Source organism: Trichosurus vulpecula, chromosome 2, assembly GCF_011100635.1.
Source record: "Trichosurus vulpecula isolate mTriVul1 chromosome 2, mTriVul1.pri, whole genome shotgun sequence".
Classification (NCBI taxonomy): domain Eukaryota; kingdom Metazoa; phylum Chordata; class Mammalia; order Diprotodontia; family Phalangeridae; genus Trichosurus; species Trichosurus vulpecula.
The window spans coordinates 225,952,808-226,079,974 of NC_050574.1; the positions used below are offsets into that span (position 1 = coordinate 225,952,808).

Genomic DNA, 127,167 nt, shown 5'->3' on the forward strand with positions numbered 1-127,167 from the left:
CTGATACTTAAATCAGAGAAAGATAAAACATAGAAGAAAAATTATAGGCCAATATCATTAATGAACATTGACTCGAAAATTTTAAACAAGATCCTGTCAACACAGAGCAGAGATTTATCTAAGAAATCATTCATTAAGACCAAGTGGGTTTTATATCAGGGATGCCAGAATGATTCAACATTGGGAAGACAATCAACATAATTAACCATTTTAAAAACAATAACATCTAAAACCACATGATCATCTTAGTAGATGCAGGAAAAACCTTTCACAAAAGTACTACATTTTTTAATACAAAAACTCTACAAGTATAGGCATAGAAGGACCTTTTTAAATATTACAAAAAAGCATCCCTTTAAAACCAAAAGTAAGCTTCATATGTAATGGGGATATATTAGCACCTTTTCTAGTAAATATGAGAGTGAAGCAAGGAAGCCCATTCTCCCGACTGTTATTTGACACAGTTCTGGAAGTGTTAGCAACAGCAATAAGCGAAAGAAACTAAAGGCACAAATATAGGTAAAGAGGAGGCAAAATTATCCCTATTTGTGATGTGATGGTATACTTAGAAAATCCTGGAGAATGAGCAAAGATACTAATCGGGACGATTAATAGCTTCAGAGGATACGAAAGCTACAAAACAAACCCTCAAAAATCAACTGTATTTCTACATAATAACAAAACTGAATAAATAAAAATAAAAATGGAAAACCCATTCCAAATAACTGTGAAAATTTATAAAGAATCTGGGGATCAACCTACCAAAGCACACAAAAGACTTTAGTATAGACTCAATTACAAAGTGCTTTTTAAAGAAACAAAGAATAACTAAAATAGCTAGAGCAGGGGTGGGGAACCTGTGGCCTTAAGGCCACATATGGCCTGCTAGGTCCTTAAGTGCAGCTTCTGACTGAATCCAAATTTTGCAGAACAAATCCATTTATTTTTATTAATACTTTTTTGTTCATCTTTTATATTTATATTTTATTTTTTAGAGGAATGTATTGAAAATACCAAAGAAAAAAATAAGTTTCAATGAAATAGTCCTCCCAGATTGACCAGCACAATTAGAACATTAGTAAACCATAAGGACTAAATTAACGGCTGCTATGTTCATTATTTAGTTCTAACTTCCCCTGTCTGACTGGCGCCACTACTGCATAAGGCTGGTTGGCGAGAGTTTATGGGGGTCGAGTACACAAGTCTGTTATTAGCTTTTGACAACAGTGCAACTGTGCTTCTGTTTGAATTGGAATTTGTGAATAGTTGCACAGCTCAACAGTATTTTTTAATTCTATTTGCTTAATAGCCCATCATTTCAAAGAAGACCAAGAGAATGCTAAAAGGAAGAAAACGGATTTTTTTAATGAGGATTGGAAATTGCAATATTATCTTGTTTCTGCTAAAGATAAGATGATTTGCTTGTTTTGTGATACTGCAATATCAACATTAAAGAAATTCAATGCTCATCAGCATTACAACACTCATAAGGACCACAAATATTTTAAATTAGAGTGAGAGGTGTGAAAGGTTGTATTGCAGAAATTAAAAAATGAAAAGCAAAAGCGAAGACAATTCTTTCAAGCAGCAACAAGACCTGGAAATAATACTGCTGAAACATCTTACTTTTAAAGTAGCATATATACTTGGGGGGAAAAGGAAGCCATTCAGTGGTGTAGAAATTGTGAAAGAATGTATTGTCAAAGTTATAGGATGCTTAGACTCCAGTAAGGTTTCAAAGTACAAACAACTGCCTCTTTCAAGGAGAACCATAACTGACTGGCAGCATGAATCAGCCTTCAACTTCACAGAACAACTTCATGCAATACTTCAAAAGGAAAATATGTATTATTCAATGGCTTTGGATGAATTAACTAATACTACTGACTTGGCGCAGGTCTTACACTTCATTCAGGTCATAACAGAAGATTTTCTTTGCTACAAAGAGTTACTTGCTTTGGCCACTCTTGCAAACAGAACACAGGGAATAGATATCTTAAGCAACTTTCAAGACAAATGTCATGAAGTTGGACTGAATTTGGTAAATTTAGTGAGTCTATGTGCACCTTCCATGACAGGAAAATATGAAAGGTTTATTGCACAGATATAAAAAGTATTAACAGATCTGGTTGTTCTCATTTCTTCTCATTGTATCTTGCATCAGCAAAATCTCTGTGCTAAAGCTACTATTTTAAGTGAGACTCTGCAACAAGTTATAAGGATTGTTAGCTATATTCGTGCAAATGCAACAACGACATCATCAATTTCACAATACGCTAAAGATGAATGATGAGGTATTCAGTGTGGATTTGCCATATCATTCTAAAGTGCTCTGGCTATCACACTTGGCTAATTAGCCAAAATGTTATCTCTGCAAGAACAGATAGTTAAATTTCATGAAGAGCAGAATCATCGATGTGAATTATTGAGAGAAGATTTCTATGGGAATGCTGCATTTCTGTGTGATATCATGTCAAATCCAAACTTGAATATTTCTTTGCAAGATAAAACTAAGTCTATATAAGATATGTGGTAAAAAGTCCAAGCATTCAAAAAAAGCTATCTTTTTCCAAAACACTTTTTCAAAAGGAAATTTCAGATGACCATTTTCCCCAGTTAGCAAAGGTCATTCACGAGCAGGATGATGTATGCAAATCATTGGAGAACAGAGAGTTGGAGAATACAGTGAAAGGTTCACTGCCTTTGAGAATCATGACATCACACTCAAATGAGCATTTTATCCTCACCTAGTTGATACCACCAAGACACCTAAAGAACTGCAGATGGAATCGATTGAGCTCTCAATAGATGACATTTTAAAGTCCTTGTTTGATGCTAAGAAAGATCCGACTGAAATATGGAAAAATGCAGTAGAATACTCATGCCTTTGGCAACTCGCCCAAAAAAATGCTTTCTTGCTTTTCAACCCTTATTGCTGTGAATCTACATTCTCCTATCTAACCCAAATCAAGAAGCCCTTAAGTGATAAATGACTGATACCCATCTAGAGGATCAACTGAAACTGTGGCCTCCATGCTGCAACCAAACATTCCAATGCTTTCCAACAAAAGCAGACACAATAAAGTTATTAAAAGATTAGTTAACTTTAAAATTAACAAAAAGTTCTCATTTTCAAAATTATTAAGTATATAGTAGTTAGATTTTTACAAAACAATGTACATTTTTAAGCATATCTAATTGAAGTTTCTTGAATGCAGCCTTACTTGATTACAGTTAAATATTAATGTAACCTTCCAACAAGAAAAGCTTCCCCACCCCTTAGCTAGAGGAATACCCAACACTCAAGGCTAGGGTGTGCCAACATAATAAAAATGACCATACTACCAAAGTTAATTTATACTCTTAATGGTATACCAATCAAATTACCAAGGAGATACTTCATAAATATGTCATACAACTTGATAAAATAATACAATTCATTTGGAAAAACAAAAGATCTATAATATCAAGGGAAATTATGAAAAAAAAGGAGGGATGAAGGGGCAATAGCATTTCCAGACCTCAATACATATTATAAAGCAGCAGTCATCCAAACCATCTGGTACTGGTTAAAAAACAGAGACAACTCAATGGAACAGACTGCATCAAGGAAAATCAGAAGCAATGGAAATCAATATCCCAGAGTTTGATAAAGTAAAAAGCATCAATTTCTTGGAGGAAAAAATTCTCTTTTTTTTTGATAAAAACTGCTGGGAAAATTGGATATGACAAACATTAGAATGTCAGAAGTTAGGCACAGACCAACACATTCCACAATAAGTTTTAAATAAGTTTGTGACCTTGATATTGAAGCTCATAACATAAAAAATTAGATGAGAAGCAAATCATGTATCTCTCGTAGATGTGTAGAAGACATTCTGAACGAAACAAGAAACAGAAGCAATTACAAAAAATAAAGTATAGAACTTTGATTACATAAAACTGAAAAGTTTCTTCACAGACAAACTTAATGTACCTAGGATAAGAATGGAAGTGGTGGAATGGGGAAAAATCTTTATATTAAGTTTCTTTGAGAAGGGTTTGGTATCTAAGATATATAAACAATTAATAAATATGTAGATCTAAAATCCAATTGCCAATAAATAAGTGGTCAAAGGATTTGAACAGTCCTCAAAAGAAGAACTGCAAAGTATTTATAAGCACAAGAAAGAAATTACTAACAACAAGAAAAATGCAAATCAAAACAACCCTGAGGTTTTACCTCACACCCTGCAAACTGGCAAATGACAAAAAATGGCAATCATCAATGTTGGAGGGACTATGGAATGATAAGCACACTAGCACATTGTTAGTGGAGCTGTGAAATGGCATAATCATTTTGGAAAGCAATTTAGAACTATGTAGATAAAGTGACTATGATATTAATACTATTTGAACCAGAGATTCCATTACTGGATATATACCTCAAGGATGCCATTGAAAATCCTCATATACACCAAAATATTTTATATCACTTTTGTGATAGCAAAGAATTCAAAACAAAGTAGATTCCCATTGATTGGAGAAGGTCTAAACATTATCTGTGATACATGAATGTAATGGAATACTACTGTGCTAGAAGAAATTATGTGCGTGAATACAGAGAAGCATGGAAAGATCTACATGAATTGGTGCAGAGTGAAAGAAGAATCAAGAAAACAATAGATACCATAACTACAACAATGTAAGTGGAAAGAACAACCATATGCACACAAAATTAAAAGCTAATATTGCAAAATTATAAAGAACAAACATGGATTGAAAGAAGCGATATGAAAAGGCACTCCTAACCCACTCCTTTTCGTAACAGGTGTTACACACTTTCCCCTATTAACAAATAGTACTATTTTTATCCTCTTTTTCTTTTCTTCTTTTGTCTTGAAAAATACTACTTTTTTATGGGATGGCTCTCTGGAACGGAAAGGAAAAGGGAACGGTACTGGGAAAAACTATGAAGATGTAAAAAAATTAACTTATTTTTTAAAAACTGTGATGTATTTATTATTCTTGCAACTGCTTTGACTAGTATGTCTGACCATAACAAATCCCTCTTAAAAAGCTCCACTGGCTCCCTCTTATTTCTAGAAAAAATGCCACATCCTCTGTTTGACATTTAAAACTCTTCACAATCTGACTCCAGATTTTCCTTCCTGGCTTGTCATAATTAATGCCTTTCATGGGACCTATATTTCAATCAAACTGACCTACTTGCTGTTCCTCATAACATCTCTTTTGTCTTCAAATAGGCTATCCCCCATTCTTGGAAAGTACTCTCTTTTCACCTCCTTTTCTTGGAATCACTGGAATCCTTCAAAGTTCACCTCATGGTATGTATTCTATGAGCCCTTTCTTGATACTCCCAATTGCTGGTGCCTCCCCTAAGTTGCTTTGTATTTATTCTGAGCATATTTTATATTTTACTTATATGAGTATAGGTTGTTTAATAGAATGAAAGCCCCTTGAGAGCAGAGACTTTCATTTTTTTGTCTTTACCTCTTGTGCTTAGCATTGTCCTGTCACATTCGAGGGACTTAATAAATGCTTGTTGATTGATTGATCAATTACTGCTTTAATGAGTGCTGCTTAAAATATACATACCTCAGTATTCTGATTTGGGTCAGTTTTACCTGTATTATTTCACTTCTTTTGAATAAGAAATCTAGACATGTCAACTCTCTAAGAATCATTTGTAATTTTTCAAAAGTCATAACAAAAGAAAATGTACCTCTCTAGGTCTTAATTGTAGCCTCTATTGTTATTAACCAATTAATCATTCCCTTCTTTTAATGGAGTTGTATAGTTGAGACATTTATCATTTATCGTGAAAACAACACTATCAATTTTATTTATTCCTATCCTGGTATTATCAATCTTAAAACTTCAAAGTAACTTAATCCTAACAGTGTGACATATCAGCAAGACAAAATAAAATTTTAAAAAACTAAAATTGAATGTGGCCTCCAATGGTGTGTGAATTATGCAGGACAAGGAATAATTTTGGTACAGTTTAATTTTGTGATAGCAATGGTCATGTGCATGTGCTTTCCTGACAATAGGAGGTACATGGCAGCTGAAAGGATGGTTATTAATTCCTCAGCAATGTATTGTGGGCTTCTTAAAATTGGAAGAATATTAAAACCAGTAAAATAGCCAAAACAAAACAAAAATTGGTGCTAACTATTGCTATAAAGGCAGTACAAAGACTGGAGTACTCAAGATTAGAAACAGATAATTTTTACTGATAAAATTCACTTTTTATTCAAGTCTATACCACAACTATTATAAGAGGAAGTCCATGTGAGCCTGATTGATCTGTACATCTTCATCAAACTGTAGAACATCCATATCTCCAAATGTGGGAAGAATTGAATGAACTCATGCAGAAGTAAACAGAACCAGGAGAACAATATATACACAGTGACTACAATAATGAAAACAAAAGCACAAAACAAGGAAATTGAACTAAATGCAAGGGCTAATATTGATTCTAGAAGACAGATGATGAAACACTCTTCCGTCCAGTGGGGACAAGGGAAGTTAGAGAGACTACAGCCCCAGCTTACTTTTCTATGCTTATTATACATTATTGTCCTTTCTTCATTCTATGGTGCAAACTGGCTTTCTTTTTTTAAAAATTAATTAATTATTTTATTTTATTTTTTTAGTTTACAACACTTAGTTCCACAAGTTTTTGAGCTCCAAATTTTATTCCCCTCGCCCCCCTCAAGACGGCATGGAATATGATATATGTTCTACATATACCTTTGCATTAAACTTATTTTCCCCAATAATCAAGTTGTAAAGAAGAATTATAACCAGTGAAATGAACCATGAGAAAGATGAAACAAAACCAAGAATCAAATAAAATAAAATAGAGAGAAGAAGTAGTTTGCTTCAATCTGCATTTAGACTCTGTTATTCTTTCTCTGGATGTAGATAGCCTTTTCCATCATCAGTCTTTTGGAGCTGTCTTAGAACTTTGCATTGTTGAGAAGAGCCAAGTCTCTCAAAGTTAGTCATCACAGAAGCAACATGTCTATGGTTGTGTACAATGTTCTCCTGTTTCTGCTCCCTCCACTCATCATCAGTTCATATAAGTTTCTCTAGGTTCTTATGAAGTCCATCTGCTCCTCATTTCTTATAGCACAATAGTATTCCATTACATTCGTATACCACAATTTGTTTAGCCATTCCCCAATTGATGGGCATCTCCTTGATTTCCAATTCTTTGCTCCCACAAAAAGAGCTGCTATAAATATTTTTGTACCTACAGGTCCTTTTCCCCCTTGTATGATCTCTTTGGGATATAGCCCTAGAAGTGGTATAGCTGGGTCAAAGGCTTTGCACATTTTTATAGCCCTTTGGGCATGGTTCCAAATTGCTCTCCAGAATGGCTGGATCAGTTCACAAGTCCACCAACAATGCAGTAGTCAACCTGGCTTTCTTAATGTTCCTCATATACAAAAAAAGACCAGTCAAGATGGCAGAGTAGGAGGGAGTAGAACCCAGCTCTCTATTACAACTACTCCAACAAAGGCCTAGAAAAACATCACACTGAGTCCTGATTGGGAAATCCAAGGAAAAATCACAGTAAATAATTTTTTTTTGCCCAGGTTGGCATTGGGAAATTTACAGGGGTCTGTAGACACTATCTAGGCTGTGTCTAGCTGGGAGAGTGCCAAAGAAAATCTTACAGCTTGAAGACACGAGACAGGAGCTTGAGGCTGTGTACTAGGGCAAAAAATAGTTAAGGATCTAGCATAGAGAAAGCTGACAGTAGTTCAGAGGGTAAGAACAGATAGAAACTGGCAGCTCTGTTGCTCATACTCTAGAGCTGGGTTTTAGATCCAGTGCTAACTCAGGGAAGGACCTGTACCTACAAGTGGAAAACTAGGGAATGGAGTGGTCACAGGCCTGATAGTATGCAAAAGGCAAGGAAAAAGCGCAGAAGCAAGCAGCAGCTATGTGACTCTGGACTTGGAGTGCCATCTTGTATCCAGCCCCCAGCCTGATCTGAAGCCTTTAGCTAAATAATGAGAGCAAGGAGCACAGAATAAGAGGAAGTCTACAATTTTATTGCTCTGAATTTGCATAATCTTCCAGCTAGCTCTTGTTGACTGGGCCCAGAAGCAGTCTACCAGAGCTCCAACCAGGGGCAAGCTCATAGTTGTATTGCCTAGACCCAAATCTGAGTCAGGAGCTTGCAAAGCTTAAACCAGGAGGCAGCAATCAAATTTCACCTAGGATCAGACAGCTTGGGGTACACTAAAAGCTTTCATGTCTTTGCCTCAGCTGTCCCTGAGAGTCTTGAAGAACATATGACTTAGCACCCCAAAAAATTAGCAACAGGATCCAAGAAAATATGAAACAAATCAAAGCAAAGCCCAGCTATTCCTTCCAGAAATGTTCAGAGCCTGACCCTAACACAGAATCACAATCCAGGAAATTAGGCTGGTAAAATGAATGAACTGTTCCTCATACACAATACTTCATGTTCAATCTCTGGCCCTTGGCATTGGTTATTCCCCTATCTTAGGAATGCACTGCCTCCTCACCAGCACCTTTTAGAATCCCTGTTATCTTTCAAGACTCAGCTACCTTCTACATGAGGCATTTCCCAATCTCTCCAGTTGCTAGTGCCTTTCCTTCTCCCCTCCCCCATTATCTTTTATCTGTTTTATGCATATATTGCATGCATATATATACATATAAACATATACACATATGTGTGTGTTTATGTGTCTACGTATCTATTTGTTTATGCATTCTACTTCCCGGATATTTTGTTTTTATGTTTGTATCTGCTCTGCCTAGCACAGGGTAAGGGGGAGTCAGAAGAAAGGGAAGGTTAACTCATTAAGATAATGAGTTCTATTTTAGACATGTTAAGTTTGAGGTATCTTTGGGATATCCAGTTTTAAATGTCCATCACTGATGATATATATGGGAGTTCAGGGGAGGACACCAGGACTTGATATAGAGATGTTTGAGCTATATGTAAGGATATGATCAATAAACCCATGGAAGCTGATGAGGTGACCAAGAGAGAGTGTACATATAGAAAGAAAAGGACCCAAGACAGGGTGTTGGGAAACACAGTGGTTGTGTCATGGATGATCATCCAGCAAAGGAGGACAATAAGTAGAGAGAAAACCCAGAAAGGATAGAATATCTAGGAGAAGATGGTCAAATGCAGCAGCAAAGACTATTAGACTTGGCAGTTGAGAGATCACTGGTAACTCTGGAGAGAGCAGTTTCAGTTGAATAGTGAAGTTGGGAATCAGACTGCATGAATGAAGAGGTGGCCATTGTACTTGTCAAGGCTAACCCCTTTACACATACAAGTGATCCCTTTTTATTTCATCTTTTCCAGTGTATTTCCCCCTCTGACACCTCTGCTTTCTTACTAATCTTAGATTTCTCCCTATCTTCTGGTTGATTCCTTACTACCTACACTGTCATGTGTCCTCTATCTTTAAAAAACTTAATCTGTCTGTCCCCACCAGCTATTATCCCATATCTCTCCTCAGTTTTGTGGTTAAACTCCTTGATAAAATGGTCTATAATTGTTGCCCCCACTTCCTTTCCTCTCACTATCTTACCTCTTTGCAGTCTACTTTCCAACCAACCTCACCATTCAAACCAAAGGCTAAATCTTTTCTTAAATATCATTCTTCTTGACTTCTCTGTAACTTTTGATACTTTTGAACACTCTTTTCTCTGTTATTTCTTCTCTCTAGATTTCTGTCACACTGGCTAACCATGGGTGTCCTCCAAGACTCTAACTGGGGCCCTCTTCTCCCTCCATACTATTTTACTTAGTCATCAGCTCCCATGGATTCAAATATCATCACTATGCTGGCGATTCTCAGGTTTATTAATCTAGCCCTAACCTATCTGTTGACCTCTAGTCTAATATCTCCAACTGCCTATTGGATATCACAAAGTGGACTTTAAATTCAGCTTGTCTAAAACAGAAATCATATTTTCCTCCAAGACCTTCTCTCTTCCTGACTTTCCTATTGCTGTGGAAGAAAATAATATCCTCCCAGTCACCCAAGCTCATAGTCTAGGTATCATCCTCGACTGCTCACTCTCTCTCACCTCTCATATTTAATCTGTTGCCAAGATATGTTGGTTCTAGCTCCAAAGATCTCTTCTACATATTCCCTTCTCTCCTCTGACACTGACACTACCTTGGTGCAGCCCCTCATCACCCCACACCTGGACTATCATAACAGCTTAAGTTAGTCTCCCTGCCACAAGTCACTCCCCACTCCAATTAGCTGTCAAATTGATCTTCATTAAGGGCAGGTCTGACCAAGTCACTCCCCCATTCAATAAACTCCAGTGGCTACCTATTACTTTTTAAATGTGAGAATTGAGGGGTTTAAGACAGCAAGTGGTTAATTATGGGAATTGAGTGAACCACACTGATTCCATCTTGTGATTCAATTCTGGAGCTAGGTAAGTTCCCTTTCTATTCAATTATGCGTCAAGTCCAACTTCTCTATTCTTCAAGGAAACTTTATTCAGTTGTAGGGATTGAAAGAAAACTGTTGCATTTTTTGAGCCTAGCCCTGAGTGGCTGGGAAGCTGGACCACCTCTATCTGCTGCTTAGAATCCCTTAACTAAAGGTTTATGACAACCAGAAAATCAGTCTGATCCAAAGACTGATGCAAAGAGTTTTCTCACAATTGTATGATTCAAGCAACCCATATGTCTTATCTGAAAACTGGTTTCCATACTGAACAATCAGTTATCGTGTTCTGTTGTTTATAGACACTTTGGGGAGTGGGACACCCCTTTTCTGATTTCAAGTAATTGTACCTGTTCACTATCTTCCTCCCAACTTCGAAAGTCTCTAATCTTTCATCTAATTAGAAATCAGATTACCCAATGTTGTACTGTTTCCTTTTAATTAATTGGCCATATTTGACTAATTGTTTTAATATATAAAAGTCTGCCTTTCCCCGTATCCAGAGTCCAGGCCTAAGATGAGGAGGTCTGGTTCTGGTTTGTTGGGCAATTGGCATGCATTGCTTAATAAATCAATATGCTTGGAAGATTGAACTTTTGTTTCCTCAGTCATTTTATCTTTCACTGGCAACATGGGTCAGATATAAAATCTACACAAGTGATGGCAGAACAGAAGAAAAACGGAAATGGTGGAAAGATGAATAGGATGAGAAGTGTAATCTAGTTTGGAGTTGGTCAAGGTAGGTAGGTTTGTACCCACTTAATCAGCAATCAGGATACCTCAGCCCTAGAGTGGGAGCTCCAAAACTAAATGGATTAACCTCCCTAGGGAATGAGGGCATTGATTTTGGAGGTCTACTGTGGAGAGTGCTGGTCCAGGTGGTCCTTCTGATATTGAAATGTTTGTGTTTGCTGATGACTATTCAACTCATAATGAACAAGAAATTTTTAAAATGAAGCAGGGTAATAGTGGCAAGGCAGAAGGCAGCATGGCTCGGGCAGACAGTTGGATGAGAAACATGATCTGGTCTGGGGCCAGGTAGGGTTAGGTAAGAACAGATTAGACTGGGTAAGGAGTGGTTAGGATAATATTAAAATAGTCTAACTGAGTAGGAGCAAGGGATTTAAACTAGGATGGTAACCATGAGAATAGGGAAGAGAGGACAAATGTGAAAGGAACTACCATCACCAGAACTAGCAACTAATGAGATGTGCAAGATGAATGAGGAATCAAAAATGACACCAAAGTTTTATACACGGAAGACTGAGCAAAAGGCGGTCCAGTGACAAGGAAGGAAAGGTTAAACACCTACTACTGCATACAAAGCACTGCAATAAACACTAGTGATACAAAGACAACAGTGAAACAGTACCGGCCCTCAAGGAGCTTATAGTCTATGGAGGGAAACACATGTTATTTTAAACATGTTAGATACAAAGTAACACAGAGCAAGTACAATGAGAAGATAACAAGCTCAAGCTTGGACACATTACATTTGGGGAGTTGATAGGATACATCTATGTGGAGACGTATGGAATAGCCAGTTGGAGACGTGGTCCTGGATTTTGGAGAGAAATCAGCATTGGAGAAAGAGATATGAGAGCCATCTGAATAGGTGTGATAGCTAAAGTTTTAGGAAGAGTTGAGATTGCCAAGAGAAAGAATAGAGAGAGAAGGGAATAGGGCCTGGATCAGAACATCTACTTTAATGGGTCAAGAAGGTTCCTCCAGTCAATCTTATTATGCTCTTCCCAGGGAAAGGTTTTCCCTTGGCAACATCCAGAAGAGCCACACATCTAGCAGTTTCCTAAAAATTTTATACGGCTCAAATGTTGTTTGTTCTTGGTTTCTGAAGAGGATCAATGACATCACTGAGTAATTGGGAACTGGACTTAAGTGAGGCAGAGTTGCAAAAAGTTGTCAGTTTCACTTTCTCTTCCAGAGTGATCAAAGCCCAGTGGCAAGACAAAAGTCAGGACAACTGGCAATGACCGGGGATGCACTGGATGACCTTGGTGTCTTTGATGTCTGATCAAGCTCTAAGCGCTCCACAGGGTCTGCTTTAGCTGCCTTCCTGGCATTGGAACAAATTGTTCTCATCTGCTCATTTTGCCAGGGGAAGTCTTCACACGCTTGATGTAGACACCCCCCAACTCACCAATGGGTTTGAGGCCTGTTGGTTATCCTCACCTGGTTTAACCTCTTTGCTAAGACAGTTTATCCAGGTATGGTCACTGTGCATGTTACAACTTCTTGGACCCACAGGTGAGAGTTGAGTGCCAGATGGACACCAAAGGTGGATGAGCAACCCTGAAAAGGGCTCAGCAAGCCCTCACACCAGAAGTGCTCGTCCTCCCAGGACACCGTATTGCCTTTGAGAAAGAGGAGCTGGCTCCAAATCACTGCAGCAAAAAATATTGGCTTTGGAATCAGGAAACCTGGATCCAAATCTTGTCTCAAACATTTATTAGTTCTGTGTAACCATATACAACTCATCTTCTTAGAATCCCATTTTTTCACCTGTAAAATGGGGATAATAATATACATACTGCCTACTTTATAGGATAGGCTTAAAGAAAAACACTTAGCAAATCTTATAGCACTATGTCAATATGACTTGTCATTATTGCTGTTAAAGGACAGCAGACAAATTACTGGGCTATACTCCTGGGCTATTAGCTAGGGAAAGTTTCCAGGGGCAGTAGATAACTGCTGTTCCTTCCCCCCCCCCCCCATCAAAAAAATGCCTTAAAATTCACCCTGAAAAAAATTCACCCTGGCTCATAGGTCATCAACTGATCTCTGGTTACTTTGATGATGAGGGAAAGGATGTAGGTGAAATGTGTGGCAGTGATGGATGGAATTTTCAGTGACTGTTTTCAAGAGTTGGTTGATCATTTGGGATTTCCATTCAACATTTAGAATGATGTGGTCAGGCCTCCCACATAGGAGCTTAACCTAATTAGTTAATTGCTTAACCAGTCAGACGGCTGTTCCTGATGAGGCCTGTGCTTAATACTTCCAAGTTGCAGATCTAGCAACTCAGACAATAGACAGATACCCCATGGATCTGTGGTGAAGATTCATGTTCTCAGTACTTTCCATCAGAATATTGGTTCCCATGTCACATACCGGAGGTGAAAAAGGCTTGCTTGTGGTAATAGATCTTCATACCTTGGTTCAGGGCCAGATAGAGCTAAAAGGAAAAAAAAAGACATTTTAAAGTTCTTCACACAATGCAATCTGAAGCATACCTTGTTGGTGACACTTAAAATCTACCTTCTCCAAAATGAGGCTAATTCTGGAGTTAGAAGTGAAAATCTGACAAATAATACTATCCAAGTGAGTCAGATCGTAGTATTTTTATTTGATCACCAGAATCAAACATAGTTGAAGATGTACTTTATTCATGGCATTGTAGGAAGTGAAGGGGATTATATGGATTGTTTAAACTCCTCCTTACTTTGAAGGTTCATTTGAGAGAACTTCCTGCACTAATTAACAGTGTAGCTCTACGCAGGGTTATCTAGTTAGGCCATCAGGACTGCATCTTCAAGCTCACAGGATTTTAAATATGATTTCCTCTCCCCCTCCCAGATTAAAGACTAATTGGGAAATGGGTTTTAGTCAAGCTCTCACTTCAGCTGGATGAGTCTTTAGGAACTGTAATGAGTTATTTTGGCAGGTGAATCTGTGCAGAAGCCGTGGGCTGTAAATGTTTATTTGCCTGGGCTTCCTGAATTCTCCATTGTGATAGCTCTGGGTGACAGCAGAGTAAGCCCCGTGTGCTGTCTGTTCTCACAGCAGCTGCAGCTTTTCTTTCTTTATCGAGCAGAGGGACTGGCAATGATTTTGAACGTGGCTCTGATGAGAAGAATGCCCTCCAGTTAAATTAGACTGAATGTAGTTTTACTCAGTTGAAGTAGACCGAAGTGAAGGCAGATGAGATATAGATCAATGGGAAGGGAAGTCACAGCATCTGCCCTCTTATTTCCAGAGCCTAAATCAAGCAGGATCTTACTGAACCTCAAATGTGTGTGTGTGTGTGTGTGTGTGTGTGTGTGTGTGTGTGTGTGTTTCAGAAGGAGGGAGGAAGGTGAGTCTGGGAAGAATAGGTTGAGAAATACACCAGTTCAAGAAAGAGGCATTTTTTTCTATCATTAAAACTCTGCTTATTTTATACCCAGGTTGCGTTGTATTTTCTGATATAAACGTTTAAAGGTTCTCACAGAAAACTAAATGGTGTGGCTGCAAAGGAACAGAAAACAATTTAATCTATATAGTTGGAATAAGTCAAAATTACCTACAGAAAATTTCAAAAGCCTATACCAGTGAGACGACTGGTCCTTTTGCCCTTCTCTTCATGCCCACCCCCATAATCACTAGACTAAAAGAATATAACCCTATATATACTTGCAGCCTCACATTCTCAAGAATTCACCCATAAACATAACTTACTATGAGTCTAGCAAAAGCTAATAGGAGATAAAGAAGAGAAGTGGGAAAAAAGGTATGCAGGTTAACAGCAGGGTAGCTCAATTTGGAAGGAAACCCAGAAAGAGAGAGAATAACAGGACAACTCATAACAGGGAGAAAAGAATGAAGCAAAGAAGAGAGAAGCGACAAATTGGTAAAAAGAAAGCAAGAGGGGAAAAAAGTAAAGAGGAATAAAAGGGTAAAGTTTATGTAAAATCTTACTGTCTAAAGCCTAGCTTAAATACCTATTGACCTCAATATATGTTGTTTTAAAGACCAATCAAAAGGGCAAAGGAAGTTTTTGTCTTCATCTGCACACTTTGACACTTGTCTCTTCTGGCACAGAAATGTAAGATAAGGCACCTTGTCTCTTACACCATCCTCTTTATAAGAAGAGAAATCTTGGGATGTGAGGGATAAAAGGTTAGGGAGCATTTTCTTATTTTTCTTAGGCAATCAGTTTTAGGAGTTTGCGGAGAGCCAGAATAAAAATTCTTTCAAACATACTCTTGGTCCTGTTACCTTATCTGGCGTTAATTCTTGTTTGCATGTCTTCCTTAGAGTTTGAACCACAAATGTTGGCGTTTTAGCCCGAAGTAAATTATTTCACCTGTGATTGTTTAAGTTGCTTAAAGGCAGCAGTCATATTTTTTTCATTCTCTGCTCTCACACAATCTGTATAAAATATTGGGCATGTATAGTCGAATCAAGTCAATGAGAATTTATTAATGGTTTCAGAGAAACATGGGAAGACTTGTATGAACTAATATAGAATGAACTGAACAGAACCCAGAGAACAGTTTCTACAATGACAACAATACTGTAAAGACCAACAACTTTGAAAGACTTAGGAACTCTGGTCAGCGTAATGAACAATTGTGATTCCAGAGGACCAATTATGAAACATGCTATCCACCTCCAAATAGAGAGCTGATGGTCTCAAAGTGCAGACTGAGACATATATCCCTGCCTTTTTTTTTCTTTTGGACATGGTCAATGCAGAAATTTGTTTTGCTTCATGACTAATACAGTAATTTTTTGGCATGAGTGAACATGCATAACCTATAATTAATAGCTTACTGTCTCAGGGAAAGGGGGGTGAAGGAGGGAAAGAGAAAATTTAGAACTCAAACTTTTAAAAAGTGAATGTTAAAAAAAATTATCTTTGAATGTAACTGGAGAAAAAGATAAAATATCATTTAAAAAATTGTTTTGCTTGATGTTTATAATGGAGGTTTTGTTTTTCTTTCATTTTTAATTGGTGAGAGAAAGGTGAAAGGGAGAGGAGAACATTTGTTAATTGAAAAAATAAAGTTTAATTTTTAAAAACCTTCATTTTTATTAAGCTCCTGTGTGCCAGGCACTGTACTAAGTGCCGAGGATACAAAGAAAGGCAAAAACATGGTCTCTGCTCTCAAGGAGCTCACGGGCTAATGAGGGAAACAACAGGTAAACAGTCATACACAAACAAGATATAGATAGGATAAACTGGAGATAATCTCAGAGGGAAGGTATTCATGAAAGGGGGGGGGGTCAGGAAAGGCTTCTCTCAGAAGTTGGGATTTTAACTGAGACTTGAAGGAAGCCAGGAAAGTTGGAAAATAGAGATGAGGAGGGAAAGAATTCCAGGCATGAGAAAAGACCAGTGAAAATTCAGAGTTTGGAGATGGAGAGTCTTAGGCAAGGAACGGTTAAGAAAGCCAGTATCACTGGATTGTAAAGTACATTCCAGGGAGTAAACTGTAAGGAGACTTGCAAAGTAGGAAGGGGCCAGTTTATGAATGGCTTTAAAAGCCAGAAAATTTTATATTTGATCCTGGAGGCAAGAGGGAACCACTGGAGTTTACTCAATTGGAGGTGGGGTGAAGAAGAAGGCAACATGATTAGACCTACAATTTAAGTAGATCACTTTTTTTTGGAATTTATTTAGAATTTTGTTTTTCCCCAGTACATGTAAAAACAATTTTTAACATTAGTTTTTAAAACTCTGAGTTTCAAATTCTCTCCCTTCCCCCCCTCCCACTCCACTCATTGAGGAGGCAAGCGATTCAATATAGGTTATATATGTCTAGTTATGCAAAACATTCCATATTAGTCATGTTGTGAAAGAAAACCTGGACCAAAAAAACCCTCAAGAAAAATAAAGTAAAAAAAACTATGCTTTAGTCTGTATTCAGTTCTTTCTCTGGAGATGGATAGCATTTTTCATAAGTCTCTCAGAGTTGTCTTGGATCATTGTATTGCTGAGAATAGCTAAGTCATTCACAGCTGATCATCTTACAATATTGCTGTTAATTTGTACACAGTATATTTCATTTTGTATCAGCTCATGTTAGTCTTTCCAGGTTTTTCTGAAAGCATCCTGCTCATCATTTTCCATGAGACAATAGTATTCAAGAAAATCACTTTGACAGTTAAATGGAGAATGGACTGGAGTGGGGAAGAGACTTGAGGCAGACAAACCCCTAACAGGCTATTTCAGTAGTCTAGGTTTAAGATGATGAGGGCTTGCATTAGAGTGGTGGCAGTGTCAGAGGAGACAAGAGCTGTTATGATGATAACACATAGAGGGCACTCACCAAGTTCTGAGTTAGTGACCTCTCTTCTTTTTCTGAAGACTACACCTTTTTAAAACTTTTCTAGAAGTGTATGTTATCTTAGACCACAGGGTATAGTGATGATAGATAATTATTCTATTTTCACCTTTTAAACACTCCTATAGTAGGGTCCTTCCTCCTCCAAACTGTACATAAGATTTTTCATGAATCCTTTGGTTCAGCCTAGTGAAGGCAATACTGGTGAAGATTCTCCTGACTAATTATACCCTTTCTAAGAACCAGCTTCCAGGGCACCCATGCAGTGTGGGGAGCCTCCATACCAAACCTTACCCAGACCTCTTACTAGGAATAATTTCACTTTGGGTCAGAACATTTGGGGTAGGGGAGAGGACACTAAGGTTCAATTATCGTAGGGGATAGGGTTGTTAGACTGGACCCTGGGGTAGTGAGGCTCAGGTACAGTTGAGCCCTTCAGGAAAAGGCTGGAAAAAGACTGCAAGGTGAAGTATGGAGAACTGGTTTCTCTAGAGGGAAGGAACCTTGTACCTTCCGAAGTATGGTCCTCTTCCAGGGTGGTACCCTCGGGTAAAACTCTGTTAGCCTCATACTGGTTATGGTCCTGTGGGCAAAAGAACCAGGAAACAGACCAAAAAGAAAGAAAAGTGTTGGGGTCATCACTGTTTTCAAATTCCCTTCTAGCAATTGTTATTGCTTACCTGTTTGATGTGTTCCCATGGCTATCACCTCAAGGATTAAATAAAAACTCTTCTGGCATTTAAATTATTAAATTAAAATAATAATTTCCAGAATTATAATACATTACTACCCTTCACACACTATATAGTTCAGTCAAACTGCACTTCTTGTCATTCTCCACATAGGGCTATTTCATCTTCCATCCCCATGTCTTTGTATAGGTTATACTCTATTCAATAGAATGCTCTTCCTCCTCACCTCCACCTCTCAGAATGCCCAGCTTCATTTAAAGCTCAGCTCAAGAACAAGCCCCTATATGAGGCCTATCCTGATCCACCCAGGTGATAATACCTCTCCTCCCAAAAGCATATCATGTCACTTTATATTTACTTACATGTATACATGTTGTTTTCTCTGATAGAATATTTCTAAGAAGTCCATATTTACTGTTTCATTTTTGTCTTTGAATCTCCAGGACCTACCATAGTGCCTAGCACAGAGCAGGCACTTAACAAGTGTCTGTAGACAAATTCTTGAAGACACTGAATTCTTTGCATGATTTTTTCCTTCCCCAGTGTTGCTGTGAAGATTAAAAGAGATAATATTTATAAAGCATTTAGCATAGTGCCTGGTGCTTAATAAATCCTTGTTTCCTTCCTTCCTTCCTTCCTTCCTTCCCACACATACATCAAGATGACTAGCTTACCTAACATATCAGAAGGTGGTCACAGGAAATATGAAAGACATTGATGAACCCCGAGTACAGATTGAAGCATATTTTTTTTGCTTTCTTTTTTCTTGTCTTTTTTTTTGTGTGTGTGCTTTTTGCAACATGGCTTGGCTAATATGGAAATAAGTTTTGCATGACTTCATAGGTATAATGGGTATCATGTTGCTTGTCTTTTCAATGGTGGGAGAGGGGCTGGAGAGAGAGAGAGAATTTGGAACTCAAAATCTAAAGCTGGATGTTTAAAAAAAATGAAAACATGAAAAACTCCAACTGGCCCCCTTCATTTTAGTAAATAACTTGGCTTTCTATTTTGCTAAGATTGAGGCCCCTGGACATGAACCCACTTAACTCTTCCCCTGTCCATCTCAAAGCTGGGAAGAGACATTTTTCTGGACGTTGCCTAGTGCAAATGAGGTAATTTTTAAAAATGCTTTTGTAAATTTTATTTTGTTGCTGTGTATTTTGTGTGAGGAAAGAAAGAAGTACAGAGTTCAGTGGAATATGATGAATACAGATCATGTATCTGGCAGTGAATCGAGGGCTTCCTTTATTAAGAGGAACCAAGTTTTTGTAATTTGAGTCTCCACAAACATTGATGTGCATGTTTTCTCTTTATCTTCAAGAAACAACTGTCACTAGACGTCATATAATTAGGAAAGGTAAGCATCATTTTAAATGTTCAGTCTACTGCCAATTTCATGCCACTGATTGTCCACCACTATTATTGGCAGTAAAATGGGGGTGGTGATAAATTGAAATACTTACTTCTGGCTGTCAAATGATGAATAGCATTTCTGTTCAGAAATTTGACTGTGGGAGTTAGGAGGGGAAGGCGCTAAATTGGGTTGGCCTGGGTTCAGGCAAAATCATTTTATTTCACTTATAAAGTGAGCAAAGAGAAAGAAAATAATGTCCCCCACCCCCTTTAATTTCTACTTAACTAAATACTCCTACTGGGTTCAAAATGACATCAAAATCACTGTCCAGTGCTGAACTTGGAGAAAGGTTGAAAGGAAAGGCATTTGAATTGTTGCTGCAAGAAATTCAAAGAAATGCAAAAATCATCCCCTTCCCCACAAGGGAAGTCCAGATCCATGGATGACAATGTGTGAAAGTACTACCTCTAACATTAGGTAGCTCTTAAGTTCCAGAAATTTCCTCTCAATGCAAAATAATCCAAAATTATAGCAACCAATTAAACTGCTGCTGGTAGTTCAACAAATGAAGAAAATCTAATGCTCTTCTCAACTAAAATGATTTCCCATCATGGCCACATAGTGATGATCAAATTAGGATTTACGTAGGGGAACACGGTCACTAAACACTTATTAAGTACCTACTATGTGACAGGTACTGTGCTAAGCACTGGGGATATAAAGAAAAGCAAAAAAAAAAAAGTCCCTGCTGTGAAGAAGCTCACAGTCTAATATGGGAGAAAACATGGAAACCACTATGTACAAACAAGAAATACACAGAATAAATTGCAACTAATCAACAAAGGAAAGGCATGAGAATTAAGGGGGATTGAGAAAGACTTCCTGTAGAAGGTGGAATTTTAGCTTGTACTTGAAGGAAGACAGGGAAGCCATGAGGGAGAGATGAAGGGGAGAAAATTCCAGACATGGGGGACAGCCGGTGAAAATGCAGGGAGTCCGGAGATGGAATGTCGTGTTTGAGGAATAGAAAGTCTTAAACAGGGTAAAGACATTATTTTTAAAGCAAGCCAAGAGAAATGAGTGAGTGTTACTTTAAGAGTTATTGGGTTACCAAATGACTTTCAAATAGAAATTTGGTAAACTAGAGTTGGAGGATGTGCTACAAATCAAATATATCTTTATTTTGCTTTCATTTCATTCTCTTCACCAAACAAAAAAAAACCTCAACAACATAATATCCAGTCTCCTTCCCCCAAAAGAAAAATATTTTGATCAAAAACTTAGATCCGTATCTAGGGCCTCATAAAGATTCATTTAATCACCACACTAATTTTTAAAAGTGGAATTAAATGAAAAAAAAGAATAAAAATAACTTTTATTGATGATGAAATTTATGAAACGATTGAATCAGAAAAGGAAAAATTAAGGGAAGTTCTCACAACTACTTGCACAAAAATTAAGCTGGCATGATTAAATCAACAGAGGACTGGAAATGTTCTTTCAGGTCACAGAGTAAAATAGTGAATGATTTATTATATCTTGTTTAGTTAAAATATTGATTTTCAGGATCAAATAGCAAAACTGAGGGCTGGGGCCCAGAGCTAAAACTGAAGCTACCTTAGCCTTGGACAAGTCTTTAAAAGCTGCTCAGGTTGCCAGGCCACCAGGATTTTCCCAGTTTCCCTGAGGGGCCATCTGATCCTACTTTCTTTCCAGCAGGAAATACAACATTATTTCTAATTAAACTGTAATGCATATCTATGTAACATTTTTCATCTAAGGATTTCAAAGCACCTTTGTCTCAGCTAAAAAAAAAGTACAGATGTATTCCATGAAAAAAATCTAGCCTATAAAAAATCCAAATTTATAATACATTAATTAGGAGGTAGTTATTAGTATTACAAAAGCATTATTTACTTTACAAAACGATTTGCCTCGGAATTCCTTGAGAGGTACTAGGCTTTCTTGCATTTTGGATGTGAATGAATATATAGAAGCTAAATTTTTACATTTTTTTAGGAACACATATTATGTAAAGTGAGGTACAGCCACATAGTAAAACATTACTGATGTGGCTAGAATAATAGTGTGGTGGGAGGTGAGAAGAAAGGCCCAATTTTGCTTAGTGAAAGGTGAATTGCAGCATATATTTCATAAATGAAGTTTTATTGCTATCAAGTACAATACATTTTACAAATTGGGATATGAATTGTTGCTACTAAGTTAATGAAAAACTAAGTTAATTTAAAAATAATGATTCACAATAGCACTTTAAAAAAACGTATTGAATTAAGGATGAACATCTTTTAACAAGAATAAACTGTTGGAAGCAGCGCTGAAGGCGCGTTGGAGGAACCTTTATTTCTTGAGCCTCCAGGTTGAAAAAGTTACTTATTTTAGACTGGATTCCCCTTGCAAGACCCTGAAAATCTTCAGAGGAAGAAATTGTTTCAAACTTTTTACTCAATAACAACCATGTATACAATGTCTGAATTATTGTTACTTCCAAAATAATGCAGTTTTATAGTATGATTAATTCCCACACCACAGAGGTAGAGAAGTATTTTAATACTATTGGCTACTCAGCAAATAAATAGTAAAACTCAGAACAGACCCCTAAATCTATCAGTTTCCACTCAAATGCTCTTTATTACTCAAACTCATGGAATGAAGAGACCTGAGAGATTCTTTAGCAGTCTAGCTGATCCCTTTATCCTACATACATAATTTAATGTAAATTAATGAATTTAGAAGATCAAATCTGCAGACTTCCAAGTCTTTCTAAGGTCAGAAGGATGTAACAGGATGAAAATTAGTTTCAAAGTCTTTGAAGGAGATATCATTTGTATCAGTTTTATAACTTGTTTATTACCAGTTGAATCCAGATAATTAAAGTTCCTTCCCACTATGTGATATAAGAACACTGCACTGAAAATCAAGGGACCTGAGTCCTATACCTCAACTCTGCTATTCACTAGCTGGGTGACCCTAGGCAAATCTTTTCACATTCCTGTTAACCAGTTTCCTTATCTATAGGAGAAGAGAATTGAATAGATGATCTCTACCATCTCTGACATTTCATGATTTTTGTATTTCAACTCTTCTGGAAACTAGTACCATTTAATAGGTGGTTCTTCAAAGGACTTTGTAAACCCTAAAGCACTGTTAAAATTGTGGATTATGATTATTATTTTATCTTCTAACTGCATTGAAATATAGCCATTGTACATTTGGTTGGAGAGTCAATTAGCACAATCAGAGGAATATATTTTCTATGTCAATGGTTTCTGCCATTCAACTAGGGTCTCTAGAGTTTCCTCCCTCCCCCATACTACTATATATTTTATGTACTTAAATAGCTTTCCTACTCTTCCCACTGCATTCAAGCATGAAGCATGGGCTGTTTAGCAAAGTCTTTAAGAGGCTCAGATGTTCTGTCCACTAGAGCAAGGAGTCTTAACAGGTGATCCTTTAAAAAATTACATCTTTATCTTTGCTAATTTCTAACTGAAATTTAGCATTTTCTTCAATTATTTAAAAACAGTATTCTGAGAAGGGTCCCATGGCTTTACCAGGCTGCAAAAGGGATGCATGATACACCAAAAAGGTTAAGAATTCTGCCGTAGAGGATGTTCAAGTTTGGAAAAACAGAGCCTCTCATGACATAATAAAGGATTTTATCTAATTTTGAGGGAAAACCTGTACATCTCATTTTCCTTCATTCCGAAAGAAATCAGAACCATGTTCCACCTTTATCTTTGAAGGGTTGTCCCCAAAAGTTCGTATTTGGTTTTCAAGAGTAAAAATATTTAGCATCTTCCCTCAAATGAGCATGTATACTTAATTTTCCTTAAATCAAAGAGCCACATCATAACACATCGCGCAAATCGAACAATGGCCGTTACTGTATTGCCACTACTTTTAACAAGGCAAGTTTACTTCTGGGGCTTTGGTCGGATGGTATTATGATTTGTATGGTTCATGGTGATGATGGAAATCTAGACTGGCCCAAAGAGTGATGGGGTACTAGACCAAGTCAAACTAGATAATGACATTCAGAGAAAGGGCTATTCTTGAGGTGGGATAGCGAAGTCTGACCTCAGTGTGATGGAGACCAGTGGGCCTTCTGTGTTCCCTATCCATACGCAGTGACATTGCCTGAAATCTGCCTCTGTTTCCTAGAGTCTTTGGATTTAGAGTTGGAGGTCATTTTAGACACACCTCACATTTATGTAGTGCGTTAGGGTTGTCGGTTGTTTTTACTTTATTTTGTTTGTTTTGCTTTAAGTTTTGCAGCCTGATTTTCTCACCGTACCTGGAAGGTGAGCAGGGCAAATATTGTTATGATACCCGTTCTACAGACGAGGAAACTAGTAGCCTGAAGGGTTAAGTAACTCGTCCAAGGTAACAAACTGACTCCAAATCCAATGATCTTTCCACATCCCATCTCTGATTCTTCTACTATTTAAGAGAGCAAAAATCGTCATGGGAAAGTTTATCACTGAGAAAAGGAGAAAATTCCCAGCTCACGAATGACCCAGTGCATGGGGTTAATTTCATTAGCTACGCAGGTCCTCCCTATCTTGCTGAGTAGCAAGTTGTAGTCCGGGATGCTCTGGGGAAACAGCAATGGGGCAGCGGCTGAGGATGACTTTGAGAAAGACGACCCCGAAGCTCCAACAAGGAAAAGAATTTGCAAAAGAAAAAAAAAAGTGACAGAAGCTGTTCATTCTAAGGCTGAGGGTTGTATTTTTTTTTTCCTCCCAAAATCTTGCCGGCTTCACATTTTCATGCACCAAAGCGATGCCAAAAATATTGCTGCAACCCTTACCTGACAGTCTTTCAGCATCTCACTCACGAGTGAGCGCGGGGGCGGGAGGGGGGCGGCTAGGGAGGAGCGGGCGGAGCAGCCCAGGAGGCTGCAGCGGCCGCTGCCCCTGCGGGTCGCTTAGGTCGGCTTCTCCTCCGGCCCGGGAGTGCTTTGGGTCTAGAGCTCCAGCAGCCAGTCACTCCCTGCGCACGCGCGCTGCTCCTCCGCCCGACTCCACTACAGTTCCTCCCCACCCCCTCCCGCAAGTCTTTAGGAGCGCCAAGAGAAGTCGGGGTGAGCGGGCGGGGGCAGTGGAGGCGGGGGGGAGGAGGGGGAGGGGGAGGGGGAAAGGGGCTCCTGACCACGTGACCTTCCCCAAGATGGCGGCGCCCAGAGGTGTCCACCTGGTCCTCAGTAGAGGTAAGAGCCTGGGACGGACTGAAGCGTGTGTGTGCACACAGACGCACGCGCGCGCACACACATCACACTCACACTCACGCACGCATACACACACACACACATACACACACAGTATATGTCGGTGCCTTAGCGCGCACGCGCAAGAGTTACAAGTTGACAGATTGACTAGGACATATAGACATATTTACACACCTGCATCCTGGCTAGGTCATGCCTCCCTCTCTCTCTCTCTCTCTCTCTCTCTCTCTCTCTCTCTCTCTCTCTCTCTCTCTCTCTCTCTCTCTCTCTCTCTCTCTTTCTCTCTCTCTTTCCCTCTCCCTTTCCCTCCCTCCCCATCCTCCTCCCCCTTTCCCTCCCTCTTCCCCAGCTCTTCCCCTCCACACTTTCCCTCTCCCTCTTACTCTCTCTTTCCCTCTCCGTCTCCCTCTCTCTCTCCCTCTCTCCCTCTCTCTCCTGGCCCTAACCCCCCCCCCCCACTTTCCCTTTCTCCATCCCTCTCTTCCATATTCCCCTCCCTCCCAAATCTCTTCATCCTACCAGCAGTTACTACTTCAGATTCTGTGTACATTTCATTTATTGTTTTCCCTCCTTAATTATATGCTAAGACTTGGGGAAATGCTGCTTCAGAGATTTCTGCTGGTGTCAGAGTGTAGTTTAAGTTGTGGCCATTCAGCATACTAGCATTCATAACCGTTTTTATGACCATCCTCACAAATAAGAGGAATACGTAGAGTGGAAGCTGGATTTTCCCATACAGTGGAAAAAGTGCTAGATTTGGAGGTAGAGGACCTGGGTTCAAATCTTGCCTCTCCTGCCCAGTATGTGCCAGGAATCCTACTAAGCTCTTGGGGGACAAAGATGGGCAAAAACTAGTACCTGCTCTCAAGGAGCTCATAGTGTAATGGGGAGATAACATGCAAGCAACTATCGGCAAACAAGATATGTATGGAATAAGTTGGAAATAACCAGCAGAAGAAAGACACTAGAATTAAGGAGGAATAGCAGAAGACAGAGAATGGGGAGGGAGAGCATTCCAAGCACAGGGGGTCAGCTAGGTCAAATGCAGAGAGTGTCACATGAGAGGAGCAGCAAGGAATCTGGTGTCACTGAATTTCAGACCCTGTGGTAGGTAGGGAGTAAAACGTAAGAAGACCGGAAGAGGGTTATAGGTGCAGGTTATGAAGGGTTTTGAAATGGCAAACAGGATTTTTAAAAAATATTTGAACCTGGAGGTAATAGGGAACCACTAGTGTATATTTACTGGGGGGGTGGGGGGAGCATGGTAGAGGGTTTAGTAGAAACTTGGGTTCCAGTACTTGTTTTCTCATTTACCAAATATATATGTTCATATTTGTGTGCCTCATTTCCTCATCTATAAATTGAGGGGGGTTGAACTTTCTACTCTCAATGCTATTAAATGGATTTTAGAATGTTTTCATGAGAGTAAGATGATACATCCTTATTCTTCTTAATCAGGGAAATGTGTTAGAATCATATTAGCTTCCTAGGTTTTGGCGACAAGTACGGTTGTTCCAAGTGTGGGGAACTCGGTACTTTGAGTCAGGACACGACTGGACAGAGAGGCAGTACTGCTCTAGCATATATACAAATGAAGAGGTAAATTGGAGAAGGAGACTGGTTGAAGGGATCCCTCTTCAGACTTCAGAGTAAGGAATGGAGATTTGCTGCAGAGGTCTGTGAGGAGCCGTTGGAGGTTTTTAAGAATGAATGAAAGAAAAAGCATCAAGCCCCTAGTTTGTGCCAAGCAAGGCTGGGGATTGGGACTAGGTCAGTGCTTTCATTGGTGCAGGGATCTCCTGGATAAGGAGTAGTCTTTGAAAGTTACACACCTAAATGTGTCAGGAGCAGAACTTAAACCCTAGAAGCAGGACTTCCTGGCCTTGAACCCAGTTCAAACCATGCTGCTTCTGAAGTGCTGGGGATATAAGTTTAAAAAGGGACAATTCTTACCCTCAACGAACTCACGTTCTAGTCAGAGGAGACAATACATGTAGGAAGGACCAGCTACAGGGCAGATGGAAAAGCCTGGTGGTTCTTAGGTGTTTGTGGTAGGGCTGATGACAAGGCCCAGGGCTCTTTAAGATGGCTTTGTTGTTGTTCAGTCATTTCTGACTCTCTGTGATCCCTTTTGGTGTTTTCTTGACAGAGATACTGGAGTAGTTTGTCATATCCTTCTCCAGATCATTTTACAGATGAGGAACTAAGACAAACAGGGTTGTTACTTACCCAATGTCACATAGGTAGTAAGTGTCTGAGGCCAGATTTGAACTCTGGTCTTCCTGACTGCAGGTCCAGGGCTGTATCCGCTGTACCACCTAGCTGCACTTTAGCAGATCACAAAGCAGTCCCCGGGGGTCTGAAGGATATAGCAGCAGAATAATTAAGAGAAAGAATGTGAGAGGTTAATAGTGGAAAGTATTTACACTTAGGAGAGCTAGATTTGAATCTGGGCTCTCCATCCTGTACTCTTAACCCACATAGTCATAACCCTAGTTCAGGTCCTCATCATTGATCTCCTACATTCTTGCAATGGCCTCCAATTGATCTCCCTGTTTCAAACCTCTGTCCACTCTAATACATCCTCCACATACCTGCTAAAGTGATTTTTCCTAAAGCAGAGAGGTCTGAATGTATCATTCCCCTATTCACTAAACTTCAGTTCCCGGATCAAATCAAACTCCTCTGTTTGGCTTTTAAAGCTCCTCCTTATCTGGCTTCTTCTTACCTTTCCAACCATATCATATTACTTTCCTTCATATACACTACGGTCTAGTCAAATTGGCCATTTTGCTTCTCATATACAGCATTTTCTCTGCCAGAGTCTGTCCTGAATACCTGTAATGTACTACCCTCTGACTTTTGCCTCTTAGAATCCTTCCTTTCCTTCACATCTTAACTCAGATGCCACTTTCTACACAATCCTTTTCATTCTCCATAGTGCCCAGATCCTAGTTCCTCAATCACTTCCCCCAACTATCTTGTATCTAATTCATCTGCTTTGTACATGGGGCAGAGAGGTGGTGCCAGGTCTGGAATCAGGAAGACTCATCTTCATGAGTTCAAATCTGGCCTCAGACACTTACTAGCTGTGTGCCCCTGAGCAAGTCACTTAACCCTCTTTGTCTTCTGTAAAATGAGCTGGACAAGGAAATGGCAAACCACTCCAGTATCTTTGCCAAGAAAACTCTAAATGGAGTCACAAAGAGTCAGATATGACCGAACTCCAAAATATCTGCACATTGTCATCTCCAGCTAGATTGTAGACTTCTCAGGAGCAGAGACTTTCACATTTGTTTTCTTGTCTCCAGTGCCTGGCACATAATACGTGTTTAATAACTTCTTGTTTATTGATTGATTGATTTATTAGTTGATGATTACCACTCCAGCCAAGTCACTTAATCTTTCAAAAACTCGGGTTTCAGTTCCATAAGATGAGCACAAAATGTCTTGCCCTAACTACCTCTCTTTGTTACTGTAAAGAAAATGGTTTTTTAAACTTTAGTTATTGTTGTTATTTAGACATTTTTCTAAATTGATTAGAAGGGAGATGAACAAGAGCAATGAACGCTGACTTAAAGGTGACTGTGAGTGAGAGTGTCTGGACTAGACTGTCCTGGACCAGGAGTGAAGAGGCCTAGGTTCTTTTTTCCAGATCTACTATATTACTATAAGAAAATCAGTTTTCTGTTTCCTCATCTGCCAAGCAGCTAATTATTCCTGATATATCTATCTTACAGGGCTGCTGTGAGGATCAAGTTAGATCTTAAATTTAAAAATATTTTCAATACTTCCAAGTATTATGTACTTTACACATATAAGGTTTATACAAAGTATAGGCAAAGCATACTTTACAAATATAAAACATTATAGTCCAAGCAGGAGTGATCAGGACCCAGATCAGAAACTTAGTGTTAGAATGCAGCATGGAACAGTGGGAAAAGCATGGAGTCTTGAGTCATAGGATCTAGGTTCGAAGTCTAGCTCTGCTGCTTATTAGTTATGTGACTTTGGACAAATCAGTCCACTTCTGTAGGTGTCATTTTCCTTATCTGTAAAAGGAGAGAGTTGTACTAGATAGATTCAAAGGTCTTCTCCAGCTTTTAACTTGTGAAAGTAAAAATGGAAAGGAAGTACTAGGGAAGTAGAAATTGCTGACTGAGTGAAATCAAAACTGGATGTAAGGACAAACAAGATATAAGCACCTCTTATAAGGCTAGAATAATAATAATAATAGTAACTTGAATTTTATACTATAGTTTAGCATGATGTAAGGGATAACGTGATATAAGGGATTTTAGGAAAGGGATGAAATTCAGATGCTAAAATGAATTGGGGATGAAGAGGGTCCAGGGAGAGTTTTATGGCATAGCTTTCGTTGTTGTTAAGTCATTTCTGTTGTGTCCAACTCTTTGTGACCCCACTTGGGGTTTTCTTGGCAAAGATACTGGAGTGGTTTGCCATTTCCTTCTCCAGCTCATTTTACCAATGAGGAAACTGAGGCAAACAGGGTTAAGTGACTTGCCCAGGGTCATATAGCTAGTAAGTATTTGAGATCACATTTGAACTCAGGTCTTCCTGACTCCAGGCCTGGTTCTGTATCCACTGCACCACCTAACTTCCCATATAGCTCTGGTTGTTTGGTGGTTGTTGTTAAGTAGTTTCAATCGGGTCTAACTCGCCATGGCCCCATTTGTAGGAAAGCATTGAAGGAGTAAGAGAAATGCTACCATCTCTTTGCAGGGGACAGTTATTTTGGTAGAGTCCCAGGCTGTCTTCACGTTGCCCAGCAGCATGCTACTTGGCAATTTTTCCCTTTGCCTGTCAGTATGTCCTCAGAGAAGTCAAACTAACTTTAACATTAGGCTAACCCAGGTATAGTCAGGAAAGCAAATCTGCTGCAAAATTGTATAATTACATAGTACAGTGTCAGATAAAATAATAATAAAAATTCACATTTATGTAACACTTTAAAATTTCCAGAGTGCTTTCCTTACAGGAAGCCTGAAAGGTAGGTAGTGCAGGAATCATTATCCCCAATTTGTTGACGGGAAACAGGCTCATAAATGACTTTTTCAGGGTCGCATAGCTAGTAAGTGCCTAAGTCAGAATTCAGTGTCACATAGCTAGTAAGTGCCTAAGTCAGAATTCAGGCTCAGATCTTCTGACTTCAAATACAGCAGTCTTTCTGATAGCCACACTGCTTCAGAATTATCTGTTGTTTTGGATAATTTGTGCTGGTGTTCTTTTCCACTAAGAGAGAATCAAGGGTTGATTCCAATTGCCTGATAGTATGAGGCAGTTTTAATAAGGTGTCATATATATGTTATATGTACTTCTGTTGAAAGGCAGGTAATACGAATGTAGCATAATCATTGTCATTTATTGAATAGAATCCAGATCTGACATGACCTGTGGTTATACAAATTCAAATGTGCTTTGAGTCAAATCATGTCCCTGAAAACAACTCATGCACTTCTGTGCCATCTGTAGCAGGGTTAGCTCATGAGGCTAGTGTTAGCCAATCTATCAATCAACAGGCATTTCTTAAGTTGGCTGTTTTGTGTGCCAGGCACTGGGCTAAGAGCTGATGATAGGACAAACATAAAACTGTCCTTGCCCTCAGGGAGCTTAAGAATGTAATGTAATATCACTACTAGGTCTGTTTCCAAAGATCATTAGGGAAAAAAGAAAGGAACCTATGTGTTCTAAAATGTTTATAGCCACTCTCTTTGTGGTGGCAAAGAACTGGAAACTTCAGGGATGCCCATTAAATGGGGAATGGCCGAACAAGTTGTAGTATATGATTGTGATGGCATACTACTGTGCTGTAAGAAATGATGAGCTCAATGATCTTAGGGAAAGACTTCCATGCAATAATGGAGAGTGAAATGAGCAGAATTAAGAGAACATTGTATGCAGTAACAGCAATATTGTTTTAAGAACTACTTTCAGTGAGTAAATTATTTTGACTACTTTAAATACCGACATTAACTATAAGGGACATATGAAGGAAGACACAATCTACATCCAGAGAAAGAACTGATAAATAGAAGTATTGTAGAATAATTTTATGTACATATACCTGTTTGTGTCTAATGGTAGTCATTTGAGGGGAGATGGGAGAAGGAAGACTTAGAAATACTGAAAACCAAAGGAGAGATTAATAAAATTGAAATCCAGAAAACTATTGAACTAATAAATAAAACTAAGAGCTGGCTTTATGAAAAAAAAAACAATAAAAATGATAAACTTTTGGTGAATTTGATTAAAAAAAAAGAAAGAAAAAAACCAGATTAGCAGTATCAAAAATGAAAAGGGTGAATTTACCTCCAAATGAAGAAGAAATTGAAGGAATAATTAGGAATTATTTTGCCCAATTGTATGCTCATAAATTTGATAATGTTAGGGAAATGGATGAATATTTACAAAAATATAAATTGCCCAGATTAACAAAAGAGGAAGTAAAATGCTTAAATAACCTGATCTCAGAAAAAGAAATCAAGCCATCAGTGAACATCCCTAGGAAAAAATCTCCAGGGCCAGATGGTTTTACATGTGAATTCTATCAAACATTTAAAAAACAATTAATTCCCATACTTTATAGACTATTTGAGAAAATAGGCAAAGAAGGAGTCCTACCAAATTCTTTTTATGACACAAATATGGTACTAATTCCTAAACCAGGAAGAGCCAAAATAGAGAAAGAAAATTATAGACCAGTTTCCCTAATGAATGTTGATGCAAAAATTTAAATAAAATATTAACAAAAAGATTATAGCAACCCATCACAAGGATAATACACTATGACCAGGTAGGATTTATTCCAGGAATGCAAGACTGGTTCATTATTAGGAAAACTATCAGCATAATTGATATCAACAACAAAATCAGCGGAAACCACATGATTATCTCAAAAGATGCAGAAAAAGCAAAAGATAAAATACAACACCCATTCCTATTAAAAACACTAGAAAACATAGTAATAAATGGAGTCTTCCTTAAAATCATCTAGAACCCTCAGCAAGCATTATATGTAATGGGAATAAGCTAGATGCATTTCTAATAAGATCGCATGTGAAACAAGGATGTCCATTATCACCCCTATTATACAATTTGGTGCTTGAAATGTTAGCTTTAGGAATAAAAGAAGAAAAAGAAATTGAAGAAATTAGAATAGGCAAAGAAGAAATTAAGTTATCACTCTTTGCAGATGATATGATGATTTACTTAGAGAATCCTGAAGAATCAGGTAAAAAACTACTTGAAATAATAAAAAACCTTAGCAAAGCAGAATGATATAAAATAAACACACATAAATCCATAGCATTCCTATATAATACTAACAAAGTCCAACAGAAAGAGATAGAAAGAGAAATTCCATTTAAATTTACTGTAGATACTATAAAATATTTGGAAGTCTACCTGCCAAGACAAACCCAGGAAACATGAACACAATTACAAAACACTTCTCATGCAAATAAAGTCAGATCTAAATAAATGGAAAAACATCAGTTGCTCATGGGTAGGCCAAGCTAATATAATAAAAATGACAATTCTACCTAAATTAATTTACTTATTTAGTTCCATGCCAATCAAACTACCAAAAAAGTATTTTATAGAGCTAGATAAAATAATAACAAAATGCATCTGGAAGAACAAAAGATCCAGACTATCAAGGGAATTAATGAAAAAAAATGCTAGGGAAGGAGGCCCAGCTATACCAGATATTAAACTGTATTATAAAGCAGCAATCATCAAAACCACTTGATACTGGCTAAGAAATAGAGTGGCAGGTCAGTGGAATAGGTTAGGTATATAAGATGCAGTAGTCAACGAATATAGTAATCTACTCTTTGATAAACCCAAAGAAGCCAGCTTCTGGGATAAGAACTCACTATTTCACAAAAACTGCAGGGAAAACTGGAAAATGGTATGGCAGAAATTAGGCATAGACCAATATCTTACTCCATATACCAAAATAAAGTCAAAATTCATAACTTAGATATAAAGGCTGATACTATAAGCAATTTGGTAGAGAAGGGAATAGTTTACCTGTCAGACTTATGGAGAAGGGAAGAATTTATGACTAAACAAGAGATAGAGAGCGTTACAAAATGCAAAATGGATAATTTTGATTATGTTAAATTGAAAAGTTTTTGCACAAACAAAGCCAGTGCAACCAAGATTAGGAGGGAAGCAGAAAATTGGGAAAGAATTTTTACAATCAGTATCTCTAACAAAGGCCTCATCTCTGAAATATACAGGGAACTAAGTCAGATTTATAAGAATACAAGTCATTCCCTAGTTGATAAATGGTCAAAGGATGTGAACAGTCAGTTTTCAGAGGAAGAATTTAAAGATATCTATAGTCACGTGAAAAAATGCTCTAAATCACTATTGATTAGAGAAATGCAAATCAAAACAACTCTCAGGTACCACATCTCTCCTCTAACAGGTCAAAACAGGAAAATGATAAATGATGGAGAAGATGTTGGAAAAATTGAAACACTATTGCATTGTTGGTGGAATTGTGAACTGATCCAACCATTCTGGAGAGCAATTTGGAACTATGCTCAAAGGGCTATAAAACTGTGCATACTCTTTGACCCAGCAGTACCACTTCTAGGTCTGTATCCCAAAGAGATCACACAAGAAGGAAAAGGACCCATATGTACAAAAATATTTATAGCAGCTCTTTTTGTGGTGGCAAAGAATTGGAAATCAAGGGGATGTCCATCAGTTGGGGAATGGCTAAACAAATTGTGGTATATGAATGTAATGGAATACTATTGTGCTATAAGAAATGAGGAGCCGATGGACTTCTTAAGAACCTGGAGAGACGTATATGATTTGATGATGAGTGAAGGCAGCAGAACCAGGAGAACATTGTGCACAAACACAGACACGTTTCTTCTGTGATGACTTTGATAGACTTGGCTCTTCTCAACAATGCAAAGTTCTAAGACAGCTCCAAAAGCCTGATGATGGAAAAGGCTATCCACATCCAGAGAAAGAATAAAGGAGTCTGAATGCACATTGAAGCAAACTATTTACTCTCTCTGTTTTATTTTATCTTTGGTTTTGTTATATCTTGCTCATGGTTCATTTTTTTGGTTGTAATTCTTCTTTACAACTTGATTATTGGGAAAATAAGTTTAATATGAAGGTATATGTAGAACTTATATCAGATTATATGCCATCTGGTGGGAAAATGGGGAGGAGAGAGAGGGGGAGAAAATTTGGAGTTCAAAAACTTGTGGAACTTAGTGTTGTAAACTGAAAAAAATTTTTTTAAATAATTAATTTTTAAGAAAAATAGAAATTTACCTGTTTATTGTATATTTGAAAAGAACAGCAAGTTATACATAGATTTTCAGTTTCATGTGCAGCCATATATTTTTTTTTTACTATACTATGTTATGGAAATGCTTGTTTTATTTCATAAATTAAAAAGGAATGTAATGGGAAAGACAGATTGTAATGCAAATAAATATATAAAAATGTACAAGACCTATGAAAATGAAATTCCCTTGGAAGAGGTGTCACTAGGACCTGGGGGAAGCAGGAAAGGTTTCTCACACTAGGTAGTATTTGATCTGAGACTTGAAGGAACCCAGGGATTCCAGGAATAGGAGGTGAAAGAGAAGAGCATTCTAGGGTTGGGGACAGCCAGTACAAAAAAGCCAGGGTATAAGGACTATACACTCAAGCTTATATTTATATTTTTGGAAGGGGGAGGGTAACATAATCATACCAGTTTTTCAGAGGATGGATTAGATTGGGAAGAGTCTTGAGGGAAGGAGACCAATTAGAAGACTATTGCAATAGTCTTAATGAGAGTCAGTTTTAATTAGGGTGGTGGTTAGGGTAACAAGAGGGAAGTGATTGTATCCAGGAGATGTTGTGGAGGTAGAAACAAGATTTGGCAAATGATTAGATATTTGGGGTTAGCAAGAGTGAGGAATCAAGGATGACACCAAGGTTGTAAATCTGAGTTGCTGGAGGATGGTAGTGTCCTGACCTAAACAGTAATGAGGAAGTTCAGAAGAACAATGGGTTTGGGAGGGGGTGCTGGGGAAGATAACAAATTCCATTGTTAAACATGTTGAATTTGAGATGCTTATTAAGCACCTACTGTGTGTCAGTCACTGTGCTAAGTCCTGGGAATACAAAGAAAGGCAAAAGATTGCTCTCAAGGAACTCACAGTTTAATGGAGGAGACAACATGCAAACAATGCTGTACAGACAAGCTGTATACAAGATAAATTTGAAATAATAATTAGAGGGAAGGCACTAGAATTAAGGGGGATTGGGGAAGGCTTCCTGTAGAAGGTAGGATTTTAGCTTGGGACTTGAAGGGAAGCCAGTAGCTGGAGATAAGGGGAGAGAGCATTTCCGGCATGGGGGACAGCCAGAGAAAATGCAGTGAGTCAGGAGATAGAGTGTCTTGTTTGAGGGAGTGTAAGGTATAAGAAGACTGGACACTGAAGTTTAAAGGACAAACACAAGATTTCATATGTGATCCTGAGGGTGATAGAGAGCCCTGGAATTTATTGACCAGAGAGGTGACATGGTTGTCTGTACTTAAGGAAGATGATTTTGATAGATAGCTAAGGAATAGACAGACTGGAGCATCTTGGGTTGCTGATTTTTTTTGATGATTCAACATTTGACAGTATCTTCAAGGGTAGAGAAAACAACAAGGGTTGAAAAGGTTGAAAAAGGGTAAAGCAGACCTTACCTTTGAGGACTTGTCCTACACTTATGGCAGTTTTCTTATATGTAGTATGTTTCTTGGGTAGTTCTATTTTTCGTGGTCTGTTCCTTATCCTTCATTTGCTAAAAGACTGTGGAAAGATTAGAGAGAGGGAAGGTATATAGGATGAATGATGGGAGCAAAATGGTTGCAGATAGAAGTGGTATTTTCTGAGATGAATTTAGGAAATTCTTATTGGTACTTAATGCTGGAGTGGAAGATTGTAGGGTGAGAAAGGAATGAATGTTCTTCAGAGCTTTTAGCAATTTGGGGCTAATACTAATAGGCATCAGCATTATAGAAAGGCACTCAATTCCCAGGGCAGTGGGATTTCCAGATCTTGTACTTGGAACATAGTTTGTGCATATCTATTTGGGAGTATTTGTCACCTAAAATAAAATGATGATTTTTAGAGAGTATGTTGATTATTTTCAGAAAATAAGCAATGCCTAATTTTCAATGAGAATACTAAAGATCCATATAGTGAACCTAATCATGAAAATCACCATGTGACTTTCACATCCTGATCCCAGATTCTGGAGCTTGGACTTGGAATCTTGCAACTGAATGTGAACTGAAAAAGGATTGTATAAGTGAAAAAAAGAAATAGAAGAAATTATTTACTTTAGATATAAATAAAGCAGAGAGAGAGAAGAGAGGAGAGAAAGTGTGAAGAAAGATGAAGTTTGAAATTTAGCTTAAGTATTTCATGCAAGATATTTTCCCTTGCATTTTTAAGAAATAAACTTTAGTTAAAAAAACATAAAACAAAATTTCAGTAAGTATGGTGTTGAAAAAAACTTTATTTTTTTTGCTGTGCTATAAGTGTCACATAACCAAATAACATTAAAACCTTCATAGTCTCTTCAATTGAGAAATGTGCAAAAATGTTTATCTATCTTGCTAGCATCAGTTGCCACCAGATGCCAGGGTCAGTCTGGGAACACAATAAAGCACAGTAGAAAATCATAGAATGACTGGTGCCATGTGAACTCTACCTCTTCTTGTTCTCAGCAGAAAAAAGGGGGGGACAGCTACTTTGACCAAAGAAACAAATGATGCTGAGCACCACCTCATTGATCTGTGTTCCTTCATGTAATGGAACAACATATGATATCTATTTAGGATCTTGGGACAAAATAATTGTCACATAGGCAGCTCTTAATTATTTGCACCAAAGCAAAGAAGAATTAGTTTTATCTAATAGAAAACCCCAGAAAATTTATTCACTTAGTTTGGAACTTTAGCTGATCCAGAGATCAGAACTATAACTTCAGTCAATCTTAATGCTATAATTAGGAGGGAAGTATGTATCATTCTTGGGCCAGGAACCCATCCAGTCTTTCTGAAGGGCATGGTGGGATACTATGTATAGATATCCACCAATAAGCAGATGTAATAATGGCTTATAAAGTTGGGTAAAGCATAACTTCTAAAAGCCTGTCCCAATACTCTGGTGTGAGCGGTGCATGCGTGTGTGCGTGCGTGCGTGCGTGCATGCGTGTGTGTGTGTGTGTGTGTGTATTCTTTTTTTTTGGGTGGGGGGTGCGGGTAAGGGAAGCTAGAGGAAACTGTTTGAGGGTCCCATGATGACATGCTTTGACTGCCTATCCTGAATTTTAAGGAAAAGGCAGCCATGCAGTATTTTTGCTTCAGAATGGACAGACACTATGAGCAGTATGCTGGATGGATTGATTCATTATTGGAAAATCAGAGACACCAGTGATAAGGCTTTTGAAATAGTTCAAGGATGAACTCCAAGTGGCAAAATGAAAAGAACAGTAAAGATGACAAAACTTAGCAACTGGTTAAGACTGAGAGAAAGAGGAGAGTCAAAGCTGATTCTTGAGGCTTTGTGCCCAGTGCCTGGGGAAATGATGGCACCGTTAGTAGAAAAAGGGAAGTCAGAAAGGAGATACCTGGGGAAGAATGTGATCATGAATTCAGTTTTCAATATATAAGTAAAAAATGTTCTTCACCTTAAAGTCAGTGTAATTTTTACTTGGAGGGGGGAAGGCAGGGCAATTGGGGTTAAGTGACTTGCCCAAGGTCACACAGCTAGTAAGTGTGTCAAGTGTCTGGGGCTGGATTTGAACTCAGGTCCCCCTGACTCCAGGACCGGTGCTCTATTCGCTGCACCACCTAGCTGCCCCATTTTTTTTTAAAAGCTCACTTTGTGCACACTAGACCACTGACCCTGGAGTTGGGAGGACCTGAGTTCAAATATGACCTCAGACACTTGACACACTTACTAGCTGTGTGACCTTGGGCAAGTCACTTAACCCCAATTACCCTGCCTTCGCCCCTCCAAAAAAAAAGCTCACTTTAAGGTTTACAAAGTATGTTTCTCACAACAGCTCTGTGAGTGTAGGTAGTATAAGTATTATCTCCATTTTACGGGTGAAGAAATTGCAGTTCCAGTAACTGAAGGAACTTGTCCATGGTCACACAGTTAATTAGTTTAGAACTGAGATCTGAGCCCAAGTTTCCTTGCTCCTTTCTCTTTTTTTTTTTGAATTTAATTTATTTAATATATTTAGTTTTCAGCATTGATTTTCACAAGAGTTTGAATTACAAATTTTCTCCCCATTTCTACCCTCCCCCCCACTCCAAGATGGCGTATATTCTGGTTGCCCTGTTCCCTAGTCAGCCCTCCCTTCTGTCACCCCACTCCCCTCCCATCCCCTTTTCCCTTCCTTTCTTGTAGGACAAGATAAATTTCTGCGCCCCATTGCCTGTGTATCTTATTTTCTAGTTGCATGCAAAAACTTTTTTTTTTGTTTTTGAACATCTGTTTTTAAAACTTTGAGTTCCAAATTCTCTCCCCTCTTCCCTCCCCACCCACCCTCCCTAAGAAGTAAAGTAATTCAACATAGGCCACATGTGTATCATTATGTATAACCCTTCCACAATACTCATGTTGTGAAAGACTAACTATATTTTGCTCCTTCCTAACCTATCTCCCTTTATCCAATTTTCTCCCTTGACCCTGTCCCTTTTTGAAAGTGTTTGTTTTTGATTACCTCCTCCCCCATCTGCCCTCCCTTCTATCATCCCCCCTTTTTTATCTTCTTCCTCCTTCTTTCCTATGGGTAAGATACCCAATTGAGTGTGTATGGTATTCTCTCCTCAGGTCAAATCTGATGAGAGCAAGATTCACTCATTCCCCCTCACCTGCCTTCTCTTCTCTTCCTACAGAACTTCTTTTTCTTGCCACTTTTATGCAAGATAATTTACCCCATTCTATCTCTCCCTTTCTCCCTCTCTCAATATATTCCTTTCTCATCCCTTAATTGGATTTTATTTCTTTTAGATATCATCCCTTCATCTTCAACTCACTCTGTGCCCTCTCTCTCTCTCTCTCTCTCTCTCTCTCTATATATATATATATATATATATATATACACACACATACATACATATATACATACACACACATATACATATATATACACATACACACACACACACACACACACACACTATATATATATATATATATATATATATATATATATATATATATAATATGCATATTCCCTTCAGCTACCCTAATACTGAGGTCTCATGAATCAAACACATCATCTTTAAAACAGTTCAACTTTAGTAAGTCCCTTGCAATTTCTTTTTCTTGTTCTTTTTCTTGATTACCTTTTCATGCTTCTCTTGATTCTTGTGTTTGAAAGTCAAATTTTCTATTCAGCTCTGGTCTTTTCACTGAGAAAGCTTGAAAGTCCTCTATTTTATTGAAAGTCCATATTTTGTCTTGGAGCATGATACTCAGTTTTGCTGGGTAGGTGATTCTTGGTTTTAATCCTAGCTCCATTGACCTCCGGAATATCGTATTCCAAGCCCTTCAATCCCTTAATGTGGAAGCTGCTAGATCCTGTGTAATCCTAATTGTTTTCCCAGAATATTCAAATTGTTTCTTTCTGGCTGCTTGCAGTATTTTCTCCTTGACCTGGGAGCTCTGGAATTTGGCAACAATATTCCTAGGGGTTTTCTTTTTGGGACCTTTTTGAGGAGGCGATCTGTGGATTCTTTCAATTTCTATTTTACCCTCTGGCTCTAGAATATCAGGGTAGTTCTCCTTGATAATTTCTTGAAAGATGATATCTAGGCTCTTTTTTTGATCATGGCTTTCAGGTAGTCTAATAATTTTAAAATTATCTCTGCTGGATCTATTTTCCAGGTCAATGGTTTTTCCAATGAGATATTTCACATTGTCTTCCATTTTTTCATTCCTTTGGTTCTGTTTTATAATATCTTGATTTCTTATCAAGTCACTAGCTTCTACTTGCTCCAATCTCATTTTTAAGGTAGTATTTTCTTCAGTGGTCTTTTGGACCTCCTTTTCCATTTGGCTAATTCTGCCTTTCAAGGCATTCTTCTCCTCATTGGCTTTTTGGAGCTCTTTTGCCATTTGAGTTAGTCTATTTTTAAGGTGTTGTTTTCTTCAGTATATTTTTCAGTATTTTTTTGGGTCTCCTTTAGCAAGTAATTGGCTTTTTTTTCATGATTTTCTGGTATCATTCTCATTTCTCTTCCCAATTTTTCCTCTACTTCTCTAACTTGCTTTTCCAAATCCTTTTTGAGCTCTTCCATGGCCTGAGACCAGTTCATGTTTTTCTTGGAGGCTTTTGATGTAGGCTCTTTGACTTTGTTGACTTCTTCTGGTTGTATGTTTTGGTCTTCTTTGTCACCAAAGAAAGATTCCAAAGTCTGAGACTGAATTTTCGCTGCGTGGCCGTGTTCCCAGCCAACTTACTTGACCCTTGAGTTTTTCGTCGGGGTATGACTGCTTGCAGAGTAAAGAGTACTTTGTTCCAAGCTTGAGGGGAGGCGCCATTGATTTCAGAGCTATTTCTATACAGCCAGCTCTGCCACACCAGTGCTTCTCCTCCCCCAAGAACCACCAACCTGGACCTGACTCAGATCTTAAGCTGGCTCTGCACTCCAGCTCTGATCAGCCACTTAATTCCTCCCACCATTGGGCCTGGGCCCAGAAGCAACTGCAGCTGTAGTTCTGTAGCTGCACCACCTCCGCCTGCCCCCAAAGTGGTGGCCGAACCACGAACTCCTTTCACTCTGTCCCCCGCAGCTTTTCCCACTAACCTTCTCTGTTGTCTTTGGTGTTTGTGTTTTGAGAAGTCTGGTAACTGCCACAGCTCACTGATTCAGGGCACTAGGGCCTGTTTCACCCAGCTCCTGGTCTGGTTGGTCCTGCTGCTGCCCACACTGGGCTCTGCTCCCCTCCGCTCACAGCTCCGTGTACGATAGACCTCATCCAGCGACCATCCAGGCTGTCCTGGGCTGGATCCCTGCTTCCCTCTGCTATGTTGTGGGTTCTGCAATTCTAGAATTTGTTCAGAGCCATTTTTTATAGGTTTTTGGAGGGACCTGGTGGGGAGCTCAAGCAAGTCCCTGCTTTCCAGCTGCCATCTTGGCTCTGCCCCCACCCCTTTCTTTATTTAACGTTATATGCTTTCTACTGTTCTCCCCCCCCCCCACACACACACACTGCCCTTCATAAGTAGAAGTCATGAAACACTGAGAATGGAGGTGTCCTTTAAACACTTGAAAGTATAGGACTGATGAACAAGTTTGGGGGATAAACCATATGCTCCATATGGGGAGTTTTCAGTTTGAGAATTATTTACAAGGAGGTGATAGGTTGGGTTTTTCCACTTGATAAGTTTTATTGTTGCCTTTTGTTTTAAAATCATAGTGATTTCCAGATGAGCTCCCTAGCTCTTTCCCCAAAATGTGTTATTTCTTGTGACAAATAAAAGCAAAACCACAGGGACTGTGTGACTGATGATGGTGTATACACCATCTCACCTCAGTAACCTATCCTGAAAGGAGACAGCTCTTCTCCAGTACCAGGATTGCTAATTCCAATTACGTAGATCTGATAGTTCAAGTGGGGCTTGTATTCAAGCTCAACCATGAATAGGAACAATGAATTGAATAGAGAACACTTACATTTAGAGAGAAAGAGAAGGAGCCAGTGAAGGAGACAAAAGAAGAAGGAATAGGAAAAGTAGGAGAATTGAGATGAGGAAGCATCTTAACATCCAGGGGAGAAAAGTGTCAAGGAAAGGAATGGTCAACATCATGTTAAATACTTCAAAGAGGTAAAGGAGAATGAGGACTGGAAAATAAGTGGTGACTTTCAAGAGAATCATTTCAGTTGAATCTTGGAAATGTCAGCCAGATGACAGTGGAGGCCATAGTGACAAAATAGAGGTAGAGGGTATAGACCAGTAGTGCTCCCCCTTTTTAGCCTCAGGACCCCTTTACATTCTTAAAATTATTGAAGATCCCTCAAAGAACTTTTGTTTATGTAGATTATATTTATTGATATTTACCACATTAGAAATGTAAAAATCCTAGTATTATTATAAAAACAGTTTTAATCCTAGTGGATCCTCTGAAAAGGTTTTGGAGACCCCAGAGACCCTGAACTATACAGTGGAATCACTGGTATAGACCATTAATCAAGCAGTTTGACTATGAAAAGAAGGGAAATAAGATAGTAGTTAATGTGGGTAGCAGAATCAAGTGAAACTTTATTTGTGATAAGGAGACCTGTTTGTGTTCAAAGGTAAAGGGGAAGGAACCAGGAGTAAGAAATAGAATGAGAATTCTGGAGAAAGAAGGCATAAGCAAGGGATCAAAGTTGAGGAGGTGGTAGAAGGATATGGGCTACCAAGCTCAAGTGTAGAGATTAATCTTAAAGAGGAAAAGGGTACCTTTGTTAAAGTGAGAAGAGGAGAGTTTTTCTAGAATTTTTCTCCCCCTAGAGCTTCAGCTATTTTTAGTTTTGGGAAAATTGTAATAACACTATGATTTTTAAAATGTTAAACTATCATTAAGTTAAGTGGCTAGCAGAATAAGAGAAAGCTTGCTTAGTTAATTAACAAATAGTATCTAAGGACAACTACATCCGAGGTGCCTTGCTTACTGAGTGTGTCTGTATTTCACATCCTAGCTCTCTTTCCTATTCATTGTTATGATTGTTTCAAGTTTGGGATGTCACAAACTATCCCCATAACATCAGATAAAAATAATACAGGAATGGAAAGAACACCCACGGGGCTTTCTCAACTGACTGCATGAAAACTGGCTGCTGTATGGAATTGATTAATATCAATTCCAAAGATTGTTGTCCCTGTTCCTGCTTTTACTTCACCCCCACTTTACTGCTTTATGAGTAGGAGCAGCTCAGTGCATTGCTGAGTGCTAGAATTCTGCAATCAGAAAGGTAAGTGAGGGACACAGCAGGGAGAACAAGTATGGTGGGATTGTGATGTGAGGGAGGTAGGTGATGTTCTCCAGTGGGAGGTAATGAGATTTTTATATGTTGGCTAAATGGGGGATGGGACAAACAGACAGCTATCGATATGATAGCCAGTTGTGAGCTTGTTGAAGATTATCAATTACTTTAATCAAAAAACGCAGATGTTGAATGTCTTCATGTCAGTGGCTTTCCCGTGATACCATCTGTATCAGTAGAATGGAGTGAGAGAATAGAATTAGTGAATTTTTATGGAAAATCATAGCTGCCAAGGAGATTTTTCAGAGGCCTATAACAACTCTGTAGAAGATAGCTATGTTGATTATCTTTTTAACAGTAATTAAATTTATTTGGACATTCTACATACTTTTAAAATAGCTATTTACTTTAAGCGTCAGATTTGTTTTCTAGCACTGTTTTTGTCCTTGATCATTGGAATACTATTAATTTCTATAGGCATTGGGGAGCCATGGAAGATTTAATAAGATTGGCATTAAGTTTAAATGCTGATGACTTCCTACATGCAAATTAAGCTTCCTTGACCTTGAGCCAAGATTCTTCTCCAGAAAAAAATCTTTCTGAGAAGAGTATACTAAGTCACTAAATGTTTAATAAATTCCTAGCTTGCCCCTAAATCTATATAAGGTAAGAAAATTAATGTTCAGTAGTAATTTTAGGACTTTTTCATCTGATTTTTCTTCAGATTTTATATGACTCCTGCTATGGATATAATCAGTAAAAATGATTTTCTTCCCCCAAAAGCATAATCCCCAAACAGTATGGAAGTTTAGATTAATTTGAAAAAATTGTAGGTCATTTACAGATCTTGAATACTTCCTAATTGATTGGCTAGCGCAGTGGTATACAACTAGCAACTGAACACTATCTCCAGGCCTCTTTTTCTTTAGCCTTCTCCATCTTCTATTATATGAGGTTGATCTTGCTCCCTGGCTGCTGTTACTCTGAACACATCAGCCCCTCCCCACCATTCCAGTTGTATCTCATACCCCTTATGTGGTGGTGGCATCAGATTGGTACCTTCTTCACATGCACAGTTTACCAAACTGGGAGCAGATCAGTACTGGGACCTATTATCTAGTTGAGAGGTTGAAGGACTGAGAATATGTGGGAGAGGGTGAAAGTGTGTGGGTGATGGGTATGAGTTGGGGAACAGGTTAAGAGAAGGTAAGGATGTGAGAGGGATCTGAGTGAGGGGTTATGTGAGTGAGCGTATGAAAGAGAGGGTGAGGGAATGTGTGAGTGTTTATAGAAGAAGGAAGGCTGTGTGGGAGGCAGAAATGCTTCCGAAGGTGTCAGGTGACTCTGTATGAATATGACCTGCCTCACCAGAGAAGTTACTCAATTATTGTACTACTTAATGCTTTCTTAGTAGTACCTTTATCTCTTGTACAAAAGTAAAATGCAAAATTAGTTTTTGTATATTCATAGAACACTTTCTTTAGTCTTTTCAAAATAGGCCACTCTAAGATCATAGATTTAGTACTGGTTTAAGCTCCTCGTTTTATAAATCTGGACTGTCTAATCTTAGGTTTTTATTGAAACAATAGACAATGTATTTTGATTTGCTATTTTAGCAAGAGCTCTGCGGTAGCTTGGCTTCCTTTACTAAAGCATTTATGTAAATTTCTATGCTTGTAGGCAGGCCGCATAACTTACACTGTACGGGGCATGCCACCCAGGGCGCATTTTGGACAGCCCTATTATAGGTGAAGACACTGATACCCAGAGAGGTTCTGAGCTATCTTTCTGTCTCACTGTGCCCTTTGGTTCAGACCTCTCATTTTACATTTGAGGAAACTGAGGCCCAAAGATATGATGTAACTTGCCATGGTCGCACAAATAGCAAGTGCTGATATTTGAACTGAATGCTAAGGTCTTTCAGGGTTGTTTTTCCTCACATCATTGTGATCATCACATAAATTGTTCTGTTTTTGTTCATTTCACTCTACGTCAGTTCATACAACCGTTCCCACATTTCTCTGAATCTGTCATATTCATTACTTCTTACAGCACAATATTCTATTGCATTCATATACCACACTTTGTTCAGCCACGCCCCACTTGATGAGTAACTTTTTTCCAAGAAGCAGTTGCTACAACAAAAAGTGTCCCTATAAATAGTCTTTTGCATATGGGTAATTTCTCTCTGATAGTGACCTCTTTTGGAGTACTGCCTAGAAATGGTATCACCACTGAATCAAAGATTATGTATAGTTTAGTGGTAGGGTTGGGGTTTTTTTTTGGAGGTGGAGGGAGGTTATAGTTAGTTTCAAATTGTTTTCCAGAATGGTTGAATCAATACACAGTTCTACTAGCAGTTTATTAGCTTGCCTTTCCTCCCACATTCCTCCAACAATTGCTATTTTTCTCCTTTTTTATAACTTGATGGGTATGAAGTAGAACCCCAGAACTGGAGGAAAATACTAATTGTTTGTATTTGCTAACAATTGTTAAGTTTGCAATAAAAAAAGAGGAATAAAAAGATTGGGAACTTAAGGAAAGTAGAAAAGATTAAGAACAATCTTTCAGTGCTAAGGAATCAACAAAAGAAAGGGGAAAAAATTGCCCCAAAGCAACAAGACTTGAGGTTAGAGTAGCACACATTTCTATTGGGTCAAATTAGAACAATAATATCTACCCCCCCACCAACCATTCTGTATTTTGTGACATTGTAGCAAGAACCAAGAAAAGAAAAAGAATCTTTACTTTGTTAGAGATTTCCAAGTTTTCCTAAGGAGAAGACCAGAATTAAACCAAAAATTTGACCTCCAATATCAAGACCCAAAAGAAAGAAGCAAAAAAGGGAAAAGAAAACATAAGGGATTCAATAGAGCTAAACTATTTACATCCTTACACAGGAAGAGGATACTTGTAATTCTTTTTTTTTTAATTTTTTTTTGGAGGGGGGAAGGCAGGGCAATTGGGGTTAAGTGACTTGTCCAAGGTTACACAGCTAGTAATTGTCAGGTCTTTGAGGCTGGATTTGAACTCAGGTACTCCTGACTCCAGGGCCAGTGCTCTACTCACTGTATCACTTAGCTGCCCCAATACTTGTAGTTCTTAAAAATTGTATCACTATTAGTACAGCTAGAAGGAAAATACATAGACAGATGAGTACAATAGGTGCAGAAGGAAGGAAAAGGCAGAATGGGGTAAATTATTTCACTTGAAGAGACGCTAAAGACCTATTACAGTGGAGAGGAAGATGGGAAGGTGGGTGATGAGCATTGCTTGAACCTTACTCTCATCCGAATTGGCTCAAAGAGGAAATAATATACACAATCAGTTGAATATATAAATCTATTTTACCCGACAAGGAAGTAGGAGGGGAGGAAAACAAGTAAGGGGATGGTGGGGATTGATAGATGGGAGGGCAGATGAGGGGAGGTGGTAGACAGAAGCAAAGCGCTGGTGAGGAGGGAAAAGGTGAAAGGAGAGAGAGAGGACAAACGAAAGGAAGAATAGGATGGAGAAAAATATACAGTTAGTAGTCATAACTGTGAATGTGAATGAGATGAACTCTCCCATAAAATGGAATCAGATAGCAGAGAGGATCAGAAACCAGAATCCTACAATATGTTGTTTCTCAAATATATAGATATAGAGGTAGATAGATAGATAGATAGGTAGATAGATAGATAGATAGATAGATAGATAGATAGATAGATAGATAGATAGATAATGGAGTCAAATTTGTAAGAATACAAGCCATTCCCCAAATGATAGTCAAAGGATATGAACAGACAGTTTTCAGATGAAGAAATCAAAGCTATCTATAGGCATATAAATCACTTTTGATTAGAGAAATGCAAATTAAAACAACTCTGAGATACTACCTCGTACCTATTAGTTTGGCTAATATGACAAAAAAGAAAAATGATAACTGTTGGAGAGGATGTGGGACAATTGGGACACTGATGCGCTGTTGGTGGAATTGGGAACTGATCCAACCATTTTGGAGAGCAATTTGGAACTATGTCCCAAAGGCTATAAAACCATGCAAAGCCTTTGATCCAGCAATACCACTATTAGGTCTATATCCCAAAAAGATCATTAAAAAGGGGGGAAGGACCTACGTGCACAAAAATATTTATAGCAGCCCTTTTTATGGTGGGAAAATATTGGAAATTGAAGGGAGGGCCATCAATTGGGCAATGACTGAACAAACTGTGGTATATGAATGTAATGGAATATTCTTGTGCAATAAGAAATGATGAGAAGGCAGATTTCAGAAAATCCTGGAAAGACCTGCAAAGCAGAATGAGCAGAACTAGGAAAACATTATACATAGTACCAGCAGCATTGTGTGATGATCAACTATGAATGACTCAGCTCTTCTCACCAACACAGATGATCCAAGACAAGTACAAAGGATTCACAAAGGAAAATGCTATCCTTATCCAGATAAAGAACTGATGGACTCTGAATGCAGATTGAACATATTTTTTTTTCACTTTTTTCTTTCTCATGGTTCTTTTTAAATCTGTTTCTTCTTTCCCAACTGTGACTAACATGGAAATTTTTTTTACGTGATAGCACAGGTGTAAACTATATGAAACTGCCTACCATTTTCAGAAGAAGGGAGGGAAGGGAGAAAACTCAAAATCTTGTAGAAAATAATGCTAAAACCTTTTAGACATGTAAGTGGGGGGAAAATAAAATACTATTAAAACATTTTGAAGTAAGTTGTCATACTCAGTTTTGGAAAGTTATATTAGCATCTTTAAAAATAGTTTTCAGATATTTGTGATATATTTGTTTTTTTTTTTGTATTTGTGATATATTTGAACTTGGAATATTATATTCCATTTTGGTTGATGAACTTTGAGAAGATTAGACCTGGAAAGGGTTCACTGTGAACAAATAAATGGATTAATTGAGAGAACTAGATTGATGAGATTTGGTCCAGTTTCTTTATCTGGCTTTTCTCTTGGTCCTGTCAGCTCCCTGGAGTTCAGTTGTTTTCTCTATGCCAGTGACTTCCAAGCCTAGTCCTAAACTCTCTACTGAACTCCAGTCCAGCCAAGTGCCTATTGGGCATTTCCATCCCAGGGATCTCAAACTCAATATGTCCAAAGCGAAACTCACCATATTTTCCAAAAAAAACTTCTCCCCCTTCCATATTTCCCTATGTTGCCTGTCAGACTTATGGATAGGTGAACAGTTTATTAATAAAAAAGAAATAGAGAGCAGTGTGAAGTATAAAATGGATAATTTTGATTACATTAAATTTAAAAATTTTTGTACATATCTCCTCATTTTTGTTAATGGCAGATCTCCAAACTTCCACTCATGTAGGTTTGTATTTTTAGAGTCTTCTTTCTCTCTCAACTTCCATATCAAATCAGTTTCCAAGTACTATCAGTTTTACCTTGACAGTAGCTGTTATCTCTTTCCTCTTTCCATTCGTAAACTATACCCTAGGTAAGGTCTTTTTAACCCATTGCCTATACTCCCATAGTAACTTTCTAAATGGTTTGTTTGCGTCCATTCTCTCCTATACTGCTGACAAATTGATATTCCTAAAACAAAGATCAGACTGTCATGCCCTTTTCTCAGGCATCTTCAGTGGCTCCCTAGGGCTTCTAGGATAAAGTTCAAACTCTTCAGCCTAGTATTGTGTATGAGAAGCACAAAGAAGGCAGATCACTTCATCTTCCTTGAACTGTTGAATATGGGAAGGGGGTAATATATAACAAAGTTGGAAAGGTAGATTGGGACCAGGTCTTAAAGAGCCTGAAATGCTAAATAGAGAAACTTATATTTTATTCTAGAGGCAATAGTAAGACATCAGGGTTTATCGAGTTTGGGAGAGATATATGGTTAGACTTGCACTTTAGGAAAATCATGTTGGCAGCAATGTGAAGGAAGTACTGGAGAAGGGAGAGGCCTGAGGCAGGGAGAGCTATTAGGAGGCTGTTGCAGTAGTGCAGAGAAAAGGTGATGAAGGCCTTGTGGCTGAGTAGAGAGAAGGGCAAATATGCAAGAGATACTGGGGAGTTAGAAGTGCTAAGACTTGACAACTGATTAAGTCAGTGGGGTGATGGAGAGTATGGGATGGAATTAAGGATAACACCGAACTTGCAAGCTTGGATGATTGGAAGGATGGTAGTGCCTTTGGCAGAAAAAGAGGAGTTAAGTGGAAGAGGGAGTTTGAGGATAAGGATAATGAGTTCTGTTTTGTCTATGTTGATATGCCTCAGGGATATCTGGTCTGAAATAATCAGTAGGCAGCAAGAGATGTATAACTGGTACCTAGGAAAGAGACTAGAAGTAGATATATCAACTTAGCTATCATCTGCATAAAGGTGATAATTAAACCTGTGGGAGCTGATGAGGTCACCAAATGAGAGAGCATAGAGAGAATGGAATAAGTCCCAGGACACGGGCTTGAGGTACAACCACAGTTAGGGAACATGATACAGAAAATGAACCAGCAAAGGAAACTGAGGAGTGCTGAGAGAGATGAGGAGAACCAAGAGAGATCAGTGTCATGAAAACCCAGAGAAGAAAATATCCAGGAGGATCAAAAGTGGCACATGCTACAGAGGGGTCTGGAAGGGTCAGGGCTCAGGGTGGGTCATCAGATTTAGCAAGAAAGAAATTATTAGAAAGGGATCTTCACAACAAAGGGAGGTAAGTACTACTGATGGTATTATTCTCATTTTACAAATGGAGAAACCAAATCTCGGAGAAGTGAAATGACTTGCTAATGATGACATAGCTATAAAGTGTCAGTGGAAAAATTCAAACCCACATTTGTCCTGGTTCCAATTCTAGCATTCTTTTCAGTCTGACTCATTAAACTATCAGTGGATAGTCTTCCAAATCGGGGACATGGACCCTCTCCCTAAGGCAGTAAAACTTACCACCCGGAGCAAGGCTATGAATTGGATTCAGCTGGGTGGTTGGGCACTGTGACTATGAGCTGCATAACTGTTACATTTGGTCTGTGGCTTCTTTCAAAATGGTTAAGAAGCATTAGAAATTAGGTTCACTGGGAAGATTTCTAAGGGCAGGTATTCTGGCTAATCAGTCTTCACCTCCACCACTTAACCAGGTTGGGATTGCATTCGTCTTAGCAGATTTCTTTGCCCCGGGGAAAAGTGCTGTGCCCTTTATCTGCTGGGCAAAGGCTCCTAAGTTCTGTGATTCCATGCATGGGAATTTCATAGTGCTGATACCTGCACAGATAATTAGTTGTTAAGGCCCACAACAATTTACTGGCTTAGTTCAGGATATTCAACGATAATCCAAAGCTCAGAGTCACAGTGGGCAACTGTTTCAAGATAAGCCAAAGTGTCAGAATGATTCCAAACAGTAATAAACAAGGAAATATGAAGTGAGCAATCAACTCAGCTGCGACAAAGGTCCAGGCTGGTAGGCAGGAAAGCAAACAGTTTAGGTCGCTGAGTTTATAGTACAGTCATAGCATGTGTGACTTGCTTACCTAGGTTCAATGGTAGCCTTTGTCAACATGTTCTGTTACCTATGGGTTTTAAAATCTGTACTGCCACCTAACTCAAACACTGTCTCCCCTCCCATGAGTATTCCCTGGGCAAGGGTTTTATTTGGGATTTTTTTTGGGGGGGTGGGTTTGGTGGCATGTATTATATATTATGTTTGTAGCTCAGCCTTATGGAGGTTCTGGGCAGGCTACCACGTCATTCTTCATACCTGCATCCTTATTACTCAGCTATGCAGTGGAGAGTCCCATTCATCTAAATGAGAGTCCAGGAGCTTGGACCATGAACTTTACTTAGCCATCTTCTAGCACCAGGGGAAATCAGTGAATATGTTGAGTATAACCCCAGCATTTCATTGGAAAGGGCTACATGAGCAAGGATGTTTTGTGGATAGCCCAACCTGATTTCCTGTCCTTAATGGTCTCCTACGTATCAGGGATCAGTTGCCCATTTGTAGGAAGCTATGGCTGCATCTAAAGTAGTGTTTAGTGTGACCTGAAAGGTCTCCAGCTCCTCCAAGTCCAACCCATGGATATTGTGGTGTGGTAGGTCAGTGTGAGGAAATGATGAAGGTTGAACCCATGATTCAAATAAGAAGGGACCAATGAGGGAATTTGTTTAGCTCAACTATGCATATTTTTTTTAAAAAGATTTTCTTTTCCAGTGGAAAGAGAGACATATAAGGGAGATAAAATGGATTTTTGTTCAATAAAAATTAATTTAAGTTTTAAAAAGAAAGCTTGTTCTATATGAGTATAATTATAGTATAAAATAGTTAAAGCAAAACTAGGCAATAGGCAGAAAGGATAGCTAGTTTTCTTATTGATGAAAGAAAATAACTGAGAAATATTATTCTAAAATCTCAGCAGTCTCTAAGCTTTTTTTTGATTGTCACTATCAGTAAAACAATTGTTGAGCATGTTATACCACATATTTGTTTATAAATTATACACATGTGCTACAGTGCTAACACTATATATGACATAAAATAGACATTTTAAAAGGTCAAGATGAAATGAACAATATTTTAAAATCATTTTGCTGTTTTAACAATCCATGAAACCTTTTTATTCTCATTAAAAATATCAGTAATTGTTAACAAAAACAGTATTTTTAGCAAGAGCAGTATGCTAGAATGTTTATTGTTTTTTAAAAATCTTGGTTTACACTTTGAGATAAAGCACTATGTCCTAATATGCAAATGAAGAAATGAGGGTACCACTGTCATCCCCCCCATATCATGGAACATCCATTCTTCTTTCAGGATACCTTACATCCCTTATGTGACATGTGAATGTCTGACATACAGAGCAAATGAGGGCATTGGTGTCAAATATTGTGAAGCTTAATTTGTAATTTATTACAAATTTATTCTTCTCAAATGTGTACAGGTACCAATCATATCTTGTCCTTGGCATATCCTGTTAATCAGCAACACCTGATTTGCTGTAAACAAACATTGTAGGCTGGGTAGAATCTGGATCTTACTATTGGCAGGTAGGGAGCCCAGGGTGTGTAGGACAGCATTCCACTTACTTAGGGAAGTCAGGTTGTTAGAATTCTAGGCTGGAAAGAATAACTGATTAGAATGAACCTCATTATTTTATTATGTCAGCTGTGCCTGCAACATAGAAGTAGGCATGCTGCAGTAACCATGCTGCAAAACTGATTTGGGGTGTGATTATAAATGCTCTTCCCAGTATATTGCCTTGTTCTGTGTCTGCCCTTTTAAGGCACCCATAAGTAGTAAGGGGGCCACAATTCTTTAGGCACCTTTTCTTTCTGTTTAGGAAATTGTGTTGTCTAGACAATCTTCAGTTTCTTCCTCTTCAACATTTTTGGGATGTACTTGGTGGTTGCTGAGATTTCAAATTCTATTCTTTGGTCACAGAGAGTTTTGTAGGAACATTTTTCTCTTGGGCCACCTTCCCCTTTTTTGGATTTGGGGTCCTAAGTTGTCTGAGCCGTTAGAGTATTGTCTTCCTATTTCATTGGAGTATTTAAATGTAACTGTAGATCTAGCACTTCATCCAAATTGTCTACACCTGGTCTGGGGGAAAGGAAAAGGAGAGAAGGAATTGCCTATCAGTCTCCAAAGGGCATCAGCTGAGTGTACCTTTACTAGTGGGCAGTGGATGGCTTAGCAGAGTCAGAGATCACACCAGAGTTTGGCTAGAAGGTCTGGCATCTTGTGCACCTTGCCTTTTTTCCCCATCTTCTTTGATTTTATCTGTGGGATCTCTAGAGTGACTAAGGCTGAACACTACTAATTCAGCTGGCACATTTAACGAGAATGAAAGAGGCAGACCTTGAAGGTTTTAGCTCGATGATTCAAAGACCACACAGGGCTGAGATAGGCTTAGGAGATGAAGCTTCAGTATCTTACTTTTTTTCTTCCACAAAATGAAAATATTAGGAGTCATCTGCAGAGCCAAGCAGGACACTGAACTCTGCCCCACTCTGTGGTTTTCCAGCTTCATTTTTTGCCTCCTAATCTATCCCAATTAGAAACAATCTTTCTTTTGGAATAATTTCCCCATTCATTGTTCTCCCTTCATAGATTTTTGTATTATTGTCCTCAGTCATTGGAAACCTTTCACAAGCTGGCCCCGATCTACTTTTTTAGCCCTATAACATTATCTCACTTGTTGTCAGACTTCATATTACTCCTCTTCATGCACTCTTCAGTCTTCAGTCTAGCCAAACTGGCTTTAGACTATTTATCATACCCAGCACTCTGTCTCCCATCTCTGGGCCTTTGCATTTGCTGTGCTCCTGCCTGGAATGCAATCCCTCCTCACCTCTGCCTCTTAGAATACTTAGTTTCTCTCAAAACCCTATTCCACACCTTCCTACCCTGCCCCCCCCAACTGCTAGTGCTTCCTTTAATTATCTTGTATCTATTTTTTATGTACCTATAAGCATATGTCATTTCCCTGATAGAATAGGAGCGTTTTTGCTTTTGAGTGGCCCACATTTTGCACAGTGTGTGGCATATCATTTTCAGTCATTTCAGTCATGTCTGACTCTTTGTGACCCCATTTGGAGTTTTCTTGATGAAGATACTGGAGTCATTTGCCATTTCCTTGTCCAGCTCATTTTACAGATGAGGAAACTGAGGCAAACAGGGCTAAGTGAATTGCCTAGGGTCATATAGTTACTAAGTGTCAGAGGCCGAATTTGAACTCAGGTCTTCCTGACTCCAGGCCTGGTACTCTACCCACTGGGCCACCTAGCTGCCCTATGGCAAATAATAGATTAATAAATTCTTGCTGATTGATTCTCACATTATACCAGACCACTGGACCTGGTGTTTGGACCTGGCCTTGCTGTTTCCAGGAACTGCCTGATTGACCATATGTGCCATATTTCTCTTCCTTGCTGTTGCCTCTGCCTCTGTCACTTCCTCCTCCCAGTCTGTATAGCTCTCTTCTGCCACTGATGCCCAGCCCTTGGAGGTAGATGACAAAGGAGAGGGAAACTGAGAGCTCACCTACCTCCTACAGAAGCCAACTAGATGTGTAACTGGAATCTTCACCAGAAGCTGACAGTTTTGGGAATGAGCAAGGCCCTAGAGCCATATTTTTTTCCTTGCATCCCTCTTCATTGTCTTCACACTACTTAAGGGCCATAACCTCCACTTTGGAGATCACCAAAATATCTGGTTAGTCTATTCTGTCTGTCTAGAAGTTAGGTAGCCAAGAGCTGTATTTTGACTTTTGGGATAATGAAGAGAGTGGTCCAAAAATGGAAGACAAGCTGAAGTCCAAGATTTGCAGTGATGTGGTGAGGTAAAATATTTTCCAAAGGAAAAAACCAGGCAGCCTCCATAAGCACAGGTTGTGGTTGGAGGGGAGAGTGATCAAGAGAGACCATCATTGTGAAATTGTCTACCAATACCATATTATGGTCCTTACTCTGAGCAAGGGGTGATTGCCGCACAGTGTGGTTGGGATTTAGTGATTGACTGGAGGATTAGTGTTTTTCTTTGGGTCCTTGGCTCGGACTTGGATTTCACAGATCTGGGCATATTGCTTAATGTTGGGCTTATTTTGAAACCAATAGAATTCTTGAACTACCAATTGGAGAGTCTTCCACATTTCTTGGTATCCCAATGCTGGTCCATTATTGTATTGGCTTGCCTCTTTCGACCTTTGTAGAGGGTGTGTGTGTGTGTGTGTCCAATGTCTAGTGATTTTTTTCTCCTGTTTTTGAGTGTATTAGGGCAGAGCTAACAGGGTCCCTGTTCCCCCTCTCTTGATCTGGGGAGTAGGATGTTGTGTATTGTGGGCTGTTTATGTTTATTTTGTTCTGAAATTAAAGTACATGGAATATACTTTACATAGAAAAATATATATGTATATGAACATCATACATTTATAAATATAAAATATAATATGTAGTAAAATAATAATGTTATATGTGTATGTACATATATGAGGTATATATATATACATACAAATACATAAATATGTATGTGTATATATATATATACCTCTTTATGTGAAGTATTCTATTTCTGAAGAACTTCCAAAGGGGCAGTTGCCAGATTCTTTTGTAGGTTGACAATATGGTCCTAGGTGAAGGGAAGGTTACTGCCAGGTGAGATGTGATGCAAAAAAATTTTTATGAAGAACAACAGAGTCATACAGGAATCAAAGTTACCTAAACTATTTCTAGTCACACGAGAAGGAGAACAGATGCCAAAAGAGGACAGTCAAGTTATGCAGCCCCCCATATCACACATTGGGGTGACTTCTGGATGCGAAACTGTGCAACCAGTGGCTTTCACACTCCAGACAAAGGCCTAGAATCCCTCAAGGCTCACACTTAATAGAGAGTTTTAGACAAAGAGTCTACATGGTTCCAATGGGAGATTGCCCTTTCACCTGTAACTGACACCAGTGAAATGAGGACATTTTTGAAAATGCTTAATCAGGAGTGAGGAATGAGGGGCAGGGATGTAGGGACCTTGACTCATTAATTGTGCCACACAGCATGAAGCTGGGAGGTGGTGGGAAGGAGGGATACTCAGTCTGGACTTTATTAGCCTTAGCATGCTTGCATTCTGGGGAGAGGAGGACCTGGAGCCAAAACCAGTCAAACTGGTTTTCACCAGTTTACATTAGAGAAAGTGGCTGTGAAGTTTTCTAATCTCAATATGATTTGAAGAAGTAGATTTCCCTAAGAGGTCCCAACTCAGACTTCTAAGGGAGAATGTCTGCTGCCCATTCTGTTGCCCTGGGGCATACTGGATCTGGAAACCTGAATAGGTAAAAAAGAGGGCCCAGTGGTACCTGTGACTGGCTTAACTTTAGGGCAACCTGTAGGTACTCTATGTGCTGGTGGTCACATCTCATATTACGATATCCTGTTATTGTTATACTCCTTCAACATGGTGGCATAAACCTTAAACGCCACTTTGATGATGAGGAGCTCTTCACAGACCATGAAGTCATGCTCTGTCTCTAAACAATTTCAGGAGGAGATGAATGGGTGAAACAGCTCATGCTGAGTTAAGATTGTCCCAACAGCCACAACGAATACTATCATTTCTACCATGAAGGGCCAACCTGGGTCAGGTAGACCAGACAGGGCTCTATGAGAAAAATACTGTTTGATTTTCTGAAAGACTTCTGCAGTGGGTGGCCATTGAGATTTGGGGCGGGGCGGGGGGGGGTGGCGGGGAAGAGTGCTGCAGGATACATTTATTTTCACTTGAGTGTGAAAGTACTTCCAAGTACTTCAGGGACTATGAGAGTTCCATGTTCAGAGAAATTATTGATGCAAACCCAAAAGAAACACTGCGCTAAGACTATTTAAAAAAACAGCAAAAAAATCTTAGAAACACACAGTTGGAAAAAAAGATTTGAAAGGGGCACAAGAGCACAAAGCAATCTATATTGTTATATTGTTAAAATCTATACTTAGTTTGTATGATTTTATTCTTAATTTTGCTTATTTGATTTTATTTAGGTTATTATTTGTAATAAAAATTACTTATTTGTTTTTAAAGTAAATCTCTGGAAAGTGACTGGCGCATTTTAGTCTCCAAAAGACCTGACCACATAGTGTTCTTGTTTGAAGGAGGTCAGAAGTGTCATTTTTCACTCATCCTTCATGCAGAGATGATCAGATAGTATCTACTCTATTCCAGTTCAGTCTAATGCATTTCATAGCCTGTCCTAATCCTTATCATCAGATTTGGAGTCATTGACAAGGGGTACTAGTCCCAGATGGTGACTATTCAATGGAGAAGCATGGTATAGTAGAGAATACCAGTCTTAGTATCAGAAAGAATTTGATTTAGAGCCTACCTTAGATTCTTGATAGCTTCGTGACCCAGGGCAAGTCACTTAATCTTTTTTGGCCTTAGTTCCTTGGCTGTAAAATGAGAGTGGTGATTTGCTGGCCTTCTGAAGTCCCTCCTAACCCTAGATCTAAGAACTTGTGATCCTTGTTTTTACCTATGTCTGGGCTGCCTTCCTCCAGCTCCATTTCTGCCTGTTAAAATCCAACCTACCCTTCCAGTTTAGTTCAAAGCCCTCTTCCATGAAAACTTCTTGAACCCCCTCAGCCAGAGATGATTTTTCAATTCTTCTTTCTTCAGAAGTCAAAAAATGCTTTGCTCTTTTCTTATGCCTTTAGTCTACTTACATTATTGCGTAGTTTAATTATACTTCTCTTATTCCCCTTGTCAGCTCCATGAAGGGAGTGACCATGTTGTAATCATTTTTGTTATCTCATTCAGCAACTTGCAAAAAAATGCCTTGCAAATACTAAGTTGTTAGCAGTTTAGCAGAAGGGATTCTTCATACTATGGGGAAAAATGTTGCAAGTCTGACTGCTAAGAATTGAAATCTTCTCTAAAACCTGCAGAGAAGAAAGTCTGGAAATGGGATGAGAGTAGCAAAAAATCCAAATCAAGGCTTTTTCTCTTTTTTTTTCCTCTTCCTCCCTCCTTACATCCCTTCTTTTTTTTTTTCCTCAGAGGTACCTGATGACTTGCAGTTTTTTAGAAAGATGAAATGAATATCCTGTGAGTTAGGAAGGAGGAAGGAGGAATTACAGTTGAAAGTGATGTGGTTAGAATGAACAGGTAGAAAATATTAAACTAAGTAGAATTTAGTTCAGTCATTCAACTGATATTTTTTGTCCTGCTGTGTATTTGCTTATATGAAGGAGATGCAGATGAGTTACTCAACCAGTTGAAATCAAATAGTAGAAGAAAGAAATAAAATTACTAGGTACCAGATAGGATGGGTAAGGGGACAAACGTATCACAGATAGCAAAAACTGCTATGGCTTTCAGTAGATCCTTTTTTTCAGATTTGAGGAATAAGGATGACTACTGAAAACCTATTGAACTAGAGTTTTTTTTTAATGGTCTCTAGTGGGGGTAGGGGTAGGGGAGGGTAAGAAGGCAGATTTATGCTGATTAAAACAAATAAAATATTTTTAAAATTAAATTTTTTTTCAAAAGAGCTGTACATGTTCAGGCAAAAGCTAGAAACCATTTGTTTGAACATTGTATAGGGCATCTCTGCTTTCAGCTTGGATTGCATTAGTTACACCTATTCCTCTTTCAAGCTTGTAAAATTTTATGATATAAGAATAATTCTATGATTTAGCAAATGGACTGGGAAAATTACATTACAGCCAGTTCTGCAAGACTAGTGCTTGGTTGCTTTTTAGCTGTGTGGCCTAGGCTGGTTACTGCATTTTTCTGAACCTCAATTTCCTTATTTATAAAAATGGGGAAAATTCTTGTAAACTACTGACTTTGAGGATCATGAGCTTTAGAGCTAGAAAGCAGGCATCTTTTTTTTTTTCAGATGATGAAATTGAGACCCAGAGAGTTAAAAGTGACTTGTCCAGGGTTTCATTCAGTAAGAAGCAGATCCAGGATTTGAATCTAGATCCCCTGGCCCCTTATCGATGTTCTTTCCACTCTGTCATATTGGCTAGGGCTGTTTTAAAGACCTTTTTGTGACTGATGGGTAAATGCACCTCCCACCTCTTATCAGAGAGGTGGTGGCTTATGGTTATGGAGTAAGGCACACATTTGCAGACAGACTCAATGCATTGATTTGTTTTGCCTGATTATAAGTATTTGTTACAGTGGAGAGTTTTGTTATGGGGGATTGGTAGTGATAATCATGTCAAAAAGAAAAAAGCATCAATAATGTTAAAATTATAAATCTCAAAAAAAGGAAAAACTTTAGAATTCATTAGGGAATTTTGTTTTGTTTTAATTTATTTATTTAGTTTTAGTTCTCAACATTCACTTTTATAAGATTTTGAGTTCTAAATATCCCCCCTCCCTCCCCTCCCCAAGACAGTATGTAATCTGATATGGGCTATACTTTTGTTTTTATACAAATCCAGTAAACACAATTTCGATTGCAATGTTTTATTTAAACAGTAGGAGACAAATTGGTACAAACTCCTTCATAGAGGCTTTTGTAAAATCACTTTTCCTTTTTAAAGGAAAGAATAATGAAGAAACCAAAGCATGAAAAAATGCTCCAAGTTATTATTAGAGAAATTAGAGAAATGTAAATTAGAACAACTCTGAGGTACCATTTCATACCCAGCAGATTGGCTAATATGACAGAAAGAAAATAAATGCTAGAGGGAATGTGGAAAAGTAGAGACACTAATGCAAACTGTTGGAGGGATTCGTGAACTCGTCTAACCATTCTGGATAACAATTTGGAACTATGCCCAAAAGGCTATAAAGCTGTGCATACCTTTTGACCCAACAATACCAGTACTATGTCTGTATTTCAAAATGATTAAAGAAAAAGGAAAAAAGACCTATATGTACAAAAATGCTTATAGCAGCTCTTTTTGTGGTGGTAAAGAACTGGAAATTGATGTGATACTCATTAGCTGGGGAATGGCTTAACAAATTGTGGTATATGATTATGATGTAATAGTATTATTCTATAAGAAATGACAAGGGAGGTGGTTTCAGAAAACCTGGGAAGACTTATATGAACTGATGCAAAGTGAAGTGAGTAGAACCAGAAGAGCATTGTAGACAGTAACAACAATATTGTAATGATGACCCCCTGTGAAAGACTTAGCTTCTCTGATCAACATAGTGATCCAAGACAATTCCAAAGGACTCATGGTGAAAAACTCTATCCACCTCCAGAGCGAAAACTGATGGACTCAGAGTGCAGATTGAAGCTTCTTTACTTTTCTTGCCTTCTTTTTGCAATTTACGTAATATAGAAATATGTTTTGTATGAAAAAAGGAAAGAATATGAAGCTAAGAGAGAATCAAGACACCCAAATTCTAGTCCTAGCCATGTGACATTGGGAAGTCACCCCACCTCTGGGGCCTCCAACTCCTGCTCTGTGAAATGAAGAGGTTAAACTAGATGACTTCCGAGACCTCTTCCAGCTCTTGAACATCTACAAGACTTAAAAATTAAAAGCTCTTAAAAGTCCGCAAAACTTTATCCCTAGCAACTAGCTTGTGCAACTACAGAAAAGTCTGTTGTTTTAATAATTAAGATGGCATAGGCAGTCCTCAATTTTTGCCCTCACACAAGTAGTATATGACACAAAATCTAAATGGTAATGGGTAGTTTTGAAACTAAAAAAGGAGTATATGCTTAAGCTGTTCAGCTCTGACTTTGCTGAGTGTCTACCTTTGGGGGTACTAGTGAGAAGATGAAGTGACATTGTCTTTGAGGAAATATCACTCAAGGGGGTCAGCAATGATTTATTCTGGTCCATAAATAAAAAATGTTGGCTTTAAAATTTTATTGCTTGAGTACTGCCTAGACAGGGGCTAGATTGAAATACACACACACACACACACACACACACACACACACACACACCCAACCCCAAACAGTTTGTGAAATGTCTGTTGTATCTTTCAAAGAATCTTTGGACAAAGCATTATAGATTTATTTAATTTTTGTACATCTCCATGAGACTGATTTAATGCATTGACATTTTAAAAATTTCCTTCCTGAAAAAAAAATCAATTCAGAACTTTCTTCCATTCCTATCTCCCTTTCCTTTATTAAAAAAAAAAATTGTTTGGATTAGAGCTGTTAGCCTGAAAGATTGTTGTCTTGTTCAAAACTTGTGTGAAAGCCCCTGCCTAAGAAGCTTGGGACTTTAGCTCTCCTTTCAAACTTCAGAATGGATCAGACTGGCTTGAGGGAGGAGAGCTTGCTTTTGTGAATATCATTTATCTTTCTAATGTGTTTGCATGCAAATTAAAAAACAGATCTAAAGTTCCAATATAAATATTCTTAAAAGTCAAAATTAGTGTCAGTGAGAGAGCAAGCTAAAAATGATGATGATTATTTCACTCAGCAGTGGAAAATGTTTTGCAAAGCCTTACCTTGAATAAAGGATTTTTCCTAGTATTTCTTAAAAACTGGAACTGTGTGGTAATTTTGATGACTGTCAGTTCCTGTGGGGTGTTTACACAAAGGTACTTTTAAATGAAGAGCCATTTTTAGAGCAATTAAAAACGAGGATAGACAGAGAGTAGTTGGCTCCGGGGACTGACAGGTCAGGGCTGAGGTTTATTGACAGGGCAGGGTCAGACATTCTGTGCTCCCATCACTGCCCTGCAGTACCTGCCCTCAGGGTACATGAAGACTTCAGCCTTTTGAGCTGTCAATCCAGTTCCTTTCTATAGTACTAAAGCTACACACATGCAAAAAGGAAGCTTGGGAAGGGAGGGGAGGTGAGTCATGTCTCCTGAAACACTGTGGTGTGCTATGGAAATGCTGGTTTAGAAACAAGCTGTTAATGTTTGTATACATACACTTTTTCTGGCCTGAATCTTTCTGGCTGTAGAGGGAGGAAGAAACTGAAAACATACCAGGGATTGTCTTCTGTTCTTCAGACGCCATAGTTTGCAGTTATTGAATCCTGAAGAAAGAAATTGCCTGGCTGAAGTAGTATTTTAATTTCATTTTTTAGTTTTGAGTTACATGCTTCTGGCAAGCTCCCCGACCGCTTCTGTTACCTGGTGGCGCCTATATTTCATCAGACTTAAGACAGGCAGACTACCTGGATCCAGGCCCAGATGAACTGTTGTGACTGATAAACATGATCCCACCCTGCCCCCTGCATGGAGCTCCCTCCTTTTCCTTCAGTGGAATCTAAGACTTTGACTCCTTCGAAGGATCCTCAAGGGAGTTGAAAGAAAAATGTGTGCAGGCCTCATTTTATTATTTTCTTTTACTACATCCCTTTTGTACCCGGGGCCAGCAAATGTTGACAGTTGTGCTGCCACTCTGCTAGGATATTGGTAAAAGATTCTTCTAAAATTAAAAAAAAAAAACCCAAGCACAGGGACATCTAAGGGTACATAGAATAGTAGAACTTGTTTGACATTTTATGATTGCCACTTACTCAAAGTATCAGTGGGTTATTAAACAAACAAGAAGAGAAATGGGTGATCGTTGCTGGTAATTTTCAGATGTCTTTGGGACATTTTTGGAAATTATTATTGTTCTTATTCAGATGGATAGAAACTAGTAAAATGAACCAAATTAATTTGAAAATCTAGGTCATGTTGGATTTAGAGTAATGATATAACATTCAAACATTAAACAAATACACTATTTTTAGCTTCATAATATTCTCCTAGTGGCTTTTCCTTTCATTAGAAAATATTTTAAACATTTGTTTTTATGATTGCAAAGGGAGTATTAGCATTCAATGTAATTAAAGTTAATTGCATTTCCTATGTGATTTATTTTTAGTCTGTTTTTGTATGCATTTATGATTTTTACCCTTCTGTGTACTAGCTCTGTGTACTGTGGGATTGCTTTGATAGGGTTGTGGGAAAATTATCTGTTTGCTATGGAACAGTCAGAAGTCACAGATTTGTATTGTACTTTTGGAAGTTTTAAAATTAAATTTTAGGATGTAGTCAAGTGCAAAGATCACCAAACTCACAGTTCACATGCCAGAGTTACATTTTTCACTTTTTGCAAGGTGACCTAGGAGACATTACCTCACCTTGTTGATGGCACAATGATGTTTGCCCCCACCTCCCCAAACTCTCAAGATGGAGGAGATAATATCACTACAGCATATAAAGGAGGTGCTAGTTAGCACCCTGTTAAGTGTGGGTGTTTCTATTTTTTGGCACTTGTGTACAGTATTTTTTTCAAAATTTTCCCATTGTATTCTAAAAGTTAAAACATTTAGATTAATATCAAATAAAATATTGAGTGGATCTCTTTAAACAAGTAGAAAAATAGAGATATCTTGTGCTTTCTATACTTTAAAAACTCATCACAGGGCAGTGGAGTGTGGGTGAGGTGTCATTCTGGGACAAAACAGTTTTGAGGAGTGAGTTCTTCACCGCTCAACTAATGGGCAGCTGAACTTGGTCGCCATAGTGACATTGCCTTTAGACACACAAACTTCACCATTGGCAAGCCAGTAACATTTGCAATGTCACCACCTTCTACTACTGCCCTATTGAGTTAAACTGGGTTTTCAGTTTGTAGTCAAGTTTCAGGAATTTGCTCATGCACATCCCTACTTTTATCAGTGTTGCCAAGCTATCTCTTCAAGCCTTATAGAAACTGCTTTTTAAAGATCTCTTATGAAAAACCCTTGTGATATTCAATTTTTTAGCCTCATAGAATAGAATCTGATAGAATTTCAACCAGAGATAGCATGACTTTTTAAGTGGTATAAATTGATTGTGTGACTAAAGGCTCTACATTTTTATCACATTTGACATCCTTTTATTTCCTTGCTTGGGAAATGAGAATCAGGGAATATTACCAGGTACTTCGATAGTATCATGCTAGATATGATATCTAAAGACATCGTAACTTTTGAATTATATTATTTGAATATATCAATATTTGAAGTTCCTATTCTTTTCAATCATGGTTTTTTTTCCCTATTCTCAAGGATAAAATTATTAATAGAGAGAATGCATAGTTACTTTTTCTTTTTTTTTTGCAAATCAAGGTTAAATGACTTGCCCAGGGTCACACAGCTATTGAGTGTCTGAGGTCATATTTGAACTCAGGTCGTCCTGACCTGAGTTGCTCTATCTATTGCCCCACCTTGCTGCCCCTGAGAATGTATAGCATCTTGATAAAATTCTTTTACAGGAAGCAGTCTATACAATCACCTTTTCTGAAGAATTTAACAGAGAGAAACCAGTTTCTACAAAAAGAAACCAAAAGAGCCTAAAAATGGCCTTAGTCATCAAACACTTGATCTACTTGCTAAAATTGAGGGATGTGGTGACCAAAGGCAAAAACAGTTTAGTGTAGACAGTCATTTGTAAAAGCCTTACAGAAAGCAGTGGAAGGTCTTGAACAGTATTGTCTCGAAAATAGTGAGAAGTGGTAGATGGAAAAAGAAATTTACAGAAAGTTTGGCCAGAAGCTAAATTTAACTAGATCATCAAGAGTACTTAAGGATAAAAATAAAAGGACAACAAAGGAAAATGGTTGGGGTGGGGGAGGAAGTGGGAAAGGGGTCAGGGATGAGTCAAGATAAACTATAACAAGCTCTTCTTTTCATCAATAACACATTTAATATGCTATTAAAGAAGAGGCATTACCATCTACTTTGCTGCTACCCCCTAAGACCATGGGACCTTTCTATCAGACTTGCAACTGAACCTTCCATGTATATCATCTCTCCTACTAGAATGTGAGCTCCTTGAAGGCAGGGTCTGTCTCTTGATTTTCTCTTCATATCCTCAGCAGTTAGCACAGTGTTTTGCACATTGTAAGCCCTTAATAAATGCTTTATTTATTCATTCATTTTGGGGGCGGGGTTCTAATATCACAGTCATGTGCTGCACAAAGAAGTAGAAATGATGCTAAAAACTAGAAGATGTGGGCACAGAGGAGATCCATGCTGGAGGCAACACAACTTTGAGGCTTTTGAGAGACTAATTTTCAAGATACCTGAAAAGAGAGCATGATGCCAAATATGTGGAAAAAAATCGTGAGTGGTATTACTACTGAAAAAAAGTTAGTTGAGAAAACATCAATAATTACCAACACATATGCCTGTTTTCCACCTCTGCAAAGCTTTTAAGAATAGTTTGCACATTCATCAAGGGCATCCTTGAGGAAGGTATCAGAAAGGAACAGGCAGGCCTTCTAACTAACCTCAAATAATCTACAACTGCCATATATTTATAGTCAGACAGATACTTTGCCTGTTGTTTGCTGGCATTTGATTTTATTCTATAGAGCTAAAGACTTCCTAATAACTCTCCTCTGACAAGGGCCCTCTTGTCCTTCCTTTAAAGTCACTGGGCAGGGCAGAGCCAAGATGGTGGAATAAAAGCAGGAACTTGCTTGAGCTCTCCCCCAAACCCCTCCAAATACCTGTAAATAATGACTCTAAACAAATTCTAGAGCAGCAGAACCCACAAAATGACAGAGTGAAACAAATCTCCAGCCCAAGACAACCTGGAACGTCAACAGGAAAGGTCTGTGGCACCAGGCTGTGAGAAGAGTGCAGTCCAGTGTGGGCTGCACCAGCACAGAAGAGGCCCTTGCAAACCTGGAGCAGGCCTCAGGGGACTGAATCACTGGCAGCTGTGGTAGTTTCCAGATTTCTCAACCCACAAACACCAAAGACAACTTAGAAGGTAAGTAGGAAAGGTCTGTTGGGTCTGGATGAGAGAGGAGCCTGGTCAGGCCCCAGCCACTGGTGGTGGCTGTGATGGCAGCAGCTGCTTCTGGAGCTCTCAGCCCACAGATGGTGGGGGCATTGAGCAGCTGATCAGAGGGGGATTGCAGGAATCTCTTTGCTGGTGCTGAGGCAGGATTCTCTTGCTTTACCCTGCCTGGATCTGGGCCATAGGCCTGGGGCACTTGTGGCAGTGGTGGAGAGGGAATCCTCCTCACAGTTCCAAGGCAGAAAAGAGTGCTTGTGGTCACTCACAGATGTGAGCACAGGCCAGGAGAGGAGTAAACATCTCCCCTTTGATCATACCACCTTGGAAGAACTGAAAATTTACAGGTCTCTACAAGTGTCTCTGAAAACAGCTTCACAAAACCCCTGAAGCTTGGGATGGTACACCCTCAACACTGGAAGCAGAGTCCAACCTTAAAAAAAGAGTTAAAAAGTCAAGTGATTGCCTGGGAAAATGAGCAAACAGCGGGGGAAGTGGGAGACAAGACTGTACAATTTTACTTTGGTGACAAAGAAAATCAAAACATTAGAAGACAACAAAGCAAAGCTCCTATATCCAAAGCCTAGAAGAAAAATATGAATTGGATGCAGGCAATGGAAGAGCTCAAAAAGGATTTTGAAAATCAAGTAAGAGAAGTAGAGGAAAAATTGGAAAGAGAAATGAAAGTGATGCAAGAAAATAATGAAAAATAAGTCAATGACTTGCTAAAGGAGACCCCAAAAATACTGAAGAAAATAACACCTTAAAAAATAGACTAACCCAAATGGCAGAAGAGGTCCAAAAAGCCAATGAGTAGAAGAATGCCATAAAAAGCAGAATTGGCCAAATGGAAAAGGAGGTCCAAAAGCTCACTGAAGAAAATAATTCCTTAGAAATTAGAAATGGAAGCTAATGACTTTATGAGAAATCAAGAAATTATAAAATAAAACCAAAATAATGAAAAAATAGAAGATAATGTGAAATATAGCATTGGAAAAATAAGTGACCTGGAAAACAGATCCAGAAGAGAGAATTTAAAAATTATCAAATTACCTGAAAGCCATAATCAAAAAAAGAGCCTAAACATCATCTTTCAAGAAATTTTCAAGGAAAACTGCCCTAATATTCTAGAACCAGAGGATAAAATAGAAATCAAAAGAGTCCACCAATTATCTCCTGAAAGAGATCCCAAAAGGAAAACTCCTAGGAATATTGTAGCCAAATTCCAGAGTTCCCAGGTCACGGAGAAAATATCACAAGCAGATAGAAACAAAGAAAAATTCAGGTATTGTGGAAACACAATCAGGATAATACAAGATTTAGCAGCTTCTACGTTAAGGGATCGAAGGGTTTGGAATATAATATTCTGGAGGTCATAGGAGCTAGGATTAAAACCCAGAATCACCTACCTAACTATAATCCTTCGGGGGAAAAATGGACATTCAGTGAAATACAGGACTTTCAAGCATTCTTGATGAAAAGACCAGAGCTGAATAGAAAATTTGACTTTCAAATACCAGACTCAAGTGAAGCATGAAAAGGTAAACAGGAAAGAGAAATCACAAGGGACTTATTAAAGTTGAACTGTTTACATTCCTACATGGAAAGATGATATTTGTAACTTAGGAGACCTTTCTCAATATTAGGGTAATTGGATGGAATACATACATACATACATATATATATATATATACACACACACACACACACACACACACATATATATGTATATATATATACACACATATATATATACACATACATATGTATAGACAGAAGGCACAGGGTGAGTTAAATATGAAGGGATGATATCTAAAAAATAAAATCAAAGAGAGAAAGGAATATACTGGGAGAAGGAGAAAGGGAGAAGTAGAATGGGGTAAATTATCTCACATAAAAGAAGCAGTGGAAGGGAAGAGGGAGGAGGTGAGAGGGAATGAGTGAAACTTACTCTCATCAGATTTGGTTTAAGGAGGGAATAATATATACACTCATTTGGGTATGGAAATCTCTCTTTCCCTACAAGAAAGTAGGGGGAAAGAGGATGAGAGAGGTGGGGATGGTAGAAGAGAGGGCAGATTAGAAGAGGGAGTAATTAGAAGCAAACACTTTTGAGGAGGGACAGGGTGAAAAGAGAGAATAGAATAAATGGCGGGCGGGATAGGATGGAGGGAGATGTAGTTAGTCTTTCATAACATGACTATTATGGAAGTGTTTTGCATGACTACACATGTATAACCTGTATCGAATTTTTTGCCCTCTCAATGAGGGTAGGTGGGGAGGGAGAAAGGGAGAGAATTTGGAACTCAAAGTTTTAAAAACAAATGTTAAAAATTGTTTTTACATGCAACTGGGAAATAAGATATATAGGCAATGAGATATAGAAATCTATCTATTCCTATAGAAATCTATATTGGGGGAAGGGGTAATCAGAATGCACGCTGTCTTGGGGTGGGGGTGAGGGGAGAGATGGGGAGAAAATTTTGAACTCAAAATCTTATGAGTGAATATTGAAAACTAAAAATAAATTCATAAAAAATATCGAGAATAAACAACAGTGGGTAGGGAAGAATGAAGAACAGTTAGCAACTTTATGAAGAAAAATCACTGGATCGTAGCATAATGTGGTGGGAAGAGCACTGGATTTGAGGTCAGCAGAGCTGGATTTCAGTTCCAGCTCTGCTGCTTATTATCCATGAGACATTAGACAAGCCACTTAACTTCCCTGGTTCTTGGTTTCTTCATCTGTGAAGTGAGGGGCTTAGAATACATGCCCCTTCCAGCTTTAAATCTATGATCCTGTAGTCAGGAAGCTTAGAGAGATCAAGGGGAATAACTTTGATCAATGACTTTCTGATTATATACCAACCAAGCGAGGTATAAAACAGAAGGGGCAGTTGTGATTGGCAAACAAGAGAGACAGTTGTGTAATAAGACCAGGTTCACTTCCTTGGTAACCATGTTACATCAAGAAATGTATAGGTAGGTAGGTCCCCAGAACACTGGATGGCCTCCCTGCACACGATTCCCAGGAGAGTGTAGACAGAAGTCAAAGCAGGATGAGAAGCTGTGCCAGGGTTGTGATCTGCATTGTTGGAGGGAAAGGGAGATCACACCTTATAGAAATGGCCCCCTGCACAGTTACAATCCGGTTCTTATCATCCATGTTTAGATAACCACAGAAAAGAACTTAGGTATAATTTAGTCCAGTTTTCTCATTTTGCAGTTATGGAAACTGAGACCCAGAAAGGTTAAATTCATTCAGTGCCTACCATGTGCCAGGTACTGTGCTAAGCACTCAAGGCCAAACAGCTAATGAGTGTCATAGCTGGCACTGTATTCCAGATCTCCATGAGTTCATATGACTTTTCACTAAATCCTGTTGCCACATAATTTAACTCAGTTTTTTTTCTAATTGCAGCATTAATTGTGGCACATTAAGATGAATGAATGACACTGTGGTTGAATTAGAAATCCCTTTGCTATGGAGCTGAAATGACCATTTAGAAGCAAATGCTTTGTGTTGGTTTAGTGGATGAAAGTACAGTGATACCAGTTTTGTGCCACTGAAACCCAGCTGGGTTTGAAAGATCAGAGGAGAAAAGTGGTTAGAGAGTTGGTTCTAAGAGCTGGTTGATTATAAAGGAGACTTCTTCTGCCTCTTTAAGAACCATATTCTTGTGTACCTCAGTTTATGTAATAAATGTATTGAAAATTTTTAGATAAGTAGAATTTTAAAAAATTAAATCCTGTTTTCCCACTAACTCCCCTTCGTAATTTCAGGAATTTTTTTATCTTAATTTCTGACTGATCTTCATCTTTAAATGTCTTTGAACAAGTTAACTGTAAATTTCTCTAATCCTTAGCCTGTCTGTCAAGTAGTTAATAATGTAAATATTCACCTTAATGTAGTATTATGAGGGAGAGAAAGGGGAAAAGAATCTGTGCTGCTATTTAAGTGATCAAGTGAAGGAAGAATACTTTTGTAGTGAGAATAATCATGCCCTAATGCATCTGTTTTGTAAGTTTAGAATTTTCCATATGAGGATTTGTTAAAGTAGAAATGTATAGCTATGTACTTAGATTTTATAGAGGTTTCTTGGGGGAAGAGGGTTAATAGAGGGTCAAGCTAGATATATGAGACTTAACTTGAATTCATTATTAATTCAGAGTTGGATTAAAGGGAAGGCTCTTCAGAAGAAGGCAAATTCTGAGTTGAGGTTTAAGGGATGATAGGAAAAGTGGAGGTTGGAAAAGGAAAAGGAAACGTTGGAAAAGTGAACAAAAGAGGTTGTTCAAGATATAGTGCACCTTACACAAAGTTTAAAAAGTGAGAAATAAATGGGAGCTGAAGTTTTTTAGTTAACATGATCAAAGAAGCCAGTCCAAATGATAAAAGAGTAAAAATAATAATAGTAATAGCTCACCTCTATATAGTACATTGTAGTTTCAAATACTTCACAATGCATTATCCCACTTTATCCTTATAACAGCCTTGTGAGCTAGATAACAACAACACCAACAACAACAGTATCCAATGTTTCCATGGTACCTTAAGGTTTATAGAATGCTTTATATGTATTAGCTCATGTGACTCTCAAAACAATCTTGTAAGGTATTATTATCCCCATTTTGTAATTGAGGAAGCTGAGACTCAAAGAAGGTAAATCCTTCCTCAAAGAGCCATGAGAATCAACTCAGATATTGTGTGTGTGTGTGTGTGTGTGTGTGTGTGTGTTTATAGATCTAGAACTGGAAGGGATCACGAAGCTAGTTGGTACACCCCCCCTCAGTTTTACAGTTGTGGGAACCGAGACCCAAGAAAATAAAGTGACTTGTCCAAGGTTTCAAAGGCAGTAATCATCAGAGGCAGGATTTTAACTCAGGTCTTCAGAATCCATTAGGTGTTCTTTCTATTACATTATACTACTTGCTTCACTTCATAAATCTTGAAAGACTATATAAATGTCATTATTAAAACTCTTAAATGTTAATAAATGAAGCTACTAGTTGCTGTACTTTAAAGAATATAGAATCCTTTCATTTTTTTATCCATTATGAGAAGCAAGCAAAAACTTAAGAATATAAGGAACCATCAATAATTTGCTAAAATAGAAAATTGTTTTGCTTTCTAGACTTGGTAGCTACATAGTATGAAAGAGCTATAAAAAACATTCATTTTCCAAAAAGAACAGGAGAGGGGAAAAGACCCAACCGTATGGAATACAACCCTTGTCCCATGGAACTAAAGTAAAAATCAAAAGTTTGTATTGATGGAGGAAAGTTTGTCTACCCTCTTGTATTTTAATTTATTTCAGGATGTGGCATGAACAGAAGCAGAGATTATAGAAAATAAAGAAATCTAAGAAGAATAAACTTGATCAGATCCTAGACTTCATTCCTAGACAAAACACTTTGTGTTTATCAGCTTAGATGGAGGTCTCTATTGGAGAGCCTTGAGAATCTGTCCTTTAAATTATTGACATGAATAAAGATGGTGTGCTCATCAGAGTTGCAAATAACTTAAAACTGGGAGAACATAACTAATATGTTGGATTCCAAAGTCAGTATCAAAAAAGATTTAGATAGGCCATAATGTTGGGTGGAGCCTCTGAAGACAGAATTTCATGGAGATATACTTGGGGTTAAAAAAACAACCTCATAAATACAGGGTAGGGAAACATGGATAGAAAAGCAGATTTCCATTTGATTTAAGGAAAAATTGTCACCAATTAGAGATATCCACAAGTGGAACGGACCACCTCAGGGGTAGTGAGTTCCTCTGCACCAGCAATTCTTCAGGCACAGTCTTTGTGACCACTTATCAGGGATGTTGTACAGGGAATGCTGAGGTGAAATTGATGAACTCTGAGATGTCAGTCAACAAGCATTTATTAAGCACCTCCAGTGTACCAGGTACTATGTTAATCAGTGGGGATACAAAAGAAAGACAAAAGACAATTCCTTCTTTCAAGGAGCTCATGGTCTAGCGGGAGAGACAACTTGCAAAAACTATGTACAAACAAGATATAAACAGGGTAAAATGGAGATAATCAACAAAGAGAAGACCCTAGATTTAAGGGAACTGGGAAAATCCCTTCCGTCTCTAAGATTTTATGATAGTACCTTCCTAATATCAAATCCCCAAGTGTTATAATCCAGGCAAATGTTTTTACTTAACACTGCCTTATCAGTTAACATTTCTGCCTTAAAGTCCTGAATCCAAGAGATTTGCAGTTGTGTAAGTTGCCCGACAACAGAATTCTTCCAGGTTTTTAAATAGTCTCACTTACTTTCTTCTATGACTGTATGTGAAAATACACTTAAGATTTTCAAAAACAATTGATTTTATCTGGGCCATTTGTTCAGCAAATTTCTCTAATTCATGTGCAGTGATTTCTGTAAATAATTTCAAAGATAATTTTCCTACTACATAACTTTTAGAAATTATTTGGTGTAATAAAGTCTAGATAAGTGGCATCATAGCATAGTGGATAGAGAATCAGGAAGACCTAATCAGGGATGGGGAACCTGTGGCCCTCTAGGTCCTCAAGTTCAGCCCTTTGACTGAATCCAAACTTCACAGAACAGTTTGTTCGAGAACAATATGAACTTGGATGACCAGAAGGATTGTGGTGCCCTTAAAAGAAACTGGGAAGTTAGGAAGGAGTTGGTTTCTGAGGAAAAGCTAATGAGTTCTGTTTGGGATATTGAATTTGAGATGCCTATGAGATATCTGATTTAAATGTCCCAGTAGGCAGTCTGGGACGGAGGATGAAATTTAGGAGAGGACTATAGCTATATCTACCTGGGAATCATATGCTAATTGGACCCATGAATACTGATGAGACCACTGATTGGATGCAAAGAGAGAAGAAACTAGCCTAGGAAAGAGCCTTAGGAACTGTGATGTAAATGATGAGATGGCCAAGGAGACTTGACAGAGACCAGTCAGAAAGTAGGAAGGGAGTTTAAAGAGGGTATTGTCAGAAAAAACCCAGAAATGAGGGGTTGGTAGACAGTTTCAAATGCTGCAAAGAGGTCAAGAAAGATGATGACTGAGAAAAGGCCGTTGGATTTGGCCATTAAGAGATCGTTGGTAATTTTTAAGAGAGCAATTTAAGTCAGATGATGAGGTTGAAAGCCAGATTACAAACAGATGAGAAGTGAATGAGAGAAATGAGAAGTAGAGACAGATTGTTTTCTAGGAGTTTCCTTGTAAAGGCAAAGAGAAAAAAAAAGGCAAAGAGAGATGCAGAACTTTAAGGGGGATAGTGGGACTAAGTGAAGATTTGGGGGAGACTAAGACATATGTAGACATTGAGGAAGGAGCCAATAGATAGAGATTGAAGATGGGGGAGGGAGTGATTTCAGGTCCTGCAGAGGATAGGATCAGGTTTGCAAGAAGAACACTGAGACTGGAGTAAATGAGGAGAGTTCTAGGGAAAGCTAACATTTATTTCATTTAATCCTCAAGGTCACACAGGTATTAAGTGTCCGAGACTGGATTTGAATTCAGGTCTTACTGACTCCAGCCCTCTATGCATTGTGCCACCTAGCTGCCCCAAAGATGTCAAGGGGTTGTGTGATGTAGAAAAATTGAAAAGCTCAGTGTGAATGGCTGGGATTTTCCCCCGTAGTGAACTATGACGTGACTTCCTCAGCTATGAAAGTCAGGAGTAAGTAATGATATAGGAAGCTAAAGGAGAGAAGATTTATGCAGCCCACCTTGGGGAATGTGATAGAGAATCAATTATGGGGAGGGTATAAGAATTGGATTGCCTTGCAAGAATGAGAGCCCAGGCGAAACTATTCAACAAAGATTTGGAGTGGCTTCTTCCAGCATGCTTGACTGATATCCAGAGCCTTGGTTTTTTTTTATCTATTAATTGAAGATGTGATCTCTGAGGCCCTTTCTAACTCTAAATCTGTGAACCTAAGTTGACCAACAGTCATCATTCTCCATCAGTAGGACTTTCTTTACCAGAAGTTTCCTACACCAATAAAAACAATAAGTCTAGAGGAAAATCTTATATTAGATACCAATTTATGAAAAACATCATTTAAATAAGCATTTTGCAGTTATTGATGTTGTGTGTGTCTATTTTTAACAGCTTCATATCTCAAGGTGAAATGTGAAGGGAACAAACCAAAGTAGTGATCAAAAATAGGTTACCCATCTCTTTCCAGGGTGCTTGGAATTCCCTCTGTTAGTCGTTTTTTAGGTGGATAAGACACTGTTCCAGAAAATCTCAGTTAAAATGCAAATGTAAATATATTACCTTGGAGTTAAAATATTTTAAGCCTTAAATACTCATAATTAGCAGGTATTAGTTCTCTGATTAGCTGGGGATGGATACTTTTACTTCAGGACTGGAAAGAAAATGGGTCAATATTGATGAGAAGAGGCGAGATAGATCTGGAAGCAGAGTCCTTGAAGGCTTTTGATGGGGGAGAGAGAGAAAAAAAGAAGGGCTCTGAAAAGGGAAGTGGAGGCCTGCTAAAATTGCTTAGCAATTTTGCCAAGCCCTAACCCTTACAGCCCTAAATGAAGCACAGTTAAAATACACACTTGATGGGAAATAGTCTAGAGATAGAGTTATAGAGCCCATACTATTAAAATGAATTTTACACCATCATATTCAACTGGGTTGTATAATAATGATGTTCGTGGAACATCATTTACCTCTCTGACATGCCTGCTACTTGAGCAAAATAATACCGTAGTGGATGAGAACTAAACATAGAGGCATTCTTTCTTTTGGAATCTAAACAGAGAGAGCAAGCCTAGAAAATAGCATGTTAAATTCACATGTGGATTGTTGGCAAGACTGCAGTTTAGTTTTATCCAGTGTATTTCTGATGCATTTCACTAAATGCCTTTTTCAGAAAAGCGGGGAGACTGGTAGTCAGCCTGATTAAAGTGAGCGGTGACTCAGTGGCTTTAGAAATGGCAGTTGGGGAATTGGAATCTGAAAATAAAACCATACATAAATTGACCAAATATTTTTCAGCAATGAAGTAACGAGTAGCAAGAAGTAAAGCTTTATTGTATGCTTTACATAAGTGCCTCAGCTGGTTGGGCAGATCGTTATCATGCTGCCACTTTCCATATCCTTGCTGCTCCTACCACATGTCCTTTGCTGTTGCTCTGTTGGCCAAACATATGTAGCAGTACCACGGGGCACAGAACATACCCCCAGTTACTAAATGCTGCCAGATGTGGTTAGGATGAATTGATTTAAATGACTATGATTTAAATAGTTAACTTTACCTGTTTTCTTTTGAGTTTCTTTCCTATAGTAAAATGCATTTTTAAAATGATTCCAGTCATGTTTTGTGTCTTGTCCTACCTCTTTGTGCTGGGGGTGGGGGGAAGGCAGAAAGAAAAGAGGGTAGCTATTTGTTTCATTCAGCTCTAGTGGTTTCGACTTTTCTTTTTTGGCAAATAATTGTTAGATGCAACTGATTTACTTAGTGAGGACTGTTTTGTTTAAAGCTTAGGTGAATCTCACAGGTATGAATTTTTAGCTGGAATTATGAATTTTGTCTGAGCCCTATTTATTTCAACTCTTCTAAAAGGCAATTTTCTCACTTGGCCTGAAGAAGCCAGTAGTTGCTGCTTCAGTAAGCTAATCTTACTATGGAAGAACTTTTTTTTCTGTTTGCATTTTATCATGTATGAAGCATTGGGGTGAGTCCATATCTAAGAGACAAACCCAGATACCTGTTTACTTGTTTTTCATAACAAAATATTTATTGAAGGAATCCATTTAAAATTTTTTTCATTTTAAAGGCAGATTACTTTCACTTGAATCAATTGATTGTGTGGTAGTTATTTTTCATTGTCTTGCTTGTTTTTCTGGTGGTTTTTTTTATATAAATAGGGATAAAAACTGGAGCTGTGATTTCACAGGTATAGAGACCTTCCAGATGGGGAAATTCTCTTTGCCAATATAGGTCAAAACCTTCTCTGCAACTTATACTCTTGGGGCAGGTGTACTTAACCATATATCCAGCGACTTTTAAAAAACATATATTTTAATAACTATTTTAGAATCATGGTTCCTTTGCAATCTTATGTATTTTATGTGTTTTAAAACATTGTTCTGAAAAGTTTATAGGTTTTACCAGACTGTCACAGGGGTCTATGCCATAAAAAAGGTTAAGAACCTGTCTTAATCAGTTGCTATGAAGTTAAATCACTTGCCCAGGGTCCACAGCCAGCATGTGCCAGAGATAGAGCCCAGGGTTTTTTGGCTCCAAGGCTGGCTCTCTGTCCACTATGCCATGATGCTTTTTGAGAAGTTAAAACAAAGCTAACCTTGTGCTAACCTCTTTGATTACATGGTCGGGAAGGTCATCCTTGCCACTATCAGGGCATAGCAGGTGGGGCGATGAGAACAGGTGTGGAGTGTATCTGATTATGGCAAAGCCCTAGAAATAAAATAATCTTAAAGCACATATATTATCCGCTCCTCCCCATCAACTGAACACTTACTTGATTTTCATGATATGTAACCTTTGCTTTCACATATCAAGGAAATGCCTTAAAAGACAGGTCCGATACTATTCTGCAGAAGCCTACTTGCCAGCTAATATATTTTTTTTTTCTAAATACAGAACAGGAAATGGAATTTGCTTACTGTATATTCTGTCTCTAGTCATTCTGATGTCTAAAACTATCTTGATGATGCATGGTGAGGTAGAAAATCCTCAAGGGGACCAAGCCCAAAACACTTTAAGATCAAAGCCAATACCACCTTCAGTCATACTGCACTTGGAAATAATTAGGTACATATCATCTGTAGAACACTGGTGTGCTTTATGCTGTAGTCTGCATTGGCTGAAACTTTGGGCCACATTATCATTCCCAAGAAGAGTGTGCTGCAGTGATGTGGAGGTTACAAATGTATAAATAATCACAAGGAGAAATCTGTCTTCAAGAAGAGGCTGTGATCTCCACTCTGTTGAGGTGAGATGAGTTTCTAGCTTCCAGTTACATGTTGCTCACAAACAGGAAGCAACTGCAGGTTAGGGCTTAGCTATCATTGGAAATTTTTGTTGTTTCACAAGATGAAAATCCAAACAAGGTTATCACAGGTTTAAAATGAGGTCTTCCACTTCTAGTTTAGAATGCTTTAACAGAGATAGTTTCTTTGTACTGGCTATGTGTTTTGGCTTTTTAATGGAAAAAACAATCAAGTGGGAATAATTTTAAGAAGTGAGATTCTTCAACCTAAGAGTTCTCATAAAGGAGTTAACGAAAACTTACCAAAAAAAAAGAACATACACTAAATTGTAAACTCTTTGAAGACTTTGAAGAAGTCTTATTCATCTGTCTCTTTCTTCTCTTCCCCTCCTCCCATCTAGCACTTAGTAATAGATGCTCAATAAATGCTTGTTCAGTTTAATTGACTTGAAAGAATTTATCTCCATTATCTATGGGAGAATAACAAAGAAAACCAGGGACTTGCCCCTCCCCATCCACCACCCCATGACCTATTGGGTCTCAGAAAAATCAGAGCTTTGAAATATTTTCAGAATACATTTCTCAGTCTTTTTTCCTTGACTGCATGAATGACAAATTCAGCAAAAATTCATTAAATGAGTACTAGGTGCTGGCTCTTCAGACCTCCATTCTCAGATTTCCAGGTGCCAACTGGATATCTCAAAAGAGATGTCTCATCTTAAACTCAGTGTATCCAAAAGAACTTGTTACCTTTCTCCCCAGACTCTCCCTTCTTCCTAACCTCCCCATTACCGATGAGAGTACCATCACCATCACCATCATCATCATCTCTAGTATTAAAGGCTTACAAAGCACTTACAAATATCAGCTCATTTTATTCTTACAACAGCCCTGGAGATCAGTGCTATTATCTCCATTTTACAAATGATGAAACTGAAGCAGATGAAGGTTAATGACTTGCTCAGTCACAGAGCAGTTAAGTATCTGAGGCGGGATTTGAACTCATGTTTTATTGACTCTAGGTTCAATGCTCTAGCTGTATAGCCTAACTGTCTCCAGCACCCTTCCAGTTACTCTGGCTTGGAACCTCGGTGTCATCTTCAATTCCTTACTGTCTCTTATCCCTGATCCCCATCTAATCAATTGCCAAGTCCTGTCATTTCTGCCTTTGTAACATCTCTTGTATATGCTCCCTTCTTTCCTTTGACACTGCCATCACCCTGGTGCAGGCCCTCATTGCCTCACACCCGGACCTTTGCAGCAGCCTTCTGGTTGGTTTCTCAGTCTCAAGTGTCTCTTTATTCTAGTCCACCCTCTACTCAACTATCAAATTAATCTTCCTAAAGAGCAGGTCTGACTATGTTTTCCCCACCCTCACCTCTCATTCAACAAATTTCAGTGGCTCCCTATTACCTAAAGGATCAAGATCAATATAAAATCCTGTTTGGCTTTTAAAATTCTTCATAATCTTTCTACTTTTCTAGTCTTCTTCCACAGCTCCCATCCCCCCATGTATTTTTAAGTCCAGTGACACTGGCCTCTTTGCTGTTCCTCAAACAAGACTCTCCTCCCAATTCCAGGCATTTTTGCTGGCTGTGAATATATCTAGAATTTTCATTTTCCCCATCTCTGCCTCCTACCTTCAGTGTCTTCCTTCAAGTATCAGCCAAAATCCCACCTTCTGCAAGAAGCCTTTCCTAGCCCTTTGTAATCTTAGTGTCTTCTCTCTGATAATATCTCCAATTTATCCTGTGTGTATCTTGTTTGTACACGATTTTTTGCATATCATCTCTCCCAGTAGATCATGAGTGCCTTGAGAATAGGAACTGGTTTTTGCCTTTCTTTGTATCTCTAGTGTTTAGCACAATGCCTGCATGTGGTAGGTGCTTAATAAATGTTTGCTGACTTGACTTGGTTTAACTTAGGTATATAGAAGCCTTGGACTTTGGTTTTTGCTTCTTGAAATGTGCCCTTAAGGTGTAGGTGCTGTGCTGCTCTCTCTCCAAACCCACTGTGGTGCAGTATTTACTAAGGTGGGAGTGAAGGTATATAGAGACTAAGTGGGAGGGAGTGTCTGGATTATCACAACAGTCACAAACAACCACTTCCATGCCAATAAAAGGCAACATTTGGAAAAGGTGCCATAAAAAACCAACAGATAGCTCCTGCTTTCATACCTGAAGTAATTTTAGTAAGGGAGAAATCTTAGAGAACTATTTAAATTTTCCCAAGTCGTTACTACTTATTCCATGGGATCTAGCAGAAGCAGAACCAATTGTAAGAATGACCTTTGAGAAAGATAAACAAAATGAAAAAGCTTAATGTTGCAGATATGTACAGTGGCAAACATCCCCTCTATCTCAGTCTCCTAACTCCTAAGAAGCTTATATTTGGGAACAAAGAGCTATTAGTAGGATGGTCATGTTCATACTTGTTTAAAGAGCCTAATTTATATGTAACATACCACTGAGTGGGGAGAATGGGTATTTCTTCTAAAACTGCCGTTGATAACTTGACTAGCCCTACTGACTTCCCCCAGCATAAATTGAATTGTCCCCCTAGAGTTGTCCCAGTGTTGTCCACTGCTAGAAAGAAAGGAGACTCTGGAGTTGTTCCTTGTCTGATTTTGAAAATATTTTCAAGAAAAGAAAGAAAATATTCTCACATTTTTGTATCTATTGCTTTTCATATTCCAAAGCACATGCTTTGTTCCATTTGGGATTAGCTTGAGGAGATTCGAAGCTATATTTTAAAGAATATTTAGCTGTTTCTTCTCACTCTTTCTTCTACCCCTTTTTTCCTTACCACCCCTAACTCCCAACAGAGCCAAGAGTAATTGTTTGGTGGTCACAGGATTGCTGACCTAGTTGGAGTTAAGACATCCACCATGTCAAAACAGGAGTCCACTTCGAGGGAATATTTTTGTCATCCTCGCAATTTTTACAGATACATAATTTACACATATAGTACTGCTGGTCCAAGCCTCTTTTCCTACCCGCTCTAGGAACTGAGTTCCCCATTTTTTTCTTTCTCCTTGATTAGGAAACAGTTCAGTTTTTTCTGACATTGCCACTGCATGTTAGTTTTCATCGCAATTTGCTACCTCTGAGACCTGGCCCTGTGGGGCTCACGTAGTATTTGAAAATAGAGTCAGTGGCCTTGAAGTATTTTTCTGAATAAATGACAAAATACTTTTTTGATGTCTGTTACTCTGTTTCCTCAAGAAACACATGCGTAGGTAACTGACCAATGGTGAGTGTCATTGGCACTAACAGGTTTTCTAGTTTTAATGTTCACGGCCTATTTTTTTTTTCGTTCTAGCTGTCTGAATGATTAATGTGACTAGGAAAATACTGTTGACCCATTTAAATCATGTCAAACAACATCCCTTGCTCATCTACATAATGAAATACACACTGAACATTAAATCTTAAGTGTGGGAGCCAGTGAACTACAAAATAATGTTTTACTCATTTAGATTAGGAAGTAAAACATAGGACATTAGTACTAATCATAGTATTAAATATTAAACCATGCAAATTGTAATTGTCATTGAGAAAGAACTATAACAGAAAAGACTAATAGCATTTTAGCTATAGCAGTTAATTAGGGGAGCTTGGGCGGGGGGCGGGGGAGGTGTGCAACACTGTGAGGTTTAAGGAAAGTATGTGTCAGAGGCATTTTTAATATTCTGATATCATGGGATTTATTTCATATAGTTGAGTTCTTTCACTTGTTAATCAGCAGTTTGGTAGTCTTAAAAAACAGCCGTCTCAAAAATAGAAAAGAATCCTCTGTGTATATTTTTTCATTATTTTAGTAAAATATCCTCTGAATTCTTAGTTGAAATGAAAAGTTATTTTGATCATCCATCAGACAACAAATAAGATAACCCTTTAAAAGAACGGTTTTAATTTTATGTGGACATTATTTTCAGTGTGTTTAAATAAATACAAAATTCAAAGATACTGAATTTAGGCTATTAAGTTTCTATGGTTACGTACCTTTCTGAGTTATTTTGTGTACTGTGTAAATAGGTCTATGAGTCACCTATAATTATTTGTTTTTTTGTTTGTTACGTTGGTAATTCTCTGTTTGGTTGAATTTAATACAGTTCACACCACATGCTTTGGTTTATGTATATTTTAGTGTGTGTGATTGACAGTGATTGAGCATTTCTCATGGAGTGCTTGTTTTTTTTTTGTCATAAATGATGTATGTTGGTAGTTCTAGAAATGTAAACAAGTTCTTCCTCTATCACTGTTTAATAAACAGGAAATTTTATGCAAAGAAGAGACCTTTGTACATTTTAAGCAATAAGGTAAAAGAAAATCTAGCTTGATATTCCTATGAAACATTCACATTACAACTATTTTTTAACCTATTCTTCAGAATTTGTTCTATAATTCTGTCAATTACTCAGGATATTGAAGGTTACATAGGGTCATATGGGTAACCATACTATTGAATGAATAATATTTAAAGATAGGATAAAAATAGAAGTTTTCTGATGAAGCTCCAATGTATGTTTTCTATAATAAACTTGGGAATGACTTAGCTACACAGTAGCACCTTTGGGTAAATAGCTTCTCCCAATACCACCCTTTACCCTTCTCCCCTCCTACTCTATGCACAAATATGAAAACAGCTGGTATATCAGTTCAGATATTTGGATGAATACCTAAGTTTTACAGAGTTGATGATAGGTCAGTTGGTAGAAGAGTTGATTTTCCTGTATTCAGTGATACTGAAATTCCCTTGTCTAAAAAGGAAGTTGGGATAAGAACAGAAATTGAGTCTTTCCTAATTCACCCAATTGGACAATACCTATGAACTCCCTGGCTCTTGCTTTTTTAGAGCTTGGAGTTTCCAATATTAGAAGGTTAGGTAGGCTGATGTAGCTACCCGTTTATTAACATAAATTACCTGTGGCACATTAAAAATTTTTAAACGAGTCTTTCACTGTCAGTCAATACACTTTTATTTTTGCTTACCATCAATCAGCTAGCAATCAGGGGATAAAAAATAATTGGACTGTTAGCCCAGGTAAAATGTAATTAGATAAATGTGGAGAAAATCCTGTAAGACATTCCCTTACAAAAACAATGGATTTTTGGCTTAGCCGCCATTTTGTATTTTGTTCCCTACTCTTAGTCTCCCTCTAATGGATGTGGGTTTTTTTATTATGTCTGTATTAGAAATATAGTTCAAAAGGTTATAAATAATATTTCGCTACTAGGACAATTATATCAAAGCCTTTTAGTATAAAAATGTGAAGATGGATTTAACTGTCCACCGAGTGTGACAGATATTATCCAGTTCCATCAGTAAGAGATAGCAGTTTAAGTTAAATCATGCTTTCAGATGTGAGCAGAAATTATAGGTACTTTAAAAAACAAACATTTTGGGTTGAGGAAGTGATTCTATAGTCAGATATCTCTCTTGCCAAAGGAAAGTAACATCCTACTAAGTACTCAACAACCTCCCCTTTAAGTATGTACTATTTGGGGCACTCTCCAGTTATTGTATTAGTACCCAAAACTATGGGGGTAATTGGGCCTTTGTGCTTACAATTAGCCAATTGTGTATCTGGATGTATTACACATACAGTATTTTGTGGTGACATAACTATACCAACCCCAAAGAAAACTACTCTCAGAAAATATGAAATTTTCTTTTTTATTACAGCTGTTGTATATTTTGTCTTTATTTTCATTGTGAAAATAACCCTTTGAAGTGTGACCTTAGCTTCTATTGTTTTAGAGCTATGTATATTCAATCACAGAAACATGAAAGTACATTGCTTTCCTAAAGCCTTCGCCTTTTCATTTTGGGTTGTTATTACTGACTCTAGTGACCATCTCTTCTATTGCATGGTGATAAGGCAGAAAGAAAAATCCACAAAATTATCAAAACCATCCAGTACAGAATTTGTATTCAAATGTATTCTTTTTATTTTCTGTTCTTCACCTGGAGTTATGCAATCAATGAAAACATTGCATGTAAAGCATTTTGGTGTAGATTTTTTAAAGGCACTGATACTTCATTGTTCAGCCCAGACAGAAGCTTCTGAGCTATTTTATGCCAATTGTTTGCAGAAATGACTTTAAATGGTACACATACATACTGGGGGAAAAAAGCCAACCAGCTCTAAGACACTGCATATAGAGTATCACTGGTGTTTTTGCAAAATAAAACACCCAGATTCTCCTACTTGTTTTCATACACTTTAATACAGTAGAAACAATGCATATTAAAGCTGTATCTCTAGTCAGCAGCAATGAGGCTTTTTTGTCCCCTTTCCTAGGTTTCCTATGGTACTATGTGATTTTGGTCCTAAGTAACTCATATTTTGGATAAGATTATGTATGACAGGAGAACGTGTATGACCTATTCTCTAAAAGAATTAAAGGCAGGCAAAGATGCTGCCAAGTAATGGTACTTTATCTGTTTTTTAATGTAAGATACTTTTCATATAAATTGTTCCTGAGATTCAAATCAGCGTGTGAATCTTATCAACTTGTTGTTTCTGGTTCTGATTTGTGTGTTTTATTACAAACTCCTTTATTTTCTTCATCTTCACCAAAAGTGTGTAAGGTAAAAGGAATGTTTCTCTTGCTAGACTTTGGAAAGTTGAAATTTGCCAGATGTCTTATGCTAACTAGAAGTCTGTATTCCCTAGGTACCACCAGTGTGAAACTCTTAATACTACTCAGCCTGAGCTTTTGGACTTGATTCATTTCATGTTGTTCTGCGCTTCTGCTTTAATTAGCACTTGTCTTTTGTTTTGTACTTATGTGATGTTGCTGGATTCAGAAAGCCTACAAGAGGAATAGTTTTTTGATGATATTTTTTCACAGTGCTTAACTAGAATAAAGTATTACATTTTAACTATGGTATTAATAAATCACTTCTTTATTTTCCCAGGAAGAATACAATATTTCTTTGTCCAAAAAGTTGGCCTGTGTATATGCATTGTTAAAATGCAAAAGAATTGTATTTTTCTATAAACTTTAACTTATAGGCAATTAAATCTGCTAGAGTATAGTATGATTATAAAGGCAAGCTTATTAACTTGCCATTTTGATTTGAAAAAGGAAGATTTCCATCTTGAGAAATTTGACTACAAATTTGTCCTTCCTTCCTTCCTTCTTCCCTTCCTTCCTTTCTTCTTTCCTCCCTCCCTTCCTCTTCCTTTCCTCTCTCCTTCCCTCCTTCATCTAGTAAGCAATTTTCTGTTAGCTCTGGACTTCAGGTATGAGTTCTTACTACAGTAATTTTTTATATCAAAAATGTGGGCTAGGTTTCTAGCATACTATTCTTCTTACTCCTCCAGTATGTATCACTGTAGTAAATATTCTCGTTTCCCACTTTTGTTTACCATAGGCTGGAGGATGGTTTATTGTGTCTTATTGCAAAGGAGTAGAATAGTGATCAGAGAATTAGCAATCCAACTTTTTTAAAAAAGCAAAATGAGAACTTTCCTTAATTTTCTTCTTGTTTTTCATTGACATTATACTCCATCAATTGCTATTGATAGAAAAAGAAGGAAAAAAAGGGTGGCATGGAGCCAACCTCCTGAAAGAGCCATGGAGAGGGTCATGTTTTGTCCTGACCTGGGCACTGTTACTTGAATGTTGTTATTATTAGGCAAGGGAGCCCTAAGGCTGTCACTCTTCCTGTACATAGAAGAGGCTCTGAGTCTTACTAGCTTTCCAACTTACCTTCTCTAGGACTGTGACCCCTGGGGCTTAAGTTTATGGCTGAATGATGAATTCTGAGAACTCTAGTTATGTATTTGCTTCACCTTCGTTTGAATAGTCACACTAAGCAGAGAAATAATAAATGGTTTCAGAAGTAGTGGTGGTAGTGTGCCCAATTTTAATATGAGAAAAATGTAAGAATTCAAAACCTTATTGGCCTTTATTAGCTTACTCTAATCTAGTGGAAACTGCCAACTACAGCATTAAATGACTGGTACAGATTGTGAGATTCATGTTACATGTTGTTTCTGTGTAAAAAAGCATTTATGATTGATTTTTCTGGCCATTAAAAACACCCTGCATTTCATATTATCTTATGCTTTCAAAATATGATATGACCATATTGAATATAAATAACCATAAAGCCACTATTCTTTACATCTGAGTTGGAATCTTTATTTTAGGCAAATATATGTGCCAATACATTTTGGGGTTCAGCTGTATATTTTACCATATTTTGAGCATTTTTAAAAAATCTCTTTCCTCCCCTGCCAACACCTGTATAGCAAATGGGATTGTATCCTCATTAAAAATGTTGTTTAATAAACAGTGTAGCCTTATCATCTTGGGGGAGGGGAGTTGTCAAATGCTGCTAATTAGACAAAAATGTTTTTTTACAGGCTTGTAAAACAGATTTAGTCTTCTCTCTGTAATGGCATCTTGGCTTGTAATCCAGGAAACAGTCGTGTATGGTGTCCATATCCATGATTTCCTGAAATGGAGAAAAAGTGTGGAAAGCATCTGGAGAAAAGGAGACTCCCTTTACCAGCTTGTTTCCTGTAAGCTAAATTGGAAGACCTTGTCTGTGCAAATAGATTTCAAAATAGAGCCTGCCCTTTGACTGTCTCCATAATTACATGGCTCTCTCTGTATTTTATTTGGCTGCCAGAGCAGTTAACCCCTGGAAGTAAGGGGCTGATGATGGCGTGGGCCAGCATGGCTACACATGTCCATGTGAATAGAATACACTGTTTAGAGAAGCCTAGCTAAGACCTCATTACACTGTTCTTTAACTTGACTTAGAAATTTTTACAAGTTAAATAATGTTGATTGTGGTTGGTTAAAGGCCCACTATATATAGATAATATATTGGTATTGGTTGTTTAAAAAAAAGCAGGGGGGAGGAGAAAGTTCCTTGTTGCTTTGATGTAATCAACATCTGTCAACAGAATGAATTTGCTTTTGTTTAGTTTCAAGGGCTCTTGTCCTTCTGCTTTGCCCAATCAGTTTCTGCTTCAGCCTGGGGCATTCCTCTATGTTGTTCTTTTATTCACCAAATGCACAGGTTTTCTCTTGTGAAATATGAGCTTCTCTTCTGCTATACAGGTTACTTGTAGTTGGAAGAAACCTTTAATCTTTTACATTTATTCTTGAAATGTGCATCTTGAATAGTCATAAAAAATCAATAAGAGAGGTATATTAAGTATGCAGACTATTTAATTTTCCACTCACTACAATTTTTCTAAGATAGAAACACTCTCATGCGGATCTACAGTGTTTTAGGGTAAGAAATAGAAGACAGAGATACATTTTGTCATATTCCCTTTTGGTTTTGAAACAGAGTACTTTAAAAGCTTACGTCCCTACTCTAGGTAATTGGCTGGAGTTACTGAAGTGTTATCTTTCCTTAGTTCCTAAATTAGCCTCTTCAAAACATATTCTTATAACATATTACTTACTGAGACTGCCATAGGAAGCATTTTATTATTATTATTTTAAGCAGTTAGTTAAAAGTATGTCAAAGACTGCCATGCTGGAATTAGATGCCTTTTAGAAGTTAACCTGTTCTTTAAATAATCTGATTTAAAGTTAAAATAATTAACAAACATAAATCCTGTATTTGACAATGGTTTGGTAAAATATGATTGTTTTCTAATTTGGTATCCTAATTTGGCATTACTTAAATCTAGCATGGAGTCCTCACTTCATCCAAAAGAACTGCCTCTATTGTAAAAATCAACTAGACATTAACATACTATAAATAATACCTTTGTAACTAGATCCTGGCTTTTTCTGATGATTGCAGAAAAATCATATTAAAAGAGACATTTTTACAGTGTGTCCTTTAAAATTATAGATTATCTCTGTTGAATTTGTCAGGCTGATTTTTATGGTTGATAAGTTGTTTTCTGCTCTAACACTTGATACTTTTGAAACGCAGAATAACTGAGAATTAAAAACACGTGATAGTGCTTCCCTTGAAATGTATTTAATGTAAATGAATGGTTTAGATGGTAATAGGCCACATCTCACCAGAAGTGGACTTCCTTCTATTTTATAGCTGTTCAAAAAGAAACATCTTAAAACAACCATTGGAAAGTTCGTTGAACCTCTCTTTTAAAAAATACTTGTTGACCAAGAGAAAAATCACATCTACAAGGCTAAAATCAACTTAATTAAGGGTCATTAATAGAGGTGCACATAAAAAGCCCCACTGCTTAGTGGGTGAAATGGGAGTATTTCATTATGGAGTGTAGCCTGTGTGAACAGATAACAATTAAAACAGACCTAGACTAAAAGGCTAATAAATATAGGGCACATTGTGTGCTGCAAAATTAGTCACTTAAAATGTACCCCAGCCTCCACCACACTTGAATTCTGTAATTCTACCTTTGGGGCTGAATCTGTTCAAGGAGGGGAAAAAAATGCAGCCCTCAGTAGATTATGTTATTACTGTATATGGGAACATTTAAAGCCATACCAAAGATTTACATTGTAAATACAAATTTAAAACAGGAAAAATATGCCACAAGATCCAGGATACATACAGTAATTTTGAGAGGTGCTCAAACTGCACAGTGTGATTCTCCATGGAGCGAAAGAAGCACTTGACTATAATTTTCAGTGTTCAGCACAAACTATGTGCTGATACAATTTTTGTGACACTGAAAATAATTCTTATTATTACACTCGATAGCAGTAAGTATTCTAGTATTCATAACAAATAACATATAGATTTGCTACCTAAAAAAAGCCTGTACAGAGTTTTTGTTAAATAATCAGCACATCCTCACTCTGATGATCTGTTTTGAGACCAGTAGTGATGATAAAAAGCATCTCCTTCTTGAGCTCCAAGCTCTCCTGATGTTTCTGATGCTTTTTCATTGGAGTTTTACATATATGTACCAGCTTGGTAAAACTGCCTGTTTCAGTAATTAGCACCACCATATAACTCATGGCCCCCACCCTACCCTCCAAGTAGCTTAACAAAATGAAGATGAGCTGTGGATTGTAGTTGAACAATAGTGAATAGAACACTGGACCGCAATAAATGGGGGGAAGTATGGCCTGATAGGAACAGGCCAGGTTGTTCCTGTCTCTGATGATTGATGAGGTGGGTGCATGAAATTAGTTGTGAATGCAGCAACTCAACTTAAGAGTTTGTTGAAAAGAAGTATTAAAAATACTGTTTTTACTGGGAGTGGTAAGGGAGAGAGGAGGAGGGAAAGAAATGTATAGAAAGTGTTAAAATAGTTTTCTGGAAATTATGTTAGTGTACTATTTTTTTTCCTTTCAGGGCCATCTATTAAAATGAGACATGGAGATTTTTGTTTTGTTTCCTTGTGGGTTTGAGAAGAATCTTGTTATGCTAGTTTATATTTGATAAAACAAATTTTTTCTTTATTTCTTTTTTCTAGTCAGGTTTACTACAACCTTTATCTTGGAATGGCATGTGGTTGGTTTAAGTACATTCTTCATTTCACCTGTGAAAGGACTAGAGTTTTTTTCCTCCTAGTTTGTAATGAATAGTTAGTGGAATAACAACACAGTACGGTACCTTATTATCCTGTTATCTTGTGACAACATTTATAGTGTGTCTTTTATGGGATAGAGGTAAAAGATTTCTTTCCAAATAAAGAAGTATCCTGTGAATGCAGAATAGTTGATAAGATAACTTGGCACATGTATAGCTACGATTGTTAACAAAGTGAATGTTTTTGGTTATGTTTTAGAGTTTAGAATCAGATATTTAGAATTCTAGTATACAGTCAACTCTGCTTATATCTGCCTCTACCCTTTTATCAATCTTTTCTGTGGCAAGTCAGGTACAATGGCAACATTCTGTTTATCCTCATAGAGAATATCTAAAAGGTATCTATGCTTCCATCTAAATGAGAGAGGCATAGTGGAAAGAGTAGCCTTGGACCAATGACATTGTTGAACCTCAATGTCTTTATCTGTAAAATGGGAATAATGATACCTTTACTATGTAGTTCTCCCAGGTTGTTGTAAGACTCTAAGGAGATGATGTGTATAAAGAGGTTTGAAAACCTTAAAACTCTCTGTAAATGTGAGCTGTTATTATTGTAGTTAATAACACTATAACCCCAGAGAGGTTGGGTGATTTGCCTCAGGTCATACATACAGCTGGTGTCTGATCTTGGATTTGAGCCTAGGCTTTCCAAGCTCCAAATCCTCCCTACCTTCCCCACTGGGTCATGCTGTCTCTCAAAGATATGCAAGTCAAGTCTAGTTGGTCTCATGCCTAGATGAAATGTTTCAGTGTACAGAAAAAAATTCCCCTTTTGTGACTCTGTACTAGAGCTGGGTAAAACTGGTAGATGGCCACCTTGTAAGGGGCTTGGCTGTTTTGACTTAGGCTTCATCACCATTCACAATTCCTTAGCTCTCAAGAGGAGTTAGTAAGAGATTTTAGGATTCATCCAATCCAATCTCCTAATTTACAGATGAAGAAATTTGAGTCATGGAGAGTTTACATGGCAGAGTCAAAACTATCCTCAGACCACTAATCTAGGATTTCATGTTATCACTGTGGAAGCCCTGATAACTGTTGGTCCCCTTGAATACTTTTGGATGTTGGGATGAGATTCTTAAGTGATTCTCATGGAAAGTGTCATCTAAATTCTTGTGGTTATCCTTAGCATTTACTTTTTCTCTTGTTAAAATGAAAAAGCTCTACCACTATCCCCCCTCATCACAAAACAAAACAACTCATTCCTTGAAAAGCCCATTATGCATCTTCAACAATACAGCACACCTACTTGACTCTGGGTTGGAACACTTGCTTTAAAAAAAAACAAACAAAAAACAAAAACGGAATATGGAAAGTCAAAAAAGTACAATACTACCCTCAGATTCTGGAATAACTCAGTTCAAGTCCTAGCTCTGATTCATAGTGGCTGTGAAAGGTACCTAATTTCACTGTACCAGGCAACTCTCAAAACCAAGTGCATGAACAATTGCCAGTCTCCATCGATAGAGGGAATTTCCACACTAGGAATTTCCTCTGTACAGCAACAAAATCATTAGCTCATCCTGAAAAAAGAAAATTTTATAAATTATAAAAGAAAGAAAAGGGACATAACACAAAATCAGATAACTCAAAAATACTTTTATTAGAAGGGATTTATGAGAGATTACTCCTGACTCTAGTAATGGTTCTAGAACATTTTCTAGTTTCTTCATCTCTAAAATGGTGCTAATAATGCTGGCATTTGCTATTTCCATCATTGTTATGAAATAAAGAGAGTTTTAAATCTTAAAGCAGTTTATGAGTATGAGTTATTAATTTCTATCACTGACCAGTTTTGATCTACTGAATAATGAAGTACATTTCCTTCCTCTGTAGAGGGGTGAGGGACTATGGGATCAGAATGTTGCATATGCCGCCAGAGTCCTTTGGTCAATTAGTTTTGCTTGTTTTTATGTGTTATGAAGGAGGGTTCAGTAAGTGTGGGAGAAGACATTGGCAAATGACTTGTGGTGTAGGAAAAAAATGAAAGACATCAGTAAATCTTTAAAAGAAAAAAAAGAAAGAATTTTCTACAAGTGTAATGATGAGCCAGACTACCAAGAGATAATTCTCTTAAATGGGACCTACTCCAGTATAAGCTCACACTACATGTATGAGTTAATTAGACAGGAATTCTGTCTCCCAATAGAAATGAATGCTGCGGTTTGTTGTTGCTTGATATTCTGATATCTCCCCTTCCCCCAAAAAGGTTTCATAGGATCTTCACTGTTGCACAAAATAAGATAACATATGTCAAGATCTTTGGGAACCTTAAAGCATTATATAAATGTGAGCTGTTATTATCGACATCATCACAGATTTAAGTTATGTTCTCAAAATATAACAACTACATATTATATAAATGTTATTCCTATCCTTTCACAGCATCATTATGAAGGGTGTTTACTATACATCTGGTTTTTTTTTAATTTAAAGTCAATTTAAATTCATTTTGGTTTTGATAACTCCCTGAGAATTTCCTGACACCATACCAGGGATGGGAACATTGTCAGTGGCTCTGTACTGTAAACTATTAATCCGAAATATTACAGGAGGATTATTCTAGATAATCCCAGGGATCGTGAGAGCACATCAAGAGAAAGCCATACTTGTAAGTGATGAGGGCTGTACAACTGGACTTTGTAGAATCAAGTTAGCCATGAATTATGCTTGGCTGCCGATTGTCAAGCAGTGAATATGTTACAAACCTCCTTTGGGTATGACTCAGGTGTTTGTTGTTGAGTGTCCAGTGCTTAGTCTTGTCTGTGTAATTTAGTTGCCTACAGTCTGATACTAATGAGGCCTATGTCAGGAGTTAGATTCTAGATGACTGTTTTTATTCAGTGACCTTCAGAGAGATGAAAATCTTTCTTATAGACTTATATGGACTGATGCAGAAGGAAGTAAGCAGAACCAAGAAAACAATTTACACAGTGATCACAACAATGTAAATGAAAGAAAAGGCAAAATGAGCACTGTCATTATAATAGCTAAGTGTGGATTGTTATATATACTATCAGATGTGGCTGATGTGTTGTGTTATCTCTTTTTTTAATCTTTGGTACAAGGGAAGGCTTGCTGGGTAAAGGGAAGCAGGGGAAGAGATATATTAAGAAATAAATGTGATGTAAATCAATAAGTCAGCAAATGTTTATTAAGCATCTATCATGTGTCAGGCACTCTACTAGACATTGGGGATAAAAATACAAAAGTAAAATGGTCCCTGCCCTCAAGGAGCTCATATTCTCCTGAGGGATTGTAGCATGTTCCCAGATAGTAAGTAGAAGATATATAGATATAGATATGTATGTATGTATATGTATATATGTATGTATATGTGTTATAGTTACAGTTACTTGTGGGAGATACTAACAACATGAAAATCAGGAAAGGACTCTTAAAGGAGAGCTAAGCCTTGAAGGGAGGGGTTCCAAGAAGGACAGCTTAAGAACAACATTGCAGGAATGGGGAAAAGCCTGGTGAAGGATGGAATATGGTATGCCAGGAACAGCAAGTAGGCTGGTTTGGCAGAAGCCTAGGTGAAGGAAAGTAATGTGTAATCAGCCTGGAAAAATAATTGCTCAAACAAAAGGCATACAGAAATTAAACTTTAAAAAACAACAACAAAATGCAAACAAAAGCCCAACAACTTCTCTTTCATAGCTACAGACTGATCCTTTACCAGAGCCAGGCATCTCACAAATGTATGTTTCTGATCACAGGACATCGTGGATGGCTCAATCTAACCCTATCAGCCTTTTGGGAAAAAAAAATCAGTAAGAAAGATACCTTGTGTTTAAGAATGGTAACAGGGATAATCATTAGGTAGACTTTTATGGGTTACAAAGCACTTTCTTCATAGCAGCCCTGTGCAGTAGGTAGTATAATCATTTCCCCTTCTCTGACAGACAAGGAAACATGTTTATAAAGCTTGTTCACACATCTAGAAAGTGTGGGAGCTAGAATTTTAATCCCACTGTCTAACACCAGGTCTGGTGTTTGCTTTTGTACTATACTGCCTTCTGTATAAAACTTTTAATTTTGCAGAGTACCTTCGTGGGTTTTGTCTCATTTTATACTGAAAATAATCCTGTGAGAGATTTAGCAAAAGGCAGCATTGGAATAGTGGTGAGCATGTTCATCTTGGAGTAAAGACGTGGGCTCAGATTCCATTCCTTATCCTTATTAACTATGTGACAAGGGGCAAATAGCTTCATTGTGCCTTGGTTTCCTCATCTGTAAAATGGATATGTTCATAATGCTAATACTTACCTACCCCACAGGGTTGTTTCAAATCTCAAATGAGGTGGTGTACATAAAGGGTTTTGCAAACTGTAAAGTGCTGTATAAAATGTCTGTTCTTTTCATTTTAACTAATTCACAGATGAAGAAACAGAAGTACAGGCACATAAAATAATTTGCCCAAGATCACAAACTTAATGAAGGAAACAGGATTAGTATTTTCTTATGTTATTTCTTTTTTTACTTAATTTTTGTCAGCTACCAAGCATTTATTTTTTTTCTCCCTCTCACCTCCCCTCAACACTAAAAAAAGAGAAGACAAAAAACTTAATAACTAATAAGCACAGTTGAGCAAATTAAATTCCCATTTTAATCTTGTGCAAAAGTGTGTGTCTCATTCTGCATAATAGTCCATCAGGACTCTCAGGAGGTGAATGACATTTTTCATCATCAATCCTCTGACATCATGATTGATGATTGCCTTAGCCAAAGTTCTTAAGTCTTTCAAAATTGCTTTTGCAATATTGATGTAAAAGCATTAACTGTTCTCCTGGGTCTGCTTACTTCATTCTGTATCAGTTTGTTCAAGTCTTCCTGGGTTTCTCTGAAATTGTCTCTTTCTAGCAACACAGCAGTATTCCATTACATTCATATACCATAACTTGTTCAGTTCGTCTCCAATTGATGGGCACCCTCTTACTTTCCAGTTCTTTACAACCATGAAAAGAGATGCTATAAATATTTTTATGCATATTGGACTTTTTCCTTCTCCTTTGATCCTTTTGTTGTGTTGGCCTAGGAGTATCACTGGAACAATACCATATTCTTTCCACTCTGCTCCTCATTGGTATGGTTAGTTTAGTGTATGGAAGGTACATTTTAAAAAATGCTTTAATAAAATAATGCTTTCATGTGTCTAAGTCTTTTGGAATAATTGACATGTATATACATTTTAAAGTTTGCAAAGCATTTTATATACTTTATCTAGTTGGTGGTTTGTTTTTTTTTATTCAGAACAACCTACTGAGGTAGGTGCTAAAAGTATTCCCTTTCTACAGATGAGAAAGCTGAGTCACAGTGAGGTTAAGCTAAGTGACTTGTCCCTGGTCCACATTTAGTTAGTGTTGGAGATAGATCTTCCTGGCTCCAGGTTCAGCACTCTACCACCACCATGTTGCCTTTCTAGTGGAACTGTTTTGTTTGGTTTTATCAACTCTTTTAAAATACTAGTTAATGCTAAAGCCAGTCAGCAAAAGCAGGCCTTATTTTGCAGATGAAAGTACTTGAAAGAGCTCCCTGAAAAAGACTGACTTATTGGCTAGCCAAGTTGGCATAAATAATGTCCTTTTCAAATCCAATTAGAGCCTTGATTTCTGAGGCCATTTTATGAGAGGACACTGTACTCTATCCCTGTCACAGTTACTGTCCAAAACTAAGTGACTTGTCTGGTGTCTTGGATCTCTCAATAGCATGGGCTGGAGAGTCACTTCATCTCTGTTTTGTGCTCATTACCCCTTCGTGTGAGGCCCTAAATTTTTTGCCATGTCCTTTATTCTTTCTTTGACTCAAACACTTGCCACTGGTTTCATTGTAATGCCCCACCGTATACAACTTAACACATAGTAATCTGATCAAGGTCAAGGGGTCCTGCTGGCAGTTGGTCTGTGTAACTTGGAAGAAAATCAGTTTGACTGAGTGTGAAATAATTCAAACAGGGACCTGAATTAAGAGTCCCCTTGGTTCTGTCTTTACCGGATATATCCCACAGAATCTTCTCACAGGTCTGATACATAGCAAGATGGTTGCAGATATTTGTATCTCATTATAGAAGGATGTTTTGTTGCCAAACATAAAAAAAAAACTACAGGCTAATAAATATGCTACAATAGTATGCAAAGTAATGAATCCAATGGGCCAAAAACTGTGCTATCTGCTTTCCTTTTCTATCTGGGGAATTCATCTTTTGGAATCAATAAATATAGAATAATTTCTAAGTGTTACACAGCATTTTTTTTTGGCCATAGCAATGCATGCATTTCTTTGTTTTTAAATAGACATTTTTTTTCCCCCTCAAAGGTCATGTGACTGGCTGTCCTAGAGTTTTCTGTTCACCTGTCAATCCTGTCTACTCACACAAGCAGACAAGCAATCAGCAAAGAAGATATTTCTTTTTCCAAAGACAAAAATGCACATCTCATAGCATAGTTTTGCCTGCTGCAGTCTCTTCAGCTCATCCAGTTCCTCAGGTACTGTGAAGCCTGTTCTCTGCTACTTTTTGTAGTCCTAGAAAGGTTGGCTGTACAAAAGATTGAGTACATTGATTTGTTCTCGTGATTGTGAGGACATGTACATCATGTGTCTGTTACATGCTTTGTGATTTGTCATAGAAACACTCATGTTAAGAAGTTCTAATAGGCTCTTCCAGGCAAAGGATTGAATCTGTTCACTCCAAGCCAGGAACTCCTCCACAGCATTTAAATTTGCATTCCTAGCTTGAACAAAGCACATATCCTATTTGTTTGTTAAAGCAAAGATTTGAGTTCTGGGTAGGGGACACCTCAAAGAAGTGGGTTAAAACTGACAGACGATATAGTTTTCCTAAACCCTCCTTTCATAGTTCCATTATTATTGCTGCTGCTTTAAAATAGTTTCTTTAGAATAAATAAAACAGGATACCAGGCCTCCGAGTGTCCTTGAGATTTTCAGGGATACAATCCTTATAAAACGCTACTGGTCCATTTTTCAAAATTCAGTGTAAAGGAGGCATAGGAATCATGTGGGAAGAATCAGAAAAGCTAAAAAGGAGACATTCAACACAAAGGCAACTATTTTCTTTTTCCTCTCTTTTAATATCTTTCCCCTTATAGTAAGCCTTTAATAAAAATATCATATTTCCTAAAAGTTAAAAATACCATCTCATTGATAAAGTTTGTTAAGACTGAGTAGACCAACAGGGCAAAGTATTTTCATCTCATAAAGAATAGGGATATAGTGCTCGATATTAATGATGAAGGAGTAAGAATTTAATTTGTTAGAAAAGAAAAACTTATAGAAATGGCAGTGCTTTGATTCAGCATTGCCTTAGTAGTAACCATTGCCTATGCTCTTGCTTGTAGCTCTGCCTTCAGCAGATCACCCAAAAAAACTGGGTCATGGTCATAAATTCTTTTAGGGAGACTTATTGTAGTCTGAGAAGAGCTAACATTTATTTTTCCACAATAAAATAGTGACAAATCAGAGCTGTGAGTTGGTGGTTGAAACAGAACGCTCTTGGAGGTACTTGCTATTAAGACAAAATAGAGAACTAATGTTAAGAACTTTTGAGGTCCCTAAGAATTGCATCATGTTTTTCATAAAGAGGAGACTTTAACCTCAATGCCATTTAGTATTTCCCCCGATATTTCAATTGAATGGTGTTGTCTTCCTCAACTTCCTGTCCTAAACTTCTGTGTAGTATTACTGTATACTATTAAATCATACTTACGTAGTGATTTCTATAAATAGTTTGTAAAGTGCTAAGGAATCTTTTGGGACTGAAAGAAACTCTGTATGTACAATATTGTTATTTATTTTCTGAATCCCGCCCAAGAACTTGTGATAACTAATGTAGAGAGATTATGGCCTTTTTAAATGATAAATAATAGAAATATTACAGGTAATTTTGATTTAAGGGATCTGTGTCTACTCCTTCTGCCTCCCCCTCTCCCCTTACTCTTTACATGGAGATGATTGCAAAGCATAAGAAAAGGGTAACTTTTTCAGTGAACTTGACAGCCACCTTTTTAGATATATCTATTCAGAAACAATATTGTCAGTTGCTACCTTTTGTACAAATTTTACATTTATGTTAAATTGATGAAAGTGCTCTTATTTAACCATTTGGCTGTTTTGAAGTTTAGTGGTATTTTTCACTAATGATTCTGATATGTTTCCCATGGAATTAGGAGAAAGAAAATGAAACTGTTTGTTTTGACCAGAAGTCTACTATAGTCTAACTTGAATCTCAGCACCATGAGGTTAACAGAATATGTGAAGTCAATCCTAACTGGCAATGTTAAGTTCACAAGGGCAGTAGAAGAAATACTGAGGCAGCCTTGAGGGTTTGTTCTTTGGGCTTAGGGAGGTCGATGCTTCAACAGGAAGGGCAGAGTGCCATGAAGCAGAAGGCTGTATCTGAGAAAATGATCCCATTGTCATGCTCAGTGTTCTGATCTTCATTTTCAATCCTTTTTCTTCAAGCACATAAAGAAGCCAGACTATGTGACGACAGGCATTGTACCAGACTGGGGAGACAGCATAGAAGTTAAGAAGGAAGATCAGATTCAGGGGCTTCGTCAGGCTTGTCAATTGGCCCGTCATGTCCTCCTTCTAGCCGGAAAGAGTTTAAAGGTAGTACTTTATGAGAATTTATTTGGACTATTTATGGAGGCTTTCCTTTTAAAAAAAATTATCCTTTTAACTCTTATTTAATGTATGTCCAATTTGTTAGCTTTGGTGGGAGGAGGGAGGAGGAAGGTTACATTGGTTCTGGATGGATATTCAGAAGATAATTTTTAATCTGTGTGAAATTCACTGGATGATCATAAGTATCTAGGGTTAAAAAAAGTTCTAGAGCTGCTTTTCCCTAAATAAGACTTAACCAAATAGATCAAAAACATAGACTGTTTTGACATTGAAACTCTTCCCATTTGCCCTCAATTTACACTTGTTCCTTATTCCTGTTCTTCCTATCATTTTTGTGCTATATCTCATCTTTTGTCTCCTTTTTTCCTTGATGTTTTCTTTTCTCAGGAAGATTAATTATAATAGTGTCTAGTTGTATAATGCATTACAATTAACAAAACATTTTGTATACATTATGACATTTGATCTTTGCAGCAACCTAATAAAATTGTTGTTCAGTTGTGTCCGATTCTTTGTGACCCCATTTGGGATTTTTTTTGGCAAAGATACTAGAGTGCTTTGCTTATTTTAAAGATGAGGAACCTGAGGCAAACAGGGTTAAGTGACTTGCTCAGGGTCACACAGCTGGTAGGTGTCTGAGGCTGGATTTGAATTCAAGCCTTCCTCATTCCAGGCCCAGCACTCTATACACTCTGGCACCACCTAGCTACCCCTTGACAGCACTAGTGTTGTTGGCCCCATTCCCCAGATGAGGAAACTAAGGCAGAGACATGAAGTGACTAGCCTAGCCATAAAGCAAATGTCAGAAATGGGTCTTTAACTTGGGTCTTCTGATTCCACTCCACCATTAACTGGAGCACACAAAGTCTGGCCACAGTCAGAGTAGTTATGCACCTTTTAGCCTTTACAATGGCTTCCACCATCCTTTTGAATAGCAGGATTCTTCAGTGGCTATCTGGAATATCCTGTGGTTCTGCAAAAGTTGGTGCAGAGTTTAGGGAGAGAGACTTGCAAACAAAGTTATATTCTCCTTCCATGCAGGTAAGAACTCTTAGTGTGAGTAATTGGGTGAACGTGACAATCCTTAGCCACAAAGGAAACAATTGTAGCAGCAGTAGATTATTTACCACAAAGAACATGACTTTTCTTATCCCACCTTTCTTTGTGTGTTATAAGTTGGGGCAGAATTTTCCTCCCTTCCTCTTCAAAGAATTCTCATGTACTCACAAAATTATAAGTTTGAAGGGTTCTGGAGCAATTAAGTGCCTTCTGGTGGGGGGAAGGGGAACTAAATCGTTTAGGAAAGGGGGAAATAAAAATATATCAAAAGCTGAACCCCTCATTCAGTAAAGTATTTATTGAACTCTCAGAGGGGGCTCGATACTATATAATTCCACCAAATGCTTATTGTGCAAAATATGGATAAATAAGGATACTAGATGCTTCCCTACAGTTACAGAAAACTGATAGGCAAGAATAAAATTATGTCCTAGAAACCAGATATGGATTTTTTTAAATCACCCAATAAAAGCAAACAGCATTTTCAATGATGTCAAAGACTGTTGTTAGTAGATGGAAGTCCACAATCTTCACACAATTTCCATCAAACCCAATTTAATGTTTTGCCCAGATTGGGGGATACAAAGCTGACCTAGTTCTCTAACTTTATCATACAAATTAAGCCCTTTATTTCCCACATTACATCAACCCTAGAATTCTGACCAGTGGTGAAAATGGATGAGAGACATTGCCTAAGAGCACATTTCCGGGAACAACAGGGTACAATAACATGTGTATTGTTTAATTGCATATAGAGAATTTCCAGGATCCTTCAAATTAAAAAAAATTCCATTTCATAATAAGTGCTAACAATATTATATACTCACTTAAGCAGCAAGGTACAAAATTTAGACCACTATTAAAACTCATGTAAGCCATTAAAATATTGTACTTATGGTTTTTGGCAACAACTAGTGCAAAACAAACGTTATTGCATTTCTTCTGCCACAATCACATTTATTAAATAAAAGAAATATCTTCAACTGTCTCGGCATACCTTTAAATAAAAATTTAATGTTTTAGGTTGACATGACAACTGAAGAGATAGATTCTCTTGTTCATCAGGAAATAATCCGTCACAACGCCTATCCTTCACCTCTAGGCTATGGAGGGTTTCCAAAATCCGTTTGTACCTCTGTAAACAACGTGCTGTGTCATGGTATTCCTGACAGGTATTCATTTCTTAATAACACATTGTTCCTCTGCTCACTAAAACCTGAAACCAAGATCTACAGCCCATGTTGAAAGACACTGGTTTAATTGAAACCCACCTGCAAGCTTCCGTAGTTACATGTGGTAAAGCACTGATTATGAAGTCGTAGTGCTTCTAATTTGACAGAACACTACTAAACCACAGCTTAAGGTCTCTTGAAGAAGCATGTAGTTTTTAAAAAGGGGGAGGAGGGGATGGTAGATTTGTACGTTAAATATTTTTTTAAATAATTTTAGGTTTTAATGATGATAATGATAATATCTGAATGTATGCAGATATTGGCCATGATCTCTTATTTTGGCTGCGTGCAAAGAAATACCAGGTCACCAATAAGTAGGGTCTTTTGATGAGCAGTGGAAGGTTATCACACAATGACAACAAGTTTGAATTAGATGTTTCTTGTAAAAATCCATGTGATTATATTTGTTCTCTTAAGTAGCAAGAGCTGAAGATTAGATATAGTTATTCCATTTATTCCCTCCTCCAATCCAAATTATCTTTGTGTCTCATTGGTTTTTGTGATGGTAGTCATTAGGTGTTTATTTTTATGCTTCTTTTATTGAGGCCTGTCTATCACCATTATTTTTTTTTCTGTTTATGTTTCAGTCGACCTCTTCAGGATGGAGATATTATCAACATTGATGTCACGGTGAGTAAATCATATAAAAAATAGTCTTTGATCAACTTCAGAATTGCTGGTAGCAACAGGAAGAAGAGTAGATTGAAAATGTGGAATGCACAGATGGACGTGGTGTTTACTTCTAAACCCAGGAGCAAGCAGCTGGTTTCCTTTTTTGTTTTTAACTCTGTGTTTATTCCAACGAGACCCAGGCCTGACTTGAATTTAGGGCTGGAATCAGATGCACTGAGATCAATGTTGGCCTAAGTGAAATGTCAACCCAATCCTGCTATGTGTCATGTTTTTGAGAAGGTGTAATTGTTATTGATCCACTGTGTAGTTAATGCAGAGCGCCGCAGTACTGGGCAGCTGCTGAAGATAGATATGTATGAGATGAGCTAACATGAAGAAAGCCAGCATTTTTCCTTCACTCTGCCAAGATTGATCTTCCTCTTCCTGCTGATTTTGAGTGGGGCCTGTCATTATCTTACTCTGTCATTAGAGGCTACATTGGCCTGTGTATGTCAGTCTATTTGGACAGCAACTCTTGTGCTAGCAGTGTTCCCTACATTTATTAAAATCTCCGAAGGTAGTGTTGTGTTCCATTTCTGGTATAAAGAGTCTTGGAGTCTATCTACGCTCACAAGCAGAGAGCAGTTATCCCCATGAACTTAAGTTTTCACCAAATGGTTAATAGTGGTACTTTTAAATAACAAGGCTAAGTCATCTAACATAGGAACTCCAATTATAGAAATACAAAGCTTTTATCATTCCCTTAGCCTTTCACTATTCTCAGAGTTGAATTTATTTATCTGTGCTGTAGCAGTTCATTTTGCTCAAAAGGTGATTCATTTTTAAGGGATCTTCAGCTTTTTTGTTGCCCTAAGTGTATAATATACACCAAAGTCTTAATAAATCATAAACATCAGCTGGTCATTATTTGAGGAAGCTAGCACATGCATTTTCATTTTAGGGGGAAATACCATAAATATAGTTATATTCTGTCCATACACATAAAACCATTTGAAAGGGGGAAAAATGGTTAATACAGGCATACAACTGCTACTTTACTCTTTGTTTGATTGAATTAAATCAGTTGTTTTGAAAATAGCCAGTTGTTTGAATTAAGTTAGCCTCCCTCCCCTCTCAAGAATATCACTTTCTGTGTAGGCATAGCCAGTAAGTCTTTTGTACCAGCTATCTTAGTTTTGGGATTGATACTATTTTTCGTTATTTTGCTCAATCTGAGTTTGAGCCTCTAGCAAAGTCTTTGTATCCTGTTTAGAATACTTGAAGATCCTATTTCTTCCCAATTCAGAACTGTTTTTTTAAAAAAGTATTTAGTAAATTATACTTTAAATAAAACATTTTTCCTAATAGGCTCTTTCTTCAGCCACTGCCTGATTTGTGATTATTAATTTGTTTAATCATGCCAAATAAATCTTGACTATTTTGAGTAAAGTCATCCTTGGTGTCTCTTCTTTGGACAGAGAAAGAGTACTCTTTTTTGGATGTTTACTCAGAATTTTTAGCGTTTCTGACATCTGACTTCACAAAACTCTTTAACTCTTTTAACAAAGTTAGTATTTTGACGTATCTAAGAATCTAGAGAAGTCTGATACTTGTTTGGAAGGCTACATTCTCTGATTCTATACATTTTTAATAGAAAATAAACCTATGATTTATGATTTACTCCTGTCTAAGAAGAAAATTCCTCACTTCCTTTAATTGATCTTTTAAAATTAAAAAAAATCCAATTTCAGGGCAAAAAAAAACTATATTTTGTATGTGGAAGCTATGATTAGAGACTTAGTATAGTCACTGTAGAGTCTAAAATGTTGTTATTGCATTTATAAATTGGCTTTTTACAATGATCCTCTTCAGAACTACCAGAGAAGAATATTTCACACTAAATGAAAATTACCCAATCATTTTAAAGATGTTTTGCTGCTTACATTACTACATGATGTAATGGACTTTAGTAACAGCTTTGTAAAATTTCCCATAGACTTGGAAGACATTTCATTTAGCTCTTCTGATCTTTACATTGTCAAAAAATGAATTATAAAATCAAAGTCTTGCCCTTTTGTACATCACTACTGTGCTTAAAAATTTCCACAATAATTATTGTTCACTTTTCCATAGCACTTTTGGTTTATAAAGTGTTTTCCCTTTAATGTCCTTGTGACAAGGGAAGTATATTTTATAAATGAGGAAACTGAAGTCCAGGGAAGTTTAATGACTTGCTGACATCACTCAGCTCATGAGCATCAGAGCTAAGCCATGAACCTAGGTCCTCTGATTCTAAGTTCTTTGTTTACTCTACTACACCAGAGTATCCTCTGTCAAATTGGATGATAGATGTGAAAATACTTTGAAAAGTATAAAGTAATAATATATAGATGCAATGTGGAATAGAGCATTAAATTAGCAGTTGGGGACCTGAGTTCTCTTCCAGTTCTGCTACTAATTTGCTGTGTGATATAATCTGAACCTCAATTTCCCGATCTGTAAAATAGGATCATAATCATTTACCACATCACTAGGCATTTGAAAATACCCTGTTGAGTACTGTGAGAAACTATGTAAAACTGAAGTCTTATATCAAGGCAGACTTCATATAACTAGAAAGATCAAGCACATGAAACTAACACATTCCTCATTTTACTTTTGCAAGGAGACACATGACATGTAAGTTGATATCAAGAATTTATTCCAACGTACAGCCTCCAGATATGAGAAATGGCAAAAAGAGTAAGCCACCCTCCTCTACTCTCTATGCCAACAGTAATAGACAATGATCCCTGATGTTCAAAGTGATGGTGACCCTGAGCTCACAAGGTCTTACTTTGCCTTCTTAATCACTAAAAGACAATTAAATTATGTTCAACATCATTTTAGTTTTAAGTACATTTTACTATATTCAAATGTTTAGCTTTACTGTTCAGCAGCATTCTTCTAATTTCCATATGTTCCAATATTTCCAGGTCACATGGGTAATTGGATATGTGACCTTCAACCCTAATTTTCACACCTGTAAAAAGGAGGCGTTAAACTTGATAATCACTAAAGTTTCATGCAGCCCTAAAGTTCTGTGATTCTATAACTCTCTGTTTACCAGATTATTTAGTTAACCAGAAAACATCATTCCCTAAATTTTCTAGATAAACAATAGTACACTGTAATGTAGCTGTTCAAATATTCCCAATTCTACTGGGAATGAAATACTGGCATTAAATTCGCCTGTTGTGCGTTAGGGGACTGACACATTTTGCACATTTCTTCTGGTAGTAATATCTTCACTTCTAAAATGTAGAATTGATAAATACATAGGAATACATGGGAAATCCTAACTATATTAAAGAAATTATTTCTAATATATTGAATGTTTCTTAGTTTTATAATCCCCTTTGTGCCAACCATGGGTCAAATTCTTTGCTTGTTAGTGGTGAACAACTTTACAATATGGTGTTTGATGATGAGGGTATTATACTCACCAGACCTTGTTATACTCGAAGATAAATCTATGAGCCAAAATGTTCAAATGGCATTACTAATCACATTGCTAAAATAGCGGCATATTATTAGTCCTCTGTTTATTTTAAGTTTTGCAGTTTCACTACATAACTGCATTTTAAAAAATCTTTGAGTGAGGTCCAGTATTTTCATCCCATATTTTACAGATAAATTTCACATAATACTGTTTGGGGGACTGGGGAAGGGCAAAAGAGGGAAGTTGGGGACATACAAATCTATGAAAATAGATACATAATTCATTCAAAATATACACTTTATTGAGAAAGTGAATTTGACAACTAGAAAACATCTTGACATTTCTACCTGTAGGTCTATTACAATGGCTACCACGGCGATACTTCTGAAACATTTTTGGTGGGCAATGTGGATAAATATGGTAAAAAGTTAGTGGAGGTTGCCAGGAGATGTAGAGATGAAGCAATTGCAGCTTGCAGAGCAGGGGCTCCCTTCTCTGTAATTGGAAACACAATCAGGTAAGCTCTATACTGACAAGTAAAGGGAGGGTTGGCAAGTAGGACAAAGGTTATTGGTGGTTTGGTATAAAACTGATGACATGTTTTATGATTCAGAACCATCATTTCAGTCTGATATCAGTATGTGAACTGCCAGGCTGTAATGTTGTTCCCTGGGTAAGAAAAGGTTTTTAAAAAGTGACTTACACTGAGGTCAGCAAAGACACCTATGGAAACAGAATGTGTCTACAAGGCTCCCTTGGTTTTTACTGAGCAGGTTCATTCTGGTTTTATAGTTTCCCTTTTACATAAAACTGCAAAAGTTACTAAATAAATTTGACTAAGAAAACAATACGTGTCCCAACACTCTGAAGTTGGTGAGGAAGCAGAAAGAAAGGTGTCTCTAACCAAAAGGTGTCTCCCCATTGTAAAGACAACTAGGTGTTCACCCCTGAGTTTCTTACCTTTCAAAACTGAGGTTAAGCAAATAACCAGAAAGGAAGACCTCCTTGTCCTTTTTTTGGCCAGACCCATTTTTACTGTGAATCATTGGTAGTTTACACATAATAATACTCCAGAGAAGTATGATCCATAAGGCTTTTTTTGTGTACATGTATATTTGTCTTTTCTAAATTCAAGCTGTTTCTTTTACCCATTTTTAGACCTTTTTTTTTTTGGACAAATATTGCCAAATAGGGCACGTGGGGTTGTTTTTCATTAAAAGGCATCACATTTCACTGAAGATGGTCACATTGGTAGTCTGTAAAAGTGCTTTTCTCATTAATATAAACTATTGAATATATTCTGTTTGCCTAAAACATGAAAGGCTTAGTCACCTTGGAAAGATGTCTTTTTTTCTTTGTGAGCCTTCAAATACTTAAGAAAAAAGCGGTAAGATATCAGTTATATGTATTTATAGATTTTAAAATATTGTAACAGAGTCTGCATCAAACTTTAGTAAAATCTCTTTGGGTTATATCTGAGAAGCTTTTATTGAAGACTTTGAACAAAATTGTGTTTTTGACAGTTTTAAATTATAGGCTAACTAGCCTGGGAAAAAAAGGATAGTGTCTTTCTGTTCTTGCCTAGGAAATGTTGAATCAGACCCCTACTGGGAAAAGAAATTTAATGCATATCTCACTATCTTACTGTCCATGAATATAATAGAAATGAATTCAAAATGCAGTTTTATTTTTGCAAATGGGATGAGTCGATAGATGCACCTCATATTTGTGAACACCTAGGGTTCAACAAATTTACTGGTGGTACTCTTGCATTTTAACCAAATTTATTCTTCAGTAGAAGGGGGCATAGAACACTAGATTCTTATTCAGGCATTCTATCGAGCTCTGCATTCATGGCTGTGTCTAAAGGGCATGTCAGCCTTTGATTCTCTCTGAGAGGTAATTATCCTTTTCCTGTCACGGAACAACAAATGATAGCTAACTACAGAGGCACATTTGCAGTAGTCACATTCATCAACTGCAGAAAAAAAATTCAATTTAATTGTGCAACACAGCTGCACATAGGCTTTTTGAGCATTTCTGTTGTTCTCCCTGTCTTGCTATTCCTCCCTCCAGATCTATTTTTTAAACTTTTTTTCTGGTTATTTTTTCCCCCTTTTTGTCTCTTCTTCCATTTTTACTCTCTGTACTTTCTTGTTAAAGTAATTTTCCTTTGTGGCTCTCATTCTTTTTTCCCCATTGAAGGCTATGAATGTAGAAAATTATCACAATTACTCATATAATTGAGCCTCTTTGTAGCAAGTGCAACTCCGGTAGCCTTTCTCCATCATGAAAATGGTTTCATTATAGGGTTTTTCATATTCTCTGACACCATCTACACAGAGGAACAGGCGTGCAGATGAGATGTACTAGGAACAGGGTAGATCAGTAAGGTCACAGTAGGAATAATTAGCTCTGCTATGGAAAGAGCATCTAGGCCTTTTACTGCTACATAAATGTACTGTCCGTGGCTTTTAGTCACAAAAAAACTTACTAACAAATGGAGCTCCCGCCTACTACTTTGAAAAAAAGATTTGTATCAACACTACAATTTTCCATCATTAAGACTAATAACACAGAGCCTAGTATACATCAAGGGGAATAAAAAGAAAAATCTCACATTCAAGTGGCGGCTGGGTGCTGACCTTTGTTCCCTTTTTTTGTGTACGACTTAACTCTTTACAAAAAAGAGCCACACGCCACACCAACATGCAGGTGAACTCCAGCTAGCACTAGCAAAGCATGGCATTCAATTGGAAAATCTGATAAATCTCCATGCAGGATAATGCATTTCATTACATATTCACTACATTAATTCTAGCTATATAAAAAAAAAGGAAGAGTAGAATTGAAAGTGACATTGGATTTTTAGCTATCTGGATGCAAAGGTCAGTTTTCTCAGACTATGAATTTGCATGCCCAGGCTTCTTTGAAAACCACATCAAGCCTTGCAACTACATTCACAAAACTATATGAAAAATAATAGAGGATGAACTTTTTACTTTTACCCTAGTACACTTTTATTATTTAAATGCATTATGTGTACCATTTGGGGAAGAAACTGAAAAATTATTCTGATAAATGCTTGCCCTGGTTTGTTGAAGTATAATGTTTTTGGATAGCTATTATTTTGCCTTTTCATATGCAAGCAAAATCTTAAGAATAGCAGTACACCTAGAAACAGACATCATCCATAGCCAAAAAAAAAGAACTTGGAAACATTACAATCTGAAGGTTTACAAACCTTTCAACTCAGGCTCATTGTTTGCTAAAAGGCATTTATCATCTTTAGCATACCCTTCCCCCTCTACAACTGATCTCAGACCACACATACCATGAGAAGACCATGAATTTTAGGATTTTTTTATTAATGCCTATATTATATACTATACATGGAGGACTTCAACACTAGGGTAGGCTTTGGAATTCTGTGGGAAATATAAGATAATAGTGCTCTAGTATTGTTGGATAAAACAAGAAAATGCTGACAAATGTACCTTTGTTAGGGACTCTAATGGTATTAACTCATTGCACCCAATCACTTGCTTGAAGATGTTATTAAGTTATCATTTGTAGACATATTTGTACCTATAAGAATGTTGTAAAGATACACAGGTTTGTGCATTCCAAATATTTTACAGTTCAGTAAAAATAATTCATACTCATAGGTGTAAATTCCATGATCAAAGTCTCAATAAATGGTTTTTAAATGTTTAACTCATAAGTATATGTTTTGATATTAATTTAGAACAATATAAAGCAGATTTTTAAAAATAATCTGTTTCTATGAGATTATGCACATTTAAACAATAACTGGCTCAGGCAAAATAAGTCATTTTAATGTCATCTGTGATAGATTTTCCTTGACAGCTACTGTAAATTACAATTACACTGCTTCTCTCTGCACTTGAAAGTAAGCATTGCAATAAATTATCTTTTATTTCAATCCATCATGTCTGCTTTTCAGAAACAGAAAACCTCAAATAAAAGTTCAGCAGTATTGTAAGAAAAATACAGTAATTTGTGTTCCAGTTTGAAACAAAAAAAGTACCATTCTTTCAAAAAACAATTGTCGGTTTTCAAAAATATTACTAATTATACTTAAACATTACTTGTTATTGAAGGGTCCCCTGGACTTGTACATTCCTTCAGTGAAAAACAAATACTTAATTTAAAAATATCTTAAATATTTTAGGTGGGATTCTGTAACTTACCAAATCAGGTACTGTCAACCACTTCAAAGACATATTTAAATGAAAAACCATGATCAGTTTAGGGGTCAGTATTGTCTATTAGCTTGTAACAAAAATTCATTAAACATATACCCATATGCATCCTTTTTTTTTCTTTAAAGAGTGTAGCCATACATTTATTATTCCTTCATTTATTTGGAGAATGCATTTGCAGCTTTAAAAGTGTAAATGAAAGCTATTAAATAAGCCCAGCCTTACTTCTTCTCAACACCACCCCGCACCTCCCCCCAACCAGGAAACACCATTTCAGTTGAGTGTGAGCTTTTTTTCAAAGAGAATTAGATGAAAGAAAATTATCATGAGATGAAATTCTCTAAGTGAGACATTTGAAGCTGGAAACTAACTAAAAATATGACATAATAAGATTAATTTAAAATAAATTTAAAGAATAAAACGCATAAAGTCCTATTATTTCTGTTCCTTTCCTCTATCTCTCCCCTACTGCCCTCTCAAGGCCTATATAAAGAGCATCAAATTTTGAATGTATTCAGAATATTTGCTGGTAGAAATTATATTTCCAAGTACTTTCCCTCTCCGTTCTCTTTTGTTATTTTTTTTTACATAATAATATTTTTCACAGTTATATGCAAAGATAGTTTTATTTTTGTAAAATTTTGAGTTCCAAATTTTTCTCCCTCTCTCTCTTCCCTCCCCTCCCCCCAAGACAACAAGCAATCTTATACAAGTTATATGTGTACAATCATGTTAAACATACTTCCACGTTAGTTCCTGTTTTCTTTTAAATCAGAGAAAATAACCATAGAAAAGCTAGCACTAACAGCTTAAATTCAACAAAAGCAGACTTCCATCCCTCGTGAAATAGATGTGATACTCCACTGTCCAGGGCAAGAGAAACATCCTTGCATTGAAATAGGTCCTGGCACTGCCACTTCTGGTACCACAAAGGAACTGCATCTCATTCTCTCATCTCAGTGTTGTTAGCACTGCCATCTTCATTCTGAATGAACTAGTCAGGAGGAGTACACTCACACACTGGACCTTTCCTTGCCAAACAGGGTTACACGATTTGTTTTAGTGCTAATATGAATGAAATTCTCCGTTGGTAACCCCTACATTGTCTGTGCATATGATTTTCCAAATTACAAAAAAGGCAAATAGCCATGTGATCTATTAGTAAGTATCTCCACATTGTTGGAGATAGTTTAAACACTCATCACATGGTTGTTGTTGGGGTTTCTTGCCCCTTTGTCCTCGGTAATTGAATATAAATACTAAATCTCAATCCCAAATGAAAATTCACAGAAGCAAAGACTCAGAAGCATATGCTGTGCCCCCCAATCATCAGTCATTAGGGATGATGTAGAGTAGATGGTATTCAACAAAGGAGCCAACCATACCTTTTTCTGTTCTTTCTCTTTCTATTTGTCTTTGTATTCCTTTGACTTCGGGCATCCATAATGCATATATTCTATGATATTGCCAGAGCTGGACATTCTAGTAGAATCAAGCAAATGAATTCTTATAGGAGAGTAAACTCAGAATGGTTTTGACCAACCAGGTACTCCCAGAATCTCTTATGGACAGCAGAGGATAGCTCAAAGACTATTTCACAATGGACATGCTGTTTCTTTCTTCTTTAGAAGTGGACATATTGGTTTGACTCAGTTTTTCCTTTTTTTCTTTGCAATATATTCTTAAGATTTAGAAGTGATGCATCCCAAACGTTCAAGGCCCTGACTGTCAGGTTTTGTTGTGTTTAAGGGAGAGGGGAGGGAGGGGGAGAAAGGTGGTGGAGAAGAAATACCATAATTCAACAGACATTTGTTAAGCCTTTCTTGTGTGCCAGGCCGTTTGCTAGGTCATGCGAATACAAAGGCCAAAATAAAAAAAAACCAAAACAGAAAAAAAAGTCCCTGCTCTTAGGGAGTTTACATTGCTATTGGAAGAAAACAATAGATAACTAAATAGAAAATGTATGCCAAAAAATACAAAATAATGTCAGGCTGTGGGAGGGAGGGAACTTTCCTTATGATATGGCTTACTAGAAAATACATACCTGGGGGCGGGCTTTAGATAGAACTGCCCACATTTCTATAGTGCTTTAATTTAAGGTTTTAGAGAACTTTGCTCACAACCACCATGTGAGGTGTGTAGTGCCAATATTATTATCCCCATTTTGCAGATGAGGAAACTGTAACTGACAGAAGTTGAGTGATTGGCACATGATCACATAGCTAATAAGTATCTGAGATCAGATACAGACCCAGGTTTCCTGACTCCAAGCCCAGTACATTATCCATTAAAACCTATTGCCTCTCGATAGGCCATGATAGGTAAGTGGCACCATAGGGCATAGAGTGCCAGGCCTGGAGTCAGGAAAACTCATCTTCTTGAGTTCAAATCTGGCCTCAGACACTTCCTAGCTGTGTGACCCTGGCCAAGTCACTTAACTCTGTTTGCCTCAGTTTCCTCATCTGTTAAATGAGCTGGAGAATGAAATGGCAAACCACTGTAGTATCTCTGCCAAGAGAACCCCTAATGGGATTGCAAAGAGTAGACATAACTGAAATGACTGAAAAAAAACAACAAATGTTTCCCTGACCAACAGAATATTCCTCTTAGCTTCTTTGTTTCTTCATCTGCAAAATGAATGCTTTGTCAAGTGCAGTTACCCTCACTGAGATGTGTTAGGAATGGTCTGACACAAATATATGAATTGCAGTAGACTGCATTTATTTTAAAATATCTAGTTCTCTTCTTCCTTTTGTGTTTATATTTAGCAGTGACTTAATACTTTTGCAAATCCAACCCTGGAAAAATTTGTTAATTGTGCTAAGGCTTATTTGACCAAAGTAGAAAATATAAAACACACAGTGAAACTTTATGAGGTTTTCATAGCCCTTTGGCCCATACTGTAAGCTCTATATTACATTCTTCTTTCTGTAATCTCTTAGACTAAAATTATACCTGAATGGGAGAAAAGGCCCAGAAGAGTTGAGCAGCTAGTAAAATAACCACAGTGACTTCAGAATAGATGATTAAGAAGCTTTGAGTCCAACTCAGTGTCTTAAAGAAAAATCAGGAGATGAAGGCTGAAAATGCTTTGAGACAAGGGATTTTGCCAAAAATGTTGAAGATTCTAGCTCAAAAGCATTGTTTGCATGTTAAGCCAATGCCAAGGGTCCATTTGAAACTTTGATTTGGGTCTTTGTCCCATGGCACTAGGAAGGACTATAATTGTAGTGCTTCTAAATCCTCTGGACCATGAATCATGCAGGGTAAATTTTCTGAATGTGCCACAAAGCCCTTCATCAGCATGAAAATATAAGTAGTTAATGGAAGGTGTATAAGTACTTATCTTTCCAGTACTCACAGAAATAAGTGTGTCCATTTGATTTCAAAAACATGGCTTTTCACCCTTTTAGATGAAGTTTTTTTTTGTTTGAATGCAGATCGTATATTTGGTCCAAAAAAAAATGCTATCTAAAGCATGCACGTGTGTGTTAGCTACTCATCTTCGATGAATAGTACTGTTTAGTTTATATGTTGTAGAGATTAAGCATTTTCTATAAATTTTGTAAATGATATAGGACTAATGTAGAGTTCCCAAATGATCACATGCTTTGGGTATGTTTACAAGAACACAGACAAAAAATATTTGACTAGATATGACCTGTCTCTTTATAAAATATATAATTCTTTGGGAGAGACTAGAATGAAAAGAATCAGGTAGGTGAAGAGTCAAAACATTTTCCAATTTCTATTTCTTTTCTATTTGTTTTCTTCAAACCAGCAGTGACTTGTGTAGTCTTTTAGTGAATCTCAGACAAAAGGAATGTAGATTTTTGTGTTCTGAATTCTATCTGCATAACCAATATATGCACTCAATATCTAGGTATGTTACAAATGCTCAGAAGTCTCTTTTAAAGCTATGCTGAATTAAATAGGGGGGAACAAACCATAGTGTCTGTAGGTTTTATATGTGTGCATATATGTGGTGTGTGTGTGTGTGTGTGTGTGTTTCTACTTTCCAAGCAAGGTAGGGAGTTAAATTTATTCAAGCACACTAAAGGAACATTATATCTGACTAATGAATATGGTTACTTTTTTTAAACTTCAGAAGACTATTTCTAAGTGGCCATGCTTGACAAGAGTCTGCATTGAAATGATTGTCCCCGATATCTGTAAAAATAACACATCTCATGTTTGGTTACTTTTAAAGCCGAATAACCCGTGAAAATGGGTTGCAAGTCTGTCCTCACTTTGTTGGGCATGGAATAGGATCCTACTTTCATGGACACCCAGAAATTTGGCATCATGGTAAGCAAATTAAAGTAGGGGAAATTTAGCAGGCTAGAAACTATGCCCCCACAGATGATCCACTTTAACATCTTTTAGCATAAAAAAAGACCAAAAAAAAATACCACCAAAAACCAAAACTGCACACCCATAAAATCCCACTTTACTCTTTAACCATCACATTATGTTACTGGACTAGTACCCTGCAGTTTTCCTATCTTAAAATAAGGTTTATTTTTTGCTTTATGTCTTCTCCTGGAGGATGCTTGGCTGGAAGACAGAGGGGGATATTTTTCTCGAAAAAAGTTACCCATGATAAAAACAAAACTCTACTGCATTAATATCCCAGCATGCTCATATGACTGTTTTCTGTTTTTCTTTTTCTGCCCCCTTTTCAAACTGCTGACTGTTGTGGTTAAACTTCATTACATCCTACACAGTGCTGACAGCTGATGTATTTAGCAGCATGTACCTACCTCTTTAGTGAGTTCTAGGTTGTAACCCACCTCCCTACTCCTCCCTCCCTCATGATACTCTATCACCCCTTGCTTCTCACTGCCGGTAGGTAGTGTGTCCCCCTCCAGTGTGGCAGGGGTGAAGGGGGGATTGGTAAGGAGAAGTAGAGTTATCCTGGGGGGTGGAGGTGGAGTGGGGAAAGGAAGTAATGTTTTGGGTAAGACTGGTGGTTATAAAGGAGAGTGTGAGCAAAAGTAGGAGTGGGGAGTGTATGGGTGTAGTTATGAAAGAGTTCACTTCTGGTTCTGACATTTGCCTAGAGTTTGGGGCAGGGGAGAGGATGGGGAAATCACATGTGGGCACCAAGGTAGCCTTGCCACAGTTTTTGAAACTTTAGAGATTTCTACCTCCCGAAAAGAGCCCCGCCTTAAGCTATCTAGTGTGGGCTCTCTGGTCACAAATTCTCTGGCCACAACTTCTCATCGAGGGGCAGAGTAATGGGGGAGGGGAGCAGTACCTGGTGCTGTACTGAGATTTATTTTTTTTAAAGATAGTCTTTCAGATCAATCTACTGGAATTAACCATCTGGAAGAAATTGTGCTGGTGTAACTGAGTAGTTCAGAACCCACACTTGCCAGGCATTGGCTTTCTTTCTCCTTAAGCGCACCCTGCAACAGTGTCCTAGCTCATGTATTCAGTGTCTGAGCCTTATAGAAGGGAGTAGGTAGGAAAGAGGCTAGAGAGGTTCCCGTGGAGGTGCTGAGTGTCCCCAGACTCCACCTCCTGCTGCTGGGGAGTTACCTATATAGCTCTCCCCAACCCAGCCTTCCCACCTGGAAATCATTTCTCAAGGTGATGACCACATGGGGCATTCCCTTCTTCTCCACCTCACCCCTGATATTGGAAACCCTGTTAAACTCCCCACCCCCACTCCACCCCTTGGCTGGAGCAAACTTTTGTGGAGGTGTTTTCTCCCCTCCCCTTCTTTCACCAGTGTCACTTTATAGCTTTCATGGGGCAAAGATTGAGTGAGGATGCAGTGCAGGAGTGGTTTTCTGGCCTTTCCAAGAAGGGGTGAACTTGGGGCTGGAATACAAGAAGTCTTCAAATTTATCTAGGCCAAACCATTCTCTTTCCTGTGACCCCGAGGCTTCAGGTGGATTTGTCTTGGGGTGGGGGTGGGACTGGGCCTTAGGCCTGGTAGTTGTATCCTGTCTCCTTGGAAGGTGAGTTACTTTGAAGGGTATTTTTTTCTCTGTGTTTCACCAGATTTTCACTCTTCTAAATTTAAATTCCCCTCCCCAGTTTTTTTCTTAAAAAACGCACACGTGCAAAGTAGCTTTTTGAATAAGTGGCCCAAACTTCTAATTATGTTTCTCTTTCTCTCACTCTTCCCTACCCCTCCCCATGCTTTTCTTTTGTAGCGAACGACAGTGATTTGTTGATGGAAGAAGGGATGGCATTTACTATAGGTTAGTCTCCACCGCACTTTCGAAGTCCCAGACCTCGATCCTCCCGGGTTTTCCTGTGCACGTCGTGTAAGGGTCTGCCTGTCTGCTCCGGCTCCGTTGAGCCTTGAGGCAACTAACTCAGGCCGGAGTAAAGTCACTCATCTGCCTAATGAGAGAACTCTCTTCCGTGACAAATCTTATTAAATCTAATTGGAGACCCATCCTCCTAATTCAGACATTTCTCCAGCCCGTTTTGGAAACGGTAGCCGTCCAACATCTAATTCCCTTTTCAGTGTAGTGTTATGAGTTTGAGGTGTTTGTAACCCTCATTTTTCCATAACACTTGGATGGTTTGTGTTTGCTCTCTCGTTTTTTCTCCAGGTCCGCAAATGTCCTGTGCCAGTTTGCTTTCTGCTTGTTTAATAACTGCTAGATCTCCCATCCAGATCTCTCACCCATACACAGCTATGGAAAAGTACTGTTTTTTCCCCCTAAGTGTGACTTAATGGCAAAGCAATTAGAGGAAAATAAGAAAATTGTTATTTTGCTGATTAATGAACATTTTGAGCATGTTTTAAAAATTCAAATATTTTTAAACTGTTTGATGTGTATAAGAGGGGCCTGCGTTTTGGTGGTGATTATCCACAGGGTCTTAATTAAGGCTTGATTAAAATGCCCTCTAAAAAATGAGATGGGTAACTTCATACATGTTTAAATGCCTTAATGTTTCTTCTTCCCACTGTTTAGTTAGTAGTTTAATGTGAAAGCAAAACTTCAATTAAAGAAATCTTACAAAATGACAACATGAGCCAGTGGGGAAGTACTTGGAAGATAAACCTTTTTATAAATCTTTTGATAATGAGCCCAAACAGTGTTTGACAAGGATCTGGTGAGGTCACTGAAATAAATATTTTTCCCATTACAGAGCCAATAATCGTGGAGGGATCCCCTGAGTTTAAGGTCCTGGAGGATAAATGGACTGTAGTCTCTACAGATAATAAAAGGTGTTTAATTCGATCCTTTTACTTTTTTTTTTATTTCAAATTCCCCAGCTCTCAGCCAGAATTCTGGGGTAAGGTCTCAATACTTCCAATCTACATAGTTCCTCCTAATTGTTAAATGTGTATTTCAGATCAGCGCAATTTGAACATACCATCGTAATTACATCTGGAGGAGCCGAAATCCTGACCAAACTGCTTGAAGAACCTTAAGAGCTACATCCAGGAGTTCTTGGGGACAGCGATGCTCTAGGGTTTACTAGTTTGAGAAAGGTTTAGAAACCCATTTGAAGAGTTTTTAGAAGACACAATGAAAGCAGACCCAGGAGAAAGAGCAGCCTGGTACCTAGAGTCTTCTGAAAACTAATTTGATTATTGGGTGAGGGATTATAGTCAAAAGTTTTGAAGACCACTCCTCGGAGGTTTGAGGAGTGTCAGGTTCCACGGAACTTGCCTCCCCCCCCCCCCACCTCCTAATTCGGGATGAGAAGGAATCAGGCTGACACTTTCCTGTCTGCAGTCTCAAATTCCATTGGAAAGAAACGGGGAACTGGTGAATCCCTGGTCAGGAGAGGATTCCCCGAAGGAGCTTAATTCTACTTTGTAATTAACCAGCATTTCCTCGAATTGAATCTGCGCGAGTAAAAGGTTTTGTGTTTTAAACCAGTTGTCGGTGGTGCCAATACAACGTTTCTCCGATTGTTTGGGGGTAAAGTGGAAGTGTTTGAACTTTTTTTTTTCTAAACACATACTTGAGTGCACACAAAAAGAAAAAAAATACTTCTAGTAAGGAAAATCGCTTTGTATTTGTGCATAAGAAAGTGACAGAATCCTACCACTTTTCCTATTGCCAGTGCCATCCAGTATATTAGTCGGCTTTATGGGGAGCTAGGTTACGGTTCATGGCGGGGGGCAGGGTGTTTATTTTTGGCAGCCAAATTTTGAAAGGAAAAAATAACTCCTGGTAAATGGAGGAGTTTGTTCCAAACGATACCCTTAGCTGTGAGGATTAAGTCTATTTCAGGTGGACTTCTAAAATGCGGGAACTTGTGTCGCCTGCCTCTCCCCAGTCCCCTTAAAGAAGGATCTACAAGAGCACCCAGAGTACCCTTGAGGAGCCTCAGACCCCTGTTGCCTCGGAGCCGAAATCCACACTGACCGAAAGGGCAGAGCTTCGAATTCACAATTCAAATAGGACTTGGAGTCCCTTGGAACAAAAACTTGGCCAAAAAACCTATCCCGAGCCATCTAAGCCAAACACATGCTTTTGGGAAGGGTACAGTGCCTCCTTTTACGTGTACATGTGTATTTTTGTCCATAAAATCACGAACTAGACCCTCCATTTCCCCGAACTAAGGGTTACCCCTTCCTGTGTCAGTCTTTTCTGAGTGATGAAATGACTTTTGACTGGCGGGGCTAGCGGGTTTCTGGCAAGGGTGGAGGGGCTAGATCGTATCTGAAAAGCTGGGTTGGGGGTGGGGGATCGTGTGGAAATTAGGCTGATGGTGGCTATTGGGTTTGACTTTTGCGTTGTCTTAAGGGACTAATCTTTCACTTGAGGGACTCCCCTTGTACAGACCCTGTATCCTTTTAAAGACCTAATGTCTTGCAAAACCAATCCTCCAAACCCAAAGGTCTTTCCTTGTCCCCTTCTCATTCAGCTATCCAGACTCCGTCTGGCTTCTTTTGAGACTGAAAGGCCTTGAACTCAGCACACCAATTGGGAATCCAGTCGATTTGGGGGAGGGGAGCATCTTTTTTAAAAGAAATGTAGATACTTGTTTCTGAAAAAACTTGATAAGCAAATTTGAGTGCGTGCGTGTGTGTGTTGCATGCCTGCAACTTTGATAGAAAAGACAGTCCCCTTTCCTCCAGAGTGCCACAAATACTGGTGTTGCAGTCATGCAAAGTGGAATTAGTGGAGAATCCCGTCTTCTGGCAAATTCAGACTCCAATCCACTAGAACAGGAAGGGAATGAGAGACAAATGAGCGCGTATGCTGCCCATGGGAAACATCCCGTTTTCAAGGAGGCATTTGAATTGTTACCTGGATGTATGGTTTCCCACTACATTTCAGACCCTGGTGCAACCATATTTTGGTTGTCTCTGCAACCATGGATGCTAGTTAATTCAATGGGCAAGAGGCTGGCCTCTTTAGAGACGTCCTGTTCACAGTTTTAGTTGGTATACTGGAGAGGAAAGAGTTGGAAAAAGGCGAGGAGTTTGAAGTTTAACAAAAGTGCAGTAAGGAATTTGCAGGAGGCTGACCCAGGCTGCGGACAACCAGAGCTGTGAGAGAGGGAATTGGAGAAGCGTTAGAACGCCCTTGGGGTGGCACAGAACAATGCAGTCTCCTAAAAGCACCAGGGCCATTTCGATGCTCGGGGACGCTTGCCAAAAGAATGATTTCTCTTTCTTCAAAGGATAATCGGATTGCTGGAGATTAGTCCGGCATCTTGGTTTAGGATCTATTGACTCTGGGGTTATCTGAGAATCATTTTTATTAGGACTGCAGCATTCTATCAACTGCTGTGGTAACAAGCTGTTTGTGTGGCGATTATAACGAGGTGATTATATTTATGATGTACATTTATAATCCTAATTATAAAGGTTATTGCTAAAGTTTTCAAAAAAAATGTCCGATTCCCCCACCCACCCACTCAAAACCCCAAAATAAACAAACCCCAAACAAACAAAAAACAACCCAACCCAACTATATATAGTAGAATGGACTTTCAGATTGAAATTAGTATGACCATTTGAAAAGTGTTTCTTTTGCCCCTAACCGCCCTACTACTCCGCTTCATGCCAAATTATTTGTAAATATTTGTTAGGATCGACTTTGAATCCTTTTGAAATTATTTCATTTTACATCTAGATACAGTCACGCAAGCGGCCACAACTTTCTGTAAGGATATCTTACTATTTCTTGGTGAATTTCAAAATAAGTTCAGCTTCAGTATTTGTGAAACTCTAGAGGAAAGGAACGGTCTCTCCTATCAAAGTTGTGACATGCAGAGACCTGGGAAAGCTAGGCATTTTAGAACAGGTGTTACGCTCAATGAGGAAGAGAGAATGGGGAGAGGGATTGCTCTCTTAAGGTTTATAGAGGATAGATAAAATCACGCTAAGTGGGTGACAAGCAGGGGGAAAACATAGCTTGATAACAGAAAGCTGAGTCTGTACAGTGTACCAGATCTTTCTCTCCGATGCTTCTCCTCAGGTTTATATACAAGTATGTCTCTCTCTAGGTGTAAATAAATGCACAGGTACTCCAGATAAGCACATTCATACATAAGCACTCCCACGACGTGTCGAAGAATTCAACATTACAGTATAAAGCTAATCTAAATATTTCTGGTTAGGATTTTTTTTTTCTTGTGGAACCAGCCAACAGCTGAAAGGACTTTGAGTTGGCTTTGTTTACACGGAATCAGTCTAAGGCATCACATTTGCAAACCATAATGCTGACTACAACTCTCTGCCTTTAGTCCCTTGTCCAGATGCAAATAAGAGTAATTCATCAAAAGGATCCTTGACCTGCATTTGCTAGTTAGGTTCACGTTCTTGCCTTCTCCTTCCTAGCTATTCCTTCTCTCGGACAGCTTTCTTAGTGAATCTCTCCTTAAACAAGTCACTTTAGTTTGTCTACTGACATGCTTTCAACTTAGTGTCTCAATAACCCCCTTTCTTATCCCGAATCTCCTTCTTCTCTGGGGACCCCAAACTCCTGCCTCTTCCCGAAAACGAACCCGCCTCGAGTGATCACTTACATGGCCATGGCTCAGGAAGGCAGCACGCAGGGGAGACCTGATTGCCAGAGCGGAGTTCATGCTGCGGGGAATGGCAGGCATCATTCCCGCATCTCGTCACCACCACCACCACCACCACCGATCCGCCGCTGGGCCAGAGATATGAACTTTTGTCGGGCCCACCCCAAAACGAGCGTGAAACAAGCTCTACGAAGGAGCAATTAAAATCACGAGAGTAACTACTAACTAAATCAGGAAGAACCCACAGGCTCCGGGGGCTGTCAGGTTGCAGTCATTAGCTGGTTGTTGTTACAAAGCATCACCGTGTGGTTCAGAGATTTAAAAAAAAATGTTTTTAACGTTGGCAAACCCATTATTGGTTTGGAAGATTTCTCCCCCCCAACTTGTTTTTATTTTTTGCTCCAACCACGCTTCCTGACATATTTCTGCCCCCAGCCTAGAGCCCTAAACCCAGAGAGAAAAATTCCGACAGCAGCAGCAACAGCGGCGACTGCAGCCGCTGCTGCAGAAGTTAAAAAAGAGAGAAGCCCCCTCCACTAATATCTGTAACGACATCACCAATGTAATTTGTTTTGAATGTTCATTTTTATTGGTGTTCTCTCTTTGCCAAAATGTGCTTGATTACATAGATTTGGTCCTGTGATAACTGCGCACCCTAGACAGGCTAAGGTGTAACGGAGAAGGTTCAGCTCAGGCCAGATCAAATCCCAGGCTGTTTAACGCTGAAAGGCTGCATGTTGCTATTAGTGTTAAATATATGGCTAATTATGCGTATGAAAATTAAACATCAGTGTTATGCTAATGGGGCCGCCTTCAGCTGTGGATCAGAGCACTTGAGACTAGCATTTAATCAAATGAATCAGTAACTAATACATCTGCACGTGTGAACTTTCACAAGATCATTTCCCTGTTACCGTCACACCACTAAATTATGAAAGAAATAATTATCAACACTTTCTAATTATCTAACAAAGTAATTTGGGATTCACCGTGGGGCTGGCGGGATTGGGATCCTGCAGCCCAACGTTGTCAGCATGCCTGCGACTCCGCGCCAGTTGTTTTGTGTGAGTGTGTGTGTGTGTGTGTGTGTGTGTATTTTTGTGGCGTGTGTTTTGCTGCAGGAGAAAGGTGCTTTTTGCTCTGTGTCTTAGGCTTCAGGGCAGGACTAGAGGGCCTTCTCACTTTCACTAGCCACACACTCGCCCGCCCACCCAACTTCCATTTTCACCGCTTAGCCCTGGACCCCAGTCCGGGACCACCTCCTGGGCAGCAGCACAGGGTCTTAGCCAACGCCCTCCTACACCTCCCCCCCCCCCCCGCCCCAGTTCATTTGTGTTTCTAACCGTATTTGGAGGCCAAGCCCTATACATGTGGAAGATAACTAGTCATAAATGGAGACATGCGTCCGCACACGGACGTGTGCCGACGGACACAGATTTGCTCCCAGTTTCTGCGTGCGGGAGAGTGCTCCCCCTTCGCACAGGTAACACCCTTTACTTTAACAAGGCCTCCTTAGGGAGACGAAGAAATCGCACCCTCCAGCGACCATTCAGCTTGCTCTGGCCCCTGCTGATTCTTCCCATGTTCTGGTTTCTCTCTGCTCCCCTGCGGTGCTGAAAACTAGCCCTTCGCCACCAAGCCCATAGAAGAAGGGGAATGAGGTGGGAAGGGGAAGAGGAAAGCTACGGTGGACCAGGGTAAGGGGAAGGAAAGGAAGGAGGGTGAAGAGTGTGTATGTATTTGAGTGGGGGGAAAGGGTTGCAGCCTCTTTTTTCTGGGAGGAGAAGCGTGGGGTCCACTTCGCTCACAGGGAGCTGCCTTCTAATCAGATCAGACACAGCCTCAGCGCACCCGAGGAGCCGAGGCTGGAGAGATGCGAGCTGTCCCCGGTGAGCAGCGGAGCGCGGGTAGAGTGAGCAATTTGTGTGTGTGTGTGTGTGTGTGTGTGTTAGGAAGGGAGGGGAAGTTGGGGGGGTCACCAAGAAAAGGGAAAGGTGGACCCCATGGGGAGGGGAAAAGAGTGGAAGACAGGAGAGAAATAGATGCATTGGAAGGGGGCAAAAAGAGACTGGAGAAAGAAGTAAGCGTGATTAGAGTGGGCGCTTTCCCCTCGGGCTTTCTGCTCCACACTTAGTCCCAAGGATGTCTATGAGTGCTGGCGCCTAAGATGCTGCGGTCCAGGGGAAGCGCGAATTGGGGTAGTGGTGAGGCCAGTCTGGAGACTGCAGGCCGCCCCCCCCCTTTCCCCATCCCCACTTTAGGCTGGGGGCCCAGAGGACCAGAGGAGGTGGAAGCGGTTGTGCAAGCGTGGCGGCTGTTGCAAGTTGTAGCACCCGAGGTCCCCCAGTGAGGGGGGCGGGTTGGCTGGGGTGGGGGGAGTTGCTGGTTGGCTTCTCAGGAAGAAGGCGCTTTGAGGGAGGAGGGAGAAGGAAAAGAGGGGGTAAAGAAGTTAGAGGGGGGAGCGCTGGAGGGCTTGTAAACTCTCTCCGCTCTGGCGCCTGCCGCCGCCGCATTGTGAGCCCTGTCGTGTTGCTCTATTGCAGATGTTCACTCGCAGGGGCTCGGGGACGCATCTCTCCCAAGTCCTGCTTGCCTCGCTCCCTCTAGTCCAGCCGAGCCAAAGCACCTCGGACCAATCCCAGGCGATTATGCAAGACGGCGGACCAATCAGATCCGCCAGCTCATGAATATTCATGACCTTGGCTGAGTCAAAGCTTTGAGGCGAGTTTGGGGAGCTCGGCAGCATCATGCTTAGACTTTTCAAAGAGACAAACTCCATTTTCTTATGAATGGAAAGTGAAAATCCCTGTTCCGCTTAAATTGGGTTCCTTCCTGTCCTGAGAAACACAGAGACCCCAAAAAGGAAAGCAGAGGAGAGAGACCCACACCCAGACCCAGCGAGAAGAAATGACCATGACTACTATGCCAGAAAGCCTCAACAGCCCCGTGTCGGGCAAGGCTGTCTTTATGGAGTTTGGGCCGCCCAGCCAGCAAATGTCTCCTTCTCCCATGTCCCACGGACACTATTCCATGCACTGTTTACATTCTGCTGGCCACTCGCAGCCCGACAGCTCCTACAGCTCGGCCTCATCCTTCTCCAGACCGCTGGGCTACCCCTATGTCAACTCCGTCAGCAGCCACTCGTCTAATCCCTACATCAGTTCAGTGCAATCCTATCCCAACAGCTCCAGCCTGACTCAGACCCGGTTAGAGGAGACAGGTATGTGCACTTGGCTTTCCACAGGGAGGAAGGGGAGGGGAGGAGGTGTGAGGAAAGAGAGAGAGCAGAGAGAGGGAGAGGGAGAGGGAGGGGGGAGGGCGGGAGAGAGCAAGAGAGGTTTCGGGTATCAGTCTATGCATCCATATCCTAGCAAAGAAAAAATTTAAAACTCATAAACATCAAGAAAAGAATAAATCCAGCGTTCGTCCTCCCGAATTGGCTGTATCTCTGGGCGGCTCCGTGTGCTGAGCACACAATGCCCCTCTGGAAAACAGAAACCCAGATGTGCACGTATTAGTCTTGGTAATTATTTATTGCGTAGCGCTATAAACAATGTATGCAATTAAGGGTAATTAAACCTAAACTGCAGCCTGTAAAAATAGCAAACTTTCCCTGAGAAGAAGCCCAAGCTTCTGAAATAGCCCCCCAGCCTTTGTTAGAGGGACTTGATCGCGTATTTTTTCCTTTTTTCCCACCTCTTTCCCACTTGCTCCACACTTCTCCCCCAACCTTGCTGCTTCTGCTCTTCTCTTTTCTTGTTATTAATTATCGTTGTGACGATCACCGCCACCACCACCACCATTATTACTATTAATGATTGCCCCTCTTCTTTGCTGTTATTCCAGGAGCAGATTCGGAGAAAAGCACCGTGGTAGAAGGAGGGGAAGTTCGTTTCAATGGGAAGGGGAAAAAAATTCGCAAACCCAGGACTATTTATTCCAGTTTGCAGTTGCAGGCTTTGAACAGGAGGTTCCAGCAAACTCAGTACCTAGCTCTGCCGGAAAGAGCGGAGCTCGCAGCCTCATTGGGACTCACGCAGACACAGGTACAAGAGAGAATCCTCCTCTTTTACCACACACATGGGCCTCTTTTCATCTCGCTTTGCTTTGTTTTTTTTTTCCTCTCCCATGTACACATATACATAGAACAGAGCATATATAATGTCATATGTATAACCTCTCTCTCTCTCTCTCTCTCTCTCTCTGCCTGCCCTCGCTCCCCTTTTACCAGTGATCCTTTGCCGGACTTTGATTCCCGGGCACTCTGATCATTGAAGCAGTAGGATTTCCTCGCTGGGTTTTGTTTTGGGGGCTCTGGGGCCGCACGTGCCCGAACAACTGGAACAATAGAGACGAGACGGGTTCTAATCCCCTCTATGGCTTTGAAGTGCGTTGCTAATCACTCAGCCTTTTGGCACCAAGACGCTGCCACCCTTGTTTTCTTCCTAGTCCTCCTCCTCCTCCGCCTTCTCTTCCACTTTGTTGGTGGGAGTGGGGAAACTTTCCTCCCCACCCGGAGGGCAAAATCTCCTTTAACTCGATCCTAACGGGGGGACAGCATAACTTTGCTTAGCCACATTTTAGATTTTCTTTGAGAGAAATAGCAAACATTCTTTCTCTCAGCAGCTCTGTCATTTAGGAATATTCTTGGTTTTGAATGTCCCGGGCCGGTATTTGGAGCAGAGTGGGGGTGGGGGGGAGCAAACAAACACAAAAGCAATGATTGGTTTGAGCCCAGAGAAATGTCAAACGTAACACCATCTTCTCAGCCAACTCACCCTAGGGCAAAGAAAGCAGTGAGAAGAGAACGCCGTGGACTCGAAATAAATTTCCTAAAACAGTTTCTGGAGTTTCCACACTTTTTGTTTTTATTTATTTATTTATTTACTAAATGATTGCTTTAATTGGAATTGGAAGGGCTGTTCATGGGTTCTCAGCATCGACAAATAATGGAAAAGCCTATGAGATTAATTCTTGTCTCTGGCTCAGGCAGGAAAATGCCTTTTATTCTTTCTTTTCTTTGATTTCACCCTCTCCCTTTCCCTCCGACCTTCCTCAACAAACCCCCTTCCCCAACACAGGCACATATCATCCCTGCTCTTTTAAAACTTGTTCTCTCTCCCTTAAAACAACAACAAAAAAAGCTGTTCGCTCTCAGCAGTGGCTGGGATTCCCAGCCGCGCCCCCTGGACTGAGTGTTCGCTCTGTGCTTCCTCTTTTCTGCTGCTTAACCCCACGGGCTGGTCATTGGCTTCATCATTAAAAGTTAATGCGAAGGGATTGGGTGCGGGGAATCGCCTTCCATTCTGTCCGTAGAAGCGCCACTGCCTTCTGGGTTCAGTCACTTTCCTAGGCTTTGCAGGAAAGGCCGGCCTTTTCTCTCTACACTCCTCGCTCCCCTTTCCCTTCGATTCTTTATCCCCATTCTTCCCAGTCATAAATCTTCTCCCTTAAGCACAGGTCCACCCATACCCCCGCCCCAAGTCACGTCTGTGGTGTTTGGTTTTGCAGGTTAAAATCTGGTTCCAGAACAAGCGGTCCAAATTCAAGAAACTGATGAAGCAGGGAGGGGCTGCCCTTGAGAGCAGCGCGCTGGCGAACGGCCGGGCTCTGTCCGCCAGTTCGCCTCCAGTCCCCCCGGGCTGGAACACCAGCAGCTCCTCCAGTAAGAGCTCCACTGGCAACGCGGGCACCTACATCCCGAGCTACACGTCGTGGTACCCCTCAGCCCATCAAGAAGCTATGCAGCAACCTCAGCTCATGTGATTTACAAAAACGAACCAACCCAGCTTCCTTCCTTCCGCCTCTCCCCCACCCAATACCCGGGTCCCCACGAGTCTCCCCAGTCCAGCCCTCCCCCGGTTGACACGCACTATGGGTCCAGAGGAGAAGAAGGGAGAGCCAAGGAAGGGAAAATACAAACAAAGGATGCAAACCACCACCGCCGCCAATCACCATTGCTAAGCACCAGTCTCCAGACAGACCACAGAGTGCACTGGACCTCTTCAGACCGGGGAGAGCCTTCGGTTGGATGACGCTCCAAATTCTGGCATGCCGCAAAGGAGCGCAGATGTGATGCGGGGTTGTTTCCCACGTGCTGACAGCTGAGAAAGCTGCCTCTGAGCTCTGTTAGATCACCCGGAGGACAGCCTGGGAGCAGGGAGACAATTCGACCCTCAGCTTTGTGGGGCGATCAGAAAACAAAACAAAACAATGTTTGTAGAAACACGCTCTTTTCTGTCCTGTCTGTCTCCTCGTCTTCTTTCTCTCTGTCTCTGTGCCCTGATCAAATATAGGTCATTTCATTTGTTCTCCCCATCTTTACAGCCTCTTTGATAGCAATGAGAGCACGGAAGGGGAGTACCCCTTTCCCCTCAGTTTTCCCCTCCTTGTACTAGTTTGGGAAAAAATTTTGGACATTCTCCTGTGCCCTGCCTATCCATTTATGTAGTTTGCTGGGGTGGGATGGGAGGAAAGGGAGGGGAAGGGATTTTATTTATTGACAAATTGACTTAAACTACCACTATCTGAGTGCTAGACACTCGGTGAATATATTTGGCTTGCAAAGTGCACTGTTTGAAAGCACCGTTTACTTTAATCGAAAAAGGAAAAAAATGAGGTTGTGATTTTTAACTTTTACAATAACTTTTATACTTTGGTGATGTGGAGAGGTTGGGTCCGAATGATTTGCGTTTTTTCACGAACTCAATGTTATTTAAAAGAGAGAGAAAAAGAAAATGAAAATAAGCGAACACAATTTCATTCATCCTCCGAGTGGTTGGTTGATTGAGTGAAAAAATTAGAATTTTCTTGACTGTTGTGTGTGTGTGTGTGTGTGTGTGTGAGAGAGAGAGAGAGAGAGAGAGAGAGAGAGAGAGAGAGAGAGAGAGAGTTGCTTGCTCTGAGTGGAAAAGAAGAAAGAGGGAGGAGAGGCGAAGCGAAATTATTCCAATGGGCTTCGAATTGAGACAGTGCAGCTTTAAAAACGATCTTCAGAGGCTTTGCCACAGAAAAATGCCAATCAAAAATCTACGTGCACATACTCCAGTGCAGGATCTAATCGCTGTACATATTATTATTATTATTATTATTATTGTTCTGTAAACATGTTGCACAAATTTAGCCCTTTTTGTTTCGTTTTGTGTGGCTGTAAAACATGATGCTTTGTGAAATGGGAATCTTGACATTTTACTTGTGAAATTTGGAAAATGTGATCAATTGAAATCAACTGTGTTTAGTGTTCTATATGTCAAAGTTTAGTTTTATATTGAGAATGTTAACTTATTGCTTTGTATCTGGAAAAAAACTTTGTAAATAAGTTATAAAGTTTCTTTGAGACAGTAAAATTATGGTTTCGAAAAAGAGCTGATGCCCTGTGTGCTGTGTACAGGAGCGAATTTGGGGCGAGAGAGGTGCCGGGACCCGGAGTCTGAAACAGGCAGAAACAGGTGCTGTCTATGTCCCAGTTCGGGTTGGCCCTTGGCCTCTTCTCATTAGTTCTCAGAGGCCAAGAGGGTGTCAGAGTCTTGGGTAAGCATGTGGGCTGGCAGAACCTAGGAAAAGATGCATCTCAGAAAATAACTTTTGGGATAAGGTGTAATGCTAGCTAAGTTTGGCCACGGGACCTGCTGAAGACTGGTGACCTCAGTGCTTTAAGCTGAGTGGATTGTCTTGGCTAGTGTCTATCCTAAGCCTGTCCTGTCCACCGCTGTGGCCTGCTCTGCTCCCCAGAGATCGTCTGGGCACCACAGACCCGAAGTCCTTGGACTGGGTGCTCACCCCACCCAAGCGGAGGAGGGAATCGACCTGAGCACCACTTTAGACTAGCTCTCAGGCCCGGAATCCTCCTGGCCCTTCTGGGGTCCTCAGCCCCCTCCTTTTGCATTAGATTTTCCTTTTCAACATTAGAAGTTCCTTCTCCTTTCTTATAGCGGCTTCCTTTAATCCTCCTTTACCCCCATTTAAAAGGCAGAGGAAGGAGGGAATGAGGCTGAGGAGAGACCACGATGTGGTTGAAATGAAATTCAGAGAAGGAACAGGTGCTTCCGTGAGGAGTTGAAGTCGGGAGTGGGAAATTTAAGTTAAAGGGCAAGAAGAAAGGACGGGCAATCCAAGACAGCTGCTGGGCCAATCGATGACTGCCTTGGGTTTCAGCAGTGTCCCTTGCCCAAGTCACTATGTTTGAGGACTGGGATGAAGAGCAGGAAACGGAGGACTTCCTTCGTTCACTGGGTTGATAGACTCTGACCCCAGTCCCTGGGCTGAAAGCTTTCGGATGTGGCTCCAGCCAAGCACTCACGGGGTTGGGGTGGGGGCGCGCGAAAGTCTATGTCTTCATTTCTCCCTTTCCAATCAATCAACGAGTATTTATTGAGTGCCTACTACATACCCAATTAGGGAGAGGGATAAGGGCAGGGGGTAGGGAGCAGTCCCCCATTTTCCAGGAGGAGGATGAGGGAAGCAGCCGGATCTTCCACGCTCGAGGCAGCTTGGGCTAAGGCCACTTACTCGCAAAGCCTTGTCTGATTTAAGCACTTCTGAAAGCTTGTTTAGTTCACGGACTGCCAAGCGCTCCCTGGGCCTTAGTGTTTCGCCAGCGAGTGGGGTGTGTCCGAGTGCCCGAGCCGGGAAACTGGTCAGTGCCTAACCAGGAGAATGACATTTCTGTAAACAGTTTGGAAATGTTTTCCCCTGCTTATTGGAACTGAAATGTGATTTGAAATCTCCACCGGGAGGTAGGAGAGGTGGAGGGAGGGGTCTTCAGCACAGGAAGCTTTGGGTTAAAGGACTTTGTAAATGATTATTTTGTAGAGTGGATTCTTTCAGATACACACACTCTCCCCTCTTTAAAAAGCAGGATTTGGAGTGTTTGCGCCTGTGAGATTATTTGACGCGTAGCCTGCTTGTGTGGGCCGTCGGGGCTGACTCTGGAAACTCAATGGGTCAGGACAGGAAACTCAGCCGCTTGCTGCTTCCCCCAATCTCAGCCTTCCCATTCTACCCCAGCAGACTCAACTGCTTCTTCAGTTCCCAAAACCATCCACCTAGACTTTCGGACAGCACTGGGGAAGACTCCAACTGGACAAGCCCGAACCTAACTCTTCTCAGTTCATCCCACTTCTCTGACCTCCCTGGATAGCACTTGTGATCCGCTCCTGCCCCTGTGCTTTTCTCTCATCTGAGTCCAGGCCTCTCTTCAGAGCTTGCTTCTGGTCTCGACCCTACCCCACGGTCTGAGCTATGACCCATCGGAGTCCATCCTCCGAACCTGCCAGTCACCACTGGCTTGGCCTGGGGGTGGGGAGCGCTGGGGCAGCTGGTTTTGATTCCGGTGACTAGGTCTAGGTCTGGGTCTGCAAATGCAGCCTCTGCCGGGGGTGGGGGTGGGGGATTTCCGGTGGGTG

At 38.8% G+C, this 127,167-nt stretch overlaps 2 protein-coding genes and 1 long non-coding RNA gene across 6 annotated transcripts; 2 read left to right on the forward strand and 1 right to left on the reverse strand.

Annotated features, from left to right (window-relative positions):
- Positions 1 to 12,932: 12,932 nt before the first annotated feature.
- Positions 12,933 to 24,632, reverse strand: LOC118837579. The gene is made up of 3 exons (XR_005009571.1): positions 24,429 to 24,632; positions 18,606 to 18,791; positions 12,933 to 13,677 (listed from the first exon to the last, which is right to left on the reverse strand). It is a non-coding gene; the product is annotated as an uncharacterized LOC118837579 (long non-coding RNA).
- A 73-nt stretch (positions 24,633 to 24,705) lies between these two features.
- METAP1D (methionyl aminopeptidase type 1D, mitochondrial) lies at positions 24,706 to 114,658 on the forward strand. Of its 3 annotated transcripts, XM_036744537.1 has the most exons (11): positions 24,779 to 24,827; positions 84,409 to 84,567; positions 93,861 to 94,030; positions 96,024 to 96,173; positions 98,271 to 98,419; positions 99,067 to 99,109; positions 102,926 to 103,089; positions 111,009 to 111,106; positions 112,966 to 113,013; positions 113,918 to 113,996; positions 114,125 to 114,658. In XM_036744537.1, exons 2-11 carry the CDS (start codon positions 84,441 to 84,443, stop codon positions 114,201 to 114,203), a joined length of 1,107 nt encoding a protein of 368 aa, XP_036600432.1. In that variant the 5' UTR covers positions 24,779 to 24,827; positions 84,409 to 84,440; the 3' UTR covers positions 114,204 to 114,658. The 3 variants fall into 3 exon arrangements, with proteins under 3 accessions (XP_036600433.1, XP_036600432.1, XP_036600434.1); XM_036744538.1 differs by lacking the exon at positions 84,409 to 84,567 and having other exon boundaries at positions 24,706 to 24,827; XM_036744539.1 differs by lacking the exon at positions 113,918 to 113,996 and having other exon boundaries at positions 24,784 to 24,827.
- A 6,012-nt stretch (positions 114,659 to 120,670) lies between these two features.
- On the forward strand, positions 120,671 to 123,529 carry DLX1 (distal-less homeobox 1). Of its 2 annotated transcripts, XM_036747566.1 has the most exons (3): positions 120,671 to 120,983; positions 121,610 to 121,809; positions 123,275 to 123,529. In XM_036747566.1, the coding sequence occupies exons 1-3, from the start codon at positions 120,671 to 120,673 to the stop codon at positions 123,527 to 123,529; spliced, it is 768 nt and encodes a 255-aa protein (XP_036603461.1). The 2 variants fall into 2 exon arrangements, with proteins under 2 accessions (XP_036603461.1, XP_036603462.1); XM_036747567.1 differs by lacking the exon at positions 121,610 to 121,809 and having other exon boundaries at positions 123,275 to 123,279.
- The last annotated feature ends 3,638 nt before the right edge of the window (positions 123,530 to 127,167 follow it).

Coding starts and splice junctions, on each gene's coding strand:
- DLX1 (XM_036747566.1), top strand. CDS start 120,671: ATGACCATGACTACTATGCCAGAAAGCCTCAACAGCCCCGTGTCGGGC. Junction 120,984..121,609: donor GACCCGGTTAGAGGAGACAG/GTATGTGCACTT, acceptor CTGTTATTCCAG/GAGCAGATTCGGAGAAAAGC. Junction 121,810..123,274: donor TGGGACTCACGCAGACACAG/GTACAAGAGAGA, acceptor TTGGTTTTGCAG/GTTAAAATCTGGTTCCAGAA.
- METAP1D (XM_036744537.1), top strand. CDS start 84,441: ATGGCATCTTGGCTTGTAATCCAGGAAACAGTCGTGTATGGTGTCCAT. Junction 96,174..98,270: donor TAGCCGGAAAGAGTTTAAAG/GTAGTACTTTAT, acceptor TTAATGTTTTAG/GTTGACATGACAACTGAAGA. Junction 103,090..111,008: donor GTAATTGGAAACACAATCAG/GTAAGCTCTATA, acceptor TTACTTTTAAAG/CCGAATAACCCGTGAAAATG.